Source organism: Galendromus occidentalis, unplaced genomic scaffold, assembly GCF_000255335.2.
Source record: "Galendromus occidentalis unplaced genomic scaffold, Mocc_1.1 scf7180000076574, whole genome shotgun sequence".
Classification (NCBI taxonomy): domain Eukaryota; kingdom Metazoa; phylum Arthropoda; class Arachnida; order Mesostigmata; family Phytoseiidae; genus Galendromus; species Galendromus occidentalis.
Genome location: NW_003804563.1, coordinates 767573 through 906601, shown reverse-complemented (window position 1 = coordinate 906601; position 139029 = coordinate 767573). Strand labels below are relative to the sequence as shown.

At 51.3% G+C, this 139029-nt stretch overlaps 13 protein-coding genes and 1 long non-coding RNA gene across 15 annotated transcripts; 6 read left to right on the top strand and 8 right to left on the bottom strand.

The window, feature by feature from the left end:
* The first annotated feature begins 35483 nt into the window (after nt 1–35483).
* Nucleotides 35484–38905, top strand: Sf3b2 (splicing factor 3b subunit 2). Its single transcript, XM_003739652.2, has 5 exons — nt 35484–35580; nt 35666–35715; nt 35951–36949; nt 37061–37949; nt 38108–38905. The coding sequence occupies exons 1-5, from the start codon at nt 35484–35486 to the stop codon at nt 38836–38838; spliced, it is 2766 nt and encodes a 921-aa protein (XP_003739700.1). The 3' UTR covers nt 38839–38905.
* A 916-nt stretch (nt 38906–39821) lies between these two features.
* Nucleotides 39822–40319, top strand: LOC100902298 (uncharacterized). The gene is made up of 2 exons (XR_145284.2): nt 39822–40011; nt 40138–40319. It is a non-coding gene; the product is annotated as an uncharacterized LOC100902298 (long non-coding RNA).
* A 1086-nt stretch (nt 40320–41405) lies between these two features.
* LOC100898491 (PWWP domain-containing protein 2A) lies at nt 41406–44713 on the bottom strand. Its single transcript, XM_003739651.2, has 5 exons — nt 44540–44713; nt 43464–43712; nt 42748–43319; nt 42413–42613; nt 41406–42298 (listed from the first exon to the last, which is right to left on the bottom strand). The coding sequence occupies exons 1-5, from the start codon at nt 44683–44685 to the stop codon at nt 42072–42074; spliced, it is 1395 nt and encodes a 464-aa protein (XP_003739699.1). The 5' UTR covers nt 44686–44713; the 3' UTR covers nt 41406–42071.
* A 2230-nt stretch (nt 44714–46943) lies between these two features.
* LOC100898343 (solute carrier family 15 member 2) lies at nt 46944–57079 on the top strand. The gene is made up of 12 exons (XM_003739650.1): nt 46944–47115; nt 51568–51652; nt 51829–51970; nt 53748–53834; nt 53986–54254; nt 54392–54552; nt 54650–54906; nt 55035–55377; nt 55501–55670; nt 55859–56180; nt 56271–56389; nt 57019–57079. Exons 1-12 carry the CDS (start codon nt 47047–47049, stop codon nt 57077–57079), a joined length of 2085 nt encoding a protein of 694 aa, XP_003739698.1. The 5' UTR covers nt 46944–47046.
* A 1206-nt stretch (nt 57080–58285) lies between these two features.
* On the bottom strand, nt 58286–60364 carry LOC100898197 (chitotriosidase-1). Its single transcript, XM_003739649.2, has 3 exons — nt 60270–60364; nt 59803–60127; nt 58286–59688 (listed from the first exon to the last, which is right to left on the bottom strand). Exons 1-3 carry the CDS (start codon nt 60349–60351, stop codon nt 58365–58367), a joined length of 1731 nt encoding a protein of 576 aa, XP_003739697.1. The 5' UTR covers nt 60352–60364; the 3' UTR covers nt 58286–58364.
* A 23482-nt stretch (nt 60365–83846) lies between these two features.
* On the bottom strand, nt 83847–86151 carry LOC100901863 (uncharacterized). The gene is made up of 3 exons (XM_003739593.1): nt 86073–86151; nt 84469–84603; nt 83847–84281 (listed from the first exon to the last, which is right to left on the bottom strand). Exons 1-3 carry the CDS (start codon nt 86083–86085, stop codon nt 83989–83991), a joined length of 441 nt encoding a protein of 146 aa, XP_003739641.1. The 5' UTR covers nt 86086–86151; the 3' UTR covers nt 83847–83988.
* A 6824-nt stretch (nt 86152–92975) lies between these two features.
* LOC100901290 (14-3-3 protein zeta) lies at nt 92976–95888 on the bottom strand. Of its 2 annotated transcripts, XM_018642194.1 has the most exons (5): nt 95720–95888; nt 94750–94990; nt 94197–94580; nt 93533–93641; nt 92976–93366 (listed from the first exon to the last, which is right to left on the bottom strand). In XM_018642194.1, exons 1-4 carry the CDS (start codon nt 95770–95772, stop codon nt 93582–93584), a joined length of 738 nt encoding a protein of 245 aa, XP_018497710.1. In that variant the 5' UTR covers nt 95773–95888; the 3' UTR covers nt 92976–93366; nt 93533–93581. The 2 variants fall into 2 exon arrangements, with proteins under 2 accessions (XP_018497710.1, XP_003739637.1); XM_003739589.2 differs by having other exon boundaries at nt 92976–93641.
* A 1240-nt stretch (nt 95889–97128) lies between these two features.
* Nucleotides 97129–103816, top strand: LOC100901432 (14-3-3 protein zeta). Its single transcript, XM_003739590.2, has 4 exons — nt 97129–97598; nt 99801–100041; nt 100668–101051; nt 101260–103816. The coding sequence occupies exons 1-4, from the start codon at nt 97546–97548 to the stop codon at nt 101311–101313; spliced, it is 732 nt and encodes a 243-aa protein (XP_003739638.1). The 5' UTR covers nt 97129–97545; the 3' UTR covers nt 101314–103816.
* A 1758-nt stretch (nt 103817–105574) lies between these two features.
* Nucleotides 105575–106566, bottom strand: Sem1 (Suppressor of exocyst mutations 1). Its single transcript, XM_003739591.1, has 3 exons — nt 106478–106566; nt 105994–106089; nt 105575–105832 (listed from the first exon to the last, which is right to left on the bottom strand). The coding sequence occupies exons 2-3, from the start codon at nt 106085–106087 to the stop codon at nt 105681–105683; spliced, it is 246 nt and encodes an 81-aa protein (XP_003739639.1). The 5' UTR covers nt 106088–106089; nt 106478–106566; the 3' UTR covers nt 105575–105680.
* A 413-nt stretch (nt 106567–106979) lies between these two features.
* Nucleotides 106980–110798, bottom strand: LOC100897911 (2',5'-phosphodiesterase 12). Its single transcript, XM_018642178.1, has 13 exons — nt 110586–110798; nt 110068–110235; nt 109535–109655; nt 109251–109386; nt 108911–109122; nt 108635–108774; nt 108412–108584; nt 108203–108331; nt 107915–108081; nt 107653–107802; nt 107452–107569; nt 107218–107348; nt 106980–107114 (listed from the first exon to the last, which is right to left on the bottom strand). The coding sequence occupies exons 1-13, from the start codon at nt 110669–110671 to the stop codon at nt 106980–106982; spliced, it is 1866 nt and encodes a 621-aa protein (XP_018497694.1). The 5' UTR covers nt 110672–110798.
* A 245-nt stretch (nt 110799–111043) lies between these two features.
* LOC100897763 (uncharacterized) lies at nt 111044–113617 on the top strand. The gene is made up of 3 exons (XM_003739646.2): nt 111044–111309; nt 111531–111638; nt 111751–113617. The coding sequence occupies exons 1-3, from the start codon at nt 111186–111188 to the stop codon at nt 113541–113543; spliced, it is 2025 nt and encodes a 674-aa protein (XP_003739694.1). The 5' UTR covers nt 111044–111185; the 3' UTR covers nt 113544–113617.
* Nucleotides 113618–114627: 1010 nt separating this feature from the next.
* Nucleotides 114628–115097, bottom strand: LOC100901718 (keratin-associated protein 19-2). Its single transcript, XM_003739592.2, has 2 exons — nt 115068–115097; nt 114628–114983 (listed from the first exon to the last, which is right to left on the bottom strand). Exons 1-2 carry the CDS (start codon nt 115077–115079, stop codon nt 114681–114683), a joined length of 315 nt encoding a protein of 104 aa, XP_003739640.1. The 5' UTR covers nt 115080–115097; the 3' UTR covers nt 114628–114680.
* Nucleotides 115098–118411: 3314 nt separating this feature from the next.
* On the top strand, nt 118412–118848 carry LOC108865280 (neuropeptide-like protein 31). The gene is made up of 2 exons (XM_018642177.1): nt 118412–118423; nt 118537–118848. The coding sequence occupies exons 1-2, from the start codon at nt 118412–118414 to the stop codon at nt 118846–118848; spliced, it is 324 nt and encodes a 107-aa protein (XP_018497693.1).
* A 141-nt stretch (nt 118849–118989) lies between these two features.
* LOC100897618 (FERM, ARHGEF and pleckstrin domain-containing protein 1-like) lies at nt 118990–135321 on the bottom strand. Its single transcript, XM_029113338.1, is given in 8 exon segments — nt 118990–119032; nt 126549–126793; nt 127413–127659; nt 128484–128526; nt 128529–128606; nt 129702–129924; nt 130465–130569; nt 135268–135321. Coding segments are annotated over 8 exon segments (1038 nt in total).
* Nucleotides 135322–139029: the final 3708 nt, after the last annotated feature.

Here is a 139029-nt window from a genome sequence, read left to right as displayed (position 1 = left end):
GTGTCCTCCAAGTTCCCGTAGCAAACCACATTCTCTCCGGGCGAATGCCGGTGTAGATCCCCACTCCAAGGCCGACCGAACTCCAGTATCTAAGCCCCACGCCACAGGCCCCCAGGCCTCTCGCCGTGGGGCCCGAAAACGCACGGGAGAAGGAGAAATATCATGAGAGTAGACGGTTGGAGGGAATCAATCCCAAGATTCCGGCGCGCAGGCTCTGGTGGCCGCAAGGTTCATGACGACCGGTTGTCACTCTCCTCCTATTCTCCAGCAGTGGTATGGACTGAGCTAAGCAGGCCGAACACATCTGTCTGTATAGAGTTTCGAACACGCGAGGACACGCATTGCTCGCTGGCCAGCCAGTCAGCTGGCTGCCCGGCCGATCAGGCGCACTGCTTGGCTGCGTTGCAGCGGCTAACTTGATTACCTAATGCATGGCATGCTGAGAAATCCTATACTGAACTCTTTTGTTAAGGTATCTGTAGGCTGTCTGCAGGCACGGCGGGGTCTTTCTACCACGGCTCGTTCTACTCACTCAGAAATCAAGTTCTCCCGCATTGTACATTCAAATTTCAGAAATAATTCTCTCCATGGAGTCTACGGCGACAGCATCTGGTTGCTGAAACTTTTTGGTCGGTGCGGCATTTCCGAAATCCGACCACTCAGACGGCCCCGGAGACCCGGCTCGGCGGGTGAAATCGACGGACTGCGAGGCCCGGCGAAACTTTTCCAATTGTGTGTCTGAAGCTCGTCCGGAGCCAGAGTGGTGCAGAATGCGTCCGGCCTAGGATGGACCGAAGCATTCACAACCTTTACGCCGACAGCTGGAGCCCGACTACGTATCGTGTTCCTGGAGCGGAGTTGTCCAATTACTTCTTCGGAATCATTCATAGCCGCACCGCCGTACGTCGCGAAGAGGGGCACTCGGGGCAGATCTCGAGTCCCGGTGTCGCGGACAATCGAGCCACGGTTCCGAGTCTGTTTGAAACCGTCCCTGCTCTTCCGGTCCGGAATCGCGATATTCGCGGAGTGAATATTAGTCGCCTCGACGGCCGATGTTTTCGTTTGTACAGGCATAAGATGCGGGATCGGGGAGTTTCGACGCTCGAAAACTACATACGTTCGATTCAATCCATCGTTTTCGCCGATATAACAATCTCTATGTATGTACGATGCGGAATAGTTACGCGAACGAATCGCACGGACATCCAAGTTTTATCAGCGCCCAGCGACAGCAGTTCGAGACGAATGTCTGAGTGTTCGTCCTTGGATAGTAAACAACTTCAATAATCAGATATGGGTCCATGGAAAATCTGCTCCTGTCTCTCAGAGCCCAGAGTTTCTTACGCTGCATGAATGCTCGACGAGAGCCTTGTCTTACCTAGCGTGCTCCCCGCCAAACCCCGCGAAGATGGAAACAAACAGTATCCACCTCCAAAAAAATGATCGTTTGTCCGGCTCTCGTTGCCAAGTCCCATGTGATCGATTTCTGGTCTTTTCTGTCGCGCGGAAAGGACAATAGTCGGAGACGGGAAACCACGACGGATAAGTGATTCAGGATTGGGAGCAGAACAAATGTTCCAGGAAGTGAGCGGTACAGGACAGTCACAGCGGAATTGTTGATTGTCTCCGCCGATGCTCGCCGACGATTCCTCGTACTATCAGGACTGCCCCCCTGATTCGGACCCGACTGATCACGCCCTCTCTCAGACATCCGATGAGGAAAACATTCGGAAAGGAGCGCCTGTAGCAAAGTAGAGTCTCAGTCATTTTTTCATCACCGAGCGATTGATGTGGCTCAATTCCACGTCATTCCTGTTCCTCCGATGATCCTTCCGGAGACACGGGGAAGAGACGAAGACTCATATCGTCGTGAACGTGACCAAGTTGCCTGATTCGGAAACTAATTCAACATCAACTTTCGAAAGGACAGCAGGATTGGTGAACTAGGCTGCAAAAATTTTATTGCCCCACCGGAGCCGCGGAATTTAATGCAGGATCCAATAAAGCCGCCCGCGATGGGAGATCCCACTCGGAAATGAGGGCTGAGACCGACATGTGAAATCGTTACAACAAGTGTGTCCGGCCGAAAACACTCGTGATATCCGGATGATCGAAACCCCTTAGAGGAGAGCTCGAAATCTCGAGGGTAAAGCTTCGCCCGATTGGTTTTGTATCTTTTACGCATGCATCGCAGCGGCGCCAGAGATACTTTCGCGGTGATCCCTCGATTCTCGAGCGGAATCGAGCTAAGCTCCGAGGAGAACACTTTCTTTACTCCGTCGATCCCTAATATTGAATACTTCGTGGAATGTCCGAGTTTAGAGTCGATCTCAAGTTTATTGAGCCCACTGCAGGCCTTAATTGTTGATGGGAATGAGCTCAGGTCACTCGATCCGATGAAAGCCGCAGGCCTTCGTTGCCCAAGATTGAGCTGTATATAGTAGGTACGTCGGATCTTCCAGCATTTCGAAAGATTCTCACCGTCGTCGGAGAGCCTGTTCGGAGTCGGAACGCTTGTAAGCTCGTCGGCCAAGATTGCATCGCTCCAGCGAGAGCTGTCGTTCGGGCGCAGGACAAAATAGTCACTGATTATCGAATGAGCATCGGATATCATCGATTAGTGTATCCAATTAAATCGAGTCTGTTGCATAATCGTGGTGATTCAAATTAGCGTTTATTCTTGCTCCATTTCGTCCGTTTAGGGTTTACATTCGAGCTTACAGCGCATTCGCGAATCGGGAAACTCTTGGTCGGCCAGCGTCAGGCGGATTCCGAGCGAATCAATTAAATGCTTTGCTTGCGTGGGTTTTAGACCATTGACGCTGAGCGAGACAAGTCCGCCGCTCGCTGATGGGAAGTGCCTGTTGCTTATCTAATTGATGGAATTGATGAAGTGGTGATGCATGTGTTCACAAAACGAGCGCGATCGTTCATAGCTCGTTAGGCGTCGCCAGAAAAGCGTTCAGAATCTGTCCTCCCATCAACCAGCGCGAATTCGACGTCTTCTGGTGGCTTGTTAGGAGTCGTGGATGCCCCCTTCAGAAAATAATCGTTCCCGTACGAGGAAAAGGATTCAGTCTCTGGTTCACAGTCGAACTCAAATAGCATCCATCACGATCGGTGCGAGCCGACAGCGTGAACAGGAGTCACAACCAGAGGGAGGCATCTCCCCTCATGGGATCATTCCGACTAACATCAGGCTTGATGATTCCCCCAATCCCGGAAGGATCCGATTCATGAGAGAACCAAAGCCAAGAAGCGACCTTGGAACAAGGCACCGCCGAACGTTCAGACACCTGTGAAGGATTGAGGATAGAGAATTCGGGACACTCGTCTTATCTGAAACCGAAAGCTTTCGACACTAGTCAGAGAAGAAACGGTGGAAGCATTGATTCAGATCCCCCGGAGCGGAAGGGATGCGGAGGGAAGTTCCCCAAGATAGGTCATACCAAAGGCTGGACATTCTTCGATGATAAAGGTTCATGAAGCCTGGCATTCCTTTCTCATTCAGAAACGCCCAACCGCGCTGTTCCTTCTTAGCCCATCCCTGCTTTGCTGAGGATGCCGTCATCCAGAGTCAATCAGCTCCGTACAATATGCGCTACCCAATCTGCTCAATGGTCAATGGAAATGTTCGTGAAAAAAAATTCAGATCATGAGCGATCGAATCCCGATAAGGCTCAGTACAAGAAGAAGACACTCATGCTCCCCTGTTGAGCGAGGACCGATCCTCAGTCATCGATTTAACACCTTCAATCGATTCGAACAGGAGCGTCACGCCGCATTCGCATCAGCCGAATCTTATACGACGGCCTCCCTGCCAATCTGAATGATAGAGTTCTCGGGAGGAAGAATTGTGATCCGTGTCTGCTATTCGGAACTCGAAAGCTTCGAAATACTGTGGATCCTCCGATCGAAGTTCCTAATCACCAGCGGCAAGCACCAGCTTGCTGCTCAATTTTGGGTTTTTCTCCGAAAGCCGTTCGCAGATCGACATCGCGTCGGAAGGATGAGGGTGGATTAGAGAAGTTTGAACGGCCCGGAGGGTCTCGAGCCGAGTCCAACGTTCGATGTCATGAATTGTTGACGAGAATTCCCCCCTCGTCCCGGATCTCCTCTGCAGAAAAACACGCACTGCTCGAGGCTCCCATAGGCCGATGTCTCCCCAGGAGGAGACCGAGACCTCTCGCAATGGTCACTTCTGCAAAGGCCCCTAATGAATCTCTGGGAGAGATTTCGTTCAAAGAAAGTGGAAGAACTCGACATTGCAGTAGCACTCTCCGGCGTAAACTCCGCGGCAACCCACGACGTGCCGAACAAGACGAGGACGAATCTCTCCACGCTCGATTCAAAATCCGCATCAGCCAAGGCTTCGTGGGCTAGCTGCTGGCTTCCACGGAGCGTAGAGCGTGAATCATAATTATTTTCTTCCGGATATTGCTCGAATGCCCCGATCGACGGCACCTCCGGTGATCAAGTTCCAAGTTCACTTCCTGAATCCGTCCATCTCAATCTCGGTACGGTAAGGACTCTTGTTCCCCCTTGTCTCACATAGTCTCTCTTTTCCAGAGTACTCCCCGCTGAGTTACACTGACCGTTACGTTGTCATGAGCGTATCCCGGACAACGACCAGTCCAGTACGAGATCCCAGTTTTCAACCCGTCAGTTCCTGTTCCAGCCTTCGGACTCGACTCGGAGTGTTATCGGGGGTCACTTGGCAGTCGGACGACATGAAGAATAAAGGGTTCGGAGAGTTTTCCTATGAGATCCCTAGATACTTCTTGATTGATGGAACTGAATCGCTAGGGGCTCATTTTAGATCTGTCCAGCGAGTCACATCGGCTGATTGGCTGGGTGAACATCAGCCCGAGGAGCAGTGACAATATTTGGGGAGGCACGAAGTTTTCTTATTTCTCGTTTTTTACGTCATCGCACAGCGAACGAGTCCTGCAGTCGCTGCTTCCCTCGTTATTCTCGAGAATCTCGACGCTCGAGCAACCGAGCGTGCTCAGCTCGAGAGGAAGAAGGGGAAGTCCGAGGGAATGAGACACCACGTTTTCTCAGAGGAAACAAGCAAATTGGAAATATGAACGGAGAGAGCGCAAACAGAGTCAAGCTAATTCCGACGGCAGAAAGGACCCGAGAAGAATACGAATGCAACAAGCGGGGCCCGGGCTCCGATTCCACGAAGCCATCACTCATTGAGAGTTAGACTGCCGAGTCATTTCACCGCTTTTGTCGAATCGAGAGGGGCTGAAAAAGACCGCGATGGCTTCGCGTCGGCCTTTCAAAGACGGAGAGCTGGAGATGATGTGAAGGCGGAGGAGGACTCCGGAGCTGAACGCAACGTTACACTGACTGGTGCTTCTGGGAACAGCGAGACAAGGGAGCAGAGAGGGAGCGCGAGATTCTCTCCCCGCTGAATAATCTACGTCTTCAACGACAACATGATGTACAAGTAAGCTCAAGCGTGCGTGATCATTATAAGTTTACGAGCCGAAGACAAGTTGTAAATTCATCGAAGAGTTCTCGCAGCTCATCTTCGGGGCCTTTTCACGTCATGACCAACAAATTATACGCCGCGCTTTCGCTTGACAAACGCTCTGTACGTTCAAAAAATATTCATCACTTGAGCAAACAACAGTTTTTCGACGAAAAACGGGAAGCCGATGCGACGGTGGAGCCATCAGATATCCCGAGACGAAGGGTCTATGAGATTTGCTCGAAAGTCATTTCGCGATTCCGAATCTCATAAGGTGAATGGGGAGCTCGTTCAAACGGAAACTCCTTCTCGCGTTCTGATCTCCGGAGGGGAACACACAAGAAAAGATTGTCGTTGATGAGAACGTTGCCCCCGTGTCTCGGCCGACCCTATTCCATGCAGGGCATGGAGCAGACAAGTACACAGAATATGAAGAAGGCGAACGAAGATAATCATGGGAAGAATACGCGAAAAAGCGGACGATTAACGAAACTATTGCCTTCGTTGAGTGCGGAGCTTGCAGCGGTGACACCCCACGATCGCCGCTCGGTCGCCTCCTCGCAGTCAGAGGAGCACGCCTCTTTCTTTTCCATAATGGATTTTTCTTTGGAATTATTTTTCGTTCCGCTCGTTTGACAAATTGTCCTCCGCATGTTGTGAACGGATAGTCGGGCACTCTCTTCGGCACGATGCACAAATTGAATTTAGCACCTTCTCGGCGACTTGAAACATTTTTTATGCACGCCCGAGAACAGATCCGTCGTCGGATCGAGGGGGCGAACCCCGTGCACTGATTTGGATAACGACGAGAAGCAGATCGATTCTGAACGCGAATAGTAACCGTCAGCTTCTTTGGGCGACGGATGTTCATGATTCTGCGCCTTAATTCTCACACCAATGACAATAATCGCGGGCTTCAGAAATATTCTCTGCTCATATCTTGAACTTTCTCGGTGAGGCCACTCCGTTCCGTGACTCAAGAATGCATGATCCCATACTCCCGCGCAGACTGCGTTTCGAATCATTCTGAATCGAGAACCATGAATCAAGCCCAAGTTTGTTCTCTGGCGGTCTTCGAACCCGTTCCGGGTGCGTTTACTTGGCGTGCTGGTGTTCCTTGTCGGCCTAAGATTTGTGTAGGAAGTTGTCCAGCTTTTCGAGAGCTTTCTGAAGGAGGTGTTATACGTAATAAATAGGCTGGCGGCAGCGTGTGGGCAGGCGCCAAGTCGGGAGGAGTGTGCCACGACTCGACGCAGAGACGAAACCCGATCCCGGTAAATTGCCACAGGAACCGTCGCGTCGGATCAAATACGGGGAGTCCAGACCTCATTCGCCGTTTACCAGAAAGCCTCAACGGATTCTGTCCGCAGAGCTTCTCCAACGATGAGGGTGATTTTACGATGCGCTCGTACCGGGACGGAGAAGGAGTTGCCGAAGCCCAGTCTGAGACGAATGCTGACTCGTCGCATTGTCGGAAATTCAATCGATCGATCATCCGAGCAAACAAAGGCTCGCGTGAATTCGCGAAATTACAATATATCCGAGAAAGTCGTCTCGTTGGATCGAATCGCGTCGCATCTCTTCCTCACTGCTTCCCACTTCGAGAGCGGCGGGTATCTTGGGACAAGATGCGGAAGCTCCCGGATCTGGGCATGCTTATGGAGACGACCGAAGATCAGATTCAGATTCTGAAGTAACCTCTGTGACGGAGCGACCCGAATCAATTCCTCCCGTTGGCGCTGAGTCAGCCAAATATACTGTGAGACGTGTAATCTCCGCCTGAGACCGTCCGAGCGATGAGGCCGTCACTGGACTCGGGATTGAGAATGATAGATCAGATATTCCACAACCCCCGAGATCCCCGGGCATACGGAGAAGTGGAATATGCTCTCGACATTGCCCAAGTTGGGGAGCTTCGTACAGTAGAAGCTCGTTACTACGAACACGGAGGGACCGACGAAACTGGTTCGTTGTACCGAGTTTTCGCTGTAACGAATGCCGCTCAACACTATCCCTATGGCGAGCTGGCCAAAGGAGGAGAAATTCCTTGTTCGTTGTACCGAGAAATCCGTTGTAATGGGGGTGGTTATAACGAGCTTTTACTGTATTCGTAATCAGGGTATTTCACTAGAGGTTGATCGAACCTCTTTCGAGCTGGTCCCCCGATGGTTGCCGACCCTCCGGGAATCTGCGACATTCCGGTCGGGAGTGAGATCCGAGGTATTCTATAAGCAGAAGAGATACATCGTTGGGAGAATTGAATCAGGTACGAAGCATGAATCAATGTGACTCGAAAGGCTTGTAGCAGAGCGAATCTTGAATACACTCATCCAATTTCGCTAATTCCTCGGCTAATTCCTCCTATCGCGATGAATGCAATTAGCGAGACGTTCCCTGGCAGTGAATTAGAAGGAAGGAAGAAGCACGCGCGGCAGAAAGCGAAGTCGCGCTGCCCAGCAATTGCCAGATGCACGGGGAGGCATAGGAACTTCGGAAGCGAGAAAAACTCCATTCGTTGAATCGTGAGTTCGCCGACGAGAACTATTGTTCAATCATAATAGTCGGTCAGAAGAAAAAATGAGAACAATTCAGATTTCCGTATGTTTTCCGCTTCCATCGAATTGATTGATTCAGGGGCGTTCTGAAGGGCACCATCAACCACGTAGCACACACGAATGGGAAGGAGAGGTGTGGCGCTGCGGCTTGTTGCCGTCCAGCGGCATCGTTCAGTCACGTCAACGGCTTCTTGTTTTACTCGAGAAGCGAACATTTTTCAATTAGACGCTTACTCGTCTCGCTCGTGTACGCGCTCCGGTCATTTGGCTGATTTTTGATTCTCTCCGAAAATATGTACCAGTCGCTGCTCGTGATACCCTCGACGATCTCGGCGTCGATGCTGAACAGCGATGCCGGAAGGCAAACAAGCGACGACCGCTTTTGAACGCAAATTCGTTGACCCAGCGCGGTGAACACGTGAAAAAGTACACACAGGAACGAATGAACATGAAAGTCAAGATGAAACGGAGAATTTGCGAAGTTATCTGAGAGATAAAATCACGAAGAACAACGAACGGGTATCCAAGACCCCTACCCATAAAATTCTGACCAATCAGACTCGGAATGAATACGATTGAGACATTCAGCTGGATGAACTACACTATGCTCTATAATAAATTGCTCTCGTAACGGGGGCAATCGCATCGCCCTTTGATATTCCAAGGTGCGGAATTTGTTTGCTCGAGGAGCGCGGAGCTCCGGTAGGGATAGGAACAGCTCACCTACATCTCGAAACTTCGGCCGTCTCCTGCTGTCCGATTGCGAAGTGCGAAAAGAAAGATTTCCTCGCCTCGCTGAACAATCGGTCCTTTCCGATCAACGGTCATGAGGTCACTTATAGATCTTTATCAGGAAATCGGCGTCGATCGCACTCATTTATACCTTTGCCATTACGGAAGAACAGCGTAGGGAATCGGACATATTTCTTTTTCGATTGAAGCACTTAACACACATAGAAAAACTGGTCCCGACCACTTTGCCGAGAGGCCCAACATTCCAGAATAGAGCTTGTTCTGTCGAAGAACGAAAACGTATTCTCGTTATCGCATGAGGAGACAGAATTATCTATTACGAGATGGAATTGATATCTGGATGGATTCAAAATGGGTAATTGTCTCATTGGTATAAACAGGTCCGCGGTCTGCAGCACCGGCTTCGGAAACGCGTGAAAATGCACTTTGGAGCCTTCGATCACATCTTCGGAAACAAGTGTTCAAGTAGCCCGAAATCGGACGCGAATTCTCATGGAGAGTCTGATTCGAGCCAAAATAAAATGTTTCTGAAGATGCTGCTGAAAATCGCTTCTCGGAGCATACGTGAGCGCAACTCCGAATTCTGTCGACGAGGTGGCAGCACCGGTTTTCATCGGCTCAACTCGACAAGCACTTTGGAATCAAGGCTCACCTGCCGCGAATTTCGCTCGAGTCAGGATTCGAATCAGGTAATCGACGGGGATCTGAAGCGAGCCACGATTCTGGGGATCCGACCCAATTAATGAAATTAAGGCGAAACATCTCACGTCTGCGGGTGCTGACCATGCGAACATTCAGCAATCAATGTGTTCTGTCTTCGGGGTTGCCGAGTGGTCGCCTCGATGAGCCAGCGATTGGTTCGCCCGTCCCACCACAACACTGATTCCGTCATTATCATCTAAGTGCTCCTCGACTTAGTCAGCGACTCCGGATCTCTCCTCGACCACTCCGACCAACACACCCAGATGAATAATCGCGCTCACGATCGGAACAGGACGAGCGTAGAAGCGACAATCGGATATAGATAGCTCTGGTCAGGGGACTTCGGGAATCCCAAACAATGTACTCCCCCTGCTGTAACATTCCCTCAGACCATGTCTCTAGCCCCAATGCGCACCCCTCCCTCTACCCTCCCAGAAGTTTTGTTGATTCCTGCCTCATCCACATACAGGGCATGCCCTCGTGGAATTCTTATCAATTTCGTCATTGTCATAATGGAATGAAGGTCTATTTTTCAAAAAAAAAATCGTTTTCTTTTCAGTTTCTCCGGGGAATAATGTATTCAGGAACTTCCCTAACGAACGTAAATGCCGCATCGGGTGCGCAAGCGTATCTCCATCTTGAGATATGAGTTTTATTTTCTGGAGCTTCCTCGGAAAGAAAACGATTATTACCGAGTAGACTCACCGCCGATAGGATGATTCCTGTTCGGAGAAAGGTCAGCGCCGATCCGAACTCGTTCGCCGGCAATTCTATTGTGTCATCATTGAAAAGCAAAACTTCTGGGATTTTGGTCTCGATTTTCGGGGAATTCCCCACATGGAAGGTCCTGTAAGGGCTCCGATCCGATTCCGTGCTCTCACATCGGATCCCGATCCAGCGGAAGCTCCGACTCATGCGGTGGTCCGATGAGCGATCGCTCTCCATTTCGCCGTCTCCCCGAACGGAATCTGGCTTCAGTGACCCGGACGCAGTTCACAAGGTCCCGAGCAAATTGATCATGAGCGAGAGCCGAGGATACAGCATATCCGATGCTATGCCTAAGAGGATTCATCTTTCATATTGTACGGGCTTCACATGAGGATGTGACCCGAAAAACTCATCTCGAGCTTTTTCCAGCGGAGCACCCCGGACTCCTTTTGCTTTCCAGACCGCCAAATGAGCTCTTCGTAAGAGCCGTGGAAATTCGTGATGACTGTCCCTTCGATTTGCGTCTCTATAAGAGAGGGCGAGGTGACGTCGGCCTCGGAGTGTCGAGGAGGCTCGGTGGATCGTTTCCCACACTGCTGTGTCGAAGCATTAACGAATTGAATGAGCTCGCTAATATCTGCGTGCCTCGTGCTCTGACTTCAAGAGCAATTCGTCCGAAGACCTCTTATGTTGGTCAAGTTGGTCTCGTCCAAATCCTCGCAGTCGACGTGGTCACCAGAAGATGACAGTCCGATAGAGTCGACGCGATGTAAGAAGATGGTGTTTTCGCCCTCTCAGATATAATAAATCTACTTGGACTCGCCCAACTCATGCCTGAGCAATCGTTTCAAAATTTTACCCTCTACCAAGATGCACGACGACTCATCCGCCTTGGGTCACTTGTGGGGTTGCTGTCAATATATACCCTGCTTCAAGAGCAGTCATCGCATACACGTGATCCCTTCATCGTCCCCGCCTGACGCATTATGGCCGTCTCAGGCCCGATGAATCGCTCTCTTGTGAAAGTATTCGTGGTGCTCGTTGTCCTGGCCCTTCTCCTCAGTGAAGTGTCGGCTTGGAAGAAAAAAGGTTTCAAACGGAAGCGTAAGTGGCACAAACCTCCTCCGACCTACGCATACACATATGCCTGGGGTTACGCTTACGAAGTCTCATATGGATACTCCTACGGACAATATCACGCTCCCTCTTACGGACATCCCTACCAGCCCTCGTATGGTCATTGGAGCGGTTGCGGGTGTTGAGCTCGAGAACCCGTGGAAAAATTCGTTTTTCGGTCTTCTGTTATTCATGTCCAGAATAAAGTTTATCCGATTTGGTCAGGCTCCCCCGATGGTGCACCGGAGCCAAGGCGAGTTCTCCTGCCCTCTCATCCCCATCTTTATCTACCGAAGGGAACACGAGCACCAGTTCTTCGCAGCTGATTTACTAAATCGACCTCTCGTTCGGAAGCCGCCTGAGTTTTAGGCGATAAGAGTAATCGCGTGGTCGAGCGACAGAAATTGAAGCCGACGTTCCGCGAAAGATAATATATCAGAACAAGACTTCTCGATTTTCTGACTGACTGAGATGTATCCGAACGATGCCGTTGAAAATTCGGCATTCCTTCTCCTCATCTGTGTACTTTGACGCTCCTTCCAATGGATCAGTGCTTGAAGCCTCTCCAGCAATTACCCTCGACCCGCGAACGGCATCCTCCTCGGACAGTGTTCGGCTACGCTAAGTAGAAACTCGTGAAGTTCAGCGTTCGTTTGATCGATATGTACGCGGAGGCTCATGACGCTTCCATCCAGCAGCCAGCATCGAGTCTTCGTCCACTAGACCGGATATTCCATTTCCACAGCGCCTGCATATATGTATGTCTCTCGCAGTTGAATTACGACTTCTACACCGGACAATCTACTTTCTCCCGAGGGCGGAACCTTATTTATTCGCATTGTTTGCCGGGACAGACCGGCCGGCATCTCTTCGTAGAGATTTTGATTGAAAAAAAATGCAATCAAGCGAGCTCGTCAGCGGAAAAGTGGCGAAGCGTCGAGACCGCGAAACTCTGTGTCGGTCATTTGCATTATGCGGCCATGTGTACATAAAACAGAATGTTTCATCGATCTTTCGACGACTCGACTCGCGGCCGGTGGCTCGGTCGGTCGCCGGTCGGTCAGTCATTCCGACCGTCAAGGAGCGACGGTGACGCGGAATCTCGCCAATCACTCTTTCTAAGCAGAAATTCCATTCTGTGTTTGCGGGTGCAGTAGCGATCCTGGTTGTTGACGCCGCTCTTGGTTCCCATTCCTGTCCCGATCTGATTGGATTCGTCATTTAGATCATATAGCATCTCGGAGCGTCCAGATGGATATTGTTTCCGCTTCCCTCTTCGGAGGAAACGACCACTTCGATGGGGTGCCGACTTTTCTGCCAACAGGTACCTGAGCCGAAGAATCACGTCGGTCAGCGTTACCACCCGCTCTCATTCGGATGCATAACCTCTCCTAGCCATGAGATGATGGACGAGCTCCTCGTTGATGATGTACGAGTGTAAAATTTGAGACGAGATGATTCAGATCAAGCGACCTGAGTGATCGGGATTCCAGACTCGCCCGCCACCGTATAAAGAGTTTCTACGGGCAAGCTGCGATGCACAAAAACAAACACGGAGTATTTATATTTCTCCGCGCCAGCTTCGCAGGCAGTCGGTTTAGAGAGTCTCGCAGCAATTCACAAGCATGCATGTTCACGCCGGAACAGCCGACAAGCACCGTGTCAGCGAGGGAGAACATCTTTTTGACATTAAATAAATAATCGTTCAAACTTGTGACTCCCGCTGTGTCCACGGCCTAACGACTTCTTGTCAATAATGTATGGACGAATGACAAGCAATATTAGCAAGAATAAGTCTCTCCTGCAATCGGACTAATTCTTTCTGAATGGTGCCGAACACACCCTGGAAGGATCAGCGGTTCCGAGCTACGGCAGAGTGGTCTTGCGTTGTATGATGCCTCTCTCTGTCGCATGGAAACGGACCGCGCGGCGGAATTTCGTCCGACCCCGTGAAATAAGCTAATTACACGCCATCGCGGAGGAGATGCCCTTTCGGTAATTGAGTGACAGAAGCGACTTTTTCCCCCCATTCATTCAAGAACATTCTGTCCAGTGGGTCATTTGCTCCCCAGGGTCGGAGACCGATCAGTCAAGAAGTCGAGAGTTTGAATGAGAACCATAGGGCTCGCGAGCCTTAATTACACTCTGGGTCTAAGGGATTCATCGCAAGCGAGTACTCCCGTCTCAGGCACTGTTTTTGCTGTGCTGAGCATCCTCGTCGCATTAGAGTTTAGTTCATCGAAGAGAGAGCAAGGAGCAAGCCCAAATAAGATCCAATCCATTCGGAGATATTCAGTCCTTTCGATTGCATTGTCTAGTCCCCGGTCTCCCTCTACGAAAATCGAACGAGCGGACGACAAAGAAGAGAGGACTCGACTAAAAAATGGAAGGTCCCTGCTCGTCGACCGGGCTCCAGAATTGGAGGAGTAGCCTTAAGAGGGAAATCGACGGCAGAGTTCGACCGTGGAGTTATTAGTGGTAGAATCGGAGAAAGAATTCTCTCTTCAATTTCCCGAATCCCTTCCGAGCTCACTCTCGTGCTCTCCTCCCTTTCCGACTGTTCACTGGTTCAAACTCTCTTCCAGCAGGCAGTCTACCATTTTGTCTGCCGCAGACGCTGCTGTCTATTCTCGCTCGGCAGCCCAATTTGAAGTCTCGCCTGACAGACAGGCTCGCAGTTTGCAAAGTCGCGATTCGTCGTGCGTTTCCTGCGGGGGCGGGAAGGAAACAAAACTCCCTGCGAAAACCTGCTCCAAGGGACAGAGACTCGGTGAGGAAAGATTCTCGGGAAAATGCGAGCTCGATTCCCTTCGAATAGAGCATGAGTCTCCACGGGAGCCTCACTGAGTGAATCTGTCTCCACATCTGCATCCGATTCGTGTTTTTTCACCATTCCGATAGAATTCCGCATATGGGGTCATCCTGAACGGATTAGAATACCGGGAATGAGGTCAACAATCCATCGTCGCCGAGGATCGTCACTTCTTCGCTCCCGACTCTAATCCTTTCAACGGCGAAAGAGAGCTCAAATATTTCCGCTTGACTACGCCATCCGCCAGACTATCCAGAAAGTTATTAGAATCGAAGTCGACCGCGCACTCACCCGTGCCCGGGCTGCTCGCGGACCACGATACTCTCGGAGTGTCCCTTAGAGCTCAATTTTCATGTCGTCGATCCTAACGCGTCCTCTGAGACACTTTGCCGCGATCCGGCCGAAGCGTGGTATTATGCTAATGTCCCAGAGCTTTGAGGGGCACGCGACGACATCCAAACTATTTTCGCTGCTCAGTAGCGCGACGCGAGTCTGCTAGGGCAGGCTGAACTAGACTTTTTTTGTAGCGGATGTCTCCGCATAGGATCGCTCAAAAGAAGACACTAAAATTCTAGTTCAATCGAGGAGATTGAAGCGCGCTATACCGCAAGCTGACAATGCTTGCCAGGGGCGAAGCCCGTAAATGTCTCAGCATCCCGAAGATGCCGCGGCGATAAGAAATCGAGCGAATTTTTACTGGATAAGTAATTGATGACAGCAGATGCACAGATTAAGGCCGCTCGGGATGATTCGAAGCTGACGTGACTCATTCAACGAGCAACATCCGCTCTGTCAACAATGATGATTTTCACATCCAGCCTTGCTTAGCTCCATCTTCATCATTCGAGAAACGCCAAAGAAATGCGCAAGGTTTCGATGCGTCGCGAAGTTATATCATGATCCGCACGACTCGTGTTCTCCTGTGGACCTCGCAGGCATCCGAGAGCGGATGAATAGAAGCTTCTACCCCGTCGTTTCAGGAAGGATTTCTCTGAAAACTCTCAGGATCGAAGATTCTCATCGCGCCCGCTCGGCTGCTCTCACATGACGAATGCTCGAAGAGAGAGTTCGTGCTTATAATTCAAGAAGTCGGTCGCTTAGGAAAATATATAAGCGGGAGTTTCTCCCGGAAGATTTTCGGCAGTGATGGATATGAGGGCATCCATCTCAGTGAATAGGGGAGCGATTGCTCAGCTATCTGGCTTGTGGAACAAGCGTCGATCTTTCGATGGTCAAAACTGAGTCAGCCTCGGAACAACTTTTCGAACAGTTTCAGATAACTACAGAAATTTGAAAATTCGATGGTGGGACTACCCGAGCAGTCCGGTTTTCCTCCGTGTCTGACCTTTCTATTCCTCTTGGAACGTTCCCAGAGGGACTCTAAAGAGTTTTCGACGGAGGATCGAGGCAAATTCCGGAGAGAAGGTTACAGGGCTCGAGCGCATAGAAGCGAAGCCGGGTGGTTCGGAGAAACTCAGTATTTCGGATTTCTTTATTCTATTCGTCCGAGCGATTCCGCTCCGCTGACCGGAGGATTTCATTTTCCATCGCTCGATGAGGGATTTTTTTTCGGATCGGGAACCGTCGAACGAGATGATGATCCCTCATGCCGAGGGGGGCAGACAGACCATCGGCCAGAGAGCAAGGAGCAAAGACAGCTTTCCGGCTCCCTTCCTCCTCCGGATGGAGGCCGGGTCGCACAGTCTGGCGGAATCGAAAGAGTACCAAGACAGACCACTCCGAGCCCTGGATCGTTGGCGAAATGAATCAGTCCACCACTCGCGAAGAATCGAGGGCGAGAACTTACATATGTGATTTTTCAAGTGTAAGCTCCCCAGAGGAGCCTCAAGGATAATTCCGAGGTTCATTGAGCAGACCGATGGAACTAGACCCACTATCTGGGACTCTGGATGTCCTATTCCCGGGGTAGCGAATCCGATGCCTTTCGAAGCCTCCTGTTTTACCGTGGAAAGGAAGAGGGTACACGCGGAGTACACGAGCATTCTTGCATACTACATAGAGGCCCTGAGCGCGCTTCCGGTGAAATTGAATTCTGAAACTGGCGCGATTGCTTTTCAGGGAGTTAGTACCGAACGCTTCTTACTTAGATTGTTCTCGTGTGGCTAACCGTCTTCAAAGCTTCAATGTGTGCTCTCCGTTCTGCGGCTCGGCTTTCTCATAAAAGCCGTGCGAACGGCCTTACAACGAGGTGTAACTGTTTCATACATAACAGTGTTTCCCGAAAACAACAACAGGGATAAGCCATTGTTTTGAGTGTCAAACGCTCTTCGGGAAGCTATTTTAGAAGTTGAATCAACTCCAAATGCTAATGTCGCCTTCCTGCAACTGCGGCTCGGTGTCCGTTCTCGTTGTCTGTCTGAGCGAGCCGCCTCACGAACTCGTTTCGCCTCCGTCCCGCTTTCGGAGTCTCTCTAGAGATGGTTAGTCCTCGAAGATTCATGGGAGAGCCAAGTTGAAAAGCCCGCCTACTGACCGTGACAGGAATCTCGGCCGAAGCGACGCGGCTGCGGAAGTTCTTCATTGGTTCCATACCGAGAAATACGATGCCGTCGTAGGATAAAGGAGCTTGCGGGGCACACTTGCGATGCTCGAGCCCGTGGCTTCTCGCGATTTTCGCGGAATTCCCCTGTCAACAGGCTTCCAAGCTGAATGTTGCGATTCAAACATTCAAGCGTCCCCTTCTCCTGAGGTGAAAAATGGCGCGACGATTTTCAGGGAAAATTGGGGTCCGCTCCGCCGACGACGGTGACGCGGAGAACAACGTCTAATAGATGAGCCGTTCTGCGGTTTTCAACTTTTTGAACTCTTGACTCCATGTTGCTTGGGATCTTCCACTAGCTCGCTGGAAATTGCTCGGCGGCCGTACGTGAGTACCAGAACAGAAAAGAATATCTCCTCATTTACCATGAAAGCAATGCAAATTGATGTGAGCTCGTCATTGAGTCCCATTCTCCAATTAACGAAAATCGCTGTTTCCTGACGTTTCGAATAACAAGCGAAGCGCGCTCGTGCTCGTTGGGTGTTCTCATCGTACGAATTTCGGGAGCTTCTTTGATCTGCGCACTGATTTCATGGGTTGCTGGCGTCATTTTCCAAAAAGTCAAAGTCTAGGCGGCAGCGGCCGGGATATTCGACGTTGGCGTCGTAGACAGAGCGCCGAATGGAATGAAAAGCGCTCATGAATATTCTCCAAAAATTCGCGTCTAAACGAGCGTGAGTGACGATTGAGATCAAGTACGAGAACGCGGAGCGAATCGATACGTGACTATTTTCGGCGATCACCTGTCTGAGCCGGAGACCATGACGGGAGGAATCTGCGCTAGCACATGAACCGGAAAAGCCTGGACATGGGGTCCCGATGGAAGTCTTGAATGGAGACAAAAATGCGTTGGGCTCACCAATCGCGGATCAGAGTGTTGCTTCTCGCACCGACCGTGATACTCAACGGCAGACCACTGCCCTGCTGTGGTTTTCTGAAATCTTTGAGGAAATGCAAAGCGCCACAAGAGCCCGAAAAAAATCACTCTAAATGGCTACCTGAATCAGTCTCGCGGTAGGTATTTCGTATTTTGAAGCATCACCCGAGGCGATTAGTTCGGGAAACAAGCGCATCTCTTTAATAGCGAAGGAATAAATCAATCTTTCTCCCTCTCTCTCATGGTCTCTGCTGTCATCGGTGCTGAAGTCATTTCAGACCGGCCGACGGAATCCGGGGCGAAATGTTACCGCCGGCAGTAATGAGCATGAATGTCAAGACGCCGCCGGGCACCGATAATATGGCGTGTAATGACGACTTAAGCTCCATTGATTCGAATTACTTGATGTGCTTTCGAGCTCTTTGGTCGGTGAAGTCATCATCGCTTCGACTTCCCGCCGACGACATGGGGGTTTCCGCGGAAGATGATTATATTCGGAGCGCGTACAGAAAAATGAATTCTGCAGCTGTGTCCTTCGCCCGGAGCATTCGAGCCTCGGCGTTGGAAAAATACTCCGGCTCATATCGCGAGGGATGACCCGTTCTCTATTTTCTTTCACTTCCGGGTCGATCGGAACTCCCCCGAAAGACTTCAATGTGAAAACAATGCCACGAAGAGTTCACCAGCGTGTCAAGGGGTCCGGCTCTGGAATCCCGTCAATAGGCGGAAGATATCTTCCCTCATTGTCTCGATTTCTTCTCTGCGAATTCGTCCAATAATAATTGGACGAATCCTGGCTTGGCGAGTGTCTGAACGGTGAACTGATCGTTGGTTGGATTGATCGCTTGGCGCTCACTCATTCGATCGGTCGGTGAGTCCGTACGCTGGCGCTGCTTTGCGTCGTCGGTTTGGTCGCGTGCCGTCCATTTGTCTACGCGGCGCGGCGAGTTTATCGCCATCGATGCTGTCTCACCTTTCTCACGCGCTTCAGAAAATCACTGAATGAGCTTCCATCTGCCCGTCTGTGTAATTCACGAGGCGCACTCCGCGGATAGCGAGCTCTCAACTGACCAGACGAGGGACCAGAAAGCTAGCTCTTACCGATCGAGACAACAATTGTAACCAAATTAGTCCTGTTATTGGTAAGAAATAATATGCGGAGATGTCTTGCTCGTGCTTCCCACAAATTATTATGGCTATTCCATGATTTTCGGAGGAACTCACCACGATGCTCGTCCCGAAAGACGGCTCAATGAATTAATATTCAAAGCATCGAGGCACCGACATTTCCCGGCAGTCTGGCAAATCAGAATCACTCTTCGGAAGCGTCAGCAGCCGTGTGCTGCTCATCGAGTCTTATGTAAAGAAAAGGGTGAGTTCTCGTCCGGTAGCGCACGCTATAGCTAAGCGCCACAGCAACACACACCTGGATAATTCTCACAAGTGAGTGTCTCGCTGATGAATCGGACTAGGGTCATCAAACACAATATATCATCCATTTTCAGCACCGACGACGATACTAATTGTGAGTGATAATCACTCTTCAGCTTTTAATGATCCATCGGAATCGGTGACGATGGATCTGCTCGCTCGCTTGCTTGCCCCGGCTGTACGAGCTCCTATCAAGGTGGAAGATCGCCGCATGCATGGAACAAATTAACGAGCTTGCCAGCTCCCCAGTCGGTATTCGATCTTGTGCTCGGGACCTGCACTTCTCCGGCTCGTCGAAAAAATCCTGTGTCGATTCGCGGCCGACGAGGCCCACTCGAATACGGGGCGGAGTTTGACACGCAGCCATAATCACCAGGGATTCCTGCTCGGAGTTTTTCCTCCATTCTCCAGTGATTTTCCCCAGGTCGAAACTTTCATTAGATGGAACGCCGAACAATGCCGGAGACCGAGATGATCTCTTGCGTTATATACGGCTCGTTCAGAGTGATAGATTGATGATGCAGCGCTACATGCCCACGAATGAATATTAAAAAAAAACTCTCAGTCACCAACACGGACGATAATTCTTTCGGAATCACGAGATCTGCTTTATTTTGAGACGTACCTTGTAAAAGAAGAAAACATCACTGTTCCCGTCAGGTGCCGCTGTGAGGTTCCCGGGAGCCGTCGAGGTCTCGGTTGTCTGAGATGGAAATTCTCCTCGAAGAGAAGACTCCATCACACAACGATTGCTGCCTGAGGAAGAAAAATGGAAGTGAGGTCGCGGAGTCCGAGGATTCGAGTCTCAGTCAGTCACACGGCCCGCTCACTGTGAGCTCCGAGCGTCACAATGAGGATCGGGGAGAAGAAGAAATACAGGCGCATGAAATGGAAGTGTTCGGCGTGGACGTGGCTGAGTCTGTTCCGAACGAGGAAGACCGTGTTTTCCGCAGGTACTGAAGCAGCGTCTACGAACAACATTTCACTCTGGGATGCATTAGTTTCCGACATCGGCGCCGCAGCGCTGCCTGCGACTGTTGTTGCAGGATCTTCCACTGTCTGCGATCCTCCACGCAATGGTGAAGGCAGAGGGGAAGAAACTCAGAGGAATCCTCTCTGTCTAGTAGATGCCATTGGAACATTGTACAGCTGTTCTTCGCTGTCTTCTTCTTCCGATCTCCGTCGTTAGATAACGCATGTCAACGGTACGACGGGAACTCCGCTGGATTACATGAGCTCTCCTTCTATTCGACTGTTACACGCTTGTTTCCAGTGCTGTTGCTTAGCCCGTTCGCTCCTGTCGGCCTGTTCAGGCACGAAAAGGTCTCGAGCGGGACGAAAACGAGACGGGGAAGGGTGACTCGGCGGACCCGGAAGCTATCAGGAGAGGATGTGGCCATCCGGAGCGGTATGCTCGGAGACAGCAATCGTTCCCTTTTCGATAGAATAAATGGGAAATCCGAAAGAAAAATAATAATGCTATCGGTGCACTGCCAGTCTCATTCTCTGGAGGGTCCTTCCGTGGTGCCGTCGAAACGAGCATTTCTTCGAGACTGTTATGCGAGCTCCGGTGTCGAGTTATGGTGCGTTTCCATCGAAAGGAAAGCGGACCAACAAGCGGGCTTTCGGGAGATGCGATTAGGGTGATGGCTTTACGACGAGGAACGCCAAGGTCTTCTCAAAGCCTGATCGATCTGTTTCCATCGATCCGACGACAGGGATCGCTCGCGTTGCTTGAATCTGACCGGTCTTGGGAATCGTCCTGGAGCGGGGATCCCTGATTCGAGATTCCCATGGGGCGATACAGCTTTTGGCGTGGGATCCGCGTCGGAATTCAGCTCTGAAGGAACGTCAAAGAGAATGAGGATTCGCCCAGGAGATGAAACCGCAGGGATCGACGATATCAGCAACCCTTCGATTCGATGTGAGGGCTTTATCACCGTTTCGGTGAGTTATGAGATGTGGGTTTGAACAAGATGTGCTTTTACAAGGGGATATCTGGCTATCGAGTAAGCTCCGTATCGGTCAAATTCTTTAGCCTTCCCTCGATCCTATCGATACATACTGTGGTGTCTTCTCTGCAGAGCTGGCTCAAGCAGTGGTTGACTGCTTCATATCTGCCCTCTAATGTGCATATCAGGTGGTTAAATCTGTGAGCGGCTCCTTCTGTGAGACGGTGATGGATCTTGTTGCGCGGTCCTTCCCATATTTCCGGTCTCTTCGCCGGGCTGCCATAGAAGTCGAGGCTCATTTCAGAAGGTCCCTTGGATTCTATGAGCTAGCTCAAGGTCACGCTTGCTCCTCTGCTTCAGCATGCCATTCAGAGGGAGAGGTCGCGAGTTGATGTCAGTGACACTTCATATGGTTTCGGATGCTGCCGAAGGATTGTTCCGCTTTCGCGGTACTTGCTTCCACACGTGGGGCGAGTATCGTGCCTCATCCCGCGATATTAGGGCGACGACAGCAGACCGGCAACATTTATTCGGTCGGGGTCCCCGTCTAAAAACTAGATTCATTTTCAATCGTTTGGGAGCGACGACCTACGTGAAACGTTTTCTACCTTGAGCTCAAAGTTAAAAACAAAGCGAAGGCTCAGCGGGTAACCATCATCGATGGCGATGCAAGTGGAGGTGAAAATTGAGTTCATTTCGACTAATTGAGTGCGATCCGAGTTTGTTGACGGGCAAGGTATGGAAGTGGGTACGAAATCGCGGATTGGAAGCTCACGAGTCCCCTCACCCGAGCTATGACTTGGGTTCTTCTGACGAGGGGCAGACACCAGATGGAGCGAAATCTTGGGAGGAAAATAGGAGTTCTGCACTCGAACAGACGCGATGACCGATCGGCCGGTCAGCCCGATCAACGACGATTGTCATGGAGATTAGAGCCATAATTCCACGAGCTCACATCGATCCTGTGCTAGGGATGGAAGCTGAGCTGACGGATAGCTCCTCGAGTGTGACATCGGTCGCGTGAGAGTCGCTGTGTACTGAAGACGCGAGCAAAAGTCATTGCGTGACTGCTGACGCTCCAAGATGACGTTCTGATGGTATGTTTCCAATGATAGCTCAAATGAGCCCGGTGTCATTTATACGGGACGATGCTCGTGGCGAAAATTCAGCATAACGCCACAGCGGATTGGAAGTCGAGCTCCCGTCAAGATTCCGTTGTATCCGCTTTCATTACGTCATTAGCAAACGAATCCGGTAGAGCTGTCAAAACGAGTCGACACAGGACATTTGCAGGTTCCGACTGGACAAAGGGCGATGTACACACAACATGAGCTCTTGCGGACCTCCCGTACTCTGATCAACAAGGAACAACGAAGAACGTGCGAAAGAATCGAGACGCAATGAGTCGGTTATTGTATAGAACCGATATCGATGGGCGATCATGACGCTCGGACTGTTCGGAACTCGAGCATACTACAAACAAATGACATTCCGCGACATTATAAAAGAATATTCGTGACCTTACTTCGTTCATAATGACACTCCTCGATGCCTGCTGGACACAAGCGGAGAATGACCTCTTATTCTGTCATGCAGAACAATCGATGAAAACTGAAAACGATTTCCGACTTCGGGCGAAAATCGCTGTGGTGAGTGGGACAATTAAGAGGAAGGAGGATAGCCAAACGGATCAGAAAAGCGCATTCCCACAACACCCGGGGACTTCTTGTAGTTTCGAAAGGATTTTCAGTGGATTTGGAGAGCTTAAACATATTTGGGTCTCCTGTGTTCTGCTTCTGATCGCAGTTATCAGTTAGGATAATGACTAATGACGTGAAGAAGGGTTCAGCTTCGACGGTACTCACATCTATGAGACTTCTCGTAGAGGTCTGCTCCAATCGGTCGGTACCCTCCTGCCAGGGTTTTCCAAAAGGTTTCCGATTTCGGAATTCACAGCAGGTCCCGTGAGCTAACCGAACCGCTATTCAACGGGGTCACCTCCGAATGAGAAGCTCGAGTGTTTAATAATTGATTCCAGGGATGTATGCTTGAAAATTTTCGGAGAACAAAGCTCGGAGAAGCTTCCGAGACCATTAGCTGGGCCGATTATCCCGGACTTGACGTGGTGTACACATGTACATATGTATGTATGCTCTTCGTTCCGTCGTCGCCGTCATCGTCTTCCCACGAAAAAGGGACAGCCCGCCAGAGCGAGCAGAAAGTGGCAGCGGGTCATCATCAGCCCATCAGGCTGTCTTGTTCTGAGCACATTAACCATAATCACCAGAGTAATGATCCAATGCAGAATTCAGCTTTCTGAGCGACTTCCCGCGATGATCTGCTTTGCACGGGCGTTCTTAGTGCGAACGTGACGGAACATGCAGCTCGACAGGGGTCAGTTTTCTGCGATGAGTTTTCGCCGGCTCTCTGGCCGAACATAGAATTTATCCAGAAATGATCGATCGGCGACGCGTCGATGAGCGAAGATAATCTCAATGAGACTTGAGCAGTCTCCGCGACGAGTCTGTGCGAAGATGGGGCTTCAATAGCGGACGGTCTGGGCGATTCCAGCTCGCCAACTGAGTGATCGTCGGAAGCCGCGAGTCCTCCTCCATTCACACCGTGCTTCCCGCCCAGTGCTTGTCTGCCCGCATTTATCAAACCGATGCCGCTGAATTATCGTAATTCGTGATGGGCTTCTGATGTACCTGTCGTTATTCATATTTCGCTGGCCGCATCATTCGGCTCAGAGAATTGAATGCTCCTGCTGATATTTTAAAGCTTATTCTGTATTGGCTGTCGGGATTCTAAAACAATCGAGCCGATCGGACGCCTACGGTCCCCGTTTGGTACCCGACTTGTTGACCGCTCCAGGTTGCACTTTGTGGACATGCGACGCGATTCTGCATCGTTGCCGATCATATGGACTCGCCACGAAGACTAAACTAGCGATGGGACAGAACGCCGATCCGTCTTTGTCTTCTTCGTATTTTGAATTTGTAGGTCCGAACAACGGCTCCATGGATGTTGGTGAACGCTTGTACCGGTACGGTAAACTCGTTATTTGTTGACGTCTTCCGGGTCTCATGAGACCGAAAACGCACCCGAATTCTCAGCGATGGCGTTGGGAATCGACTCGGAATCCTTGCCGTGGTGTGGGCAGATACGGCAAGTAGATTATAATCAGTGACAAAAAAGTCGAACAATGCTTGAGATGCAATGATGTCTTTTGTCTTTTTCTTCTTTTCTCCATGAATATCCTTGCGAAATGCATCGATGGCCGCTTTTTGCCATAAGATAATCTACATCGACCTAAAAGCCGAGTCGGGCGCATGGGACCCGGAGGAATGTAAACCCACTCGGATTCACGAATTTCCAAATCCAATCAGTGCGAACGGAAACCGATCGAGCGCTTTGAAACGCGGGTGCTCGTTTTTTCCCTCCGATTCGCCGTCCCGTGGGAAACTCTTCAATTTTCGTCACAAGAGCCAAGACTACCTCGGATATCTTTCTGGACCAATCAGTTCGCTAAGACCTCAATGAAATCATGCGTGCAAAGATTGGGTCTGCCGTGATCCTCAACACGTGCCACCGCTGTCGGAAGTCCTTAGTTAGTCATGGAAATTGAGCCGGATTGGAAATTCTCTCTCCGGAGCTAAACGAGTACAAATCCTCTAATGGCATCGTTTCCACGTGACCTTTGCGGAGTCGTGCGAACTCGATAGATCCGAAATCAATCTGCATCCGGAAGAAAGAGCGCCATTCAGATTTCATGGTAAAAGTAAAACATTCACCATAAGTACAATGGAGAAATCGATTCGAAACGGATTGGCACGGACCAGCGACCGTTGCATCGCCCAGCGAAGTATGCAGTCTGCCAGAGTGACTGCTGGTGGGTACAAGCTGGATGCAGACGTGTTGCAGACAGATCTTGACACTCCGAAATAGTTTGTGATCTCTCATCTGTAATCAGGGTTACGGACGGAATCGTATGTCTTGCGGTGCATATCCGCTCGGACACCGACGCGGCGCCCTCGTCGGGGTCTGCAGCCGGCCCTCCTGAGGGCCACCCGCCTTCGAGACTCCCGAGCGGAGCATGACAGCAAGCGCGAGCGATTTTATGCTTAATTTATTCCAATTCGATTCTGTGATGCATATTCATTTTAATAGGGTGTCTTAGACCGCTCGCTCAGGAACAGATCTCATTGATGGATTTCAGAACATGATTAAAATCTCATAGTTGAAGTCAATGATTGGAACAGTTCCAGGACGAATTCTGGAAGATCAGAACTCACGCTGTATGCAGCTAATCCTTCTAAGCTGAATTGGGCATTGCCGGACGAGAGCCTGGGCACGTTTCCGCCGAAGAGGTAGATTATCTACCACGGCGCTTGCAGCTATCAAGAACAGGTGAGTAGCACTTCACTTTCACACTTGAGTTTTAGGCACTTAGCACAAATATCACGGACCTTCTTCGACGGAGGGAAGCCTCTCGATGCGTCGACGAGAGCGTGTGAGAGACGTCTCTCTGCACGATGATTTCCGACGTCAAGCACACGGCAACTATGTATGATTTTCGGCGTGGACGGATGGACGCACGAACGAACGATGCTTGAAAGGAGATGAAGACACGACAGCGGCAACGGCAACGAATCGGTCGCGCGGTGCGCGCTGTTGTTTAACCGCTCTGTCTCTTTCCCGGAGGCGGACCCACTGAGTGGTCTGGCTAAGGCCCGGGTTAAGACTCCGCTCAACGCGCCGCTTTGTTTGTCTATGATCGAATTGGCAGCACCTTGATAGTTTGGCAGTCACAGTTTGCGTCGATCTCCGTGAGGAAGTCCCGTTCCTCGGATCGGTTGGAGGATCTTTCGTCGGGATGGCTCGGTGCTCGAAGTCTTCCGACTCGTTTGAGCGCCCGAGATCGACTCGACGGTTGGCTGAGCGTGAACAAATTCGCGGAGTTCCTTTTGTCCTCCTTCCGCAGCCGGCGACGCAAGATTCCAGGCATTCGAACGGGCTATTAAATTTTATTCTGGGAGCGACGTTTCAACCCCTTCCCTCCAGGAGCCCGGCACCGTTCTGAGGAAATATGAGGGGTCGCTCAGTATTCGGAACTGGGTCTGACACGCTGAAGAATCTACAGTTGCGTACTCCCGCTGATTGTGAGTGAAATCGAGCCGAAGAAGCCACCCCAACGCATAAATAGACGCAGGCGAATGGAGCGGTCGCCGTTCCGTTGTCGGATGTTATAGTTTGACCGGGAAAATTTCAATTGCAGAGATTGAATAAATGCAGACCGACCGGATTCTCACGGAGAAATGTTGTGAAGACTCTCCATCGAGCATTATTGCCCCGATTGCCCATCAACTCTCGACCCGATGATTTTGGTGAAACGTGTCGGAGTCTCCGGACATCCAATCTGCGACGAGGAACCGCTCGAAGGCTGTGGTCAAAGCCGGAAACGGCCAGGGAAGGATTCCGCTCCGGCTGATCGTATGGAGATGAAGAAATCTCATGTGGCTCTGAGCCTGATTCAACGCTCTCAACCAGATGCAACGCTGTCTATTCCATCGAAGATTTAGTTCGGAGCGCCCATTCCGGAATCTGCCTCAAGAAGTTGACCTTGGCAGCTAGCGTAAATATTCCAGTACGAGCCCCTCTCCAATAGAAGCCCGTCTTGGACAGGGGGCTCTTAAGGGGAATCGAACCGAATTTCCGAGAAGCTCTGTTCCAGAACATATCTCGACTTTCAAAAGTCACGGGAAAGCCAGCTTCCTGAGGTCTCTTCTTCCTAATCACCGTTATTGCTCAACCTTGTAGAATCATGAGGAGCTCCCCTGTGATAGGGGCCCCTCTCCAATAGAAGTCCATCTCCGACAGAAGCCCCCTTTGCGGAGGGGTTTGGAATAATAGATGCCTGGGCTTGTATTGGAATATTTACGGTATGTAGGAGTTCTCGCTCATGCCTATTGCGGAGGTATTGCCCGATCTTCCTCTGTGTGCGATATACTGAGCGCTCCGACTTGACTGAGCTGGCCTCTCGATCAGGCTCCGATGTGTTTCGACACGCTATCGAAGATTATCCCCTTACGTATACGTCGTGTCGTCCGATGACGCGGGGGTTTTCTGATATTCGCTCATCACGCTACATCTTAATTGGGAGCGGCGGGCCTGCTCGAAATCATCCTCAGTCAATGCTCCCTGGGCGCTCGGAAATCTGCAGCCGACACCGTGAAATGCCAATAGATACTGTGGACTATTTGTCTCATCAGCCATTCGGGGAAATTCCCTCGCCGAGGAGAGCCGGAAAATCTACACGCACGGAGTAGCGGACCAAAAGAAGGCACAAAGAGCGACAAGTTTATCTGTGATTCTTGCGGCTTCTCCACGTGAGGGAGATCATGGCATTCCACAAATGATCATGAATGATCCTCTCATGTGATAAATCGATACACCGTATGCTTTATGGTCGAGGATCATACTTCGATCTCCCGAAAGGGGCACATGGCAAAACGTCCAATGAGTCGGCGATCTGGCAGGTGATACAAGTTTTCAAAATTCTCAATCGATCCGCTTTAGAGATCGTATCGCGCCACTCGTGCGACGGTCCAGAACAGGTATATCGCTAAAGACACCGGTGCGGCGTCATCACTACCACGGAGCCGCCTCTCTGAATTCCGCTAGCGGGATCAACGATAACTCGATGAACTTCCCTCGACGCCGAGATATTTGCTCCAGGCTCTGCCATGGAAAGGCTAATGAAGCGTCCCAAAAATCAGAAACACAGTTCCCTGAGCAATGAGGAACGAAACGCACGCCAGTCCTTCAGAATCTAGAACAAGTCAGGTCGCGGCTCCAAGTCACTAAAAGAGAAGGGACACCAGCTCTCATCCGACAGAGACGCGTCTTTTTTTGTACTCGCTCGAGACAATGATCTTGAAGACTTCCCGAGTCAGAGAAGACCTCTGCTTCGGGAGAGGTAACATGAGTTTGGGTCGAAATTCCCCACTTTTATTGATTCGTATGTCCCGACTAGAAACCGAACTTTCTGTAGAGCAGCGATCTTCGAGGGAGCTCATTTCGCCGGATACCTTGAGGAGCGTCCCAGCGAGTGAAAACCAATAAGCAGATTTCCTCCGGGTCAAAAGTTAAAATACAGCTCGGAGAACGCACCTCGGAGAAGCAGATGCTATCACGATGGTTATAAGTTTGTTCGGTGGGTGTTTCTTCTATGCTAGATTGTATCCAATAATTCAGAGTGGTGAATTCTGATGCGAACAATTCTCTCCCCTGTGGTTCTCGAATCAGATAAAAATGTACGATTCTACAAAATCCGTTTCTCACGTTACGTTCGAAAAAATGCATGACTGTCTCCTCAATTAATTACCTCGTGACCTACGGAAATCGTGTGGCCTTTCCACGTAGTCGGGTCGCGAAGTCCGGGCAGCGGCACAGCGAGAGATATTCAGCAGAAATGAAGGGTCATGCATCTTCTCTGGATAGAATGGTTTGTCAATAGAAGCGGCAACAAGAAAAATTCTCGCTCGAGTCGGGGCTTTGGGCCACTCCATGATCCGGAGCCTCGCTCCAACCAGGAGGACCTCATCGAGACTTTCCTTCCGTCTGAAGGGCGAGAAAGCTTAACGGAGGAGGGGGCTACGGTGACCCGTGTCCCTCCCAAGATAAGCTTTTCGTGATGATAGAATATATCCGATGATAAGATGCCATCCCTAACCCTCCGCCTTATCCTAAACACATTCTGGCCCCGATTCCAGGAAATCCTGCTTCGGCGCCGGAGGTGGGGGGGGAGGGGACGCTCAATCCGGAACAAAATCGAACAATCGACGAGTCAGCCGTGAGACACACAGGTGGCCGTTCCGGATTCATTCATGGCCGTTATGAAGAGTTTATTCATCGGGGTTCTTCAATATATTATCGGGAGCACAAATATTCGCGGATCATTGCACAGGCATGGAGGAAACTCGAGACCCGTTCCATCTCGTGTCTCCGCGCAAACGCTGTCGACTGCAGATGATTTTTCCCATGAGGAGTCCAGGACGAAATCTTGAGGATATCGGAGTCCATCTATGAGAGCAGTCCCACTCGTGGCAAACAAGTAGACCGATCGCTCTTTAGGAAGAGGAGGTAGGTATCCGATGACAGTACGCACTGCTTTCGGTCACAGCTCGACCGGGAAAAAAGAGGTCGCGGTGTCGAGAGGATCGTTTCTGAAAAAAGAGCGTTGAATCTCGGTGAATTTGAATCGCAGCTACTGCTTGCGACTCCGTGAGAAATCATACCCGAGTATTCTGACACCTCGATGCTGCCTGTAAAACAGAGCGTGCCGCAAAATGCATCGGGAACAGCTGTGCTTCTACCTGGAAATGAGCGGCCCTTGAGAATCGAGAATCGAGTTTCGAGTGAGGGAGGAATGCTTCCTTGAGGCGTCGCGGCGAGATTTATGGATGGGAGCTCTCTCCTCGAAATTCATTCAGGGGATATGATTCCTTGATTGAGTGAGTTCGCGTGCGCCAGTGCTAAACAGACGGCAATTTTTAAACATAGGGAAGATTTCACTTGTCGTAAGCGCCGGCGACAGGTCCCGAGGTGTTGTTGGGAAGCTCTGTCTTCCCTGTGTGAGAATCATCTGTAGCTCGCAGAGTGTAGCTGACGACGGATTGAGCCTGTTGAAATAATCGACAGCAAGTCGCTTGTCACTCGGAGCTTCAAGCTAAGACGACTGGAAAATCACCGATTGCGACCGACCTTCCTTCTCTGTCGGCTGCTTCACGGGGTGTTCATACGTCAAGACGATTCGAAGCTTATTCAGCCTGAACATCGGCGATGACATGGTCGACGACAGCAGAAACGGTCACAGCTCGGCGCACGGGAAACGAGCTCGGATGCTGAGCCCCACCTGTGAGGACCCAGCGAGTAGGTCGGAGCTCCCCTCGGAAGTTTCAACCATGACAGAAGTTGTGAGTCCAAAAAAGGAGAAAATTCCCTATTTCCTTTCGCGAACGATGGCGTCGAGAGACAGAGACAAACGAAGGAGCGTACAGAGGAGCGATCGATGCTGGGCGATTCTCCTGCTGTCATCGAATTTCCCGCCGATCACCGAAGCCCGTCTTTTTGTTTATGCACGTCTCTATGATGGACGGACCAGTCAAGCCGAAGCTTAGTTTACACACCCTTTCGAGAACTTCTCTCGGATTGCCGCGTCGCAATTCAATGAGGTTCTTCCGGAACGTGATGGGAACTTTCTCAATCATGTGGAGGACTCCGCTAGAGAACTTCGGGTTCCGTTGTCTTGGAATCAGCAAACGTTGGAAAGAGCGCAAAAGCGTTCGCGTCCAGATCGCGTAGCGGAGGATGAACGGCTGCAGGACTTTTCTAACCTCGGCCTTGCTGATCATCCCAATTTTATTTTGCTCTACAAATACCAGAATCTTGTCCGCCGCCTAAGCCTCCCTGCTGGAATTCCTCAGGAATCGGAGATGTCGATTCTGTCGTGAGAGGCCGTGATGATTTTTTGGGGAAGTCGTTATGCAGGTCATCCGACATGATTTCCGAGTCACAGAATCCCTCCAGGGCGGAACGTAGCCCTTCAGCTCTCTTTTCTCGCTCGATCTCACCCTAACCGCTCAGTAAGGTATTGTAAACTAGGTATATGGGTTTTGGGATGAATAAATCGCCCAGGTAATGCAAAACCTCCAATCCAAGCGTCCAAACATTCTGGAGGCGTGGCAGCTCGAGAATCATAGATCCCAGTGAAAAGTGATGCTGCAGACTTACCGAGGGAAACGATCATCTAGCCTCGAGCAGTTTACGACACCGCCCGCCATTTAACCGCTACCGCCCATCCTCTTGGCTTCTGATCTGTCGTTCAAACCGACCTGATTTCCTCTCCGATAAACTTTTGACTGCTCCGTCCTGGACCTTCGAGTTCGCGCAGTGTGCGGTCGCATGGCTTGAGTAGTCGCGCGCCTCCGCCTCTGGCTGTCATTTCCGGATAAAGTCCTTGTTTTCAAGGGTGAGAGGCCATGCATGTAATGTGTTAGACAAGCTCTAGGGCTCGCGAGATCTGAGAGCTGTCATGACCTCCATCGCACAACGCTGGTCTATTCTTCCCCCCTCAGAAGATGCTCAATTTCAGACTGTGCAGCGATTGTGTCAGACTTTGTAGAAAATCGAAATTCCGAGAACGGGCAAGAGTAATCGATATACTCATCCACCGTAACCGCCGAATTTACCGGAGATGGATCCTCTAAAGGAGGCAGTCGGCACGATCCCACGGGAACCTACGGTCACGTCACCGGAATCGCCCAGCTTCTCAGTCTCACTCGGAGCTCGGTGCCGCAATCGTCTGAAAAACTCGAGTCTGTCTAGAATATCGAGTTTGAGAAATGAGGATGAGAGCCCTCACGCTGAAAGGAGTGGGCTGCAAGAGTGCTCGTCTCCATCTCCAGCCGATCTGAAAACGACATCGGGAGCATCTCTGGATGCCGAGAATTCTCCCTACCCTGCAGCGAAGTGACAGCAGTACGTTCGATAGTACTCAGCCTCTCTGTGGTAATGAAAAGACGGCGGCTTGCAGAAGGAATCTCCCGTTCCTATTCTTCTCTCTTCCAGCTAGACAGAAGACAATGTCGGAACAAGATCGCGAAAGAGTTCCAGTCTCTGCTTTCTCATCCTCCCTATCAGGTTCGTTCTGCCTCGTTATTAGGTACTTTCTTGTGGCCATACGCTTTCGAGAGCAGACATCAAGTGCTATTGTTGAGAGCACCTCCCTTTCCAGAGACGGGGCTCGCGAATCCATCCAAGGCACGAGCGGGGAAGAAGTTGCATGATAATTGGAGCCCGTTCGCGCAGCAGCTGACAACCATCACTCGCGGTTTCAGCGGTTCGAGCGAGAGTTGCCTGCGTCGATCTCAATCCGGTTATCTTCCCGAACAGCAAGCATCGCCCGCTACCGTCTCTCACGTCCGAACGCTTGGTCTGCAGTCCGACCAAAGGTGCAAAGCCTTGGCTTAGAGGCAGAGAGCATCTCGGAAATTCTCCTTCCACTCACAGAACCTGTATCCGAGGGAATAAATCTTTCCCCGGAAAGCCTCTCGTCGTATTCGTGGCACAACACGCACCAAATTGAGATTTAGGAGGAAGCTCGAGAAGACCTGGGGAAGAAAAACGGAGGGCGACCTGAGGAAAAAATAGAAAATAGCGGAGAGGCGGTTCGCCGAGGAGGGAGTCTAAACTGGACGAACAGACCAGGGTCACTCACTGAGAAATCCCGCATATATCAATCAGGATCCAGCGCTGAGCTCCGAGATGGTGTCTTGAAAACTTTCTCCCGCCCGCCTCCGCCGCCGAAATAATTTCCGAGCTTGGAAATCAGTGGTCGTTGGGGCAGGAATTCTCACGCGGCGTGCTCATGGAAACATGGCTGTCGAGCTCCAGTCTCGGCTCGAGCCTCGAACAGACGATTCCGACACAAGCGGGAAGAATTATTTACTGTCCGGAAGTAAAAGCCGTGCCCACAAAGAGAATTGTCTATTGGAAATCAGGGTCATGAATCATCTCACCGACAAGGCTATCCCCACATGGGATTCTCTACTTCCCTACTCTTCGCGTAAGTCCACAGGAATCCTCTCCGGGTCGAATCGACTGGAGACGAATCTGTCGCCTGTAAGCAAGTATTATAGGACCTTTGATCGCGGATCGTGTCTGGCTATGCCTTCGGACCTCGGACCTGTTTAGAATCAGGAGGTACGCGAGCAGAATACATGAATGGAGTGGAGAGAGGTCCACAGCCTCCCTCCGCTTATTACCGACGTCTTCATAATCACAGGGCAGGATAGGTCAAGCGGCGTCTCAGGTTGTCAAGTTTGCTGTTCACCCTTGCGGTCTTTCGAAGTATCACATATATGTACCCGAGGATGGCATCGCGTGCCGAGATCTCGGACTTTGATTCGGACACGGTTCTTTCCGCTGGATACGGGACCGATCTCGATGATGATGATTACATTCCCCCCCCACCGACCCACGCATGTCATCTCGCCTGAGGGAAGTGGTTCCTCGTCACCTTTCTTGCATCCGTTCCCAATTCGTGATGGCTAGAACAGGTCTCTCAAATCAGAAGGTATTGTCCATGCATCTTGCAGAAACAGGCCGGAATCAAACAGTTTCCGGAAAGTTATCTCCGCTCCGAGCTCCCGCACCTATTTACCGCAAGGAGACGATCACGTGGGCACAAACAGCTCGAAGAGGCAAGATATGTTAGCAGATTCAATATTGCGACTGAGAGCCATCCTTAGCAAGCGTTCCTCCGCGTGGCTTTCTGAGTCAACCACGGCCGTCGGTGGCGAAGCTGTCGCTTCTCCCACCAGCCTTCCGAAGCAACTCATCCAGCCTGTCTAAAGTGTTCCTACCTCTCGTTCACGTGTCTCTTGCTCTAGCGCTAACAGCCGTGACTATCGGAGAACACAACTCGAGCGCAAAGTGGCCCTACGTTGCCGCTTCCGAAGAGATCACGACACTGATTCAGACATGACAATCTCGCCGATCACTATTCTCGGAACGAGGTGCGACCGTGTCATTCAGATTCTCTATCGACCTCGAGCTCGACTCAAGTTCGTGCCGGGCATCGATTGTCTACTCTACGGGTTCCAAAATGCCACAACGGAGCCCCAAGCGCCCTGATCTCAAGTGTTTTTTCATTCCCATAGTTCCGAGCTCCGTCTTGGAATCTCCCGGCATGCGAATATCGTAATGATTATTTTGGAAGGTTCTGGCTGGGGGAGCGAGGACATATCAGAACGATGTTCTTACCAGCGAATGGGAAGACCCCGCGGCGGGCAACTTGGAGGCATGCAATGCGGATGCCAGTTGAGCTGTCGCGAGGAATCCATCAGGATGTAGACGAGTTTCTGTTCCGGAGACTTGTCGCGGACGACTCAGTCGCCATCAGACTTTGACCGTCTGAAACAGATTCCGCTACAGTCGCCTTTCTTCTCAGAAAGAGAAACTCGGTCAAAGTTTTCATCAACTCAAGTCGGATCAGGTGCCGCTCTGTCCCCTGCGATCCTCCAGGAATCAAAGAGCAGTCATCGTCGTAGCTGTGTATTGCCGGTGGAGAGTTTCGGCTCACCGAGGGAAGTCTGCATTAACATCCCAGAACTTCTCATCGAATTGCCCCGTTCAATCTTCTATCCCGAAGATTCTGAGGAGACCCTGACCCCATACTTTCCCCGGATCGAATCGTTCTTGAGCCGTCCTGCGGTCAATGCCCATCGAGCTCCTTCTCCGCGGGAGGAGATTCCTCCGATCGAAGAAAATTAAACGGTCGCTTCTCTGACGATTCTCGATGAGCTCGTTGTGTTAGCGGTGCGCAGGCTTTCGAATCGAAGCAGAAGCGCGACTCCATCAAAGTTCCACCGGTCGCGCTATTTGAATATGCTAATGAGACTAAGCGGAAGGGTCTTCGATGGAAGTAAACAAACTCCTTTCCGAAAAAGATCGCAGCATTCTCGATTCCCAGGCGCGCACCGCGAGCAATTCATCGATGAGCATCAGCCGTCAATTTACTCCACAAGCTACGTGATGAAGCGTCAGCAAGGAGTCTGCCGAGAATTGAATTGAAATATCCGATTCAGAAAGTCAGCCAAGTCTGAGGAGGCTCTATCCGAGTTCCGCTGATCGACTTCTGTTGAGCGCGGAGAAGAGCCCAGTGTCAACAGAAAACGGGAAAGTATCTTTCTCAACCTGAGAGCAAATCGCTCATCCTGCCTCTGTAAATCAGTTTTTCAAAACTAACGAGCCCCGAACAAGAGGCCAAGCTTCTGCCATCAAATACGGTCCACCTGCTTGGGTTCCTCTCCCCTTCCCAGCGTCCTCCACCTGCATGTCAAATGTATCAAAAGCAATCGAGAAACATGATGTATCGAGAAAAATACGAGAGGGAGAGAAATAGCGCTCTCGGAGTGCTCCGAGGAGAAGCGAGGGACTGCAGTCTTCCCTCAGGAGCACTGCTCAGAATCCAACCGGGAACCTCGAAATGAGTTACGTATGTTTATTGACGCGCTCTTAGTTCTCTCCGCCATTCCTGATCACTGATCACTATCTCGCTCGGAGCAAGTAGTGGCAATGCGCGGCTTGATGCGCTGGGCAGAACAGCGAGATAGGTAGGAGGGTCCTGAGTTGGCTGGAAGGACGTAGAAATATGTTCTCAGCGTCTGACTTCTTCGGCGGATCTTCTGCGGACCATCGATTGCGTACGACGAAAGTTCCGTCTTCGGGGCTTTCTGCAGACTCAGCGCAACAGGCGAGAGCGCAGCAGTATTCGGCGCCAATTTTCGAAAGACTTCCGCTCATGGGAGAGACAGTCGCAGCTGTTCGACAAACAATAACACAGCGGACGCAACGCCGCGCCGGTACAGAGCAGACGCTACGCGTGTTTGTGCATTTCGTGTGAAGAACCGCTCAAATAAGAGTCTTCACGGAAATAAGTTTCAGTTGTCCATCGAGGTCACCTCAAGCATGAGTGACTACGCGGTGACCACGCTGGAACAGGTTGATAAGTTGAAGGTAGTCGAGTTGAAGGCACAGCTCAGTCGATTGGGCCTGTCAACGTCGGGTGAGTCCGCCGGTTGATTTCGTTATAGGGAAGATAATACCCTCGAATGCTCTCGCATCTCACTCCAGTCTCTCTTTTCCCCTAGGGCTCAAAGCCGATCTCGCTCAACGACTGAGGAATCACCTCATTGCCCAGGTGAGTTGAGAAGTCGTGTTCGATAACAACATAGCGTGACTCCTATACGACGGAAGTGACTTGGGAACTCACTCGGTGGAGGGGAGGGGATGCCCCTTGAAAGACCTCGACGCAGCGCGGATCTCTGGCAGAGGATCCCGTTCGACTCGCGACCTCTTTCTTGGAAATCCTCGCCCGCCGGAGTGAGAGCGTGACTCTTGTAGAGTTCTTCCTCAGACAAGGAATTCGCTTCCAGATCGACAATGAGCCTTCAGAGGGTTCGGACGAAACAGTGGAGGATGCGCCTGAGGCTCCCGAAGCCGCCGAGTCATCCACTGATTCGAGCGAAGCACCCGACGAAGACAGCGCACCAGGTCAGTCCTTCCCGATCGACGCCAAAGACGATCCTCCCTCGCCGGGAGAGCCGGAGCCCCCTGCGGCCAGCGATAAGAGCACTTCACCTTCGAACGACGAAGGCTCCAACGAACCCATGGAAGGCGTAGAGGTCGATAGCCAGCCATCGTATGACGACACACGTTCCCGAGAAGAGGTGCAACCTCCTCCGGTGGACGAGGAAACCGTCGACAGCCCTCCTCGGGAGATGTCAGCAGCCCAGGAAGCGGCTCAGAGCCCTGCGCCGCAGTCCGAGCATAGTTCCGACCAGCGTCCGTCAGCCAGTCCTGATCAGCAGGTTTCACAGAGCTCAGACCCGCGAGCCTCACGCAGCCCCGAGCGACAAGCACCCCAGGCCCATGAATTGGAAGCCTCTCAGAGTCCCGAGCAAGACGGTTCCTACCAAGAGGCTTCCCGCAGCCCGGATCGAGATGCATCTCGGACCTCGTATCAGGAACAATCGCAGAGCCCTTGCCGGGAAGCTTCGCAAGAGTCCTTCCCGGGAACCTCCCGGAGTCCGGATCGAGACGAGTCCCGCAGTCCTGCCAGGGAGGCGGCGGAGAGTCAAAGCTCAGCGACGGAGAGTCCACCCTATCAGGAGGGCCAGCCGGCGTCGAACGATGCCTCGACCGAGGATGATTCACGTAGTAAAATTAGCTCCATGGACGATATAATTCGAAAAAATCTAGACTTGTTGGAGAAAGCCGAGAAAAACGCGGCCAGAGCGAATACAGATGCCAAGGTCCAGAAGATTCTCAGCGAAAAAGGAATAAATCTCCTCGCGAAACAGCCTGGAGAAACGAAGAATCAGAAGAAGAAGAGGAGGAAGAAAACTAGGAAGATCATGAAGAAGCTCAATAAGGTGAGTCCTCCGATCGGTGGAGGTTATCGTACTTTCCACCGCATTTTCCATATTTTTGCTCTGTACGTGATATCCCTCCCATCGAATTACATCTCCGGTACTCCTTCGTAGGAACCCGGCAGCGACGGAGAAATCGCTCGTGACAGTGACCGAACGACCGATGTCGAGATCGAGTATGTGCCGGACGAGGTGGAAAAAGACATCTCATGGTTCCAGTTCAGCAAGGTTTTCGAAAAGTTCCGCTTCGAAGAGCCTGCAGGAAACGAAGGAGTCGAACCGAAAGTCGAAGTGCCTCAGGTCACCGATAGACTTCTCGAACGGAAGAAACCAGCTGATCTCAGTGAAGACGAAGACGAAGAGGAGAAGAAGGACGATGGCAGCACACCCAAACTGAGTAAAAAGAAGCTCAAACAGCTCACCAGAATGTCCGTGGCCGAACTCAAGATCAAGGTTCATCATCCAGAGCTTGTCGAAATGCACGACGTCACGACGAAGGACCCCGTATTCCTGCTTACGTTGAAAGCGACAAGGAACTCCGTGCCTGTTCCGCGACATTGGTGTTTCAAAAGAAAGTATCTACAGGGCAAACGGGGTATTGAGAAGCCCCCATTTGATCTACCCGGTTTCATCAAACGCACCGGCATCTGTGAGATGAGGGCCGCGCTCCAGGAGAAAGAGGAAGCGAAAACTCTCAAGTCGAAGCAGAGAGAGAAGATCCGGCCGAAGATGGGAAAAATCGACATCGACTATCAGAAGTTGCACGATGCCTTCTTCAAGTGGCAAACGAAACCGAAATTGGCCATGCACGGGGACCTCTACTACGAGGGCAAAGAGTTCGAAACGCGCTTGAAAGAGAAAAAACCCGGAGATCTCTCAGACGACCTCCGAACGGCGCTCGGCATGCCAACCGGTCCGAACGCGGCCAAGTGTCCACCGCCGTGGCTCATTGCTATGCAGAGATACGGTCCGCCGCCATCTTACCCTAATTTGAAGATACCAGGTGAGTGACTCGCTTCCGCTCCGATCTGGGGTCCCCGAGCTGTAGACTACGGGATTTCATTATCATTCGTCAACCGATCCAGTCTCGACTTCTGCCCGTCTCTATCACAATTCTAGGATAATTCGTGGAAGAATATTCATTTATTAAATAAATTTCAGGTCTGAACGCGCCGATTCCGGAGGGATGCTCTTTCGGATACCATGCAGGAGGGTGGGGTAAGCCCCCCGTCGACGAAACAGGCAAACCGCTCTACGGTGACGTGTTCGGGCTCTCAGCCCAGGAGAGCGGCGTATCACAGGTCGAACAGGACATCGACAAGCTCTATGTCTTCGGAGCGATGGAAGAAGAGGAATCTGAAGAGGAGTCCGAGGAAGAAGAAGAGGAGGAGGATGAGAGCGACGCCGAAGAGCCCGATGAAACAGGGCTCGTCACACCAGCCGAAGGCCTCGCTACGCCCTCCGGTCTGCAGAGCTCCGTCAGTCAAGCAGCGGAGATCTCGGACTCGATCGAGCTCCGGAAAAGAAAAATCGAGGCAGAGATGGAGATGGGCGATCAAGTTCCTCAATTGTATCAAGTTTTGCATGAGAAGAAAACTGATCGAATCGGTCATGCTATGATGGGTTCCGCGCACACGTACGACTTACCCAGTCAGCCGGCGTCGAATAAGAAAGGAGTCGAGTTGGCTCTGGATCCTAGCGAACTTGAAATGGATCCAGGAGCCATGGCAGCCAGATACGAACAGACGGTCAGGGAGCAACAGAGCCAGTTGGCGAAAGAAGACTTTTCCGACATGGTCGCGGAACATGCGGCGAAACAAAAGAACAAGAGGAAAGCCCGAGAAGAAGCGGGTGCGGGCGGCAAAAAGAAGTATAAGGAATTCAAATTCTGAGTTTTTTTCCCGTGAGAATCCTCTATATAACCCGATGAATGTACATAATAAATTCGAAAAGGCTTCGTGTTCCACGCTTGATACCTTATTCTTGTGAGGGGGTAACGATCCCAAGGCGAGATTCCCGACGTTGCGGGATTTCCAGCCATGATCGTAGTCGGAACTGACGCAGGAATGGCCTGAGTAACCTCATGCCAGATAATGCTCTTGAGGTACCTCATTCGTGCCAGCATCAATTTTCTTATCGACGCGCGGATCTAGTATTCCGAGGCGGGATCGTCTCGGACCGAATATCGAAAATCTTATCGAGAGCTTGAGGTCCATGAGCTGACCGGGATCCACGGCTATGAGGAGATTTCCTCGAGTGAGCGGAGACGAGCCCCATTACAGGGAGGTGGTCCCATGAAAACAGCGACTTTCGGCTCCGGTAGAAAACTTCATTCCTCGCTCCAATCCCTTCGCCCGCGAGCTCCTCGTCGTCTTCCGCAGGAAATGTTGTCCGCGATCCCTTACTGAGTCGACCTGCCTAACAATCATTATTATTAGACGAACGAACCCCGTCGTGCACGGATCGATGCCAACGGCATCGGCAGGGCTCCTTTCATAGCTTACTTGTCGACACCCTGCTCGCGGAGAACGCGCATTGCGGTCAAAACAGAGCCTCCTTAATTCTGATGCTCTCCGATACCCATGACCCACTGTCGGTCGCGTTTCGCTTATCGTGGACCTTCTCTGTGGTCTCTGCGAGATCGACTCGGGGGAGACTGGTCAGTTGGAACCCAAGGGTCTTTGCAATAGAACTACGTTCGCGACTGCCTCGGAGTAGGACCATTTTCGACGAGGAGAGTCAGGACGATACCGTAGATGCTTCGGAAATACCATCCTGAATGTGGAAGCGGGTCGGTACCACTCTCTGAATTTCGCGCCTCCGCGCACGGATCACAAGCCACAAGAATCGAAACATTCTCAGCGCATCTGATGCTGTACGCGCTGCTGTCTGCTAACGATTCCTGTTGTTGCTGCTGCAGAAGAGGTGCTCACAAAGTGTAGGTCCTGCGTGAAGGACGAATCGTTAGAAGTCAAAATGCACGGTTTGCTGAGAAAGATGACTCCTGTACTCCGACAGGGAGTGCGTGGGGTGAGATCCCACGTCGAACAAGTTCCCGGAGAGAAGTGAGTTTCATCAGAAGAAGGACGGGGAGCTTCTCGTAAATTCGGTCTATATGGCTCAGGAAGGAGATGTCACTAACGAATGAAGCTATAAAAAAGGATTTTGAAGTAGACTGTTATCCCTTTCAGACCCAGCGCCGCTGTGAAATTATTCGGTATCGGCGTTATCGGAGCGGGCTTCTTCGGAGGTCCAGCCTGGATTCTGGTCCACCTCCCGAACTACCGGGGAGAGGCATAAACACTGTTAAGACTTGTAGCGAATAGAAATGGGAGCAAAATAAACTTCGGATGAGCTGAGAGGTACAACAAGACGTCGTCGTCGTCGTGATTCGTGGAACTCACAGCGTTCCGTCCCCCTTGCATGAATCCGGGGACGTCTCGATGGGGTCCCGAGATGAGGTCGGACGCTCGCTTTCCGCGACTAGGTAATTCTGAAACTTCCTCGATCGCTTATCGCCCGCCGAGGATGGAATAGGAGAATTCCGAGAGACTGAACACGAACATAGGAGAAAATTTGAGTTTATTGGAGTTGAATACAATTGTTTAGATGCTAAAATTTGTTGTATACTAGACTTATTTGGTCTCAACCTAGATCTAGGAAGTTTCTTCTTTACACAAACCCGATTCGCAAAAACAGCTTGATCTTATCGAACTTTCGCTTTCTTCAATCATTGTTCTTCCCAACACCGTATGTCTCACGCAGCTTCACGCACAATCCCAAAGTTTTGGATTTTTCCACCTTAAAGTGATTTCGGACCACTTTCCCTCTCGATGCTCCCCTCAGTCACGCTTCTGAAAACTCTCCCATTCGTCTCTTCAGTACCTACCTGTTCTGCGATCGTATCAATTTATCTATCGACGCTCCACGGCAGTGATCCGAAGACATGAGGACATCCAAAGGAACATTATACATTATGACTCGCTGTTTCTGTTTAGTTTCTTCATTTTTTGATCCTCTCCTATCAGGCGAACTGTCTCTCTCACTATCGGACAGCGTATTCACAATGCTAGTAATCATCCGTATACACCGTAGAGGTTGTATTGTGAGCATGATCCTCTCGAATTCGAGGTACGGATTCGGGATCGTGGAGTAGCGATGCTCAAAAAATGATATGCTTTTCGTCGCACTCAATATAGGAAAGATGCCCATCCCAGCATGGGATACCCTGGCGAAATAAAGCAAAAGGCCCATTAGGCCTCACGATTGCTCCACACCGTCCCAGCTCCTCATAGCCTCTCGAACGGTGTAACTCAGAATTCCTCTCTCCTGTCCGGCATCTGGCTTGATGCCATCTAAATCGCAGATATTCCATGGTACACACTTCTATCGGGAAGTTGGCTTCGACAACGATCATGTCGGCCATCTCTTTGTTCTCCCGTCCATCAACCTTGCTCCTGCGTGATATTCGAGAGCCGACTATTTATCACAGAGCGTTGTATCAATTATTCTCTCCTATCCCATGGGTTGCTGAGATCAGTACTCTCTTCTGTTTCATCTTCAGCTCATCTCATCGAGCTAGGATTCACGGTCACCGTCATTTTGGCTGAACGAAGACAGCCATCACTGCACCGAGACCGTCTTGCCGCGCCAACGGAATCTCGGCAGGCCAACTTCGCCCATATAACAACAGGTTAAGATGAAAACGAATCACGAATAACCTAAAACAATAGCTGGCTGGTTTGTTTGTTTGTTTGTCTATCAGTGTGTCTGTCCGTCTCCGTTTCAGTCGTTATTTGTCACTTAGGTATTTTGTCGACTTACTCCTTCCTGCGATCTCTATCCTCCGCAGCGAAAGCGCACAGAGCCTCGACTTATTCACACTCGAAGACCCGTCCATTACCTAGAGCGATCTGGGACGGCTCGATACCTCTTAGAAAACTGGACCGATAGCTTTCGCTTAACGATTCCTCCCTAAAAATCAAGACTTAGGAAATACTTGTTCTCCGACAACCACTCCGAAGGAACTGGCACTCATCGGCAACGAATACTCGCCGCGAAGTCCGCCATCGGACGCTCACAAACATACATAGCCAACGAAGGACTAGCTTTGTCGGACTCGGAATCAGAGGCTCATTTTCCGCGCTTTTGCCTCCTGCTGTGCTTGTCGTATGGCATCTTTGTAGGGACCCCTCTTCCGTCGATTATACCGCAGTTTGAAATCTCGGAGGAACGGTGTCAGATGAGAGGTGAGAATTCTCGAGGAGGTAGATGAACCGAACCAAGAGACATGAGCTTCACCTGACTGCAGCTCGTTGGATGAAGCTTCGCAACCCAGAGACAGGATCTTGCCTAGAGCGAATGAACGATTAGAGCGACGATGGGTGAAGAACACGGAAGGGTTCCGAGATCTCCTCTCATAAGAATATCGATACACGGCAGCAAGGCTCCGTGTGCGATCCTCACCAGGCCACCAAGGGAAGCCCATGACCTTTCCCCACACGACGTCTCCTGTTTTCATCGTTTCATCGGAACTCCTGGTAGTTCTCTGGGTCACTCCACCCTGGACGTCCACAGCGGCCTTGGGGAAAATCGGCATTGGCTCTTCCCCGTCGCTATCACAACTGTCCTGCGATGGGTTTTTATGGCGTTTTTTCTTATGCTTAGCTGAAACAGGAGATGAGAAATCAAGTCAAATTCACGAACAAAGAACATTCTTGAATCGGAGGGAATAGCTGTCCAAGGACAGCGATCATAGACTCAGAAAATCGACAGCGCAAACGATCGCAAGGAGCAGGTACCTGTTTTGCGTTTGTGGTGCTTGTTAGTTTCGGAGTTCCCGGGAACGGCTGAAACCTCTCTCCTCCTCCTCTTCATCGCTTTTGGCTGATCATCTTGGTTTCCTTCTCGATCTCCTTCATCTGATGTAGTCTCTTCATAGTTCGCGACGGCAACTTTAGCTGGTATTTTCACAACGGTCCCTTTCCCTTGCGGGTTATTGAATGAGATTTTGATTATCGGACTTATGGCTGGCAGCAGACTCGAGTCGTGTTTCGTCGCCTTCCCATTATCGTCCATGACCTTCCTTTTCCGAAGCGCCGCATGCTCCTTCTCGGGTTCAGGCATTTGTGCACTACTTGGAAGCTCTTCTTTGATGAGCGCGTTCTCGGCGACAGATGCATAAACATCCGTCTGCGGAGTCTCTTCCGTCCACGGCGAAGGCGACATCTGTGAGGGAGTCGCGAGCGCAGGCTCGCTGCCACTGGCTGTGGGTTGGTCGAATTTCCTTTGCTCATTACCTCTGATCACTGAGACTAGGGGAGCCGTATTTTTTTTGGCGGAGGCACGACTCGTTGACGTCATATCCTCACATCTGTGGACGAACGAATTCCGTTAGAGGAGCAGATCCTCAACGGAGATGGCTTGAGGTATAGGAATGAAGGTAAAGGATGGGAACATGAAGTTTTAACGAGCGTATTAGAAACGACCTCCCGGAGTTGGACGTTCCGATGCTTACTTATTTTGGCAATTTGAACATAGAGTTTTTCGGGGCCTCAGCTTTCGCATTCGGACGTGTTGATCCACTTTCCGAGCTCTTTTGTCTTTGACGCCAGCTCCGCTCTTCAATCCTCCGTTGGATGGGGCTTCGTTCTCACGCGACGAAGCGACGTATGTGTGCCGCATTTTGAGAGCAAACATTGGTTCATCCTCAACAGCGGATTCGTCGGCTTTTGAGAACGGCGACGTACAGAACGGCTTAATAGATCTGCAAATGATGAACACTCAGTAAGAAAAATTCTCAGAAGCGCTGAAATTTGACACTCTCCCGAATCCTAGACCAAATCAGATCCGAATCAGATTCAAGATCCATGTGAACAGGGCGTCTAATCGCTATCGAGTTCTTTCGAAGCAACTCATCCAGATAGCGAGCGATGCGGAGTTGTCGAATGAGTAACACTCCACGAGTGACGCAGGCACCCGTAGAGACAAAAACCGCAAGAATCTACGAATTCCGATTCCACCGCAGTTTTATGACAATCAAAACCGACGCTCTTCGGACTCGGCTGCTCGAGACGGGGAACTTCCTTTCGGAACTTGTCTCTTCGCTCCTTGGTAGAACCGCCCGTTCTGAGAGGATTCCGGGGCAATCAGAGATAACGCGGAATGAGGAAGATGGGCAGAAGGACCTTTGGTAGTCGGAATGTAAGGCTCTGCCGGAGACGTGCGTCATTCAATCAATACAGTACATGTCGACCGCTATCATACGCACACTCAGGGCCCAGATCTTCACCTCCCACTCTGTCCCAATGTTATCATCGTGTTAATTTCATTCGGGAGTCGGAAGAAGAACTCTACAAGCTGATTTCTATTGATTAATGGCCATCAGCTGATCGTCTCGTACTTGCGGATTTAAATGACCGAAACTATGCTCGATTCGCCCATTTTGGAATTTAGCGGCGAAATAACGACGGAGTCCGTTTCCAGCAGCTATATGAGAATGTGGAAGAAGCTCGCAGCGACTTGATATTCGGAAACGAGAAAAAAAACAAGTCTTGTCCGTATGCTAAGCCTCGTCATTCGTCATGACTTCACCTGTTGGTAATATCCAGCAGAGCGCCTTGGTAAACTTTGGAGTTGAAGTCCAGAGAGACTACTATTACATCAACTAAGGCTTCTACAACCGTGACGGAAATCTTTGAGCCTTTTTGTAAATCCAAAGATTTCCGTCGATCCGCCATGGTGTTCGGGTGTCTTGTCTACTGCTCGAAGCACTCCACCACCACCACCACACTACACAATCTCAGACACACACACACCACACACACAGACGGTTTGTCGGACGACAATCGTCCACACGGTCAAAACAAGATGGCGGATGCCCGCGAGAGGAGAAAGCCATGGAGCAGGGAGGAGTTTTTTTTAAATCCGCCGAACCCGCGAGCCCGAGCTCCAGAGTCACACCGAGCTCCCGAAAAAACCGAGTCTACGACGGATAATTTCCATGGAAGGACCTGCGATCTCTCGCAATCGAGGCACTTGGAATTCACTCGTTGGGAATTCTTGGAGAGCTCTTCGGTTCGAAGAGTCAAGCGCTAGATAGGGCAGAGTTGCGTGAAGTCTCGGAGAGCTCAGAACCTGGAGAGTGGCGGCATTGGGTGTTATGAACAAGAAGCGACAAACCCTCGAGTCCTAAAAACAGAAATTATTGACTTCATCTTCGATGAATTTCTTTCTCAAAAACGATCCCATTCATAGTTCAGTCGCCGGTCCGATCAAACCGGATCGGAATTCCTCTTGAAGAACAATACTCTGTAGAGCGTTGCGGGCTCCATCCGAGCCTCGCTTCCAACCTTCTCCCATTAAGATGATCCATATTGTATGTAGAATCAGAGGGTCGACGGAATTACCGGGGTAACGAGAACAGTGGTATCGCTCGGGAATATTTCAGTCTTTCGTTGATTCGTTCCCGCCTCTGCAGCGTTCGGCACTTCCGAGCCGTTCTTGATTGAGTCGAGAAAGCCCCGAAAAAATGGAGTTCGAATCCTACTAAGACCAGGCAGTAAAGTGGCAAGGAGCATGGGCAGGGGAGAAAACTCCTGAAGGTTTTAGAAAGCGGAGGAAAGTCAGGAAATGAATCAGGAATGGGAGAACGGGTCGGAAGTAAGCGGTGAGGAGCTCTCGGAATGTATCTCCTTCGCGGGGCATTCCCGCCGCAACCCAACGTGCTTCACCTAACCTTCTCTTTATCTTATAAATTATTTTCATCGTGAGGATCTTCCAGCCGAATGCCTTGAAGCAGCTCAACTGAGGCTTCGATACCGCGTCGCTCGTGAGAAGCTCTCGACCGGATATATCGGAAGATTGCGGACCGCGCGCTGTGGAAGTTCCGCCCGACCGGCCTCCGTGTCCGGAATGCTATCATCAGGGAGATACGTCAAGGAGGAGAACCTCGTTCCGTCCTGAAATTGCGAGAGAATTTCGGCGCAAGTTGATCATTATCCGTCTGGAACCGGACAAGATAGAAGATGCCGACCAAATATGCTCTTCGTCCTTCACTATGCGAGCTCGGAGCCCAGGAAAAGAGGAGAGACATTCGGCTTGCTTGACTCGACTGCGTGACTTGTCGTCTCCCAAGCTCCCTAGGTACGGGAATACGAAGGGCTTGAGAGCAATCCGAGGAGTGAGCATTCGGAAGCCTTGCCTCACGACTGCGCGAGAAGTTATCGTGTTACGCCTCGAGACTAAGAGCTGAAATTTCCATAGGAGTCGCTATGGTTGGAATCTCCCTATTTCTTCCAAGGATCCAGATTCTGGACCCTTGAACGCATGCGCACTCTCTCTAAGAGCCTCCAATGATGGGCCGATTATTATGCCAGTTGGAGCTCAACAGACTTCACGGGACGCATATAGATATGCATCGATTGGAAGACAGAACTTGTTGACAGCGAGCTACATGAACGAGCCAATCCAGCGAGCCTCCGGCTCCACAGGTAGCCCCCATTGTTTGCGTGGAACCATCGGTCTCGTTTTGACAGTTCCGGTCCCTATCAGATTATGTTCACTCAAGAGAGAGTGGCAAGCGCGCGGAAATGTGCGGTGAGACGACCCTGCGCTCTCCCTTCTCCGCCGCTAGTCTGATCCCGTGAACGAATCAGCCGTTGATCAAGTTCACTAATTCACGGACGATAGAGCTCAAGTTTCTTCCTGACGATACGCGCAATCGAAATCAGTCACTCTCCTGTGTATCGAACGCGAACGTTTGTCGGAAAACGATGTGATCTGAACAGCTGATCATGTCAACACATAAGGTTAGTAGTAGGTAGGTGTCCACTACCACCGATGCTCCTGATCGGTTTGCGGTTTTGATCGCGTCGCACTTACTCACACCCACGTTGACTGCCTCACGCAATTCGTTTGAAACGTGAGGCGACACTGCAGAGAGGGTCGTCATGTATTTCCTTTCCACGGAAAGCGCTGCATCTCGTGTGTTGCTGTCAGTGACGACAATCCAAAGGGTGAAAGAGGCTTTTTCTCTCCGCGAAGTTCTGTTCAGAAAGCGTTAGCTCTCTTTTGGCAGCAGTCACTCAGTGACAGGCGGAATGACTGAAGTGGATGATAAACAGAGCGATCCCCATAGGCAAGATCTCAATGACGATGACCCGGACAAGGTAAGTTGGACATCTCCAAGGAATCAAGACAGCGCTGTCCTCCAATTGAGTTGATCGATCATTACAGAGAAAAAGCACGACGTTGTTTTTTATTGGTGATTTTTTTTACACAGAAGTCTCCCGTTCGTCGGAGCTCTGCTGTCCCGTGTTTGGAGCGTCGGCTTTGAATTGTTTAATCTGAGGGAGTTTTCCGTTGAGCGGTGCGTGGAGAGCAGAATTATTATTTATCTTAAAGTGTTTGGCGTAGCTTGGGGCCGCTGTCGAGTTACGCTCTGTACAATGAACGGGGTGAGCGCGGGATTAGAGCCCATCTCTCTGGTTCTTCCGTCACACGGTTGAGGAGGGAGCGCGCGATTCCATTCAGGCAGTTTGCTCTGGCTCGCAAACTGCCTGAAGCGGCGCCACGCAGAAGCCCGCTCGAAAACCTAAGAAAATCGTTGTCCAGAACAAAGTCGTTCCCTAACGCGATTCTGGCGAGTTGAACTTGTGATCCAGCGAAGGATGATCGAGCCTCACCGACTTGTCTACTCGAATGAAGACTTCGTGTTTCCGTACCCATGAAAACCATGGTCAAACTACAAGGGGAGGCGAGTCCTCGTATCGAAGCGCGAATCCATGTTTCTCCTAAATGTAAAGGGCTGTTGCGTGACGCTGTCGCTCACTGGAGCGAAATTACTTTCGCCTGCTTCCATTCAAGGCTTTACGTCGCGGAATGTGGGAATATTGAAATGTTGTCTCATTGATAGATCAGATGATTGATTGATCAGTCGACGCGGAAATGAGAGGCAGATTTCCGACGTCGGCCAGAGCACGGCCTGACGATCGGAGCAAATGGATTCGAGTCTCGGATCCTCATCGAAGCTCAAGTAGTTTTCAGAGTTCCGAGATATCGACAAGTACGACGACAATTTACTGAATGCGTACAGATGGCTCATCGACATTGGCCCGCAAATGTTGCCGCGCAGCAACTCCTGACAGCACGAAGCTAGATTGTCTCCCGGTTTCTCGAGAGTCAAACTCGCCCGGTATTCTCGGGATTATCCGCTAGCCTCTACTTCGGTGGAATTTCTTCCAAAAGAATATCCATCCCATCGCACACTCTTGCGCTCCCCGGAGAGTAGTATCGGACAGCCCTAGATTGCTCGAAAACGCCTTGACGACTTCTTCTCATTCAATTCCTCCAAAACACTCGGATACTGTAGCGATCGAGGGGCCTCAAATGGTTTCAATTTGAAAATAAGACAGGCACTCGCGCCTCCTACGACATTCTCATCGGTTTCGGGAATTACGCTTGATACACCGACAGATCACAACTCCTTCTCTAAGGCAGTATCAAGTTCCGGTATCCTCCCGGACTTGATGTCTTCTTTCGACCTTAATACTGTTCCGAGACCTCTGAATCTGAAATGAGACTGGCAATACATCACAATCAAAGCTTTAAGTGGGAGAATTGAAGGATTACCTCCTCAACCCAGGGTGGAGCCGGCGTACGAGCGAGAGGATCAGGATTAGGACTCCTTCCCGTTTGCTCGCATCCACGGAAGGCTTTTATATTGCCCCCGCGCTCAAATCGCCAAAATGCGGTCCGAGAGGGAGCCACAAATGAAGAAGGCATTGCCTAATGCGCGATATCCTTTTTGCCCGTATATCTGCCACTGAGGACGGCCGTATACCTGACCACTCGGAATTCCGTATGCGATTCCGGAAATCGACCGTGACCGATTGCCTAACTTTTCACGACGATGTACTCTGGTTGACCTGTCCGACATGGGGACATCGCACAGGGGTGTTTTCAGAGTAGATCAACGATCTCATACTGTGTCTGTTTAATCTCGACCCGAGCTACGGTTCATGGGTCCCCAAGAATTTTGATGATTGAGCATAGAGATCATGATTATGATATGGGTCTCGAAATGGGTGACCCTTAGCTCCGAGTAGTTGTGCGTTGCGTAGCGGTGGCTCGACCCGAAACGGAAAACTCTGCCATACAGTCGATTTCCGTTCGAACTGAGCGTATCCACCGAGAGAGTCTCGCCTTTCCGCGGCGTTCCATCATCTTTTGTGACAATCGGAAGTTTCTCCTGCCCTGGCTGCTTCTCAGAAAGGTGTGCGCTGCTGGTGTTGAGCTCTGCAACGTACCGATTCTCGAAGATATTCTCGGGTAGCAGTCGCTCCATCGGATAGTTGTTTTCTTCTGGAACTCTGTGACCAGATCTCAATTATGTGGAAGAGGAGGGCGCAGCTCAATCTCGAGCATTTCTCAACTGTGAGTTCAACCTATCCGTGGTGACGGCTCTGACCCAAGCTCTCTGCAAGTCTCTCAATATCCAGCCCTAGTGGCTTGGTCGCTCGACAAACGACCAGAACGAAGAGAACTCTCTGCGGCTCGGAAGAGGAGAATTTCGATCAAACAGAAGTCCTGTGGGCAATCAGTTCTCGGTCCAGCTGCTCGATCGCACTCGTAAACCTCATCTGAATTCTTATGACCATGTTTCGGAATGCTCAGCATTCGTCTGGCTCTAGCTATATCCCGATCGATTTCGATATGTATCGAAAAGGATAAACGTAGAACGCCAATGCTCGGAACTTCGGAGATACTCAAGGTCGGAGGGGTCAGCTGTCGGAACTCACTGCGAACTTCCACATTTTATGGGTCAATGCCATGCAGCCCTCATGTTGGCGGGCCTTGCACGGAGCTCATCGCAGTCGATGGTGGTTACGGATAATTTTTGGAGCCCGCTGAGCCAATTCACCGGATACTGTCTCAGAGACAGAGTATTGCCTTCTCGAGATCCTCTGAGCTTTTCACTCATCATTATCTGACTTACGCTCACGTCGCCGAAAGTCAGGGCAGGAGTGAGGTAGCCACAAGAGGAGCTTATTTTGAACCATTAGGTGCCTCGAGCTCACAGATAGGATAGCCTGCTTTTAAAGTTCATATAGGTGACAGACATCACACCAATACGAGATCCGTTGACCCACATTGGCAATGCCTGACAGACTCACTCACTCTCACAGATTTATTTGGGCAGACGTCTGGTTGCATTAGACCTGACTTTCCGGATATAGTTGAACCGTGATCTCTAGAGAACCGTCGATGTGGTTATGAAGTCACACAAGTTCAACGTGACCGTTTCGGTGAGTTCCAATCGGGAATTCCACGGGCTGCGCTTTGAAAATATCGATTGAAATTCGGGAACAGGCTCATCTGGCATGTTTAATGAATCCCAGAAGATGACGTCGGAACATGTAGAGCAAATGCGCGTCGCGAATCCTCATCCCAGTACCGCAGGATAACCATGGACGTGTTGAAGCGACGCAGCACTTCTATGGTAGGAGTGTTCTGCGAATAATCGGATTTCGATTCAATGAGATTCGAGCACATGATCAGTGAGCTACACGATTTTGATTCGATTTGATCGCAGTGCTCTGTCATGGGCTTCCACGTGACTTCGAGCGCCCCGGAAGAATTCGCGGATTAATCACCAGACGTGTCGAAAATTCGGAATTTTTCTCACGGTCGGAACCCTTTCTCTGGATACTTTCTGCGGCGATCCGTTGGAACGATTCTCAGTTGCGAAGATTCCGCGGCTTTTTCCAGGTCCCGTACGCCGGCAACTTTAGTTCCTCATTGTCAGTCAGTCGGTGAATTGGCCTGTCCATTCAGCTCGGTGGCAGCGATCATTCCGTCGTCCGGCGCTGATCGGGCTGACTTTCGGAAGCAAGCAACCACCATTGACCAAATTACTCCACGACAATCCGATAAGTCGATTCTGTGACGATGCCATGACTCGGTTCCGCAAAAGCTTTGCCCGAAGATGATTTCTCACGCTGCATCGATGAAGCTCATCGGTGACGCTCATTGTTCAGTCCTTGGGTTCCGATCCATACGATCTGAAGGAAGGTGCCTGGGGTGCGGTCCCGACTTTCGGAAACTGCTCCGTTTTATATTCCTCAGAATTAATCAGCAGCCTCGTTTCACTCGGAAGTAGAGCCTTAACTGAGAAGGGTGATCCACGGGGAGCCGATCGCATGGTTTCGGGGGTCTCGTGATTTTGCTGCAGGTTTTCGAATCGGAAATGAGTGAATGGCAGTCTCGGTGAATCATGAATATTGATTCAGCATATAATATTACATTCGTGTTAGCGAAACCCGCCGACTGCGGACGCTCCCGCCGAATGCGGCGGAAGAGTGCGACTCTTGATGAAAATTCCAGGAAGCGTTTTTTTTCGTTTTGAATAAATTAGCAAAGATGTTTCGGGTTGGGAATCTTTGCTGACGTCGACCGGGGCAGCCGTGCCAGGGTTCATATACGATGCGGCTGAATCAGAATCAGCGACGAAGCCAAATCGATCCGGATTTATTCGCGTACGCTCTGCATCGTTTGCCGATCGATCGGCATCCCCAAAATATGAGCTCCCGGGTCTAAACATGGAATTATGTGCTCCACAGGGTCGTAAGGGAACGTATCCCAAATCCGTTTTCTTCATCATCTGCACTGAATTCTGCGAGCGGTTCTCCTACTATGGAATGCGGAGTGAGTATATGAAAAGTTGATGATTATTTACAGCGAGAGCCTGGAAGTTGTAAAATCATAAAAGCCCGAGCAAGCATCTCTAATGCCGAGATTCCGCAACATTATTTTCCGAGAGCGCAGAAATCATTGCAGGTACGCATATCGGATTGTAACTTGAGTCTTTCATTCTTTTCCAGCGATTTTGTTCATCTATCTCTCCAAAATTCTTCTCTACTCAGAAGCTGATACGAAATCAATCTATCATGGTTTCACCATGGCCTGCTATTTCATGCCTCTATTGGGAGCCATCATTGCGGACTCGTATCTGGGGAAATACAAGTGAGCAGAAAGACGGCTATTAACGTAGCTGAACGATATCGAGAAAAATCATACCACCGCGCCGTAGCCGCCGGATATTAAGGAAAGGTGACGACTGTGCATCCGAACGCGATGCCGAAGAAAACGAAACCCTGAAGAAACTTTCGCTTAGTTAACCAACCGCCTCCTAAAGCTGAGGGCGGACGGGTGGACGGAGCGTCGCGAACCGCAGCCGGCGATCATGAAAGAAACGGTGTGGGTTACTTCGTTTACAACAACATCTCCGCTCGTTTGCGCAATCGGACAGTGTGGGGGCAGGATCGTTCCAAGGGTTGCGTTGCGTACAGCATGGTTGTACTTACTTCAAAGTGAATTGAGCCTGTATTATTTCGGACGAATTGCTTTCGTCAGTTCTGATGGATTCGTTGGGTCCGGGTGGCTCGGTACTTCATCACTCCAGCACGTCACGAACCGACCACGAGGACCACGACCAGCCAAACCTACTTCAATGGTGTGATGCCCAAATGACAGGGCTATACTTTCGAGTGGTCGAAAGCCTAACCCTAGTGCGGACGTACGATACCGCCGCGCGGCGGTCTGAAAGGATCTTCAGTGCGCTTTTACAACGCGCGCGCGCCGCAAGCTCCCGCTGCTATCTATTCATTCACGTGGACGGTCGAATTTGTTCCTATTTGCGGCTGTCACGTTTATTCTCCGGGCTGAAACTTCCGTGAATCGTGTATTTCTGTGAATTGGAATCTACAAGTCGAAGCGATCTCACAATGATCGAATAACGGTGTAGCCCTGCAATTGGAATTCGCCTGTCGAGAAGCGCTTCTTTGAATCCTGGAACTATGCGGGCGATCCCTGGACTTCGGCCTCTGCGGTACTAGGCCCTGTGGTGATCGTAAAACCAGTATAGTCTCAATGATCTCGTCATTACTCTGTGTCCCTCAGTGAGCACGTAATCGTGGGCTGATATTACGAAACTCGGTTGGAAGCATTAAATAGTTGTCGTGCATTGTTCCCGAAGCGAGGTGATCGCAAATGAAAAGCAATTGATTGAATGCCTGACACTTCCAAATTGAAACAAGATTGAATCTCTCTCATTCGCGGAACATTCTTTCTCGGGGATTCCCACGCTTGCCCTGAAACGTCTGGGCGGGCAAGTGATACTCGATCTGTGGTGATCTTCGAGTGCCGTTAATTCTTACAGCGCTCGGGATTCACGCCCGATCTCTGCCGATGGATTCAGAGCCGGGCTTCCCTTGGAAGAACACTTTCAATATCAACTTCAGCTCCAGATTTTGGACGAGCAATGAGGAAAGAACTGATTCGGAAACCTTCGCGTGCACTTTCGCATACACTGAAATGGGTCATAATCGGCGCACGAACGGTGAAGCTGCAACGTTAAAGTCGCATGTTACCGTATTAATACCGGCCCGCATCTACGTCGGCTTGGTGCTTCCACCTTCATGTGGATCCCAATTCATTTTCGGCAACTACTGCATAGCTGAATATCTGATCGAAGCAAGTCGCTACCTGCCTGATTTCGCGCCCCTCAATTCCCAGCGAAAATTGGCGAAACATTCTACGAGCTCAGATTTATGAAAAAGAATATGAGCTGAGCTCAGTTTCGTGATTTCCGAAAACCAGTCACTCGCCGATCGATAATCGCCAGTCACCTGCTCCAAGCTCGAGACACCGATTCTCAGCGCTACTTTCGCTGAGGGAAACTCCTTCTTTGAACGCTGTGCATATCCCTCTCCTTGATTTTGGGAATGTGGCCTCTTTGCAGAACAATTTTTTACATCTCCATCATTTACGCAATCGGGAACGGAGTACTGTCAGCCGGAGCTTTCGATCTCGGACCATATATGCAAAGGTACGTGGCGAGCCTCGTGGCACACATTACCTCAGTAGATCGATTCTCCATGCTATTCATTCTCTGCAGAAACTTATGGCGGATTTCATGCGGTCCGCGATCTCTATCCACCGGGACTTATGCATTTAACACATGTCTTCTCCGCGAACAGACTGCTCTCCATAACCGGACTCGCTCTGATCGCGTTGGGTACGGGGGGAATCAAGCCCTGCGTTGCTGCTTTCGGTGGAGATCAGTTCGTCAAAGGGCAGGAGATCTGGCTGGAGCAGTTCTTCTCATTTTTCTACATGTGTATAAACGCGGGATCTACTCTATCTACGGCTATTACTCCATTGTTGCGGGCGACACCGTGCAATGGCCAAGACAGCTGCTTCCCTTTAGCATTCGGAGTACCGGCCATATTGATGGTCGTTTCAGTTGGTGAGCTGAGTCTCTCTTTTCCGTAGCCTATGATGCGTACATTCGAGCGACATCCTGACTTAGGGGAGCCTGTGCTCAATCAGAGTAGGGGATGGTAGAATCCTGTGGCTGAAATTCGTTTTCTGTTTATCCCGTAGTGATATTCGTGAGCGGACGTCCGTACTATCGGTTGAACCCTCCCGGAGAGAACGTCATTGTGAAACTGGGGGGCTGCATTTCGAGAGCGATAGTGAACAACGTCAGGGGGAAGAACGGCAATAAAGCTCATTGGCTCGATCACGCAGATGACAAATATGACGTAAATATAATTTTTCTCTCCAATACCATTCAACGTGATGTATCTCCAAGAATTTCCATTGCAGCGATTTTATTCAGATATCCGTTGCTCTTCCCAGCAAAAGTTCATCGAAGACGTGAAAGCCGTCTGCCGAGTGATGCTGATTTTCATTCCTGTGCCGATTTTCTGGGCGTTATTCGACCAGCAGGGTTCGACTTGGACTTCACAGGCTACACAGATGCGCTGGTCCGTTCTCGGCGTCCCACTATTGCCGGAACAAATGCAATTGCTGAACCCGCTCCTAATTTTGATCCTCGCACCCTTGTTCAGTTACATTATCTATCCGGTTTTCCAGAAAATCGGTTTGCTCACAAAGTACGTCGATTTCCTGCGAAGTCTTCCTCAAGAATACGAATATTCCGGATTCATCATCCTTATCTGAGTGTATCGGAAGCCTCATTGAATAACCCGAATCGATCCTTCACGAAAGTGTCCGATTTCAGGCCGCTTCAGAAAATGGTCGTGGGAGGCCTGCTGGCATCGGCATCGTTCTTCGTGTGCATGCTGCTTCAAGTCGCGGTTGAGCAACAAGATGCGAACGCAATGACTCTCATCAACAGTGTACCATGCTCCTTAGAGATGAGCTATGTAATCAACGACCAGAAGGAAACGGGAATCCTGGCCGCGCGAGACTCCCTCAGAATTGCGAGACCGTGGCCAGAGGAGATCAATTTCAAGCCGCAGTGTCCAGAAGTGAAGGAGTTCAAGTACTCCCCTCCGAACTCGTACAGAGCAGCCCTCGAGAAAATAATCTCCAAAGCACCGGAGAGAGCAATCGTGACAGAGGTCGGTGTTTGCAATGTATTGTTTTCCCACCGTAGCGAATGAGAGATTCCTCGGAACTTCACAATCGGATTCCGATTATTCTAATGAATGATGATTACGCGAATTGCTCCTATCCCGCTGCAGATCCCCACCCTGGGAAAGGGAAACTACGCTGACGTCAAAGTATTCATCTTGGACAAGAATCTGAGCCTCGAACTCACTGATCACCTGAACAAGTCATACGATGTCGTAAGCGCAGAGTCGGAACAGCTCATATTCATGAGGGCAGAAGTTCCCGCCGTCGCCGGTCACAGGTAAGCAGTCCTCGCCGATTCCGGCTGTCGCTTGGCTCGTCGTTTCGCTCGAGTCTCGTCTTCCTTCTCTGTCAGGCTTCTCTTTGTGTAGTAAGGATAACCTACTCCTCGATTCGGAGGAGGATAGGGAAAAGACCGACCAGTTCTTCGATCGAGGGCCGAATTCCGATTGAGTTTCTATTTTCAAGCTACACCCTCTCCGCTGATGGAGTGAAATGTCCGACTGTCGGATTGGAGGTCGGCTATGGATACACCTTCATCATCGACGAAGATAATACATGCTCATTCAATGTCACTCGAGTGTCGCCGAACCTATCGCTCAGTTGGCAAGCGCCGCAATACATTCTGATCACTGCCGGTGAAGTCATGTTCTCCGTCACGGGTCTCGAGTTCTCTTACTCACAAGCGCCGAAGAGTATGAAATCGGTTTTGCAAGCAGGATGGCTCCTAACCGTCGCTGTCGGTAATCTTTTCGTAGTTATCGTAGCGAAGGTTGGTCTCCAGAAACAGGTATGGATGCCCACAAACATTCTTTCGACCGCATGGTAGGTCCACTGTAGGCCCGAATCGAACGCATCCAAATCATTCTTCTCTTTGCAGTCGACGGAATTCATGGTTTTCGGTTTCGCCATGCTCGGTGATATGATCTTCTTCGCCGTGCTAGCCTTCTTCTACAGACCTGTGAAACAATCGGATACCAGCGAAGATCACAATGAAATGTGTGATATCGAAAAAACCAATGCCTCAAAGGCCCCTCAAGCTTAGTGTTCCTCGACGCATTTGTGTTCATCCTCCTCTAGTCCGTTGTATCTTAAATTTCGGAAACGAAGAACGTCGTGACTTTATTCGTGAGCTAAGATTCCTTCGATCAATCCCGAAATCGAGCGCCCAAATCAGCCATTTCCAATAATGTACCCTCGTACTTTTACCCCCTCCCCAAGCACCGAAGCGAATCTTGGCTTGTATTTATTCGGAGTACGTGAATCGATGTCCATTATTAAGCCGTCTACCGCGGCTGTTTCCTAGATGAGCATCGGCTAGGTCCGTTTTCCACTGGACGCGAGCTCAAACGTGTGTTGAAATCTTCAAAAAGTCTCGTGAAGGAGCAATCAGCCCCAAGATTACCTGTAAATAGTTCCCTCTGAAGATTCCCAATGTCAGTCGATGTCACTGCTCGTCTGTCTGTCGAGACGGTCGTCTTTTACTCTAAAAATTCTGAGCTTGGTGCTTGTGTATCTTCTTGTTGGAACCGGCTTGGAGCATCAATCTCATTATCAGTGTAGACTATTACCATGTTCAATAGCATCGGTGAACCTGATTGAAGTTCACGATTGCTGAAATGTTCCAGGCCCACTGAAAAGACGCCACTCAGAGGCTCGTTGAAGGGATGGCGATCCTCGAAATGGTGATATACATACTGTATGAAATGATAATTATATTGACGGAAGCATAGTTTCCAAACGAATTTCCGGGAATTGTGGGAGGTTCGCCGGCATGGGATGAATCGACATGACAATGATGTTCAAGAAGTTTCTGCCAGCCGTTATAAAATAAAATTAGCCGGAACCAAAAATACCCGAGACCTGCTTTCCTAAGTCTCCGCATCCACGGACGATCGAGTTCATCAAATTGTCAGCTGGCTCGAATAGAATTCCTGGCGCCGGCGCCGCCGCTCAGGACAAGCAATAACAAACATAGGAACGAGGCTTGCTTAGGCGGCAAGCCTTGAGAAAGGAAATCTTACACAATCCGATTGTACTTCACGGCGCTTCCTGAGGTAAGGCTTATGGCGAGGTTTCTCTGACATGGATTGTGGCATCATAATGCAGTCGAGCCCGCGAAGAAGCGTAATAGGGTGCATGAGAGGACGTCGGACGAGAGCTTCCGATGTTTATTTCCTGTTCCCGAAACTCTGAACTCCTCCCTCAGAGACTTCGCCTATCGGGGACTGGTATACTAGAAAATAAGATTGCCTTCCCAATGTCCCAAGGATCACCCATAGAGGATCCTCCTAAACGCGGAAGTTCATGACCTTCAGAGCAGTCACTGTGGACGGCTCGACGGGGGATCACAGCTCTTATTTTTCGATCATATCTTGAAGACCTTGAGCTCCGGATCACCGCGCCTCCCGGGAGCTGAATGCATTATCACCGACAACGTTCTAACTCGGGCGGTCCGGGTATCATGAGACGGATCTCGCCCCTAAATAGTAATCCGGAGAGCCTAGATCTCTCCGGTTCACGATCGAGGGATTTGAGTCTGGCCGCTCACACTGGCATATAATATCGTGACGATCCGAGGAATGATTAGTGGTACACTAGAGACTGCTATTTACTCACACAATCGAGACGCGATAGAAGTTTCCCGGTCTTAGCGGTAGGAGCACGTGAATTCCTTACCTTGGGAAGTGCCCATCCACTGAAACTGTTTCCCGATTTCTCTATCCTCCAAGATCCGCCCGATGAATGAGGACCGCCCCTCCTCCCGGAGAATTTCGGTATACTTTTAGTTTCTAGATCCGAATTCGGCCCCCCAAGGCGCTCGTTTGTCGACCAGGTTGTCCGAGCGAAGCCGAATCCATCGAACCGAAGACACGACTTCATTGAAATGGTCCTACTTTAATGTACATCGTATATTCAATAAATAAATTCATTTATGTAATACAATAAATAGGTGATCACGTAATGATATCCTTCAGGAGGCGGCAATCTCCTGCTTGACGTCGTGATCAATGGGAGCGACGTAGCCCTTGCATACTGGTACGTCATGAGGCCAAGCGCAAAGATTATTCGCCGGATTGAAAACTGTTCCCGAAGGACATTCTTTGCGGAACGCATCGAGTCCATCGATACCCTGAACGCATTCATAGAAGACCCGACAATTCGTTTCGTCGCGGAACATTCCCTGGCTCTTGCATTTGTAGTTCTTATCCTTTCCTGCCGGAGCCCGTGTGGTCGGACTTCCTTGCCCAGTGCCCGGGGTGGTCGACGAGGTCGTCGAGGGTCTCGATGTGGTGGAACTTGATTGAGTAGAAGGGCTCATCGTCGAAGTTGAGGGGCGAGGCCACCACGTTTTCTCGGTGGTTGTAGTGGAAGCGGTCGAGCTCGGAGACGGCGTTGTTGAGGGACGGGGCCACCACGTTTTCTCGGTTGACGCCGTCGTTGGAGGAGCGGGCGTTGTCGGAGGTGCTGGTGGGGGTACTGGGAGTGACGGGGTTCCAGCTTCGGCGAACACGCGATTGATCGCCGAGAGCATCGGATAACGGTATCCGTGACAGGTCCCCTTGAAATCGTCGGTTTCGATGGACCAAACCATGCCACCTCCCAAGCCTAAAGTCTTGGCGAAGCGCGTTTTCACTTCGATCGACTCAATGTCATCATACCCGACCCACTGGCGCTCCTTATAGGCGTAGGGAGCCATGAAGTATGGATCACGTTCGACCGTCCAGCCGCCGCGTTTGAGGTCGGCGCAAATTTCGTTGTAACCGAGAGATCCAGGCTCTCGGGTGTAGGGCCCAGCCCGGCCCTTCTGGGGAGCTTCATCGCCGGGCTTGTGGTCTTCGGATCGTCGCAGGGTGAACGATCTCCCGTAGAGTCCCATGCCGAGAATGATTTTCTTGGCACAAGCTCCTTGTGAGATCCAGTAGTTCACTGAGTAATTCAAGTTCAAAATCTGTTCGTCGGCGGGCTCGTCGGGTCTGGAGAACATCGGAGCGTGATGACCGGCTTTCGTTTCCCATCCACCGTGGAAATCGTAAGCCATGACGTTGATGAGATCTAAGTATTTGGAAACCTGTGGGATATCGTAGGCTGGATCCATGAAATGCTTCCCAGCCGATACGGCGGCGGTCAGGAGGAGGTTGTCCGGTTTGAAGGCGTCCTTCAGTTCTCTCAGCAGAGCCACGAAATTACGCTTGTCCTCAGGTTTCCCACCCCTGGATGCGGGGTACTCCCAGTCCATATCGAGACCATCAAAGTTGTATTTTTTACAGAAGTCGAGAACCGAATCGATGAACACTCTGCAAAATTCGAATTTAAAACTCCATGTAATTCATGTTGTATTGGGTCGTTTTCTGCGCGAGGGCGAGAGGTTCATTTCGAAATCGGAGCCGACTCGAATGCTCCGTACTCACTTTCTCGAAGAGGCGTTCTCAGCCATCGAGGAATATTTCATCGAACCCTCGTTCCATCCACCGATGGCAATGATAGTCTTCAGTTTCGGGTTTTTCGCCTTCAATCCCGTGGTGAATCTCTCAAACGCTCCTTTGCCGTAGTTGTCCTTCAAATCGTTCCACGAATCCAGAGATTTGATCCGATTGTCATGACCCAGTCCGGCGAACCCGTAAATTAAATGAGTGCACACATTCGGGTCGATTTCTTCTACTGGGAATTTGCCGTTCTCCGGGCGATACACCGCCCAGGAGCCGTAGTAGCACACCACCTTGTAGTCATGACCGTCTGGAAAAATTTCACAAGGTTTCGACTGGGCGACGAAGAAATCACATGAGCTCCTGCTCGTAATTCGCGACACGGAAAGTCGGCGTAGACGTGGATACTGAGCAATTTCAGAGACGAAGAAAAAAATATCAGGCAATCTTACCAGTATTAACAGTTTTATAGACGAGAGGACTGGCGGCCAATCGAGCTACGCAAAGAGCGCTGACAAATAAACAGAGACGCATCTTCGAACAGCTATCGGTCTAATTTCTCGGGAACTGTCCGCTTTTATCCTGGGTCAACCCTTTCTTGCAGAGTTGCGGCCGCGGTTTTTCCTTCTTCCACTTGTTTCCCTTGCGACGTTCTTCTCACATCCAGTATACAGGTGGCGGCCACGATCTACACCCGGCACCAAAAAAGTCGGCAAGGCACTATATATGTTGTACCACAAAATCATATTCTGCGTAAACGACGGTTTCCATGATCGACGGTTCCGAGTCAAATGAATCGGGACGAGCTTCTGGTGTCTCCAGGGAAAGCGAAATTAGGAGCTTTCTCCCCCCTCCCCCCTGACCGACGCTGGAAACTCAAACATTCGTTTTTTACACGGGAAAAGGATCTGGTCCGGCTCCACGCGGAGAAAACTCTTGTGTGAATCTCCATGAGGGATTCCAGCGGATCGTGCTTCCTATCACGTTTGCGACTCTGTTACGCAGGATTTGCAACCGTCCTCATTAAATCCAAGCGGAAACTTTTCTAGGACGAATTGAATGCTGCCAGCTGAGTGATGAAAAAGAAAGGATCATTCTATCTAGGACAGACGCATAGAAAGTGTGAATCCATCTACTGACAGGGCGTTCTCCTGTTTTAAACGACCGCTCCCGCGGACAGCTAGGGTGAATGACATGGGTAGAGGAATAATTTCCAGAAACTCCGGTCGAACGTATGACGGAAGCCCCGACCGCTGTGCTGATTGCTTGCATCTCGGAGCCGGACTAAGTTGAAAAGCACAGAATATTTCGACGCTTCTGGATGATTCTGAGCGAAAGTAACCAAACGGCTTCAGTATCGCCGAGAAAACTGAAGCGACAGAAAATCGTCCCTCTGTCCATCGTTGAGACGGAAGTGTCGAGTATCAACAACTAATCTAATCGAAACAAAACTTTGCGCTTATCACGATGTCGCTTGCTCTACTCAGAAACTTCTCATTAATCCTCGTCTAAAAGCGATAAGGGATGTCAAAGTGTTTCTGACAGAAAGATACCTTCCCGTTATAGATATGTACTTGCATCCAATCGGGAACTCGTGGGGCTCGCCCTGATCATGTTGAAATGAGTTTCGATGGTGGGGAGTCAGAGACGGATCCTACCCGGTCCATCGATGGGTCAACTTCGCTGTCGGCGCCCGGATTCGAGACTCCTCGTCCCATCAGAGGGGAAATATTGTGTGCGAAGAAAACGAGGCCCTTCGATTACGCTTACTTTCAGACGTCGGATTCGGAAATGCGACAAGCACACCTTGGAATCACTCGGGCAGAACTCCGAATTATTTTACAATTTTGACTTGTGAATCGCTCGGGGACGGCTTTCGTTCGAACATTATACGTCAGACAAGCTTGAGTACTGATGTCACCAAAAAGACTTTCGAATGAAACCGAACTCGTAGGGGAATTTCTCCCATCCGAAAAAAGATTCCAAGGCTCCGAGAGAATCAGTCTCCAAGAGGGATTTCCACCAACGCGAAGAGTATCTCGGTGCCTCTCTTAATTTTGTGGAGCCAGGGCTCCTGACGTCCCGTTTTCAAAAACAGTCGGGATATTCCGCCACAACGGAATCAAGGAAGCTCTCCTTTGAAGATCATCGATTCAGATACACCATCGGACAGGACGCGAGCGTGAGCCGGGTGTGCGCATCGACTATTGGAAAAACACAGAAGTACAGAAGGCGCGTCGTTCCAGTAACCGCAACTTCTGCTCCGGGCGTCTTCGACAGGCCGAATGTCAGTCGAACGACTCTTCAGTCGCTTGAAAAACGGGTTTCGAGCTTCGGAATACTTTTCGGTTCCAAGAGGCAGCGTCAAGAGAGCTGTTATATAACGGTATTCGGACAACGGTCCCTCCCGCAGCGTTTCTGTGAGGCTCTACCGGTGGCACGTACTTTGTTCACAAGACGCCGGATTTCAAACTGCGCGGTGTCGACAATATTCCGGTCGCTCGAGACTCGAGAGACGTCAATCACACGACTCAACTCTAGGATATCAGATTCCGCTCGAAATGGAAAAGTGGAGACACCGCTCGGATCCGTCAATTGTTTTTATCGGAATGAGAACGTTTCGAGAGAGATATCAACTCCTTCGTTTCATCCCAGACAGGTCTCTTCCAGGTCAGATTTTACCCAAGCGTTCAGTCAGACACGCTTCGCAATGCTTTGGCATCATTGGGGAACTCTGTGATAAGAGGTTGTTGACAGCTGCAGGCCCTCCCTTCGATTTAGTAGAGGCCGCTGCAGGGTGAAAAATTGTGGCCGTGGATCCGTCCTCTCCTCCGAATACGGGGAACGGAGTGTCTCCGATTGTCGGGAGCACGTGGCTTCCCTCGGTCAGTGAGGGTGGAGGCCATGCCTCTCGCTCACCTAGTAATCAATAATAATTAGTGACCGGATTTCATTTCGATTTCGGGGGCGTCGCCCTTGGAGGAATTTTGACTATGCCCGATTTTTTATTATATAAATGGTTCATTGTCTCACCTGTCGACTGCGACCGATCTCAAACAAAGGCGCACGTCGAATTTTCCAGTTTTCATACCAAGGTGATGCTTTCGGGAGACGGGAATCTCCTGGAGCAAGATTCCTTTTCATCACCTGTAATGGGTGGCGCGACAATTGAGTCGCAGTGGCAGACTCAGGAAAAATGTGAGAAGTGATTCAAATTAGTGTGATAGCCACCACCTCTCTTAACAAGAGGCTACCTCTCTAATTTCCTATATTTTGACGATTTCGCTTTGGTACGCCGCTGTTCAGTCGGCAATCGTGACCGGAGCCAACTTCCTCCATTCTCAACGGTCTTGAACAGTCACCGCAAAGAGATTTCTCCCACGTCTGCAACCTTGTTCCTATTTCGCGACCGATCCGGCCCTAAATCGAGGATTGTCCTTGCTGTTGTCGAACGAGATGAGAAGCAGAAGCCAGAAAGACGGTCAATCTTTCAAGCTAACGAACTTAAGCATCACGAACGTCTCCCGTGTGAGGATTGCCATTTCCGCCTATTAACGAGTGCTAACAAGCTAATTTCCAATGATCCGGACATGACAAGCAACTCCAAGGGCTCAGCCTTTCGATACTGATTGGAGATGTACTCTTATTAGGCCCCATGAGCTTTCGAGCAATCTGTACGGCGCAGCGGAGCCCGCCCAAGTGCCAGTGAGCGGACGGGATAATTTGCGGACAACTAGAAATACGAAATCCTGGAGTCCAGCTCTTCGGCGGGCGGAAGGTAGTTGAACGACTCTAACCCGAGAATTCTTCAGGTCAGCGAACTCCGGGGGCAAAGCTTCCGAACGGAAAAAATACGTGCTCAGGTATCCTCAGTGACGCTGCTTTTTCGAGAAAGTCAGCTCGTGTTCCCGTTCGTTACCATTTCCGGTTGGGTTTTCAGAGCTAGAGAGCATCCGAATCGAGTTACTGGTGAATGAAGGAGACGTCGAACTATCTTTGGAAGGCTTCGAATCGCCGCCGCGAGAGCTTCGATCCGACTCTCGGGTTGTAAGCCAACACTGTACGCGACGCCACGGAAAAGGAACTTCGCATCCTGTAAGCGATTCTGATTTGATTTGAACCGAAACCCTTTGTGACGAGTCACAATAAAAAATGATGCCTCCCCCGAGCCTCGGCGCGACACTCGGAGACTCTCTCCGGGGTCGCATCAGCTCACGGGCGCCTGCTGCATCGGCTAACGAAGGTGGGTGCCGCATCCGACGCGTCAATGCCAATGAGCGTCAATGAGCAGGACGACAAGTTCGCCGACTACCTAAATTGATCCTCGGCTGCATTTTGCGAGCGCTGCCCACGCCTTCTCGGGTTCACTTATGGTGGAGATGCGTTCCTCGGAAATCTCTGCGAAGTTCATCCCAGGAGATTCGCCCAGCTTGCCCAGCTCGGCCGCTTCCAGACATCGTTTCATGATCCACTTTCCTGAGGTCAAGCACTCCACTCAACCTCGATCTCCAGCCCCCCTCGGCATCAGCCTCGGCGTCGTGTTCGTGATTATTTTTCCGAAATTATCTCCTCGGTGGAGAGAAATTCCTCGAGAAGAGTGACTCTGATCGAGGAAATCAGATTGAGATGAGGTGGCAGTCCACAAACCGACAGCCTCTCCGGCGTGGGACTGTCTGCGGAGCTCGGCGTCAGCTCAGAGATGCCGCGGCATTCTTTTTTGTCAAGTGTGGGCTTTGCTTTGGCTGATCATGACCTCAGGGCCCCCGCCAAGCTGCGATTCCGGAGTCCGCCAGGGTTTCCGTTAGGGATTCCGTCAGGGTTTCCGTCAGAGTACCTCTTGGGGTTCCTGTGAGGGAAATTTCTGCGATCATGGTTCCCTTGTCCGACAATGATCTCCGGGACTGCGTGGGCGGAGGAGGCGCCCTCCATAAATTCGTGGTCAATAGCTATGCAGTGATGTTTGTGCAACTAAACGCCTCGGATAATGAGAATATTTGACATGAAACCCCTTAGGGGCCTCAACTCGCGGGTACATTATGAGCAGGGGCTGGCTTCACAAGAATCAATATCGGAGTTTTAGACCTTGGTTTGATTCTACGGCTGAACCTCAAGCCGGAACGGTAGCCATTTCCATGCGAAAAGCACCAACGTGAAATTTCTTATATCCTTCGTCCGTTCCCAGTCACGACCCCGGCAGAGGCGTCGGGGCCTGTCTACCCCGTCGATTCCATCTGATAGTCGATGTATGTATAGGGTGGTGCCGGTCGATCTGATTGCTGCACTGACGTTCTACCGATACGCTTAACTAACTATAATTGTGAAGCAGGCTCACATTTGCAATCAAAACAGTTCATGGATGATATAAGTATGACACTATTTTATTCGGCATCAAACTCGATCTCAGCCTTCGTTCCAGGGCCACTAGATACTGTAACTAAGCCTGACGGGATCATGTCCACCGCAACGTCGATTACCGAGCTCGTTTCCTTGTTCCACCCAGAGATCCTTCACTCACTCCTCGATATGATAGAGCGGAAAATATGACTAGACGGACGCTCCTCTGGATATCGTTATAGTTCTCTGGCACCACCGTGGTGCGGCCCCCGAGGATAAGCCTGTACGTCCCCGCGGATTCTAAGGGATTTTGCCTACATCTGGAGGGAAGCTGAAACCCATATACCTCGAAGAATTATAACAAGTCCCACAGGACTCTCGAAACGGGATCGTGACTACTTCGCTTCGCAACACGATTGAGGAGAAGTCGCTGATGACTTTCCCGATCCATGTTGCCGACGCAGCTCTATCCTAAGGAATGAGCATCACTCCCCCCCTCACGCTCCTGTTCTAGAAAATTCTCGGAACTTCCGATCGCCAAGGATCGATCATTCGGCATTTGGGACTCTACTCGTGGAGTCCCAGGGGAAAATAATAACAGGAAGAACGCGATGAACTATGATGCTTGCGATTTCATTCGACGCCGTTATTTTCTACGGATGGGATGCTATTTGCTGTGACTGCGATCACAAATAGTTGTTGTCCTCATCTGCAGCTGCTCTGAAGAAACCCAACGCCTCGAGTCTCCGTTCGGTGTTCTTCGTCCTCCTCGACTGTGGTGTTCCGCTGTTATCGCCACGAAAAACAGCCCAATCCTGGAAATCATCACGATAAATTAAACGAGCAAACGCCTCCGTCCCTTACCACATGCATCGAGGAAGTTCTCGATCGTCACTCTCGGGAGGTTTTTAATCGCTTCCGAGAGGAGTTCATGCAGCGATTCATATGCCGATATTCAACGCATTCAGAGCCGTGCTGATCGAATACATTCGGGTCGAACGGGCAAACACAACCAAGCGAAGCAAAGTCTCTTCAAAAATAATTCTGCCAAATGAGGAAATTTGTCTCGCTCCGACGTACAATGATCAAATGTGTTGAATTCCCTGTCCTCGCTGTGCACGATGTTCTTCACTCCTGGAGCAAGTCTCGCTCATAGTTGGCATTATCTATGACGTACTCGTCAGAGTCCTAAAATCATTCACAGAACATGAACACACACGAAGCAGTCTATTCGATCAACCCAAACAGTGGAGGGATCGATGATAATGAGGCTCCCACGTACGCTTCCTACACGAAAGACCGAATCCGTCGTTCTGAAAAACTGACCGGCGCATCGATGGTATTGAACTTCCTCAGGAACCGGAGGCGTTGTCGATCTCCAAGGGGTAGAGCAAACGGCGCGCGTTTACCTGCGCAGCCGGTGAAAGCATTGCAGAATGGTCGTTTTTGGACGCCTCCTCCCGCCACAGGTCGCCCGAGCAGCTCCTGGAATCGGTGCGGGAAAGGATCCGTGAGCGCCACGATTCTTCCATTCGAGTCGTTCGTGAACGCGGTGATCAGCCGCTACCACAGCTCTCGGAATCCCGTAGTGTCATTATTTAGGGGATTCCTCGCGAGCGCAGTTCCCAGAGGAAAACTGGAGGATTGATCGGAATGAGGGGGAAGCGAAACAGAAACGTGTCCACGCAAAGCGTGGGCCGCAGCTATGTCGGAATAGTTCCTCAGCGGCTCATTACCGATCATAATCCATTCGAATATCTGACAAGACAGGAACTGCGATCGTGTTCGATCGGGACGAGCCTCTTTACGCCCGTTCGCGCTAAGCCATTACCTGTAGTTGTATTCGCCGATTCGGTGAAGGTTGAGCTTGCACGGCGACGAGGCCTACAACTACGATGAGAAAAACCACGAGTGCGCCGCGCGAAAGGCAGATTTGCATCATGGCGTCTGAAACCTGGAACGAGCAAAGGAAATAAGTTCATTCACGTCTCTTCTTCTCGCAAATCCAGGCGAGCTTAGTCGCTCCGTTGCCTTTTTCCAGAGGATCTCTCGAGGTGAACGCCCCATGAGGTAACGCACTCGACGAGCTCATTTCAAGCTCCTTGCTTCTGCTAATTGGGCGGACAAGTCTGCCGACAATTTATCTTCAGACGTAAAAAATGCGTCAGCGTCAGCGGACGGAGCTGGATGCTCACTGGCGTAGGGTTCTCCAAGGAATCATCTTTTCCCCAGGATCGACGATGGTGACACCTACGATATTCACCCCTCTAGCTCGCTTGGAAGTCCCGGCCGATACTCGGGCTCGAGCCCGGGGCTCCGGGCTACTCGGAGCACGTGAGCAGTGGTCCCTCCAAGAACGGACGAAAACTCGGCGACCCGCGAGCCCCCGCAAGCTACACGCTCGATGTGTTGCCAGTAGATTTTCAGCACTGATGTCGACAGCTCAATGATCATTTGGCAGCACTCGGCCAAATCGGCGCCTTTGGCAACAGCCGCGCTCACGGTGGGACACCACAGGACAAGCTTTGCCACTTTAGCTTAAGAAGGAAAGGTCCACAACCCAGGGGCGTGGAGGACGACGACGGACTACGTTTTCCTGAATCTCCAATGCGGTCGGCTCGCTCTTTCGACCGGCTGCCCTACTATCTGTTTCGAGATTTTGTCATCCACCTCCTTCGGGACAGGAGCATCAAAGAGGTTTCCTGATAACACCTACGACTAGGGAGCTCGTTTCCCTGTCTGTTCCCAGATCCTCTGAGAGCTGAGACGGCGCCGCTGCCGGCGCATGATCAAAGCATCTCAATTCTTCATGTATGGCACCTATGCGACAGACCCTCTTCTGGACACACTTTTCAGAACGACCGGGGAGGGGAACCATGAGGAGGAGCACGGGTTTCGGATCAAGAATCGAGCGGAATGCAAATGTCTACAATGTGGAATGACTTGTAGCGGAATAGAAGTCCTCAAGGGAGCGAGCGGGATGGGAGATGAGCCAGAGCATGGGGAACTCTCGGAGGTTTTTTGGATGATGTCTCGGAAATGAGGGAAAGTCGGCCGTTTGGTGAATTTGAAGTTCAACGCAAGTGCCAAGTTTACTTGGCGAAACTTTTTAAGGCTCAGATGGTAGATGTCGCTTATCCCTCTTCCGAGACTAGGCTGGCCAATTTAGCTTGCAGGAGACATTTCGGCTCGCCAATGGACGGGAACCAACATTTTCGAGTGAGTAATTCGAGCGTATAACTCTGTCACAGAGCGTCCAGCGTGCGCTCAGGGACGTCATTGTTCGTTTCTGCGGGTTCCGTTAAAATACTCTGAGAGTTGATATTTAAGCGGTAGCAGACACGTCTCGCTGAATCCAACCGGCAGCGAGGGTCGGGAGACGACTAAATGTGTCCAGTCAAGCTCGAAATCTACCACGAGGATGGCTCTTTCCGGGAGACCTCAGAACGATCCCTGGCTGCCCCGACCGATGATGATATGCATCACCCGATCGGAAGGATGAACTTCCAATCGTCGGCGTCGGAAGCATGCTGCCGACATGTCTATACTTGATTGGCCGGCGGAATTCATGATCCCCGGCTTCGAAGCACTCACAAAGGAAAGTCAATCCGAGGATGACTCTGCGAGAGCTGGAAGAACGGTCTCTGATCAATTCATGAGCGATCCATCCGTCACCCGCTAGAACATCAATGCGTGAGACCTTTTGAGTAGAGAAGGTCCGACCCCCGATAAGCGTTTCCGTGGCGAAAGGGGGTAGGCGGAAAAGCAAAGATCGTTCGTGTAAGCGACCTTCCGTTGCAACGTATGTTCTCCCGCTCGACCAGATTATACATAGAGGCATCTATGAGGCACGGCGGCCCACAAGAGGAGAAATGGCCCTTCCGGGGGAAACGTTCTGATGAGAGCGATTCCGGGATTTGTGCGTCACTGTCGGTGACCGTAAGGCCCGATTGCGAGTTCCACGATACACTTTACGTCGGAGCACTGAAACTGATCCGCACAGCTCTCGGTCAAAGTTGTGCGGATCAGTGAGCTTTGCTCGACTCGATGTAGAACCCTCGCGGAAAGTGTCGGCCGAGAATCATCCGCGCACTATGCTCCCCTCAGCAGAACAATTTGGGTTTGGAACTGACCTCTGGACGCAGAATCGCCGGAACCCAAAGCCGTTTTCTCGTACTAATACCGAATGGAGGATGTCATGCCCATGCAGGTCGAAATTCAATCTCATATGGAGAACTACGGAAGTGAGGATATTGGAGAGAATGTATAATGCATAGGAACCGGTGGATTTTGAGGGCTTCAAAGTTCCAGGATGAATTTCCCGCGCTGCGAGAGCGCGCGTTGGGGAGTAGAGGAAACCCTCAGATTATCTCGGCACGATCGAGACTCCTTCCTGATGAGATCAGGATATGCGCTGAGGAGTCCCTGATTCTACGACATTCTGATCATGGGAACTATCAACGAGAAGTTTCGGCGGCGTGAAACGAGAGACTTTGGTCGACATCGCTGGCGATTGGTGAAAAAGATCCGCGGCAGAGAATTCTCGCCGTACATTCAGAGCCGTCGCGGAGGTTTTTTAATCGTCTTCCGAACGCACCGAAACGAGGCACAAAAATTTGCCGATATCCCCGCCCCGCCGTTTCGCCACGAAAATCATTTCCTGGCTCCGGGGAAGGTGTTCCCGATTGTATCATGTTGACACGTAGCTAGTCAGAACATAGCTAGTTTACTTAAATCAAGCACCGCTCTCGGGGTGAAGGGAAAAGGGTTTGGACACTTTGGAGTGTGGGTTCAGTAAACTCACCGGGACCAGGTGGAGATGCTCAGAAGTTGTTGAGGTTGATTCCAATCAGAGGGACTTGCTCGTGAATGCCGCCGACCCGAGGACTCAGGACGCTTTTATACTATAGGAAAAGGAAAGGGCGAGAGGAGTTCGCTCCTGGGGAGGGACTTCATTCTGATGGAACAACACCGAAAGCTGCCGGAGACATTGTACATTCGACGACCTTCCACACATAGGATTGAAGCATTGAAGGCTATGAGCCGGTCTCTAGAAATGAGGATTGAGTGATTGATGAAGGGATCGATGGATCGATGGCTAGGCTCTCTCACCCTATCTCTCCGTCCTTCCAGCTTGATGTAAGGGATCGTCCGTCGATAGACTCGATCGCTGACGACTCCGAGATCAAGAGAAGCTCTCATTCCGAGAGAAGAAATTTTTTTCCTCAAATAACTCATCCAGATAAGAGCCGATTCCCGTGGGAGGAGGTTCGTAGTCATCCATCGCATACTTGACAAGAGCCTTTTGAATGCAGGGACGAACTAGCTGTATCGCACGTATCTGTTCCTCGTCGTCGTTTGAATGTCGGATTTCGCAGCGGATTCCCGCGGTTGCCCCCTTGGCCGCCGGCTTCCCTGTTCCTGGGACATTGCAATCCTGCGAAGTTGACGTCGGGCGGAGAGAGTTGAGACTTAAGATGCTTCCAGACAAGCCCTCCAATCTCAGAGACTCTCTAAGCTCTCTCCTGTCGCGGCGAGCGCCAGCTTTCTGTCTACGGACGCTCAGCCATAAACTGTTCGCTGATCATTCATTCACATCCATAGTGCCATTTGATCGATCTGCCATTGTGAATATCCAGGCGATCCCCAAGGGGGCGATACATCCATCTCGTATCTCCCTCGATAAGAGGCGTTCTCACGGATGTCGGCGGCCGTGGATATTTCCGATGATATCAATGCGCAGCTAACTCTGCGTCTGCGCCTCCTCCTGCGGTTCGCGGGTGCTCGTACATTTTGTACCCGGATGGCGCTCGAATTACCCCGCGTCGTATCCGATGGCCGAAGCCGCGGAGGTCTTGGAAAGATGTGAGACCTCACACGAGGGGAACAAGGCAGGGTCTTAAGGCCATGTAGTTTCTGATTCTAAGTGAACGAGTATACACTGAAGGGAGGACGGCACTTTTTCCGTTCCTCCACAGAGCTAGCCTGACAGAACCAAAGTCGAATTTAGCGCTATCAGCGATATATGGGGACAGGTAAATATCATGTACAAGCGGGAGCAGGGGAGGGGGTGGAAGGAGCGGCGGTCCGACCGGAGTTGTTGAGGACTGATGGCATCCGTGGCCTCCGCCAAACAAACCTTGTGAACATGGACGAGTTTACCTCGCTCATTCGCACTCCGCAAGGGCTGTCTCAACAGATGATATGTCACGAGGACGCGATTCAAGCCCTCGATCGAATTCCCGGGCTGACCGGGGAAGAATAGGTCATTGAAGGATATCGAGGCCTTGGATTGAGCGGTGTTCGCATGTCACAGATAGCCCTCCCTGTTTTAGGTGGCCAATCACCCTAGTTCAACCTTAGCTGGCGCTTTGTTTTTCCCAGTGTCTCTGATTTCCCAGAGTCTGGTCCTCATGATGTGTTCCTAACAGCAAAGTATCATCTGCTCAATCTAAATATATAGCGCTCGAGTCTCCTCTCGACGGGGATCCTGGGACAACTTTTCAAACAACACATTCCCTCCATACGGCTCGCTCCCTCCCGTCGTCGAACAGCTCCCGTGACGCGTTGCCGAGCACTTTGGTCAAATCGTATGATTCGCCGAAACCTTCAGCATTCGGTCCAGTCACAGACGGCATATGCCAGCCCATAATATCGCACATCGAAGTTGAGTACGGAGAACGACCATAAGCGCCTATCCGAAAGTATGAGATCATCTCACTGTTCTCACGTTACGTAAGCTGTTATCCCTGGTTTGCTACACTATATACACAACGTTTATCGGAAGGAAAAGCATCGAGTTATTCCTATCAGCCGTCTCAGCTCATCTGATGTGACCTCATCTCCGCCGGTGGCCACCTTCTTGAGGTCGAGATCGAAACAATAACGTACGCAGGCTTTTCTCGAAAGGGGGGGGGGGCGTAGATTGGGTGGTCGCACGCGACTGATTTCAAACATGGCGATTCGCCCCTGTACAATAGCATCACGAATGAGGGGTCTGGAGCTCTCTTAGCCCCGCCTGCGAACAGCACTTGATAGAAATGAGAGGACTCCTTCCTGTAGGGGTCCTCCTCGGGTTGTTGTTCACGATCTCATCGAGATCGCACGGAGCGATGAAGCACTCGAAAACTCGTTCGCGTAGCATGCTTGGCGCCCCGAGGATGGGATCGACTGTCTACCTGAAATGCTGCGCCGTCACCCGGGTCGGTGTGAAACCCGCTCGGTGCACGCGATTCGGGACGGCGGAGAGATCGTTTATGTCGCCAAAGGCTGTCTTAGAGAGCCGCGGAGACCCTCTCGCGGAAAAACTCCACCGATCCACGCTCCCGCGATCCTCCGCACCGCGGAGCCCCAACCCTCGTTGATTCAGCTCGCCAACTCGCGAGCTGCGGATCGTATAAATTCTGGGCTGCTCGCGAAAATCTTACACAACACCCGCTCTCTGTCTTTCGGTCGAACAAGATAGAGCTTGATCTGTTGGAATTCGCCAACTTTCGGAGATTAACTTCACCTCGCGACAGAATTCTTTTTGCCACTTTGACATGGAATACTTTGCTGGAGACTACCTCTACGGAGTTGCGGGCTTCCTCGTGACGTATTCTTTGGGAATGTTCATCCAAGGTGAGATTCTTCGAGTGTGGAAGTCGACGACTCGAATTTCAATCCCTGAATCTGGGCATTGCCTTTCTCCTTCAGAGCTTCATCTTACATATTCATATTGATATATATTCGTTTCCTCAGAACTAGACAGACGATCGGATCTGACATACGAGTGGGGAGATGGTCCAGAGGAAACACCGGAAGAGACAGAGGAACAGAGCTCCGAGCCCGAGCAAAGCAGCAGCCACCCAATCGTGCCGAGTCAAACCTGGGACGAGAAAGACGATGAAAATGAGAAAGTAACTTTCGACCCGGTGACCCCGCCGCCAGCCTTCTAAGCTATGACTTCATCGATCTTCACCTATTTATTCCCAAGAAACTATTATATATCACAATATCAGAATGTTACCTAGTTCGCGCCTTCACAAGGCGACTCTAGATCCGATCTGAAATAAATTTGGCCCATTTCTTCACTCTCGAGGACGAACTATTATTCATTCGATGAAGAAAAAATCAAGATGACATTTCGACTCGATGGGTAAGCTTCGAATCCTTGCGTTCAATCCCCGCGAGAATCGCGGTCCCCATAGTTTCTATTCGAGCTCCGCTGCCGAACCTAGTTTCGATAAAACGATCGCGAATGGAGGCCGACGACGGACTCCTTCTCTGCACTCTTCCAAGATCTGTCAGGCACAGTCGCCGAAGCGGAAAGCCATGAAGATAGCCATGGAGTTTCGAAGAAGGAGTCACACGCCTCTTCAGCTCACGGTCAGTCGCGAGCTCTACAAGGGTGAGCACCACAAATAAGGTTGCGTAGGCCAATATCCCGCGGAGGGGCTCTGGCGGACAATCAGCCAGAGCTCATATTCCAATTACCGAAGCCGTAAAAGGCCATCCAGGCGACGAAGTAGATCATTTAGCGATGAGCAGCCAAAGAGGGAATGTAGACTTAGACAGATCGATCGGCGGAGCCATGAGTCCCGATCACTCGCCTGCTTCTGGTGCAATGGTGCACAGTCGTTCTCGTCCTGAGGAGCCCTCCCAGAGGCCGATTGGCTCCGCGGTCGTTCTGCAGTCTCATCCTGAGCCGGAGAGACCTGCAGAATCGGAAAATCGAGATTCCACCGGCAGGCGAGACCCCCTTACAGCGCGAGACAGCAGGATCCATTTGCAATGCATCAAAGGCTGCTTAATTAGTGGCGGGCTTGGGAACCTTCTCGGCGGGTACGCACGTGGCTGACAACAGATTAGTATTGTTGATGCTCGTCTCCTGAGATCACAACCGCGGGAAACGCCGCGATTCGCGGGTGATATCTGTTTACAAATATCTTCGATACATTTTCTTCCCTTCACCCATAGGATTGCTTCTGCGCCCCACTTGTTAAAAGAAAGCCAAGACCTCCGAGCTGGAACACCGCGGCTGGCGGCATCCGTGTCCGGGAGCGTGATTTATGGGACTTGCTATTTTTCAGATTCAGAAGCTCCACTTCGATTGGCCTTCACCAAGAGCTACTCTCACTAAGAAAGGGGTTCGGAAGCACCGAGAGCCGCGAGCTGCATGTCCGACGGAGCGATCTTCTCTCAGGCACGGCTCAACAGGACGCGTTGTCGGCTGAAGTCAGATCTGAATCCTGACTCGTCAGAGATTGAAGGAATGAAATAAATCCAGAGGAGATCGGTCTCCGAATATCGCTCCGGCATAGGTGAGACGTGAGACGTATCGTGGATTGGAAGTGCTCCCCAATGAAGTCGGTGCGATAGAGATGGAAGAAAATCATTGCCGTCCCTTCTTTCGGAACGACCGCATTTCAGCGACGATTCCACAAGGCGAGATGGGGTAGGCGAGAAGTCCCCAGTTCGGACAAGGCGAGGAACGCATGCCCCCCTTCAAGTTGCGTGCGAGACTTTTGGCTTCTCAGTTAGACCCATCGCAAAGACTCCGCCAAGAAGAGCTCATTTCTGAATGAAATACCGACGAGACGTGATCGGCAACGCCCCAAGAAGTCTAGGGTAATTCCAGAGTTCAGGAAACAGCAAATTTTGAAATACCTCGAGGAATCAGCTTACAAGCCAAGCGTCGCAGTTCCTCGCTTCGCTTTCATAACTACCCACATCGCACCCACACCACGAACGATTTCGGACTGGAAGACAGAAACAGAGTAGTTTTAGATTGACATCTCTATCGAGGGAGAAATCGAAAACAACAACATACTCCCAAGTCGTGTCTCTCTCAGCGAGTTCGGAAAAGGACGGGGCAGGGACGAGAGGAAGATTGCGAGGTGTAGACATGCATATACGATCGATCAGCGATAAGAAGAGATGAATATTTTTCGCGGCGGCTTCGGAAGTTTTCAGCGACTTCCACGTTGTTCGTCATTTTTACACTCAAAAATATATTGGATCTTAACTTCAAAGGACCCAAAGGAGCCTTGTCTCTCAGCGTGCTATCAGGCTCTTAGAGTCGGAGGTGTTTCGAGCCTTGAATACACGGCCGGATCGAGACTCGCCATAGTGGTCGAGCTTACGAAGCCCATTCGGTTCCGGAACCACCCTCGCCGTGAAGTCAGAGCTTTGGCAATTATCCGCGATCCCGAGGGAATTCCGGGGTTCTCCCGCGAATCTGCAGTTTTCTCATACAGTTTCGGAATCTGCAGTTTCGGAAATATTCTGCCGCTAAAATTATACATCCCTGGGGATGAATTCTCCGCGCCTTCTGGCCAGTGGATGCAAATCGGTCGAGTCACCCTATCGGAGGGGTTTTGGGAGGAATATTCGGAGATCGGAAGCGTCCAACTGGAGTTCTGCACTCTTTCAATGCAGGAGCGCCTCTTATTCTGAGCCCCCCGCCCTCGACCACCAGGAGACGTAAAAGAAGTCCGGCGGTGTAGAACGAACTCGAGTGATTCAGGAAAGTAGAGCATGTCTCGCTTGCCCAAGCTCAACATTGGCGACAGCGCGTATTTCAAATTGAAATATTAAAAAATTGGATCTCAAATCGTCCGATTTGACAACTTTCGATAATCCACGTAGCTCTCGCGGAATCATCTTCAAAATCTGCACCTAAGCCTTTCATCGTGCTCCGCTGGGAACGGACGAGGAAGCGTAGAGTGTTGACGTTTGCATTAATTAATTACGTTATATCATTCTCGAATTATGTCATCCGTTCCTAAATCTTCTCTTCGTCTCGCCTCGAGTTGGCCTCATCTCATACCTCCGGTTCGATCTTCCCCAAATACGTCAAGAGCTCCAAGCCGCACAGACGTACCGTACAATCGTCTAGTCAGACCACTTGTGGTGCTAGTGAAACACGGTCGGGTAACTCGAGCCTTGCGATTTCTCCCCGAACAAGAGCGACGAAGAGTTCATAAAATATCTTGATGGCATTCAGGATCTCATGAGGGACAAACAGATGCATGCGTGGCTCATCGCGGGGGATTTCAACGCGGCATCCTGTACTTGGGGGAGCCGCAGGACATCGCGAAGGGGATGCGAACTTGAAGAACGGGCCGCCACGAACAACTTCGTCATACTGAATGTTGGAAAAATTCCGACGTTCTCGAAAGGATCGCTGCAGTCTTTCATAGACATCAACATGACCAACAGACCGGAGCTTGCCGAACATTGGAGCGTAATGGAGCTGACGGAAACGATCAGCGACCATCCAGCCATAGAAATACACTTCCGAGCTGAAGGGTTAAGAAGAAGGGAACAACAACCCTACCAAAGGAAATGGCGAGGGAAAGACCTCAGTCGAACGGAGTTCCTTCTGAAGGTAGATGCGGCGTGTCAGGAAGCAAGAGACGAAAGAGCGATCGTGGACGAGAGATTCGTATCCGAGCTCCTCGCCGAAGCATGCAGAGCCTCGGCCCCACAACTCTCGAATCACCTCGGGAAGAAGAAACCCGTGTACTGGTGGAATAGGGGCGTAGGAGATGCAGGGAAGCGATGTATTCACGCAAGAAGGCTGTTTGTCCGCGCAAGAAAACGAGCCCAGCAGAACCCGGACAGAGTGGAATCTCTGAGGGAAACTTATAAGGCTGCGAGAGACGGCTATCAAAGCGAAATTCTCAGAAGCAAGCGACAGAGATGGGAAGAGTTGTGCGAGTCGGTGAAGGACGACATATGGGGCCTTCCATACAGGATCATCCGAGAAAAACTGGGCAAGAGGAGACTCAAGATCCCGAGAGAGAAGATCGACAGAGCAATCGCGGAGCTCTTCCCCACGGGAAAAAGCTTCGAACGACCCGAGATCCTAGTGGACCCGAGAGAAATCCCGAGAGCCACGACACAAGAAGTCGTAACCGCCGCCGAGAAGCTTGCATCTGGGAAGGCGGCCGGCGCAGACGGGGTTCCACCAGGGGCGGTCAAGCTCCTCATGAAGAGATGGCCAGAATCCTTCGCAGAGATGGTGGATCGGATCTCGACTGTAGGAGCCTTACCCAAACGGTGGAAAACTGCAAAGCTGATTCTCATCCCAAAAATGGGGAAGAAAGATGCGTATAGACCGATATGCCTCTTGGACACGACTGCGAAAGCCGTCGAATCCATCCTGAATCGCCGACTGCAAGGGGAACTACGGGACAGAGAAGGCCTCTCAGACAGCCAGTATGGCTTCCGACCGAAGCGATCGACCATTACAGCCCTGGAAAACGTGTACGATACCGTCAGGACGGAACTGCAGAAGCCACCATGGAGGAAAGCGCGGACTCTCATCGTGCTTCTCGATGTTAAGAACGCGTTCAACTCCGTGGAATGGGCCGTGATCCTGAAGAACCTACAATTGAAGGGTATCTCGGCATATCTCCAGAGGATCCTGTCATCGTATCTGGAAGACCGACACATCATCGACGAAGATGGAAGAAGACACGGAATGACCGCCGGGGTCCCGCAGGGCTCCGTGCTGGGGCCTACGCTGTGGAACATATAGCATATGACGGAGTCCTTCGACTGCGTCTACCGGAGGGAGCTCGGACAATCGCGTATGCCGACGATTTGGCTCTCCTGGTCACGGCACGAGGTATGGAAGAACTCGAGGAGATCACGCAAGAAGCGCTAGATCGGATAGCGGGTGGATGCAGCAAAATCATCTGGAGCTGGCCCCGCAGAAATGCGAGGCCGTCATGCTCCTCCTGAAAAGGACAGACGGGGATCCCGACATCAAACTCAGAGGCGAAACGATCCGGGTGAAGACACACGTGAAATATCTCGGCATCATCTTAGAGCAAAAACCTGACAGGGAAAAACGCACCTAGAAGAAACGCTGAAGAAAGCAACTCAAGTGGCAATGAGCACGGCCAGAATCTTACCGAGGACTTTCGGAGCGAGCGAGACACAGAGAAGGCTGCTGGCCGCGGTCAGTGAATCGATCGCTTTGTACGCAGCACCGACATGGGCTCCAAGTGCCCTCGTTTTTTCGGAATACAGGGACAAGCTTGATAGAACACAGAGTGTCATGGCCATTCGTATCACCAGAGCCTATAGAACGATCTCCACGGAAGCCGCCCTCGTACTGGCGCGGACTACCCCATGGGCCCTACTCGCATAAGAAAGAAGCCAGCTATACGAAGAAAAGAAAAGAATAAGTCGTCAAGAGGGCTCCACCGCAATCGGAACGGCGCAGACAGGCGACGAGCAGATCAGGGACCACACGGTGCAAGCGTGGCAGGAAAGGTGGGACAGCTCCACAACGGGCCGCTGGACTTACAGCTGCATACCGAAGTTGAGCAGGTGGCTCGGACGAGAGCACGGAGAGCTCACCGATAAAAAATTCGGGGTAGAGGATTTAGCAGGACGAACGGCCGATAGAGCCAAAGATGAATGACAAGCAGGACGGAGGGGGAGCCGGAGGTAATAATAAGGGATGGCGACTCCGATCCTTTCCCAGTTCCCGGCTCCCTGTCCTTGGTCGGGCTTAAGGCCTTCTTTAATGAAGAAATTAAAGAAAAAAAAACTTGCAATTCCGCTTTCACAACTTTACAGGCTTCTACCCTGGCAATCGGCTCTGGGGAAAAATTGTCCGATAATCCAGGCGGTCCTTCCGCTGGGCATCATATTTCCGTATAGCAGGTATCGCTGTACCTCTCTCAACCAGCTATCGTGCTCGAACGTATTCGTCTTCCTCTTGACCAACAACGCGCTACAACTTTGACTTCTCCGCGGTGTTTCTAAATATATCCCCTACCCTCGCCAGGGCGTGCTTGCCGGTGAGCGTCCCGGGCTAGTGGATCGAGGTATTCTGCTCCATTGCACGCGGCCGATGGATGCGCAACCCTGCGGGGAGAAGGTCAGGTAGTTTCTCGGGCACTACCGTCCGCAGGCGTGAAGTGCCGCTCATTGTTCGATCTGATCATACTGTCTCTCCGAATCAGCCTGACCCAGACACAATGTCCCAGATGGAGTGACGCCGGGCGGCTCAGTCAAGTAAGAAACGACGCTCAAAATCGAATACTCGTACAGACTTAGCACTTTTCAGGAACTTATTTCTGTGACCGGAGACCGTATTTGGGACCTGCAACAGAGTCTCCCGAATTTATTCGTCTAGGGAACGCTCCGGATGTCGATGTATTGTACTATGAAGAATTCCTAAGCTTGGTACCGGTAAGAGCGTCAGAAGGATCGTTCAGCGGATGAGCCACGCACTGCGGAGGCCTTCGTGATATCAGAAATCTGTTCCGGAGCCGCATTTCGGGTATTCAGGGGCGAATCATGCGCCTGATTCTCACCCCTTTATTCCCCGGATCATTTTCCATGCAGGGGTTGCGAATGACGATGATATTTTTCCTACGATGCGATAAATGCCCCTGAAACATCGAATCCAAGATGGTCCAGGTCTGAATCCCGCCCAGCTCAGTCCGCAGGCTCTCCCTCGTGCCCACGCTTGGATATTTTCACCTAGGACGGTCTTCAAGCATGACCCAAGTTCTCTTTGCAGAATCGAGCCACGTCAAAAAAAATATGGAATTGAGATTCGACGCGATGTGGAGACGATGGCGTGATATAATCCTCATGTTTTACGCCGTTGAATCGACGTGAGATGGTCAACATCCGGTTTTTCGGATTTCCCCCAACGTGATCGGGGACTTGGCATACGAACTCGTACGAAGATGAATCCTCTGCGCTTCCACCGCAAAGATCTTCGGGAGCGAGCTGAAATTCTTCATACCTGTGCCTCGACTCATCGGAATACGTACCCGAATGCGTACGAGTGAGCCTTCCCCAGCGGATATCCCCACGGCGTTGATGATGGACTTTGCGATGCTTGCCTCGGAACCCGTCGGTTTGCGATATTATTGAGCCGACGAATAGATTTTCACCAGTTTTTCTGATGGCAAATCCAGAACGATGTCCCTGTGAATAGACCCTTCAAAGTAGAGACGCGAAGGCTTGAATCGACGACGAAAGGTCTTCCCGAGAATTACCGCTGAAAGCACAAGACTTGCATCGGGCTGGCGCCTCATGAGAGACCCAGAAAGAGCGATGGAGGGTATCCGCGGAAAAACCTCGTCATTCAAGTAGAGGTTCGTCCGATATCTGATCCGCAGGCAGATTTCCATAAGTCCGTCGAGACTCTCGACTTCCCTCCACAAATCGGGGAGAGCGAATCCACCCTTCGAACTCGAAGCCGAGATCGGAGCTTCAAAGGATTTCCCATTGATCTGTTGAAGAGGCATAATCGTTGTGTCGATTCCCCTAAAGTCGCGGCTGGTTGCGGTGTGGGCGGGAACTCGAAGTGAGCGCCGATACTCGATATAGATTTTTCCTACCCTTGAAAACGCATGTCTCGAGTGTCGTAAACCTCGTCCCGAAATCCAGACAGCGATCAGTGACGCATCGAAAAGTTCGGAAGCATCTCAGTCTGGCTGGCTTTCGATACCATTTCCAAACCGGGAATTCATCGCGAGCGACTCGTGGGGTGCTCGTGAGAGGCAGTTACACATGTGGTTCATCAATGCCTCAAAGTGTATCGACCTCGTCTTCCGTGAACAGGGGGGGAACGCCAGCTCATCAGGATCATACCAGGAGAGATGAGACGATAAATGGATTTTCGAAACGTAGATAATCGCGATTAGACATAAAAGGAGGAAGAGCAATTTCGACGCATGACACAAGTCCATATGAGCTTCGACAATTTATTGTTTCAGTCGCATGAGATTGAGCGGTGTCTGCTCCGGTGAGAAGAGTGTGAGTCGCCCCCATCGTTCGCTCTGTCAGGGTCATTGTTTGAGGCGATTCAGAGTCGAGCCACACCATCCACCGCTGTCAATCAGAAAATATCCTGTCCAGCCTTCGGGGTGGGGAGGAAGCGGCTCGGATGATCCCAAAGCTACGACCTGTCGGAAGACGGGAATCCTCACCGTAAGGCTGATGGCTAACTGAGATGTTTCAAAAGTTTATTCACTTGATATGCTCGAATGTTACATCAGTTTGCAGAATGGTGGTCTCACAAATCTCCGAGATGATTCTCTAAACGTTCAATCATGTTTGATTTTCATGTATGTATATATCGTATGACAAGCGGTTCTTTTTCGAAATTCCAGCAACTCTAAATACAAAAAACCATGGGGGAAAGAAATATCTTCCTGCGGTGAAGCGATTACCTCCTTCCGGAAAGCTCCATCTAATCATTGTGAACTTATGACATGATGTTCGCAACTCGCAGCCGGGGATCGCGGAGTAAATTCTGGCGGACCCCCGAAGCTCGGTGCGGGTCAACCTAGATGGATTCAGATACAGGTCGTCCCCCTCTCCTCGTCTAGAGTCAGGTCAAAAATCGAGGTATCTGAACGGAGCATTGGATCTTTCAGTACTGTGGGCTTTCTACTGACTGGACGTTATCCATCGAGACTAATCGTAAGTTGTCCGAAGTATGAGAGAAAAGACGCTGACATGCTCTGGCCGCGAATCCGGAAACTGGAAGGGTGCGCCTCTTCTTGAGCTTGAAATCCTCACGAGGTATGTTCGAGAGAGACGAAAAGGCGACTCAACCATCCTCTCGCTTTTTCGAATCCCCAGCACCGATCCCTGAGAGTTTGGATCCGGATTTCAGTTCGCTGCAAACTCTGCTTGCTGTTGCTTTGAGTCCCGGGCGATCAACTCCACTATCCCACGGTGAGCGTTTAAGATAATACCCTCCAGCCGGGTAGAGAGGGGAGGGGGTTCCGTATCGCACATACTTCTCTGAATCGGAGCTGATGAGGAAATCCCGTCGTTCTTTTCTAGTGAGGTTAATCACCGGAATCAGAGTCCGGTCCGAGAGCAGAGTGGAGCTATGTTGACAAGCGGGATGTGAATCGAAGTATAAAGTGCTTGTTCGCGATTCATGAAAAGAGAATGTATCCTTGCAATACTCCTCGACGACTTCGATGGAAGCAAGCTATCTACGTATGTATGCATGTATATATCTCGTTATCCCGACGATTTTTTCAAAGATAGTGAGGGGAACCTGGGGCTCGATATGATCACAGGATGAGGTCGCGCTTGGAGCGAGTTTCAGGAACGGCGAATCAGGTTTATACGGGTTAGGTTGGATTTTTCTATTTGAGTTCATATTTTTACTCATTGAAACTGTCGACCGACACTTCCGATATCTATCTACAATGAGTCGTATGTGGTCCTTGGATTGATCACAGGAGCTAGCGAATTCGAGTTCTGGCCGGACTCCACTACTTTTGCTCGATGGAATGCGTCCCGACGATCGCGGTCATTGCCGAATAGATTCGAATCGTTGATTAAAGTCGAGCGCGACCACCGTGAAAGAAATTAGCACGGATATTCATAAAGCGGCGCTGCTCTCGGTTGTAGCTTGTACGGGGCGCGAATGCTGATATCTTCAGTCGGCGAAGAGGTCCGAATGCCTCGAGATCGGCTCGGATTGGGACCGGCTTGGATATGGATCCTCCTCGCCTGATTTTTGATGCTCTGCTCCGCAGGAACTCCTGCCAATGCTCGGAAAAGCACCTGAACGTTCTAGGTGAAGTAGTATGTATAAGTACCTACATGTCGTCAACCGAATCGCCGACAGGACAGTAGTAGTATTAGGTAAATACAGTGTGGCCTTGTGGCTTTCTCTGCAGATCCGTTAGTCAATATCTACAGTTCATCAATGTGGATTTCCATTCGTTCCTCGATCCAGTCCGCAGGATGGTAGGAGACGGACGACGACGCGACGTCTCCATTGCGGATAGATGTGTCTCCGACTTATCGGAATGACTCCATCTATTGTGTAAGTGAGTCGTGAACGATTCATAAAAGATCGTCAGCTTCGGAAGATGCCGATTCCGAGATCGTCTTCAGGTCGAAACCAGTCGGCCGTGCAGGTCTCCAAAAACCGAAATTCGTCATGGGTCAGAATGCTTTTTCCGTTGTCTGTCATCGTTGTTCTTATTCCAGGTTCAATTAGGTCCAGTTTCTCAATTAATGCTTAGGGTTTCGAGCTCGAGGGACGCGCATTCCAAGAGGGTCGTATCTTTGGAACGAGTCCTTCGCGCAGAAAAGTTTCTCACCGTGATGCACACGGTTGTGAAAGAGTTATGATTGTGAGTCCACTGTTTCTTTGGAGTTGTGTCGTCTGATTCTCTCAAGCGTTGTGAGACGGCCGCAGCGGCCAATCCTATCGATTAGGAGCTGAACTCAGAATCCAGAAAAAAGAATTCAGCGCGAACTGCTTTCTAAAATTATTGTGGTTGCTTCGGTGAGTGCACGAGCGAGGAAGACTGGATAAATGTAATCATGAGTCATCGTGTGGGCTCGACTGCAGCGCTTCTCTGTAAATTTTCCCCTCCGCAGCCCGCCAGTCGCCCGCCGCTATGATTTCGAATCCTGGTTGATTTCAAGTTACGGCGCCATGCGCTGTCCCATGGTGGGACTCCTCGTGGGAGCTGTCTCTAAGCCGAACAGAAAGTGTTCCGTGGACCATGATCCAAATTCGGGCTCGAGTTCCCCAGGGAGACAGCCGGCTGGAACCCATTTCTCCTCGGAACTTCGAATCGATCCAGCAGGGGAAAGGAGGGAGAAAAAAGTTCAACGCCCCTGAACTTTCCCGCTCATTCAATTTTGCGTAGTTTTTTTCTTCGCTAAGCGCTTCTCCAGCATTGCAGCGATTAATCATCCAAGCGATCATTTGGGAAACTTTCGGCCCGTCTGACCGATAGGTGCCACTACGGAAAATCGTGCTGGGGCGTTTGTCTTCCTGTCGAGGTCGATCCTTAGCTAAGACAACTAGCGATCTTTGCTTCTTCCTTAACTTTTGACGGCGGTGGCGGCAGCGCCAGCCATTCCTCCAGATTGGCCGAATGTGAACAAGCTGACCAGAAGGGTGACTGAGAGGCTAAAAATCAACATGAGGGATGAAGAAGATGCTCTCAGCCCGTAGGCCGAGCTCTTATTGCAACCGTTCCCCTTGCAGCACTCAAAGCAACTGTACGTGTTCTGACTCCTGTCGCATTTGTCGAGACCGAGACCGTCGGACTGTTTCGGATCCCGGAGGTCGCACGGACCGAGCGCACACTTTTTCTCGATCCAAACGTGGCCAGCTGGAATGTGGGAATGATTTAATGTCAGATAGCAGTCGACAATGTGGATGTTGGTGGAACAAGTTCCGCCTCGGGATCGGATTTGGGAGGGAAAACCAAATGTCTATCGGTAGTCCAGGATCTAGGGGATCGAAGCCAGCGTCGGGAATGTTCCCGTACATGCTCGCTGTCAAAGAGAAGCTCTTACCGTGATTTGTTACGCTGACCATACACACGTCATAGGCTTGGTTGGTGGGGCACGGCTTCAAAAAAGCGTCCGTGCAGTCTTCGTTCCTCTCGACGCGGCACTGATAACAGCTCAGTGGTTCCTCATCGGCCGAAGCTGCAAAACGATCGAACCCGTTATTAATGAGTCCTCGCACTCGCGATATTGGCCTCGTCGCCCCCGTTCCCTGAACCCCCATCCCCCCGAAACCCATGTGAGCGCCGTCGACCGCGATCAATTCGGTTTGCCTGAGCCTTTGATGTACGGCCTAACATGGGATTCCCGAACTTGTGAAACTTCTCTGACAGAGAACAGAAACCTGGCTTATGAGCAGCCGGCTTCCCGTGGCCAAGAGCCTCCTGGCCACATGTGCTTCGACCCGTCTCGTGGAGTCCCCGATGCGCTTTCCTTGATGATCATCACGGCGCAGCACTTTGAGAAAAGTGCAAAACATCCCCGAATAGCTACGAGAGGCAAAAGTCTCCGTGAAACTTCGTCTTGGCTAAATATAGCAGCTCGAGGGGAAGGCATCGAGTTCAAGCAGTTCGTGACGTCAAAAGCGTACGTTCGAACGCCCGCTTCCTCCCCGGTCGAAGCGCGGCTGTGTGCATGTCGGTCGTCGGTGGATCCTCGCCTCGGTGATCGACACGACAATTCCATACCACACGCACGTAGAACTGTTTGAACATTCGTTTCCGAAGAGGCAGATTTCTGCTGATCTCGAAGCCTAGCATTCCATTCCGGTGCAGCTCACAATCAGCGCCGTAAATTACAGCGTGCGTGCGAAATAGAATCTCGCATTCAGATCTCGCTCCGACTGGAAGACTAGGACAGATAAATGTCAGAGCGGATTGAGCGGGACTGAACTTCACACAAATGCATTGTCCGAGCAGCTAATGGATGTCCCTCGCTGCCGAAAGGTGCGTGAAGAGAACAGGCGACGGGAGGGTTAAGCGTGGGAGGAGAAAGACCGGAGACCTGACAGGTCCGACCATGCGTAATTTTTTTTGAAGAGAGCCTGCCGCTGACGTACGGCGAAATATGGTTCCCGTGCACGCACGCGGAACATGGTTCCGGGTTAAGCGATGACCGCGTGAGGCATCTGCCGAGGATCCGGATCGGGGATTCACAGTTTATCGAAGAGAGTAAATGGCAATATATTCGTATATCTGAAGAGTTAATGACGATTTCGACCGGCTGTGAAATACGCGGGTTCCCTCTTCCGCGTCCTCAAACGGCGCGGTGCCCTCGTGATGGTCAGCAATGTGATCTTTTGACAATGATTATTCCGCTCGCGAAGTTTCGAAACTCGATTGAGAGGAGGGAACTCATTCCATTCCTCGAATATTCGAAACGACAACGAGTATTCCGAACGCAGAGGTTCGCGCTGAAACTCGGCGAAGGATTCCATCGAGGGGCGAAGAAGCATCGCGTGTCCGATCCTGTCTCGAACCATACGGGCCAGAGAACGAGCTGCTGGTATTGGATTGCGAGAACGAAGCTCTGGTGTTTTCCCGAGAGCTCTAACAGATCTAATATTTTCCCACCCGTAGGAACTCCCCGAAAACAGTTATGCCGACACTCACCGCAACTCCACATGGCACAGATTACGATCGCAATGTAGACCGTTGTGAGAGATTGATGTTGCCCACAGCTGGGAGATGTTCCTCTGCGCGACATGGTGAATCGATTCCGGAAGAATGTCCCTTTGAAGAGTGGAGGCCTTATCTGTTCGAAGAAACCTCTGAAGACAGCCGTACCGCTCGCCTTATCCTAAGCTCTCCGCAGGTGACTCGTTGTCTGCTTTCAGTGATGCCGACGCGATCTGATCAGCAGAGAATCCGCCCTCCGTTACTGAATCCTCATCTATGTGCTCTTGGCGATATCGGCAGGTGTTGCGGCTGCGGAGGCTGCTGCAGCTCTATTTGGGACTTCACATGCGGCCACATGCACCACTCGACGCAATCACATCACTCAGATGAAGCCTCACGACTCTATCGACCGAGGGTCGCTTGACGAGCGATCGAGGACGCTGCACTTCACTAAGTCGTCAGACTGCGTTCTGGACGACGCCGCAGGTGTCGTCTCCGATTCGACTTCTCAACAGCACTCGCTCGAGGGCGGTCCAGACGTTTCCTCTTTCGCGAGGGTCAACTTGTTCGACTAGCGACCTGTTTACAGGTGGGCCAGATCGGTTGTTGGTTCGATCGGTGATGGTCGATAGTTGCTCGCCTTCCCTTGTCTCCCCGATAGGCAAGCGGGTCTAGCTGACGGAAAACTCGCTCCCTCCTCGCTTGCTCGGCTGGAGAAGTGGCTTGCGGGTGCCCACCCTTTCCCGGAGGATGCTCTCTTGTGCCTCGTTTTTGGGAGCCTGCCTGTTCGCATTCGAGGCGTGCGCGTTTAGCTCGCCGTGTACGGTGCTAGGGATGTGTGTGCTGCGCAAGAGTCGGAGCCCATCCTCACGAGGCGTCTGCTACGGGAAGAGCAAGAGACGTCCGAGGAGATGAAGGGAAGCTGGCGAGCAACCGACTCACTCAGGCCGTTCTCTTCGCACCTCCATCCCGCAGTAGGTACGTCAGTCACGCCGACTGCTGCTCATAGATGAAGGCTTCGCTCCCTGAAAGCCCTTCCTCGCCGTTTCCGGAGCTCTTCAATCTCGACCTCTTTCAGATGCGCTCAGGTAGACGTGGGATGTCACCCGCGACGCAAACATGGCAATGTCCACTTCTTTGTGGAAAAGACTCGCTCAAAGCCACGGCAGCAACAGCTGGGGAAGAAGGAGTCGAAAAAAAATCTAAATCTCGCAGGGAAAAAAACGCTTGATGATCTAAACACCGACGCAAGCGAACCGAGGAAATTCTCTGTCGCAGAACTTCCCCCTCCCCCGGGGAGGAGATCCGGCGGCGGTGGAGCAAAACGCCCGGAGCGAAAACAGTTAAGGAGGAAACTTTTCCCCATTCTTCTGAAACTTCCCTGTCCGTGTGGATTGGAACCGGAACGCTCTCCATCGCCGCAAGTGCTGCAGCTGCTTGCATTCATTCCTCGAAAGGAGTCCCGTCCTTCTCTTCCTCGGCGGTCGTCATCTTTTCCTCGTTCGCCGACTGCGAGATGCTCCCGCTCGACGAGTTCTGCTGATTTTTCCCTGCTCGGCGAACGCCGGTTCCCATCCCATCATTCTAATACGACGTCCAATTCGCGACGTCCAATTCCTGGAGGACGGGTAATTAGGCCGCAGGCAGCAAAAATTCAGTAACAGCTCCCGGCATACGTACACTCGGGGAATATTCCCGAATATAGTTCACTAAACGTTCCCTCCGAGGCTGTAGTCATGGCTCGAGCGCTTTTCGAGGACGAGGTCTGCTCCTCACGAGAGCAATGAATGCGACTCGAATGGTGCGCGAGACTTCGACTGAAAGGCGAGTTTTTCCCCGAGAAAGAGCGGCGTTCCACGATGATTGTTATCAGTGTAGTTGGATGGGTGCCGAATGGAACTAGAAACAGCCTTCAGAGAAGAAAAGTATCCGGTCGTTGCATCGCTGCCACTCCACCCCGTTAAATATTTCACCTCCGTTTCCTCCACACCCCTGCAGTTGCTGCTTTCGCTGGCTGTGGCGGAGAAGGTGAAAGTGCTGCAGCTGTAAGTCTGCATTTGCGGGCGACCAGATGAGGGAACGAGAGAGCTCTCTTCAGCGACTGTGCGCCAGCAGCCGCGGGAAGTCAGAGAGAGAGCAGTAAAACGAGTAAGTTCAGTAATTTACTGCTCACCGTCCCTCCTCGTTCGCTTGCTCTCGTTACGTCTCTTCCTCGATGCCCAACCTCAGATTCCGATCGGCTGACGAAGCTGATTCGGGAGAAGAGCCGGAGCGCTCCATTGGCTTGCTCGCCTCGAGTGCTCAGCCTGGACCCTCACCGCAATGCGAACCTCTGCGGATCCGCATGATTCCAGCGGCAGTGCTTTCGCTGTTTGGCCGCTTCCCATCTAGGGCGAGCGAGTTTTGAATGTTCCAGTGGTGAATACGGATCGGCATCGGGATGCGCGGGATCGAAAAAAACGATCGAATCCGCTCCTCCTTTGGCTTTCGTCTCCACTGAATGGAGTAGTGTTGCCCGGGATCAGGCTCGGAGCACGCTCCAGCTCTCGGATGAGCTCCCCTCGGATCTACCAAACCCATTTTTGATAATATTAGACGGTGCTCCGGATGTTATTCCTCGATCTATGCGGAGGCTGGACATAAGCCTCCATGGGCCGGTCAATCAACGCCGCGCTCGATTCGGTAGGCACCCTGAGAGAGCGTCCCTGAATCTGAAGAAACGACAGCGATCTCGCTCCATCGAGCTCGCCGATATCAAGAATGACCTCGGAATATCTCGCTACCACATGATGATTCGAAATCGTATTATAATCGGAATTGCAGAAGTCTATTCGCCAATGGCAGGCATGGAAATGAATACGGATATCGGAAATCATGGGAGCCTGCGACTCGAGGGCGCATCCACGAGTCTTGGTGACTCCTCTGGCTTTCCAACCGCGTGATGTCCGACGCTCTTCCTTCTGAGGTGAACTTTTCATCGGAGTCATCGTCAGTTGCTTCACATATATCTTCTCATCAACGCTGACTCCGAGATGAATGACGAGTTTCTATGTATTATACATGAGAATGATGCTTCGATTCTCAATTTTTCAAAAAACTCTCTGAACAAAGCTCTTTGTTATTCCTTACAGACAGATCACTCACGACGAGATACCGAGAAAAATACCGAACTCCTCACGATTCTGTATCCGATAACGATACGTTCAATGTGCACTCGCGGAAGCAACCTTCCATGTGTGCGACTGGTCCCCATACGAAAGAATCCCACTAGATGGAGACATAAATGCGATATTATGTGGTGTATCTTCTGGAGAGAGTCCAGCTCTCTGTTGTGGGTTTAGAGAGAGCCTGGTTTTGCTGCGGGAGTCGGAGTGATCGGCGTGTCCCACTTTGGGGGAAAGTAGGATAAATGACACAATTCTGAGCTCACAAGGGTGGACCTCCCAGCGCGACATGCATCCTCGCGATCTGACCACAAATGACTCGTGGGAGCTTAGATGATCTTCTTAGCAGATGGATTCGTCTCGATACATCGTCTCGGCTCCGCTAGGCAAGCTCAAGATCGCGGGAAGTGAGAATTTCGAGCAGACGTGACTTCTTGCGTGTCAGTGATCGGAATAGGATCTGAAGATGGCTCATATCTGAATCCACTTCCAATTGGGAGTGGCCCGAAACTGGAAAACTCCCTCGAGCTGTCGTAGATGACGGCACAGCACTTCCTAAGCCGGGCCAGACCCCGATCCTTGAGCCCGGAAATATCTCTCCCGGATGCCCCTCGTTTCCCGAGTGGAGGAAAAATGCAAGAGTATATCTTGCCTCTCGGAGTTCGTAATCTCAAAGCCCGGAAGTCGGACTCTTCGGTGTTCCGTCCGGAAAAACGGACAACCTCGATCGGTTGGGCTCACGATGGATCAGGATGACGGTGATGAATGCTGAGTTCCCCATTCCGTCCGACGACCTTCGATTCTTGCCCGCCCTCGAGAAACGGCTAGATCTCTCCCCGCGGGATAGTGAACCAGAAGCAGCACTGATCCGTAGACTCGGGGCGCCCAATTTCCACGCTTAGAATCAGTGTCCCGGATATTTTCCGGTCATGGAGAAGAATCCCGTGCACGAACTCTTGAACGCGCGGAATGATGCTATGGATAGTTTCGAGCTCGTGCGTGACGGAAGCTGGAGCCGAAGACGGACAGAAACTTGAGCCGAAGACGGACAGAAACTCGAGGTTCCAAGCCACCGAACTCAACCTTTTAAGTGTGATAACTATGATCGCATCAATGTTCATCCAACACTAGGTTTGCCGGTCGCGCTTCGCTCGCTATGTGTGCGGGAGTATCTGCTGGAAGAAATGGAAAAGGAAAAGACGGGGAAAGTGAGTTCGTTCCTGGAGCTACGGGGCACTGTCTAATGATCCATGACCTTCATCGGCATCATTCGATTCTCACCCGATACCGAGGAGGGCGAATGCCTCAAGTTCCACTGTCTGAGCCAGCATCGTACGGTAGACATATCTCCAGGCCTGGTGTGACGGAGTTCCGATGCTCCGATCTCAGCTACCGTCGACTCCGAACAAGTGAAACTCCAAATAAGGCCTAATTCGTTGTGTAGGTGATCACCGTCTGCGGTATCTCGACAGCGCTTCCCGGATGCAGACACTAGGATCCATTCCGTCTGTCCTCCCTCGTAGCGTAAATCCGAACTTCCGTTCCCTTAGTCAGGCCTTCCTTGACAGGTTGGCAGAGTCGCGGTAATCCTCGGAAAATCGCCTACTTTGGATAGGACATTCAGGCAGGGGTACTGGAATTTTTCAAGGAGAGGGGGCGGTGAATGCACTTAGCGAGGGGCGGATTGATACCTGTGGTCTGATTTACTATATATAGGCAGTCGGAACCCTTCGTCGACGCTTCCCATGAAGAGCTAGAAATCGCTTCCTTCGAGTGTTCCATGCAACCCGACCGCGCCGAATCCCATGTACATACCTCTCCAACTCTCGATGCCCGCACTGGAGGTAGGGATACCCATCTGAGTTGATCTATCCCGCCTGATCGGCGTATTCGCAAAGCCCTATCGAGACTGTCTCGATCGGGAGATTGCGGGAATCGATCCAGCGGCAAACATTTGCCTGCGAAATCCGAACTCGGTTTTCATGCATTCAAGCGGACCCAGAGCCGAAGCCGATTTATTTTCGAGGCCCGTTTTTCTCCACCTATTGGATGATGCCGAAGACCAGCGAAGTGTCTCCCATCTCTCTGGATGAATCGGAGGGAACCTGAAGGACTCTGGACAGCAATTGGAGCTCTGCTGTCGAATCTGAGTAAGTCTGAGGCTCAAGCGAAGCCTTGACAGAGGGGTCGTCAGCATTACCCACGCGGTCTTCTTCCCCCCGGTGACGCGTCTACGGGAATAACTCTTGATTCCGGCCATCCAGTAGTTTTATTGAAAACATGAACAAAAGGGATTCACAGACAGATCACCGTAATCGTCATATACATGGAGAAGTGATTCGAGCTTCTGAATCCAGAGCAAAGACGCTCGGGATTCCGGAATTAGGTCCACCCGTACACTGGAGCCTTGATCTTGATTTGGAACGCCTCGTGAGGTCACGGAGCAATAACGTACTTCATGATATTCCAGTCTTCGGATTGAGTTTGATTCTTCGTAAGCTATCGATAACGTGAGGAGTCGAGTTTTCCGGTAAGGGTGGTCCGGTAATTGACTGGAGGTGATCTGTGATTTGGGAAGAGCTACCCGATCGAAGACGAACCAATCACTACGCTTACCTACCACTAATCGACTAATAAGGGTGGCATTACCTCGTCGAGAGAGAGGAACTCGACTTCTATAATTTTCATACGTATTCACGTTTACAACGCGTCTTTGTACCACGTAATACGATGGCTTGACCATTGCGATTGCTGGAATCATACTCGATTTCCAATTGCCTTCTCAAGACTCCCGTTCTTGAGACGTTCTCTCGACTTCGGTTCCGTTTGCAACAGACTCGGTTGAAGAAGATCCCGACCGGCGCGATGTCAGTCGTGGGTCAATTTGTCCACGTAGAGGACCCCCGCGCATTGGTGAGCCCGTGACAATCCTAGCCGCTGTCCACGTCCTTTCCCTAGACCATAATTCTTCTGATTGAGATAGACTTGAATGAAAGGCAAGATTCCTGATCGGAGATCAGAGACTTGGTCGAAGGACTTTTCCCGAACGAGGCGGTCAATTTGGCTGCTCCTGTGAGGAGGAGGTCTCGCCTTAGGCAACAGTGAAACTCCTACCGACGTATCACCGGTCAGTTTCCGACGCATCCGGGACCCCCCACCCCTGGAGACGCCATGGATGGTATCCCATGATCGTTTTCTCGTCCCTGGCTGACAATTCCCAATCGTGATACTTCCGCTGGAGCCTTTTCTCTTTCTCGTGGTACTTTCCTCTCGCTCACAATCTCGGTCCCCGCTGTAATCTTCCGTGCTTGCTTTGATTGGTTCTTATTGTATAGTGCTTGCCTTCGCACTGTTTCATAGGAGTTCGTACATAAATAATTTTTCTCTTGCTTAATTTGTTTGGTTGTTTGTTTCCATGTTTTTCTCCTGTTTTGCTCCAGTGTGGCTTATTCGCGTTCACCTATCTAAATCTGCCTCTTGAATTGTGAAAGGGAACTTGGGCGGTCTGGGGTCGTCCGATCGAAATCTCCAAGTAGCTCGGGTTAGCGAAGAAAAAGAATTCGCGCGCGCAACTTTCAGCTACATTCGCAGGCAATCGTCAGCAGTCGCATCGTGAAGTACGCCATTTTTCAATAATCGATCGGAGATCCCTCCGTACGACGAACTCAGCTATGAGTCTCAAATAGATCCGCAAGTGACTAAGTATCTGCCAAATAGCTCAGGAATTTGTGAGTTTTGACTTTCGACAAGCCGTTTATCTCTCCGACTGTTTATTTTCAGCATATCCGGATTCCAGATTGTTCTGACCAATTTGCTTACAGGGAAAAAGAAATCTGTGGGTTTCCGATAGTTTCGAATCGAAGAACGGCGTCCGCCTTTCCATATGCTTCTTCCATCCTTGCTCCATTCTTTCCAAATTTCCATTCACATCCTCTCTTTCTCTCCGAATGATTGAACGAGATTGTGTTCTGGGGGAAATTCATCGAATTTTACCAAAAATCCGTTCATTTAGTTTCCTTCCAGTTTGCTTCCATCCTTTTCCGTCTTTGCTTCCTCCTTTCTGTACTTCCGCCTCTTCTTCTGCGTTGTCTTCTTAATGTCTCCGTCTTCTTAGGCTTCATTAACTGTAGGATTTTTTTTCATTTTTCCTCCTGTCTTGAATCTAAAGGAGTCGGTTGCTTATCTCTGTTTTGTCCTTTCGCTTTTGTCTATGCGTTCTCAGCTTCTGTATTCGCTTGCTCTTCGTTTTTTCTCTTCCGCCTCTTCCTTTACTCCTTTCAGCTGACGTACCTACGTACACGCCTCAGCCGGGATTCTGAATTGGAGATACAGTCGCGACTTAGTTGCCGTCACCCTCGGGCGGGGCGCCGTCCTCGCCTTGAGTGTCGGAGGTCCACAACTGCAAACGAAGAAACCGGAAACATCATGAGTCATGAGTCGAATATAATTTTTCCGATGGGTCCCCGACACAGTTACAGTAACAAGATTTCAAATTATAGCACTGGCCGGTGCTGCATCCGAGCGACGGTCGGAACCGTCCCGTTAAGGAAAGCACGAGGACCAATCCTACTAAGATTCGAAAATGGGAAGTCTCTCGGCTGAGAAGCATCTCTGACAGGCGGATCGCTGCTTAATCTGACTCGAAGGCCACAATCGCGATGCTGTCGGCGGTCGGTTAAGCCGCCGGATTAGTGGATCGATTGAAACTACCGCAAACCCATCGACGCGATAGAGATGAATGACTGCCCAAGACAGCAGTCTCGGCTTCTCATAACTGGAGACGGACGTACGCCGAAGCGTTTCGATTCATAAGCTCAATGAGCGAGAATCAGCGAGAGAAATCAGCAAACTGCAGAGCTCTTCCGAAGAGCGTTACGCCCGGGATCGGGACGCAAGAGATTTTCTGAAGAGGAGCGGCGCGGAAATCTCGAGCGGAGATGGACACGACACTCACCGTGAGGTTATCCCTGAGGAGCTGCATTATAAGCGTCGAGTCCTTGTAGGAATCCTCGTTAAGGGTGTCGAGCTCGGCGATCGCATCATCGAAAGCCTGCTTGGCGAGTTGGCATGCCTTGTCGGGCGCGTTCAGGATTTCGTAGTAGAAGACACTGAAATTGAGCGCGAGACCTAGCCGGATGGGATGCGTCGGTGTCATTTGCCCCTTGCTGATGTCGAACGCTTCCTGGTAGGCCTTTTGCGATTCCTCGACAACGGCTGTGCGTTGGTCCCCAGTAGCAACTTCAGCCAAGTACCGATAGTAATCACCCTTCATTTTCAGGTAGAACACCTTCGACTCGGTGTTGGTACTTTTGGGGATCAGGAAGTTGTCAAGAAGACCCTATAAAGCGAACACGTACGCAGCTTGTAGTATGGATTGCTCGAGTCGATCGCGTGTGGAGCTCTCGCAGGCGGCGTGACGGCTTTCGTTTATCGCTCGTTCAAACATATATCGCGGTGGGCAGGAGCTCGTCGTCGACAATTCTGTCCGCTAACAATTACAAACTTACTAATACACTCTGGCAGATGTCGGTGAGCTCCTTCTCGACCTTTTCGCGGTATTCCTTGGCCATGGCCTGTTTCTTCTCCGAACCTTCGGTTTTCTGCTCGATCGACGAAATAACTCTCCATGAACTTCTTCGGGCGCCCACGACATTTTTGTAGGCTACCGATAGGAGGTTTCTCTCCTCGTTCGACAGCTCGGGTGAGCTTTCTGTGATCTGCTTCATTGCAGCAGCCATGTCATCGTACCTGGAGGAAACAAAGTACAGAACTTCAGCTCTTCGATCGAACGCCGCGGGAATGACTCAGAAATCGAGACTCGGTCGGGTAATCCTGTCCTCAGAAAAGAATCCCCTCGGGTTCGAGTCGCACTGAACGGGGGGAGACGCTATCGACGCCGTCACCCTTCCGCTGGAACGGCTGTACGCGTGAGGTGCTCATTTGGGTGCCGACCATACGATGACGCATTATTCGAAAGAGATAAACGAGCAGATAAACGGATGGATAGATATTTGATTCGTTTGTCGTCTCATCGAATGTGAGCCGCGCGAGATTACTGGGAACGAGCGATTATTTTCCATGTTGTTTGCGAGCGTCGAGAAACTCTCGAAATGGATACTGACGCGCTTCCTATTCATAACCACAGCGATTGCTACTTGGTGCTACCTAAGCAGTGGTACGAGCGAGCCAACCTCCCATTCCCGTTGGTCCGGGAATATCAGCTCTCAGCACGCACACCAGCTCCATAAATAGCTTTCGGCCGCTGGGAGCCCAACTGGGGTTGGAATCGCGACTCGGAAGCTCCGTGGATCGGCGACAGATACGTGAAGTATGATTCGTTTCCCTCGACCGCGATCAGACTCGGTCCTGTTCCCCGAAAGCTCGCCGGCATCGCTGACAGGCAAGCATCAGTCGCGACGACGCACGCCTCACCAACGGAGATCTGAAAGAGAATCGATGAAGTCGTCCTGTACAAACCTTTCAGCCTGCTCGGCGATCTTCGCCCTCTGCACCAGCTGCTCCTTGTCCATTACGGCCACTGAGCACTCGCTACCACGTCCCAAAAACACCAAAAATTGCCAAAAATGCCTCGCTTTTCAAAATGGCAGAAGCAGCTCTTGCCTGGCGAGGACCGGATGAATGCATCCATAGCGTAGTTCGGCGGCGGGATCGACACCGCCCTCCTCGGGGCGCGCCGATTCAAATATGCCTCTCATTAGGCAATGAATCCCTCCAGATATCCAGCGGATCATTCTTTTCCAGCGAATCCAAGTGAGAACCTCCCGGCTGTTGGTTTGGTAATCTCTGGGAGAAATGTGAATCTGAAATTCCCCCCATGCCGATCGCAGTTTCCCGGAGGGCTGCTGGTGCGAGAGGTCGCGCGCAGCAGCCAAATTCAAATCTTGGCGTTCCCGGCAGACTTCGCTTACTCATGGAGGTTAGCCGAATAGTGCTCAGAGCGTTCGTTGTGGACCGTGATCGCGCCTCGAAGCGTATCCGATCATCTACCCCAGACCGATCTCGACCTTTCCTTTGACCCACATGCGAGAAGGAGCCGGTCCGATGACGGATAGGCCACGCTGAGGGGATCCTACCAGGGCTCATGGTTGGGGTCTAGGGCCTCGCGGGTCTGCTTCCCGTCCCCCGTTAACGTCATGGTTATAGGCGTCCACGTTTACGGGTCCGTACTCCCGTTTACCGAACACCACAGAAACTCGTTCTCGGAACAGTAACAGATGGGATCCTGAGCCTGAGGTGGACGTAGAGCGGCCAGTCGACAAGGGTCTGAGTCCGACAAAGTTCGGAAAAAGCGGGTCCCGGTCCATCCCTCAGAGAATCTGCTCTGAAAGAGCTTGGACCCCCGAAGACATGAATTGGAGTTCCTCCAGCTCTCTTTCCAAACGTTTGCCCGCTCTCGTTACCGGCGGAGGAGAAAATTGAATTTTATCGGAGCTCGGTGTTCTTCAATGTTCGCAATTTGAGGTTCAAACATTAGCACCGCTCTCAACGGAGCTGCTGCGCAGAAGGGAGATCGCAGTAGTGCGCCACCACCGGCTCCAATGTGTGCGAGCGGGGTCGGTTCTGCGCCGCCGCGGCACCGCTGCCGCCGCTCCGTGAGTGTGTGTACGGGAGTCGAATTTTCCAGAATATCTCGGGGAGCTAGCGCCCGGGCTCGGTCTCGCTGCCGAATGCGTTCACTCGTCCAATCGTCGTCGACGACCGCCGTCGACGGCCGACCGACCAAGCGAGCGCGAGGAGCGCCGGCGCGGCGGCGACGACCACCAACTGACGGGTCCATGCTGCGCACGCATGCTGGACGCCATCTTGCTCTTATTGATCCATCTTCTCATCCCTCCTCGACGAATCGAGAGTGGAGCAGCAGTCGGTACACGACGCGGAGAAGCGATTTGCGCTCTTCGGGACTAGAACCACGATATCGTGTCGAGCTCCGACACCAGAAAGTTTTGTCCTCGACCGAGACTTCAGCGTAACGCGCCGTCGACTCCTCGCGAGACGACGAGAGCACCAACCGCAGCCACTTCGACTATTGAGCCAACGCCGGCGGCAGCAGCAGCAGCCAGGCAGACAAGCCTCATTGTTGTTTTCACCACCAGCAGCCGCCGCCGCTGCAGAACAGACAGACAGATCCTCCTCGACAGCGACGACAACAACAACGACGACGACCAACACTACGACCAGCAGCGGGCACTGACTGATTTTGCCGAGTGCGTTTCGTGCGATCTTTGACATCAGTATTCGAACGGCTTTTCGTGTTCGATCCAACGACAAATTAAAGCTCAGAGATGGAAAAAGACCAGCTCGTACAGCGCGCCAAAATCGCCGAACAGGCCGAGAGGTAAGAAATTATTAACGACGACTGACTCTCTTCCACACACCGACGTCGGAGATAAGCCGGGAGCGAGCGTCGCAACCGTTTTTCTGCGCCGTATACGCACTCTCGACCCTGTATGGGTCGCTCTCGTTGCGCTCGACTACCGATCTGAGGCTCGCTGGGCCATTTGACGTCCGCTCTCGACCGACTCTCTGACGTTGTAGTCGGCTGAGTGAAGTCGCTCGCAGTGAGTCTGCTCTGGCTCGGACGAGCGAGCTAGCGCTCTCACGTTCCCTGGCGAAGTATTCTGCGATTATTTATCCGCCGGGTCGAATCGATCGAATCTCGAACCGTGATAGAATTCAATCTCGATACCACTTCGAGACACAAGGGTTAGCGCTTTAGAAATTGTGGAATCCGGTATCACGGCGCTGTTCGACGCTCGTCCGACTGAAGGAAACGTATTCGTCATTGCACGCGGGAAGCCCGCATTGCTCATCGTTCTGACTAGTCGGCCGTAGGCGTTGTCTCTTCGTTTTGGGGGCTAGTTTTTCCTACTTTGACGGATGCGGAGAGATCCAGTAAACCTAGTCCGTGACGGGAAGCTTTTGCTCCCGTAGGATATCGCTCAATCGGAACAGGTAGCAGGGCCTCCGAAGAGCCTGAATTGCTGGAGACGGGGAAGTTTCCGATTTTTTCGCGCCTGCGGGGAACATGGGAGCAAGCGAAAGGAAAACGACGTTCGCTCCCCCCGCAAATATCTCCACTCTGGAAACAAGGCGTCCGCTGCTAGCGCCGGCCCCGCGGTTGCTCGAGAGCTATTCGAGCGAGAGCTCGTCGAACATTTTCTCACTCAATTCAGTCATACTCATAATCCGATTGAGTCGGCCGCGAGTTCCCAGCATCGCTTGTCCATGGTCCGGATAAATAATTATTGACACACGTATTTAATTCGACCGAGGAAATCACGGCTATCCGCGCGTCACTGAAGTCGTTCGCATTCGTTTCTGATCATCTTCTCTTATGGAGAAACAGTCCGAACGTCATTTGCAAATGCCTTCTGTTCCCCGAGCTCTGCGAAGCTTCGCGCGTCAAGCGCCTAGTCTCAGACAGCGCTGTCGAGAGTTCACAACACAGCTCGGCATTGGGGATCCGCGACCATTTCCGCGCCTTGGCGCCCGTGGAAAACTTCCGAACCGAAGTGATTAGCATAACAGAGCGCAGTGATGCTCTCGTACTTTTCGCCTGACGAAAATTTTCAATTCTCACTCGTCGAGCGCTCCCAATCACGCAGCCGTAGCTCTCGCGCTTCGGAATGGCAGGTCCGTTTGTTTTCGGCTATTCATGGACCTTGTAGGTAGCATGATTATCGTACTCTCTTCTCTGCGAGGCGATTCTACGCGACGAGTCGTAATCTTGTGTCGATTCTTCGTTGCTCATGGATCTTCACACTCGGTCGAAATGAATCGCTTTCCCACATTATCTATGGGAGCTATTCTTCGGGGTTCCGTTCGTAACTTTGTGTCGTTAGGGGAATGACAAGTTGTAGCTGTCTGTTTCACAGGAGCCGTCCATGTCATTTTTACGGAGCATGTGAGCGACAGCGAAAAAGTGGCGGCTTATCCTGGCCGACTGACTGTCTGGCCGGTAGGCAGGCTGGCAGGCTGGCTGGGATTCTGTATTATTGCAATTCGGATGGATAGCTCGAAGCGCCAGAATGTCGACCACGGCTGGGTATGGTTCGAGTCCCGTTGCGGTCTTGCCAAGTCGACGCGCGATTGTTTAAACGTCGCTTACCGCGTTTGTGTGTCCGTCAGCGAGTGGTAAGTTGGTGAACATCGAAGCTGCGGAGAGCATAACGCATTGACATAGAAACACGCTGCCACAACACCTACAGCGGCCACGATCCCGAACTTTTTATGGCTTCGTACCGGTCTCGTTCCACGAGTCCATAACGACGACTTCATTGGCGTCAACCAGTGCCAACAAGGCAGAAAACGGGGGAGGAGATTCTCCCGCGAACTCTAGTCGTACGATATTTCCCGGTGTCGTCGATGCCCGAAATTCGTCACGAGAGTGTCCTGCCGCCGGATTAGAACTGTCCCTTGACTCGAACGTTCCGACCCGATGATCTATAACCGGAGCGCAAGATCGCCTGACGATTCTGCGACGGAAGCGCTGGCATGTCGAGGTTCCGAGTCGTTCAGCTTGATCTCTTGCTTCCAGGTACGATGACATGGCGGCTGCCATGAAGCAGATCACAGAAAACTCTCCCGAACTCACAAATGAGGAGAGAAATCTCCTGTCCGTTGCCTACAAGAACGTGGTGGGAGCTCGCAGAAGTTCGTGGAGAGTGATCTCATCCATCGAACAAAAAACCGAAGGCTCAGAAAAGAAGCAAGCCATGGCCAAGGAATACCGCGAGAAGGTCGAAAAGGAGCTCACCGACATTTGCAATGATGTGCTCGTAAGTAGTGACGCTCACAAGCTCCGGCGACTTCTAATCCGTACCAAGTTTTGCATAACGACTTCCTTATCAGCTCTGAGGAGCTTAACACTCGCCAAACTGTTAACACGGGTCAGTCGGCGCTGCTTTCCGCCTCCCTAGGGGTCGTCCCTCGGTCGAACCTCTGGTCGCTCGGCCGTCTTGCCTGCCCGCCGGCCACCATGGCCTTTCGATGTGCCTCGGTCGACGGCCGTGGAGAAGGGAAAAAATTACTCCGGGAAGTTTCTGTGCGAATGCTCGGTCGTTGGAAGTTGCCGTGCTAATCCTATAATGATTGACACAAAAAGCTCAAAGCACGAACAATTCGATTTTAGTCGGAATTTTCTTCTCGCTCCCTCGCAAATCTGATTTCGCTGTGCTCGTTTGTTCGGGATCGGATTTCGAAACAGAAAACCGGAGTTCCTGTTCTCGAAACGGTCATGGACTCGTTTCTCTCGCCGGCCTCTTCATCCGACGGAGTCCTCTCACGGTCTTCCTTTCAATAATCATGACGGTGACAATCAGCTGTGGAGTGCTCTTCTCACCCAGCGGGTTGTCATAAAATCGCAGAGCCATCTAAGAGAGCTCTTTGCTTTGTCCGCTTCTAGGGTCTCCTTGACAACTTCCTGATTCCGAAGAGTACCAACACCGAGTCGAAGGTGTTCTATCTGAAGATGAAGGGTGACTACTATCGATACCTTGCCGAAGTTGCCACGGGAGATCAGCGCACATCTGTCGTGGAAGAGTCACAGAAAGCTTACCAAGAAGCATTCGATATCAGCAAGGGACAAATGCAGCCGACACATCCCATTCGATTGGGCCTCGCATTGAATTTCAGTGTATTTTATTACGAAATTCTAAATGCACCCGACAAGGCGTGCCAACTCGCCAAGCAAGCGTTCGACGATGCCATTGCTGAGCTTGACTCTCTCAACGAAGACTCCTACAAAGACTCCACGCTTATAATGCAGCTCCTCAGGGACAACCTCACGGTGAGAATTTCGGTTGATAATTCCGGTTTTTCTTATCCGCTTCCGCTCGGCATCGCGGATCAGTTTGGGGCGATTTGGAGTTTTCTGCGCGCCTCGCGACACCATCAAGTTGACTTGCTAGATCAGGGCGGAACTGCTCACCGCGATACGATCCTCGGTCATGCATGGTTCTGTTTCCATTGTACCAACCCTTTGTGTTTAATTTCAGCTGTGGACCTCGGACACGCAAGGCGAGGAGGCGCCGCCGGAGGCTGAGAACTAAGCTTTGAGAGAACGAGAGAGAGAGTGAGCAACAGACATTAACTAAACAGCATACGAGGAGAGAGACGACGCAATGTGAATCGATTGAGAGCGATTTCCGCAATCGGAGGAATGAAGAACTTCAACTAGATGGTGATGGACCAGCGGGACATGCGACATCGTACGACACATTCGATTGGTGGGATGGACAACTGACTGACAGTAGAGCGATCGTCTTCGTCGGGATACATTGGCAGAAGCGCCAACAATCATTACCGAACTTGAAACGGAGACAAGTCTGAGCTTGAAGGATTAAGAGACAAGAGTCGTCCTACGATATCGCTGTTGCTGGTTCCTCAAGACTAGGTGGGAGGGAATTTAAGCCTCTCTGACAAAGTGATGGAGCTCTCAGACGACAAAGAAATAAACGAGGAACACTTGAACAGTTCTTGACCGAGACACACTAAGAAAGAAGAGCAGATGGCCTGATGACTGACTGCAAACCTTATGATTGATAGTAACGATGATCGTGGTCGTGACCACGCCTTGCCGATGAAGATGATTTTCATTATGATTATGATTATATCATTCCCTGCTGACGGATGATTTTTCTCATGACACCGATATGACGGTATCCTCCACTCCCCACAGCACACGTTTTGGTTCGAACAGACAGACAGCCAGTCAGACAGCCAGCCCCAAAACTTAATTTTCGGATGGGATTTTCTTTGGAAAGCTTCTGAACGACGACGCGTCGGCTTGGGGCAACGATGGTCACAATTCGATATGGGTCGTTGCTATCCGTCGAAAACTATCGGCCCTGGACCCCCGTCACCGGGGAAGCGCCGCAGAGCACCGAACACTCCGACTCACTGGATTGTGGACGAAGAATCGACTCCTCGAATATGATCTAGGCCGGACGAGGGATGTTCGAGCTCCGTCGATTCCCTGCAAATGACGAGCAGAATCTTCGGAAGATTTGTGGAGACACGCTACGCGCCGACCGTTCACTTCGAGCAGATTGTTTCTCTCGCGCGATAATTGAGTTATTCTCTGCTGATTTTCCCCCGGACGCGAACGAATCGGGGACTGCGCGAAGTCCTCGTGCTGTCAATTCCTTCGTTCGCTACATCAGTCTCGACTCTCGACTAAGCGTCGTGACGCAATCAGTAACATCAACAGCAACTCTAGCTTTAAGCAGTCGTGGTTTCATTTCCTAACATTTGTTCTTCTAGTTTTCCCCGAAACACCACCAAACGATTGAAAACACGATTGACGAATACGCCATGAAAACATACACAAGTTCGCATGTGATCGACGATACAAATGCTGTCGCGCGTGGTCACTCACGGACGTCTGCCTAGAGATTCCTACTTGGGCAGTTGTCTTGCTGACCGAACGCTCACTTATTCATGATTCCATGAACAAATCCGTATTCCTGGAGCTCTCCCGATTCTTTCGGTTCGTCTTCGAACTCGAACGAGGTTCGGTCGGTCGCTGCCGCCGTCCTCTGCCGTTACTGCCTTCGTGTGTTCGCATTACGTTTGGCGGCGATTGAGGGGGGGAGCTCTCGTCTCGAATTTATCAAATAATTCACAGCGCCACGTTCGGTGGCGAGTGGGAGAATAATTATTCCTCGAGAAGAGTTCAAGTCAGTGGAACAATCGATGTTGACTCATTTTGTTTAGAATTTCACCATTTGTTGAGTTTTCCACTTTTTTACGCACTTTCCTCGTTTCCCTCTATTTCACATCTTCAGCACTTCGTATATCCGTCGTCGTTTATCTATGGTCAACTTCAACTCGACTGTCGTCAATCTTCTCAGCTCATGGTGGGCATATGATTGAAACGATTGATGTTCATCTTATCGATGTGTCTCGTCCTATGTCATTCATGTACTGTACTTGTAGGACTTTATGCCGCTCTTGTAGCTCTGACATGCTAGAGCGAACAGCTGTACGTTTATGTGTCTCAGCACCTGCAGCCGCTGTCGATATAACTACAGGGATCAAATCATTTTTTCGTTCGCTCATTGTTTCGAACGGAGAAACGGAACTAATCATCTTTCTCCTCTGCGAACAACACATTGGAATACGAGAAATTGGAATCCCTGTGATCGACCCACGCGCGCCCTTCTTTTTCGTAGGGTGCGTGGGGAGGTCGCACTCAATGGGGAGAGTTTTATGAAGAAGTTGAAAGCAGACAAACTTTCTAAAATACTGACCATCATGAATTGGCTCCGAAACCCCGACGGTTCCTGTTTTCGTCCCCAAACCTTGCCTCGGATACTGAGTTTTCCGTTCAATGTGATGAAACTTTCGAGACAAAATTCGTCAGAGATTCTTCGGCATCAGTATTGCACTCGAAAATCCTATGGAGAATATACATAATATGTGTGTTTCGGATGAAACGGCAATTTTTCATTTTCTCTAATTTCGGAGAATTAGGCGATCGATGAGCTTTTTCTTCAGAAGACAGTGTTCTGTTGACTCGGAGTTGAATCGAAAAAGAGATCAATAAACTCTAAATTTCCATTGTAGTAGCTTTTCATCCTTATTGAGCTCAGGGAGGGGAGCCAACTTACGGCCGAGCCCGTTTCCGGCCGCCCGCAGGAATTCTTTCCGCTCGGAGGGGGCCGATATTCTATTATCCCCGAAGCACGGGACTTGATTCTCCTCGCGTCGCTCTCGCTGGGCGTTCGCGCACCGAGATGATTCGGGGCGCGGACGACCCCGGGGAGATTCCCGATACTCGCAAGAGCCAGGAGGTCCGTCTCCCCAAGACAAGCGACACGGACGCTTGGGACCGGTAGATGTCCAGGTCGCGAAACTTCAGAGTATCAAAGTACAAAGAAAGACCGATCTCCATTCGCGGTAATGATCCCGCCAACGGGCAGGTACGGTTGCGGACGACTCATGGATTCATTCTCGCCCAGCTTCCCATGATGATGCGGAAACCCACGCCGAGTATGCCGAAGACTGGTCCCGTCCCGCCAGATGCGAGCTCTCTCGTGCTCCGAGACAGAATACGTCGGACGGTGAGAACGGCGACGGAAGAACCCACAATCGAATGATTCGCTATACAGAGTAGGCCATGATCCGGCCGAATACCTCTCTCGGCGGAAAATGTAAAATACCACAGGAGCAGCGGTCGGTGCCTGCGCGGATTTCATGTCCACAGGATCTGCGCATGGAGACGAGCTTGGAGGACACCATCTCTCACATATACCAAGCGAGAAAAGCGAATTGAGGAATCCGACCATGCGAAGAGTTGGCTTTCGGAAGCAAGGGTCCTATACCCGATTTCGCTACACTGCTCCTAGAATGTCTCGCGGGCACGCGGATGAAGGCAAAAAGCTATTACAGCGGACGACGATCGACTGCCTCTCGATCTCCCGACAGGATGAATAATGACGCAGCGCTATAACCGATCCGGTGGCTTGATTGGAGCCTTCCGGTGGATGACCTCCTGAGACTTAGAATCCCAAACACGATCTCGAATCGGTCGAAAGTATAGGTATACGCTTGGCGAATCAGGTCTAGTCCGCCGATGAAAGTCAGGAGCCCGTGGAGCTTTGCCAGTCGGAGAGGAGCTAGATTCAATGATTCTCCGCTTTGTGTCCATGGGAAGGGAATTCCTCATTCTCCAACGTACAGCGCTCTGCCAGAGAAATAACCCCCACGCGCACAACTCAACAAGTGTGATCTCATCGACGTATGTGAATGTCCACCGGGTTTTCTAAGTCCCCTCTTCCTTCCTCTACATCCCCTATCCCAAAGGTGACGGAGAGTCCATCCCTCTTCCCTCGGTGGGCACCTTTATCGCACCCCAGATGCGATACTGCTTCTTGGAACCGAATTCGATCTGAGAAAATATTCTTCACCTCGCATGAAACTATCATTGGGTGCATTGTCCCATGATGGGGCACTGAGAGCAATTGTCTTTCGCGATATGAACCCCCTGATGGAAGGAGCCCCTCGATTTGACAGGATCTGCTCTGCGGCACCTGAAATCTCCTCACATCATCTCAAGAGTCCGGATCGAGTGAATGACGTAATCAGAGGAAAACTCTTCCGCGAATCGTTCCCTTGGAGGGGGGGGGGATGTCAGTCATCCTCCGCCAACGATACAGTCTTCCCCTTCGGAACGCAATCGGGACATCTGCTCACTTGCGAAAAAAGTTTGTGATGCGGCATTCTCCCCTGGCGAGAAGTTTCGTCAGATGCATCATCCTTGGTGAGACTTCAACAACATCCTCCGGAGATGGAGTACGCACGAGACCCACGGGCAAGGATTCGTTTATTCCTCGTCAAGGCAGAGAATCTGCCCTCATTAATATTCATCTCTTAGCTGCGTGAGATCGCAGCTCTTTCCTTTTTCACATGTTTTTTACATTTTAACATCTTGGGTCTGCTGCGGCTGGAAGCCCGCTTTGTTGAGTTCTCTTCGAAGCTGGTCTGAGAAGTCGTCCTCGACGTTGTCGTCGTCCCAGTTATCTTCCCAAACATTTGCCTCTTCCGCGTCACATTTTCCGGTCCATTCTGTAAGACGCAAGAAGAACTTTAGTTCCAGCCCAGCAACGCGAACACGGATCACTCGAGAGCTCACTGCGGAATGAGCTTCCCAGAACTCACAAACCGTTGCGCGGACACGTCCATAGGAATCTCATGGTTCGCTTGAAATTCGCCATGATTGTGCTTACCTTCGGCGGGGAATTCCTCGAATTCGTCGTCCTCCTCGAGAAGTCCGAGGTCGACTTTCTTCGGGGTTTCCTGACTGGCGGTAACAGAAGACATTTCTGTGAATCAAGTTCGCTACGTCAGTGGAGAGTCAGAATACGACGTACGATCCGGTCATATATGAGCACTGCCGACATTTTCAGTGAGCCGATTCACATAGGGTGAATCGAGATAGACTTATTCGACCAGACCGGTCAGGAAATCGAATGGAACGACGGCTCGTGGTTTCGCCTAATGGATTGGGTTGACAGAAATGACTGTGCAGAAATTTGCTACGCAAGACAGGAGTGAAGGTTCGCCCAGACAACGACTGTTACGAGAAGTTCCAGAATTATCGTGGGGACGATCGCCCTCTTCGTCTGACGGGGGGGGGTGGTCGTTTCCTGCGCGCAGTCTTAGGCTCGTTCAGATTATTCGGTTCAAATGGCTCTTCGAAATTTAACTTACTTATCTTTTCCTCCCGCTTAGCCGACGGAACTCAGACGACGAAGTTCGGTTGTTGTTCTCTTTGCTCTCTCACTATATAATGCGCCATAGACAGAATCCAAGATGGCGGACGCTCGGATGGAAGGCGCGCACTTTCAAATGATCAGCCGTGGAGCAGCCTTCGGTTAGTTGTTCGAAGCAGGAATCGGGGCGGTCGCAGGTCTCACTGTTGACAGGGACTTTCTTCCGAGCTCTAATTAAAGAAGGAACCCCGTTTTGGGACGGATACCCATTTTCATAAGGATTACTTTCTCGAAGGCTCATGAAGAGTTTGGGTCCGCTTCCGCCAGACACAGAGTTTTGCTGGCTGGTCGTTTCTCGCGAGCGACAAACCACCGATGAAGGATGAGGCCTGCCGCGACGTCGATGGAGAGCTTTCAGGATGACCTCGAGAAAACTTTTCATGGAGCTGCGTCCATTATCTATCGTCATTCGAGTAGCATCGGTTCTGTCAAAATCGTTTTTATTTCCTGAACTTGAGATTGGCGACCAGAGCCAGGTGATCCGACGGGAAGATCGGCGACGGAATCGCCTTATACTCTTCATGTGCCAAAAGGTCCTCGCTTGGAAGCGGCACGATTGAGTCCACCGCAATTTCCTTCAGGGATAATAGCATCTTGAGGACTAAGTAATTATGGAATCGATTGCTCCGATGACGATACCAGTCGTGACCTACAGCTCGAGTCACGTGCGCTGCTCACCTCAGAATGGAATATGTAGTCCAGGCAAGCTTTGAACTCGACAGTGTAATTCGTGAACTCGGGTGTACCGCAAGCCGATTTCATGCAGCGTTCGATTTTTGCAACCACTCCGCTGATCTTTTCCTCGGGGACTAAAGGAGAGATGAATGAACCGATCGATCGAGAAACTCTGAGCAACATCGGCTAGGAACCTAGGTGGCGAACGATAACTCGCCGAGGAAGGCGGTCACCTACCGCTGATCCAATCCAACGAGTCCTTTGGCACGTGCCCCGTGGTGAAGAGTTGGTAGACGGCGAACTCGGGCGTGCTGTTGAAATCCCCACAGAACAGAGATGCACACGGCGAATCGTTCTACGGGTACGATTCGAGATTATTGCATCGTCCCTGATTGCTTCCGCTCGATAATGCCTGATCTGACTGCGTATGATACTCACATCTTTGAATCTTGCAGCGGTACTCTGAAGCTCGCGCAAGCCCACGAGAGCCTGGAGCAGCCGAATGTGGTCAGAGTTCGGGTGGAAGAACAGATGAGTGTTCCCAACTACCAGGTGCTTCTCGCTAGCTTTATGCTTCAGGACGGCTTGCTGGAAAACGGGGACCCATCGTTGTGACCGGGAGCTCTGAGCTCCAAAAACGCTCATTCGATTATTGACGACAAGATGGGACATCTACCGAATCGTGAGTTCTCAATCTCACCATGTACATTTGATTCAACTCTTTGAGTCTGAGTCTGAGCATCTCATTCGCATTCACGGCTTCCTTGAGGTCTGCCAAATTTTCCTGTTTTCGTATTGCTTGAGAATAAGTCAAAGAAGACTGCTCCAGAAGCTCGAACTTCGATTTCCGGAAGAATATAGCGACACCTGGAAAGAGATGACAGGATTTCCGACGAGCCCAGTAGAGACTCAGCCCATGAATTCTGGAGCCGACGAGAGATCCCCGGACCCATCTGTTGGAGGTTCCGCACCCAAACTTCGACCTCACCTTCAGAGTTTTGACCACACTTCTCAGCGTAGAAACCTTCGAAATCGCGTCGGCTCAGCGATGGGTAGAGATCTTTGCTGAACATGCTGCGATCAACTTCTTGCAGGCAGAGGATGTCCCCGTTGTATCCTACGAAAGAGATTTGAGTTACTCGATGGCACCCGGATGAAAGCTCCTGAACGGGCGGGAAGGGATATTTTCGAACTCACCTAGGATCTCTCTCATGAGTAAGTGTTTCCTGTACTTGAAATCAAGCGCCCAGGACGGACAATAGCCGAATAATACGTTTTTCGAGAACTTCGTGTGAGCATAAATGTTCGCCAATAAGTTATAGGAGACGACCCTGAATCTGGAACCAGCCACGGTATCAAAGAACGCTATTCTTGCTTTTGATACGGACATCAGAAGGAAAACTAGACGATCTTGACTCACTCATCGTCCGGTAAAATTTCTGCAGTCAGTTTCAGCCGGTCATCGTACAGATTGTAACCCGTGGGGTGCGTCACTACAGAATCTGAGATCTCTTGAATCCGAACGCCCTCTGCATCTTCCCGTCTTGGTTCGCATTCCACCTGAAAATGGGAAGTATCCCCAATCAAAACATACTTTCCGGAACTCATTTCGCGGCACTTCGGTCGCCGGGGCTCAAGCGAAGGGCACGGCATGCCGATCCAAGCGAGATGATTCTAGCCGGAATATTTGTCTCACCATAAGATTCTGACCGACATGTTCTTCCGTAGGATAGAATATATTGCTACATTCGCCGTTGAGTCTCAGGAACGTTCTTCCTTTGATTTTTCGTACATCGTCCTCGGGATACTTCTCAATCGCAGTGAACTTCGGCGCTTTAATCCACCATGAGAAAACGCAATCTTCAAGTTTAGCGTGCTCGAGACTCACATACGCTTGGACCGGGCAACCTGGAATTTTCTCTTTCCGTCATCGGCTGTGCTGAACTGTTCTAACGATTTCGCAGGGAGACGAATCTTGCCCTCCAGGAAAGAAGAAATTCTTCGTTCGGGACCATCTTTGTGGTCCGAGATCGTACCGACTATCAACATGCTGGGGAGATCGAGTCGGACGATCGTTGGAGCGTTGACAACGATAAGGAAACTGTGCGTTCCAACTTTCAGCGTGTTTCCTGTTTTGAAAGCCTCACGATTCGACAGGAACGGCTCGAGAACCTGGGAACGGCGTAGCGTCAATCGTGAGAGATGTTCGAGGGAAAGAGGGGCTCCCGAGCTGGTATGTTCTGCTTGAGAGATCAGATTTCGGCTCTCGTTTTCAGATACCAGCGGATTCTTCCGAGGTCTTCAACGAAGATATGCTCACTTTCCCAAGTGGATCTTCCACGTGGACTTCGAACTCCGGCGTTTCGATATCCTCATCTTCAGACTTCTTCCTTTTCCGTCTCATTCTCTTCTCGGCCTCCACGGTTATGTTTTTCTTCGTCCTGCGGAGATGAATCCCCTGGTCAAAAGCAAATCGAATCAATGTCTCTTCTTTCCAGGGATATTCATCATGCTCCAGGCGGCAGAAAACCTTATTCCTACGATATCATCGATGAGTCGATGAATTGACCATAATTTATTCGCCACTCAATGGTACTGGTCTTTCGCTCGATCCAGCAACACAGGTCCGCTCATTTCCAGTCCTATTCCGGCCGCTCGAGGCCATCGCGGCCAAGAGTCGATGTCTCTGAGACGCGGCATAAAGGGAGCTCTCGAAGAGAAGACCCCGTACGGAAAATTGCGTACAGCCGCCGTCAATGATTGAGCGAGCCTTGAGTTGGATGGGGTTTCGACCAATGACGAAGAACCCAGCTCAACGAGATCACGGAAAATCACTCGAATATCTATGATCACCTTGTGAGAGCTATTTCGAGGGCCTCGTCAAGACCCCTGTTCAGGGTGAACATCCGGTCCGGAATGATTTCGCTCTGCAAGCGAAAAGAGAGCAGCATCTTCTGCTTCTCCTCGTTCAGAGACACGAACGCGAGTCTTCGTTTCTCGGTGCTCGTCATGTTGCTCCGCCTGAAAGCGAGTCGCGATTCGATTAGTAAAATGCCAAGGGTGTGCGCGGAAGTCATCTGACAATATTCCACACGGTATCTTATCCACGGAGCGGCTTCATTGTTCGGCTTGCATCCCTCTTCCAACATTGGGAGCGTATACACCTCAATTATGCGTCTCACTCGGATCTTTGAGCCCGAACAAACTGTTCGCGCAAGAGTTCCGGCTGCGGGAGACTCGCTCCCCGGTCGCTCTTCGCTCAGGAGAATTTCCTCCTACTTGATATATTTCCTGATATCTATACCATCCCCTATCGGGAAACTGGTGGGCAGTAATGGAGAAATGCAATCTTAGGGTTCTCACTCAACTACCTGATACCAGCGATGGATCCAGGTGCTCTCTTGAGAGCGTCAAATTTCGAATGGGACAACAGGAGCCGGTGAGAGACTCGGATCATTGCTCGCTCCTGGAGTACTCCGATGTGTTTCTCCGGACTGCGAGCTCCCAAATCGATGGAGGGAGCGCGGAATAAAAGCACAGAACAACTCCAGGTCTTCGATCAGATGTTCAAGACTCCAGCCGTAGCACCGGCGCATAGTGATATTCCGTTCGAAATTGTGTGCGCCGGTTGAAACATCTTCACAAAAGCGTGGAGCTTTTCCCTCCTATTCTGAACTGACGATAGAGATGATTTTCGAGCCCCTACCTCGAATCGACTCGAGCCGGGATCGGATACGGGGCAGAATTCGAGAGAAAACGTGGTGAACACGCGTTTTTCAAATTTGGCGCTTCTGAGCCTGTCTGCTCTGTCGGACGTAAACACAGCAGCGCGATTCTCATCGAGCGCGACTCGGAGTCTTGAGGTTTCTATCTCCGGAGAGTGTATCGAGGGAATCGGGATCCTGTCACGATCAGGTCGAACTTCCTACTTTCAGTCTTCACTGCTCCGTATCGAGCAGTCCCGAGGGAAGATGGTAGAAACACTTCGAGGTGCCGGTCACTGTGACAGGGTTCTGACGAGCCGTCGCATCATTTTCCCTCAGCTCACAGAAGAAACCGCGAGGGGAAAGCATATCATGGTTCTGCACGACAGGGGTAATGGAATTTTCATCCCGTGCGATATAATAATAGTTCATACTCAAGGAAACCGCCTGACAGTACTCGAATCAGGGCGCGAATGTCCGCGCATCTTTTGGAATGTTTTCTGAATAATCGAAAAACACCAAACCTCGGATATAATGATCAGTTGCTCCGAGATTTCATGATATTCTTGAGATCCGATCCGCAAGTCCGTGACACCATCTGCCGCATTACAGGCAGACGAGCCGAGAAAACTTTGAAGCAGATCATCAAGCACGACATCCTCTGTGGAGGATCATACGAGCATCTGGGGGGCAACGTTTACCTCGTCGACCGACCAAAAGGTAAGGCGAGATCTCGAGCGGAGTAATATGGTTATGGATTATGAATAACTACTCTCGCGGACTCCTCTCCCCCGCGATGTCGACTAATGAATTCCAATCCATTCCTTTCCAGATGGTCATATCGAATCCGTGAGCCTTGATGTAGAGGGCTCCGAGAGTCGGGTCTTTTTCGTGGAATGCAGCCCTGAGCACGAAAACCATTGGGGTCGGTGCACCGCTGATGGATTTTCGTGCGGAATCCTCGACATGGACGTATGGCAAAAAATTCTGGAAGGTAGCGGACCGAACGACTTCACCGTGTCGCGCTCATATCACATGGACTGCGAGCCGGACTGGACTCTCGAGAGCGAGCCGGATCCGATGTCTGAGGAACAGCAAGCCATGCTCGAATGTGGCCTCCCTCTGAACTTCGGCCAGAGCAGGGACTTCAGTAAAGTTTGCGACGATGCCATCCTGGTGGAAAGTTGCATCGTGGAAAAAGACTACGATAGGGAGCTGAACGACTTGAACTCATCCACGGAGAGACTCACTGTCTCGGAATCTCCGCCTCCCGAGGCTGACGAGGTATCAGGGACGACGGGATCCGACTTTCCGGGCACTGACCCTGCGCCGGGAAGTTTGTCCGAGGCGCAATTCAGAGTTTTCTGGCTCCTCCATGGTGAGCGACTCTGCACGGACTCTTGGCGCGCTAAATACGGAACTTACATGTCCGACGCGTCGGTGTTGGACCAATCCGACTGCGCCGATGAAGGGATATGTCGAGATCTGAGTGCGAACAATAGTTTCAGTCAAGAGGATAAAGATTCTCGGAGCGCATTGAATGCGCATCCGCGAGCTGCAGCGGCGAATGGGACAGAGCCCGAAAGCGACGAAGAAAGCAATGCGAACGATCACAGTGCGGCATGGAGCAAGCTGTGGAGAGAGCACGCGTGGGAAGTGTATCTTCAGCAGATGAATCGGTTGCTCAAAGATGAAGTTCCCCTTCATGCTTGCGCTGACGTCCAGGAGCAGCAGAACATCTCCATGGGCGCTGTCGGCGAGGATGCCGAAGGTGCCGAAGCTGCGGGGCACAACGAGGAGGACCAGGCAGCAGACGGGGAGAGCTCGTTTCCCGGGAAACGGAGCCTCTCATTGAATGACTTCGGCCTTGTGACTGACGGAGAAAGTTGCAGCATCGATAATCGTCTAATAAAGAACCATAAGCTCAAGAAGATCAAAAAAGAAAGCCACAACCACAAGCGCCTCCCGCTGACGACGAGTGCGGACGCGCTCGAAGATGCTCCGAAAGACGCTCGTCTCGCCAAGTACTGGGCTCAGCGTTATAGACTATTTCGGAAATTCGACGACGGCATACGTCTGAATGAAACTGCCTGGTTCAGTGTCACACCGGAGAAGATAGCCGAGCACGTCGCCGCCCGAATGTGTCCGAAAAGTCAGAGAAAATCGAATTTTGTGATCGACGCCTTCTGCGGCGTTGGTGGCGACGCCGTTCAGTTGGGTCTGAGATCCCAACTCGTCCTCGCGATAGATATCGATCGAGAAACGATCGAGATGGCGAAACACAACGCGGCGATTTACGGAGTTGAGAAGAGATTGGATTTCATCCAGGCGGATATGAACACCTTCGTACCTCGGATATCACCTGACGCCGTACTATTCACCCCGCCGTGGGGAGGTCCGGAGTACAAGGACAAAGATGCTTACGATCTTTCGGATATGGAAGTTGATCTGGTCAAGATTTTTCGAAGGTGGCAGCAGGTTACGCCCAACATCGCGCTGATAGTGCCGCGGAACACCAAAGTAGAAAAACTTTGTGAATTAGGACGGGTGGAGCTGGAACAGAATTTACTGAACAAAAAAATCAAAACGCTCACGGCTTATTACGGGGACCTCATTTGTAAATGATGCTATAACCTGTCGTTCATGTTGTATAAATGCTCCTACGATGAGTGAATCAACAGTTCGCTCATGCTTCTCAATATGACTCGTCCTTTCAACCTTTTGCCATACGACTTACGGATCTCTCATGCTATTTAAACCTTCAATTAGCATGCTGTCTAACACTCTGATGTACGTACAAAGGCAGATTTTCTCCCTGCAATGGGGGCGGTGAGCGACGATTCTTCGGGGAATACCCTAGCCGCGAAGATGTTGACGTCCTTCCCTATGATGTTCACGTACTTTCCTGGATGTCGTATATCGTACGGCGGATCCCTGATGAGGTATTTTTCCATTAGCCTCTTCATATATTGATTTGATCGTTTTAACTTCTGGAGGCAGCCCTGTAGCATCGATAGTTAAGATAGCGCAGCTCACATGCACGTACGGAAGACGAAGGAGAGGATACACCAAAACAATAAAGTAAGCCTGACATGCAGGCAAGCCCCAGTTGCGGGTTGGTCGAACCGAGCCCAGTGTGCTTCTCTGTTGGACGTTACAAGCCCCAGCGCCGAAGTTCCGGCTTTCAAGTTCGACCAGATTTTCCGCGATATTTCTGATTATTCTGACCTGGGAACTGGACAGAATCTTGAAACCCAACCCCTCCAAAAAAACTATTACGCCAAGGACCGTCTGGAGTTTTTCGCCAATCCGTCCTTCCCCGTGTCAACCGAGTTTCTTACACCTTGCTTTCGCAAGTCGCTCCCACTCAACCACCTATTTACACGGACGCCAGAATTCCCACACTTTTTGTTGGCGACGATTCAGAAGTCGTATCGATTCTGCTCAAATTTTTTGACCGATTTTTTCTGGTGGGAAATCCCTATATTCGAGATCGGCGAGTCCAGGGAGATATCCTCTCATTCTGGAGCACTCTCAGCGACTCCTAAGCTTATCGGTGAAGCGTCTCAAGTGCGAGTGCAATTCACCGATGCTATCGGATTTGGCATTCCCTTTGAGCGAAAGTAAGAGTAAGCGAAACAATGCTGAGAACGGCCTATGTCTGGTCGAACGAGGACTTCGACTGGGATGTAGACTTTGCTGTTCGGTGTGATTCGCGATTTATTCACAGGAAATTTACAGGCTAGACAAACTGCTCCAGGCTCAATATCCGTAACCATGGCCATAACCGTGCCCGAGCCCGTAGCCAAGACCGTGGGAAAGACCGTGACCGTAGCTGTGGTGACCGTGTTGGATTTTCGAGCCATAGGAGAACGCTCTGCCGACGGGATGGCCGTAGCCGAATCCTCCATAATGACTTCCATATCCGTGGCCGAGACCGTATCCATGGCCGAGACCGTGTCCAACTCCGATACCGTATCCTCCGTAGCCCCCGTAGCCTCCGTAGCCACCGAGGTGTCCGGCGATGGCGAAGGCGGCCATAGTGGCGACAATGAGCAGAGCAAGCTGAAAAGGAGCTCATTCTTTGTAGTCGGGCAGGAACATCATCCGGAGAGCTGTTCCACCGTTTCGAATCGAGAATGAACTTACAGTTGACTTCATGGTTGGCTGTGTTGGGATTGACATTTTGTCGCGGCCGGTTACGGACTTTTATCCAAACCGTGAGAGGTGAGGGTTGAGGCGTGGTTGGGTTCCACGAAAGACCAACCAGATCGCGCGATACCTGAGCCGGATTCTGTGCGCTTGATATGAATACGCTTGGAACGAGCAAAGTATATAGTGGTAACACGATACGAATTACGCGACGGCAGTGGAACCCGGTCTTATTTGAGTTTTTTGGACTGCTTAACCTTCTGTGTCGCATCGAGCTTCGGGCCCGGACGCTGGATCCCTCAGAAAGCATCCATCACGAAGTTATTTGGTGATTTTTCAAGGAGAAAATCCTGCGGGGATACTTAAGAATTGGTTCACGTGGAGGGCCCGATCCAAAATTGATTCTTTCGCTGCGGCGGCTACTCTGTGAATTTTCCATCGGAATCGCGAGCCTCCGTCGAAGAAGGCCCCCTAGTCTGATGTTCGAGAGTTATGTTTGGATTGCGGAGAGACCATTCGTCTAATATGTGCTGTACCCAGAAATTTGCGTCCCCGAGAACCCACTCCGGAGACAGAGACCTAGGGGGTACAAGTTTGTGACGTCAAAAGGTTTTGACTGGGGCGACACCCGATCATTCCAGCTCACGTAAATGAGCTGTGAATTGGAAGAGACGCTGCGATAGTTTTGCGGTCGCGAGCCTTCGGTCAGTCAAGTTACGATATTTCCCTACTTAACCATGGCCGTTATTAACAACTTTGGTTCCGTTCCTCGTGGACCCAGAACTTACTCAAATGGAACGGAAGAGTAAATTCTTTCAGGAAGGCGAAAGTTTTATTACCACAGCTCCCAGAGGTCGAAATTGAGCCCATCAATGCCACTGTGGACCGGCTCTGATTGTTCCTAGGACGGAAAGGGTTCCCTTATCTCCCTGTCCTTCGACAGAAAGCGTAGTCGAGGCGAGGGGTCGGATGCGACTCGGTCTTGGTGCCCGAGTGAGGTTCCCCCGACTCTTTCCATATGATATGTCCCAGAAAGCGAGATCTCCACTGTCGACCCGATCGGTCAGCCCCGGCCGATATGAGGGCCATGCCGGATCTGAATCGTGGTTTCGAAATGATGCTTATCACTCATATCGGACGAAAACCAACGACTGCCAGTTCACCGTCTCCCATCGCTCGACACAAGCTTCTTTCCGAAGTTCTCTCTCCTCGAGCGCGTTTGTCGCTCAGCTCTCGGGTATCTTCCAGTCCTGAGCTCTCGATGTGATTCTCTTCTGGTCGGGGTCTCGGCTCCCGGAATATCCTCCCACGACTTTGCTCGATACACTAAACTAATATTTTCTGACCGAGAATCAAGCGCGGTGCTCAGCCTAAAAGCGAGAAAAAAAACGAGCCGATAATAATCGGACTGCCGAATGTCGTCGGCTGGCCGCACCGACCCCACCTTCGCGACTTGTCAAATACATATACCTCCATCGCGGCGCACGGTGCCAGACAATGTGTATGCTATTTTGATATTCAACCCGCTATCAGATTTTCTGCGATTACTGCAACGCCGGCATTCTGACGACCCCGGAGGAATTTCAATACAAAGACGCCCACTGTCGGATCTCACTGGAACCACGTCTCGCTGGCCTTCGAGGGTACGTGATAGGCTATCACCGATAGCCTTTGACGCAATAGCCGGAGGTGGCAGGTTCTTGAAGTCGAGCTCGCTCCGGTGCTTGCCCAGACTGGATAGTCTGCGGTCTCCCCGGATAGAGGGAGCTCGCAGAAATAAAAAAATTCCATTTATCCCGAGCTGTCCGCGAAGATTCCTCCTGCTGCCAGTCGGGTTCGGAAATTCGATAACCTGAATGCCGGAGTTCATATATCCAGTAATGCAGTCGGAGACGTTGATTTGCATCTACAAATAGTAAGTAGAGCTTCAATGAGGGTAACTCGGCTCCAATCGACTGCCGCATTCGAACCAATTTGTGATTCTTGCGGCAAGACCGAACGGGGAGTAATTCTGCCTCCAGCCAGCCACAATCAACTCGCATATTACTGCGTTTCCCGAGCTGAGGTATGGAAAGCGACCGAATGGCCAGTTCGACCAATCTAGCGAGCGCTATATCAGAGAAGCAAATTTCGGAAATCGTCCAGCGAGCCCCAGAAAGCTCCGCAATAAGGGGAGGCTCTGAAGGGAACCCCTCTGTCCTGATCAGGACAGTGAGAATGTCGAGGAACAGGCTTGAAGACATATAATCTTCATTGGTGCTCATCGTCAAACGCCATTGGATCCCGTTCCGTCCGTCAACCCTCGAAGTCCAACGGCCCGCGACGCGGGACTTCCACCTAAGATCGCGATCGATCAACGCCCTAGGATTGGAGCTCGACTTTTTCCGGGAGCCAAGGGCGTCTCCAGCGTTCTCCTTCGGGAACCGAGGAGAATGCTGGCTGTCATATTCAAATTAGCCATCCTCCGCACGGAACAACGCGCGATGTAGTTCACTCGAGTCTGCCTCTAAGGTGCACTCCGCTTCGACGAGCCGGCCATCAGTCGCTTTTGGAAATTCGCCTTCATGTCCTCGGTTTTGAGGGAGAACATATATGATTCCCGCCTATGACCAAGGAAAACATAGATCGTGCGGAAGTCGAGTCGAAAGTGGCCGGGACCGATCATTCAAAACGCTAAGCCGAGGTCCGTTTTTTTGGTATTTATTTTTCGAAACTTCCCTCATTCATGATCGAAAAAAGCTTCAGATTCCTCGTCACGGAAACCATCCACGCTATACTTGGGGAAGTCATTGAACGTTCACATCCTTTCCTCCTGGCGCATTTCTGAAGCTTCATGGCTGGGATCGGGCCGAAAAATTCTCTGAAGCAGCTTGAGATCCTTGGAGTGCGGGTCTGTTCAGAAGATTCTACTCCATGCACGGGTTCCTCGGCCGGAGAGATTAAAGTTTCCCGATAGACGTCTCGAGCCTGACGACGAAGGACGGAACATGCACATGCGCATCTATTCCGGGACGCGAGGGCCAGAACCTGGAGCCTTGGAGGAATCTCGAGCATCGTCGGCGACTCTTGATATAACGATCGAACGATGATTCCAGGCGTGACGTGTTCGATTCTGAGCTCTGTTGAACGATCGGATTACGTGTGAAAACAAATCCGCTCGCGTGCGACCCCTAACTGGTTGGGAATATTATTTTCATAATCCCAGAATAGTCTGATTCGGGCTGGCGTGCTTCACTGAGCTCGACTCGCACACGATTTCCCCCTGGAACCGGGAAGCTATAAGAGCAGAAGGCACCTGGCTCCAGCAACGCACTTCCACATCCGCTCAAATTGCTCTGAGCATGGCCTCTCTGGTGAGTAGCATAAGCAGATTAATCGTCGGTAAGTGGATTCACCGGATTCGGAGCCGCACAAGTTTCCTCGGAGCGTTCTTCAGAGTTCTCCAAAAATTGATTTCCTGCATCAGATCGCAGCTCTCGTCTTGGCCATGATCACGATGTCTGCTATGGCTGAGCATTATGGAGGCTACGGTCACCAAAGATATGGAGGATACGGCGCCTACGGGGGATACGGTGCTCCAGGAGGCTACGGAGGTTATGGAGGATATGGCAAGGGTCATCCCGTGGTGTATCACAGAGTTGGCTACAGCCACGGATACGGCGGCTACGGCCACGGTGGTTACGGATACGAGGGCTATGGCTTAGGATACGGCGGCCGCGGTAGGAGATATGGCGGCTACGGCTTAGGATATGGGTACGGTCGAAGATACTACGGTTGAATGCGTCGCCGATTCCTCAGAATCAAAGTTCTCCCGTGACGTTTTTTGTAAATAAAGCCGCTCGATATCGGATTGATGCCCTCGATCGTGCATCAGTGAGCCCGAGATTGTTTTTGCGTCAGAGGAGTATTTGCACTTTCATTATGAGTGATCTCCATTTGCGCGGATCGCATTGGTCTCAAATCTTCGTCATGCCCTTGCGACGGCGATGTCTCGCAACTTCAGATGCATGACATTGGGTGGTCTCTCCATGAATTATGCGATGGGGCGTAGGAAAACGGATCGAAACATGACCGACGCCGGCGAATACCTAGAAGTAAAGAGGGTAAAGAGGGATACCTTCGGCAGAGGACGAAATTATCTTTCCTGCTCAGAAAAACTTCGTCGGGACTCCAAATCTTCATTCGTCCTCCTCCTCCTCCTCTCCATCATAATTAAGGAATGGCGTAGCAGCTGTCTGATAGTGGGTCCTGGCTTTAGTCTTGGCTGGATCGTCTCTTCTCATGACATCCGTCATTACTCTTCTCAAAGTCCGCATTTTCAGGATAGGGTTCTTGTCAAAGGCATCGCAGAGCCTCCGGAGCTCTCTCATGGACACGAACGGTAATCGAATCTGATCGAGAATATGCGTAAGCGCCGGCTCCCTCTCCGAAGGCTTCAGCTTGACCCAATTGATAACGATTTCCACGAGATCGTCCTCCGATCGCACCCGCAGGTCATCACGTGCGATGACATTGAGAAAGGCTTCAGGTGGAATTTCCGCGAGCAGATACCGCTTCGTGAGAAGCTCTTGAAAGTGTGCGGCGAGGAAATCATGACATGCGTCGAAATGCTCCTGCAGGATGGAGTCGTGTGCGTCCGCATAGTGCTGACCGAAATTAGTCCAATCAAGTTCTTGCGTGGAAACGCGAACACATAGTGAGACCAGCGAAGTGACCTGGAACTGGTGGGCCAGGGAGAAGATGTCTTGGAAGTTCTCCTCGTTTATGTGAATTTCTCCAGTGTACACGAACTTGAGGAAAGCTTCGACAACTTCGACGCCGAAATCGGGGACATTGACTTCGTTCTCGTTCGACTCCACGAACTCACAGCGGAACATTGCTTTAAAGTAATCACTTATCGACGTGATCACCGCTTTGTGGACTCTCAATGTGAGGCCTTCGACGAAAAGCTGCACGTCTCCTGTATCCTCGCGTTCGAAGAATAGCTCCATGAGTTCTCGCTGATCGACACGGATCCAAGATTCACCTATCTGCAGCCGCTCTGTGCCGTGGAAACGGTCTTCCACGGCCACGAAATAGACGTCGTCCATTGGTGAAAGTCGGCAGCAGGCTCACATCCGACCAGAGAACACAGTGAAGCCTCAGAGCAAGGTCGAGAGCTCTGCCTGTGGCTTCCGAGACTGTGAGCTGACAGCCCGGGCTGGGTGGGGAGAGAGTCTGAATCTCCACTGTTGCATTTCCGAATGACGTTATGGGTCGACTCACCAGAGTCAAGATCTGTGACGTACTCGCCTGCTGGAGGAATTTCACGCGAAGCACTGCGAGAGCTCGTCTGGGAATAGCATTGGGTCTAAACTTCCCGAAGATTTACAGGCTTTACCACGATCAGTTCACGCGTGGACAGCTCCTTGCTCCGGCATTCATCTAGCTTGCATTGAGTTTTCGATCTTTCTCATAACGAGAACGACGATTGCCACTTACGGAAAGATGAATCTCCGGATCCGCAAGAATGCTGCAATGGAATCTGCGGCGAAAATCCGAACTTGAGGAGAGAGACCGAGCTGATGCGCGAAAGAATGTTCGAAGCTCCCCCGACCGGTATCCGGCTCACGGAATAATAAATACTCTCGAGACATGTCCACCAGCCATCATCATCGTTTGATTAACCATCTGATTGTATCGAAGGAAGTTTCGGAGGGAAACTCCGGGAACAGCTGTGCAACGGGAAGCATCCCAGCGGGGTGAACGTGTTTGATGATCGAATTCCGAACACGGTCACCTCTAGCGATTTTCCGTCCCGAGAGCCCTCCCCTGAGTGCGAGAGCTCGACGCTCATCGACGGTCCTTCCGGAAGCTGTGTTCTATTGAAGCGTATTCGACTCATTCCTTGAATAAGAGACATTTGAGTAATTCAATCGTAATGCGGAACCCCCGTGGTTAGCTCCGATAGCCCACCTTCCTCAGGAAGAATCTTTGCGTCCGACCGGATTGTCGGAATAGCTCGTGACCCGCTCGTTCCAGCCTGCTACAGACATCATCGAAGTCCGACTCCAGTAGGGTTCCTTGGGGGATAACGAGGTTCCTCAATATCCGGGAATTTCGGTCTCACCGAACATTTGTTCACCGAGCGACTCTTTCTCGTCCGGAATCACAAGATTTTGATGCTCCTACGGTCCTGAATTCCATCCGTTCCACACAGCACCGGATGGATTGTGCTCGCGGTCATTCCTCGGTTTCACTCCTGATGCAGTTTGGTCCTATACAGGGGCGGATCCAGCTTTTTCTGGAGGGGGGAAAGAAAATTAGATTTTCAGGGGGCAACGAGCCCGACACGATGTCGCGCCGCCCTGCGGCCTAGGCTATAGTATTGGGACCGAGGCTCGTTGGCGGAGGGGGGATCGCCCCTATGCTTTCCCTGGATCCGCAAAAGGTTCTGTAGTTCCCGTCCGTCGTCAACGAATCTGTCCGGGACTCATACCGGCTTCTACTCAAACTTTGTGGGAGCTCGGACGCTTTATCATGCTACGATTCGAATGGGCACGAGCGAGCCCGTGCCTCGGCAGAGAACCCGCAATCTGCATCCCTGATTGCTTCGTAGTCGGCCAGCTCGTCTCGCTCACCTGACTAATTTGGACCAGATTTCATGCTTGCTCCCTAGATTGGAGCGCGGAAGACTTCTGTTCTCCAGACATGGGTCGGCTTCCACCTATCATCGCGGCTTAGCACCCCGACCCTCCGCCGCGAACTCGCGAACTTGGACGTGGTCGATACGACGTTACTCTTTAGCCTTAGCCCTCGCTCTCCAATATAGTTTCCCGCCAAAGTTGGAGTAGGTAATATTTGTACTCGTGGGAGATCGAATATTGGCTAAGCCTATTCGAAACGCGGTACAACACCTGGCTGCCCGGCTCTGCGTTCTACGGGAATATTCCGCCCGGCCACCCATGTGGATTTGGACGAGCTCACCCCGCTCTTCAGGATGAACGCACAAGTCGTGAGATCGCATCTTGTTCCAACCAGAATTCAGCTCCGACGATGCAGTCCTGTATCCCTTCCTCATGCCTCGCGATCCCCCTCCTCTGGTACAGCAGAACCGCGGTATTACGGACCGCATATGACCGACTCTCGGCTATAACTTACCGATTGCTCGGTCTCGGCTCTCGGCCGAGCCTGTGGCATGTCCCGCGTTCAGTGACTCGATTGTAGTGGGCGAAATAAGGGACACTCGCATGTGAGGGACTGATTTCTCGACCCCGGTTCCATCTCGTCCCGTGTTATTCAACTCGATTAGAGGAAAGGAGCTCTCCTCGCGAGGGAGGAAATTCTTCTCGAGTGGTCAACGATAAGATCTCCGTCACGATCATTTATGCATATTCATTCTGATAGGAGGGAGACTCGTTGGAGCATTCCCACCCCGCAGAATCCCCTCACAACCGAGGAGGACAGTCCGTCTGATTTCGAGTCTGCCGAGGAAGAAAGACTCTGGTGATCCTGTAAAACTTTTTTCTTCTTGTTTATTCGGCTTCGAACCCGACGTGCGGCAGCTAGGCTTTCAGCTCGGGGCGCTAACAGTATTAAAGTACAATGTATTCGGGAGGAAGAGTACAAACAGCTCCGCTCTCCGGAAACTCCACAGACAACAGTTTTCCTTCAATGCTCACGCTCGTGCTCAGATTCATCTCAATCAACGGATCCAATTCTAGGTACTCACTTGAACCTACAGGGAATACATTCAATCGATCGATCTCCAGCCATCGGTGAGTCTGCAGAGAATCATCATTCTCAACGCAGACGGAACAAGCCATCCAAGGTATTGTGGAATGCACATTAGGCTGGGCATCATCCGCTGCAAATCAGTAATCGAAGAGGGGAGGAACATCGATTCAATAATGAGAACAAGAAGCAAGTGCGTCGGATTGCGGTTTCCTCCCTAACAACCGCAGTTCGAGGTGGACTCCGAAGTAAAAGCATTCAGTGGTTGCATCATCGAGGTAACGCGTCTCGATCCTGGAATCCGATCCTTGAATTCATATCAAATATTGTGGTAAGCGGCAGTGATTGCAGAGGCTCAGGCAGAAGGGTTCAGCAATTCAGCACCCCACCTCGCAATTCCAAATACTAGATCAAACTGCGGGTCAAATGTGTGATCGACTCCTATTCAATTAGAATGTGTTCGTCACCGCATCTGTCGACCCCCGAGCTCCATTCAATCCGTCAATTATCGTGATGGTTCCCACGCAGTTTGAATAATTGTCCCTTCCACGACTCGTCGGACGGCTCCTTCCGCCGTCGATAGTCGTTCTCGATCAACCCGTTCGAAACCAAATCGTGACGAGCAGAACGATAGCTATGCTCGACCGCTATCGATTCGGAAACATCAATCGATATAACCGTCATCATCTTATTGCATTTTGATAGTTTTGAACAAGTTATTTACAGCTCCCGATGAGCCATGTTGAGACTAGCATGTTTCCTGGTTCCATTCGGCTCCAAGTTCGCCGAGCTCTATTCGGGCTCTGCTGGACCCCCTACAGACAAGACGGAGCGAGGCCTCGTTCCCAATTATTTTCCTAGTGTCGATGTATCGTTGACGACATCCATCGGCTATTGAGAGTCTGTCGTGTAGCTGAATTTTTTCTAGCTGGGCCCCGAAATTCATCGTAGGCCCCGGTTGTCTCTTCATATGAGGTTGAGGTCGAGACTAGCCGTGTTGTTGTGCGGTTCGTTCGCGCAGTCCACAGAACTCTCCTCACTCGATGACTTACTGAGTCGCAAGGACGCCTCCGGATCGGGGATCGGAGTGTGCGGGTTAGAGACAGGACTGTTGCATAGGGTTTTGGGCTCGTCTCCCACAAACACGGTTTCCGTTTCGTCCGAAAACGTGACATCCTCGCTGCTGCTGATCAGCGACTCCGGGATTATCTGACCGATTTTACGCCCTTTGCCGATCTCTCTTCGGAGGAATTCGAACTCGTCGAGAGTCAATCTGATCTCTGAGCTTGAACTCGAAACATCCGACATATCCTCGGGCTTGGCAAACAGACGCTTCTTCTTGATTTTAACGAAGACGCGTCCCATTGGCGGCGTTCCGCTGGAGCTTGAACTAGAGGAAGAGTGCGGAATTTGTGGATGGGTTGCTTTTTCGGGAGGACTTCCTGAGGCTTCGACAACAAAGCCCGTCGACACGCTCGACGTTGCTCCGAGCCTCGGCTCGTCGAAGGAAGCTCCACGGTGTTCGCTTTCAGAGCCTTGCAAAGCGGGTTCGATGCCCTCATTCGATCGAAAGGAACCGCTCGGAGTCCCCAAGGTTTCGTCCGTCGAATCCTTGTTCGCCCCGGATGGGCCCGGGATCGTGGCAAGGAACTCTTCGATCTCAGCGCAAAACTCTTGAGAAATCGAGAGCGTCGTCTGAATTCGCTCCTCAGCTAATTTGTTCTCTTTCTGTGGAGAGTCACGATCCGACTCCGCGCCGGCGGCCGTGATTCCCGCGGGCGGCCGAGGCGCCGGTCCAGTTTCGAGCGCGGGATCGCTCAATAGCGACTGTAAGCATGCGGCGTATCCATCTCGTAAATCAACATGGGGAATATGACTCGATTGCGAAGCGGAGAAATTGTCGCCCTGTTCGGAAAAGGCTCCTGTTGCGGTAGCGGCACTGCTGGCACGCGGGCTCCTATCTAAGATTGGCTGAAAGGGAGCCGCGTCGCGCTCAGAATCGGCGCTCTGTTCCGAATAGGGTAGATCTTTTCTAGCGAAGTCGTCTTCTTGCGAGTCTTCGTCTTCGTCCGTGGTAAGTTTTGGCGGACTCACGAGACTTTCCGAAGACACGCTGACGGCGGGGGAGAGTTCGCGCCGCTGCTCGGGAGAATGCGTCGTCGATTGTTGGGGTTGCGGTGCTTGCGGCTGATCCAGTGAAGGCTGATCGTTGAGGCTCTGCAGGAGCGACATCACCTCGGCGCCTTCGGTTTTCAGCACGCGTTCGTATTCTTCTTTAAGCTCAGTGTTCATGGCAAGAGTTTCCTCTAGTCTCTGGCATTCCTGCTGGACGGCTTCCAACTCTAGCTCCTTGAGCAGTTCTATTTCTTCGAGATTGCCCTCCAAATGTTCGAGTCGAACTCCGAGATCCCGGTCGCTCTCCGGCTGATCGCTTTCTGGCCCTCGACGTGGCTGCAAACAGCTGGGATTGGTCTCGTTTTCGCCGAGCATTTGTGCTCTATTGAAGTCTTCGAGAATATCGTCAGGATTCGACGGTGGCACTGTTTGTTCGGGACGGGGAGAGGATGGTGGCAACAATTGTGCAGGTGGTGGCGATCCATGCGGTGACAGCAGCCGATCTCCGTGAGGTCCCTCTATCGCAGACGCTTCCTCAGCTTCGAGACTCTTCTCGATGTCGCTCCGCTGCTGCCAGAGTTGACGTGCGCGCATACGATCTTTCTGTCGCCGTAATTCCGTCCAACGCTCCCGGATCTCGCTTTCGAACGTTCCATCCACGCTGTCGTCTCGGCTCGAATAGCTGTCAGCTGGTGGCAGCTCACCCCAACGAGCGAAATTCACTTTAGGTCTTTTCTCACTCGACGAGCGACACAAACGTGGATGCTCAGGCGAGGTCCGGTAGCGACTTCGCGGCTCTCGGGGCTGTGATTTGTGTCGACGGATTTTCTGCCGCGGATTCGACTCCCGTCTATAATGTAAAACGTACGGGATTTCATTGCACTCGATGCTCCCCTGACGGGTGAGCTCGGTCGCGCCTTTGTCTCTCGATCGTGGCAAACGAGCGATTCGCCGTTCGGGGCTTTTACTTTGAGCTCGTCGGTGCATTGGACTTTCGTCTGAATCATGACTCCTGTCGCGAGTCTGCGAAGTGTCCAAGGGGAAGCTGGTGTTCAAGGTGGGTTCGTCGAGAGATTGGTTCAAAATGTGGTAGGATTCATGCGAGATTGTGTCGTCCTTGTCGATGTTGTCTCCTGAGATGTTCCCTCTGGAAGGGTAAAGAAATTGATTCTTTTCAGACTCAATGACCAAGAGGCTTGCCCGCACCCGTGAGAATTCTCCCCCTTTCCGCGTGTTCCCGCGGAATACATGGGAGACGTATATTAGAGGCCCAGGTTACGCCGCGTGGTATCATCAATACAGCTGTAACAGAACTCACCTGTGCTGAGGAGTATTAGGTTCGGATAGGCACACTGTGGTTTTTGTGAATTCTTCGTTGTTGTTGTTTCTGCTTGGACCCGTTGGCTGATCTCCCCGAAGTTGGGTCATCGACGAACACGAGTAACTCGAAGTCACCCCGCTCGTGGGGTAAGATACAGGGTTCGCTAGACGCAGACTGGACGACCTACGGGATGAAAGTAATTAAACTTCAGACTCACGACAGATTATAATCAAAGAGACACCGATTATTTCTCGAGCTATGGGAAGCTGGATACCGATGTGGCAGTGTGATAGGTAAATTCGATACGGGACGCTTCTCACTGAATTAACCTTTGAAACGAGCGACGTCGAGCGGATGTTTCCTTCACATACTCGATCACTTGCTTCTGAGTTCGACCACTGTACCGGAACGATGATCCCCTACTGAAAATCCTAGTTTTTCCCCGCACACGGCACGTCTTCCGGACTTCAGTGCACCGGAAGAATGCATGATGTTCGATGCATCTCTTCCAGAAGCTTTTGGACGCGTTTCTATTGTCGAACAGGAATTCCACGCAATCTTTACCGTAACAACCCTGAAAGGACGATCAGAGGTGTCATTCCTCCGCTGACTCAAAGCTTTACCGACAAAGATTCCTCTCGGAAAGAAAACCTTTCCCGAGACAATCCTATACGAGAGTTGCGAGAGATGCCACCGAACAGGAAATCGTCCCTTCGGCTTCTCCTAAACATCACAGCGGGCCATGACACGCCAGGTTGCAGACGTTCGCGGAGAAAACTTGCAGGAACCCGTGGCGGAGCGCAATTTTCCATGAGAGTGAGTCTCGGGCGGGTGACTGAACGCTTTGCCTCGTAGCTGGGACAGGGTCGTCAGCTGTGTCCAGGACGCCTCTTTAAGGAGCGATGGACGGTCGCTGAGTTCTAGATTTCTCCAAGGTCGTCCTGTCAGGACCTTTCTCTATGACACCCTGAGATCGCCCTTATAGGCTCTCGAGACTTGACTCTCAGCGGCGATTTCTGTGCAGATTCTATCAGGCTGGGGACAGACACCCGGAATCAGAGCGTGGAACCGTTCCCCATCAGCGATCCGACAACGGATTCAAGATTGAGGACCTCTTCGCTACATCTACCAGGATAAAAAGTCTCGCATAAAACGAAATTCAGAGCGGAGATTCTTTCGAAACGCATACTCACATAGCCTTCGGTCGGGTGCAGCTTGATGAGGAATTTTCGTCGTTTGAAGCTTAGCTTGCGAATTTTGTTCCAGGAGAAGGTATGAATCTTCATGCTATTCCGGTAGACCACTATACCGACATGACCGACGGCCATCGTCAGCGCTATACCTTCCGAGTCGAATGCAGGAACCAATCGGATTCCAAAGAATTCGCATCGTCTCGCGACCTCCAGCAAATTCATGTCCGCCTCGGACGGGCTCTGACCACTGGAAGAAAGATGCTTTGTAGTCATCATTGAGTTTGGAATTCCATTGCCCAAGTTTGATTCTGCTGAGGCAGCTGTATCGGGCCTGCCCAACCGCTCAGAGCCGCTGTAGTTTTCGAAGGATATTGAGTTTCTAGTTCCTTCGTGCGAAGGAGCCAAACAAGGAAATGAAAACACTTTTCCGCGGAGTTGGAGCGATGGGAAAGAGGACGAGGCTTGGAATTCCGCTGATACAATGCCAGGATTCCAAATTTGTGAAGAGTTTCGAGATCGCACCAGCGATTGCCCGATTCGGGCAGGATCTGAGTCTCTGGGGCGGCGATTGTACAGGAAAAAAGTTTCTGATAATCCGCGGATTCGCGGTATATCCCTCCCGTAAAGGAAAAAAACGGGATTTTTCGGAAGATGTGAGTGCCAAGAGGGAGAATATCTGAGCCAGAATGTGAAGAAAGTTCACCACCTTCTGTGGTGCACCTCTCATGCAATCGATCGGTCTTCCGAGGTCCCTCGCAGATCAGGTCGCGGAACAGCTTGAAGCCATGTGCTCAGTCCTGTCCGTTTGTTCCCCGCAATAACCCTCGTTAGAAACTCATGAATTCAGCAACTTGGTATAGGTCCCGTCTTATCGAGGAGCGTTCGCACTGTTGTGCGCGAAGGGGAATGCCCGCCGGCAGCAGCGCCGTCGGTAGGCGTCGAAGCCGCACACCTAGCGCCGGAGCAATGGAGAATGCGATCGATTCCGACTGCTTTGGCATCGATCACTAGAATCCCTCGAGACCAGGTGTCGCATTCTCGATGTTGACCAATATCGACACAATTACTCACATGTGATTCATATGATGTAGCATGATTTTTCTTCGAGTTGCTTGCTTTGCCGAGGGACGAACTGATGGCATGCTAAGTAGCTGGCGTCCGGATAGTCGTCATGACTGAAGTCGCCACATGAAGCTGCAATGTCGACTCGAGCTTTGTAGACGTTCGAACTCGACGAAACTTGTTACGCAATAAATCGTCAGCAGCCTCTAGAAACTTTCTGCATATTAGGCATCAGGCAAGCTGGTATGGGCAGTATCTCGTCCAGGCCCAAATGGCCGGCGGAACAATTTCGCATAGCGTCTCATTCCGAGACGATATGCTCCGTCTTTCTCTCGGATGTGGACCGACAGCCTCGGCGCCTGTGCTAATCCTGGTGTCGTATCTCCGCCTCGTCACATGTTTTTCAGCTGCATCGATCTATACAATACATCACAGCGCTCCGATAAGAGCTTTGCTCCCGAGATGGCTCAACTCTGATTAGAGCAAAACGCTGACAACGATTCTCGGCTTGCGGTATCATGATACCTATCCAATATCCAAATAATCATCCAACATGATAGGGGATTGAGGACAAACGACTACGTCCCATTACGAACGCCGCGGCGTAGGCGGCGGGCGATGAGGGCAAGATGAAACGGCGATCCCGGGAAGCTTCAATCAGCCGACTAAGCAATCCGTCACGGCAGGATAAGCCTGGGGTAATTTGGCCCCTTGTGGCTTCACCCGTTTCGTCTACTCGATGCGAGTCCTGGGGAATTGTCGACAAACAACATCCGAGATCGGATATTGTCAGGATGTCATCGAAGATCCTCGCGAATTACTTCCTCAAGACGAGATTCCGGATGGACGAGGCCAGAAGTCCTTCGTTTCAGAAGTTGAAACAACTCAGATCCGCGAGTCGAAGGCATTGTGGAGAAATCTCGGCCTCGGATGGAAGTATCGAATGACGACGATCATCCGTGTTGGTCATTGCTCTGAGCAGAAAAATAGTCCACCTCGGAATGAGCTCCAGCATGCTAGAGCAGCTGGTGGACCCGGTGTTGGCTGTTTCGCCCTCAGATGATTTATAGAATGAGCTTCGACGGCGGCTGCGGCTTGAGTGACGTCAGCGTAAGGCGTAAGTACAGTGTCGGTGGAAGATGTGCGCTCGGTCATATCGACGAGGAATAGGGAACTTGGTCGGAAACAAGGAAGATTGAGAAGAATTTCGTTTTTTGCCGTGCTAACCTTGGACTATGTACGAGGCGAGCACAGCGGCGGTGTCTTCATGGACCAGCAGCTGTCCCTGAGCAAGATCTCGCTTGATTTGCAAGCTGAATAAGTAGCGCGTGAATTCCTCTTCGAGCTGCCCGGGGTCGGGCGTGTAAAACTTGACGCAGAATTCCAGAAACGCGTCCTCGAACTTGATGCCAACCTGATTGCACATCGATTTCTCGTAATCCAGCCAGTGCTGCAAGCGCGAAATATGTTAGAGAATTACTCGCTTCTCTCGAAGGACACGATGTCGAGCGATCCTGCGGGACTGGAGGCCCGAATTCCTCGCATCATCGTAATGGTGATCCCACGCGGTTATGGGCGTTTGGAGCTCCGCAGACCGCTCGGAAAAGAGCTCGGTAAGGGGAATCCTTGTCTCGGGGTGGTCGATAAGTCGCGACGGCGCGAATCACGGGGTCGGCGTGATTTTTTTGCGTTCGCCGCCCTGATCACCGCATGAGGAGCGATACGCTCCTCAGCCGATAATGAGGCGAGGTAGGAAAAAACGAGCTCGATTTCGCAATGATTCCGCTTGGGAAAGGGCGATAATTTACTGTTCGACGGAAGGATTCTCAGCGGATTTTGCTGATCAGTGGAAGACCTTCCGATGAACGCAGAGAAGGTGGATATTCAACCGGACATGCGAGTGCTCTGTACATTGTTTTTATCGCCTCCTCATATGGATGAAATCTGATCGCCGGCACGAAACATTTAATCATGCGAATTGAGAACTCACCCGGGCTCCCTGATCGTCACAATATTCCAAGCCGAAGTAGTCGGACTCGAGAAGATTTAGCACACGGCACACCTGGTCGAAGAGTACTTGACCACTCGCTTTGTACTGAAATTAGAAGCCTAGAAATTAGCTTTCGTTTCGGCCTTAAATCCCAATCAATTGTCTTCTCTCATTGCGACCCCGCGATGAGCTAAGATTCGGATGTGACCATCTGAGAAGTCGCTTCAGCTGACCGGAGCTTCAAACGAGGCGCGAGCAGTCACCGGTCGGAACTCCCAGCGTTCATATAGAACGATCTCAGTTTGGAGCCGGTCGCTGCACAAATTCGAACGAGAAAAAAAATGCTGTCGAGCAACGAGTTGGCCCGCTGGGAGCAACATTCTGAGAAAAAGGCAGAAAATGCCGAGGGCAGAATACAACGACAATAGAGATACGAGAGAAGGCCTTGTGTCGGACTCTCGGGCCGACTGGTGTCGCGGGCTCGATGGCTGCTCGTCGAGCTCTTTGTCTGCCGCACGAACGAGCCGCAGTTCGAATCCTATTCCGGGGAAGTGTCGTCGAGCGGCGGGAGGAGGGGCGGGATACTGGATGCTCGCAAGTTTGTCCGCATCGGCTGCGAGTCGAATCGGCTTTACTCCGCACAGTTTTGCTGAATTGAGCAGTGTCGCTTCCTGGTGTTCCTGCAGAAACCTTATATCCGGTCCCCGTGTACAACGGTTGTTGTCGGCCGAGGAAAAGCTTCGAACGGGCCTTCTAGACGGCGGATCGGCTGACTGGCTCGCAAGAAAGTTGACCAGCTTGCAAGCTCGCTCACCGACATAGGAATTATTCCGCCCCGGTGACTCGCTAAGGTTGACTTATTCGTCATTCGCCCGACGGACTGATGCTCCGGGACCGAAGGAAAGACCCTAAGCTTCAGGTCGCCCGGAGTGATACGGAGCAAGATGCGCAAAGAAGGCCGGCACCGGTCCGCTTTTTTTATCGGTAGATATTAAGTTTGCTCGAAGATCCAGCCCGCTCGTTTACCCTCTCAATTCGATCTAATTATTCTCCGCTCTGTCAAGAGCTTTTTACTGACCTGACACTGCCCTCATCGGCGCCCCAAAAACTCAAGCCACTCCGGACGATTCCTGTGGCTCTAAAGAGCACGGAGGAGAGACGGAGGAGGGGAGCGACGCCACCGGACAGAGATTATGACTCCGGCAAATACGTGCTCAATGATCCCTCACTTGGGAACGACCATCGCTGCTACAACCATGGCCGTCCTTGCCACGTTTTCCCGTCCTCATTCCTATTTTCTCCAACATCAGGACCGAAGGACGGATCCACGGAGGCTTAACGACCGAGTCACCGATCCTCCGGTGCCGAGCAAAGAGTGAAACTAATGATACATTCCGATGGCTTGCGAATTGATTCCGCTATAAGAGCGATCAGCACAAGATGTTCTCCCATCGGCACCACTTGCGTTCCGTTATGGAGTGCCGAAATCCCATAGACTTGAGGAGGAACGTCCTTGATCTCGAGCGATGAGCTCGAACCGCTGACGTGGAATATGTGTTCGAGAATGTGTGTATTCGTTCGAAGTTTCGGCTGTTCCAGCCGAGCGGGGAGCGACCGATGGCCAGAGAGAGCCCGAATACAGCAATTTCCGGCTTCCCGCTCGTGAACAATAAGGGACTCCGGATCGAGGAGCCCGGGCTCTTAGCTCAGTAGAAGGTAACTCCAACCGACAGAAATCGCTAATCTCTGATCTCTCATGGCTCAGAGAAGTTCCACCGACGCCGACGTAGGAGCAGAGAAATCATCGACTAGCCAAGTTCTGCCGATGTTTCCTCGGATCTCCGATATGAAGTGCTTCGTGACGAGGGGCCTGTAAGACTGCGGGGAAGAAAATCCGTAGGAGAAACAGTGGCCGGTCTCAAAGAATTCGCTGGGGCCCGTTGGACGAGACTTCGATCGCGAGGCTGAAGAATTCGCGGTTCGAGGAAAACGCGGATCGGGGCAACGCAGGCGGGGGCGCTGGGCTTCTAGCTGAGCCTGAGAGAACGTTCTGCCCCGGACAGATGCAAAAGATCAAATTCTCCATATTTCGCTCGCGGCCTGGCTCGCAACTTCCCCGCTTAAACCCTTCCGGGAACCTCTGTGGCATGCTGTCGGATCGGTGCGGCCTCCTCGCGGCGATATGTTTCGTGCTCCGAGTGTCCACGGAAGGCTCGCGAAAAGCAGAGGCATCGAGGTATCCCTCGGGACCTCATTCAGTCCGCATGACGCTTCTCGGTGGAAGTGTCTTCTTCGAATGGGTTCCATCGACGATTAAGAAGGTGGAAGATTTATTATACGATGTCATTGAACCTTTTCGGAAATCGAAACAGCAGCTGAGAAAGAAGTAGCACTAGTCGAAGTCGTAGTGGGCGAGCTCGGCGGCAATTACGAGTAGGCCCTTCGGGACAGAACACGATTGCCAGCGCAACGAGGGATGAATTATTGAGGAGACCGGTGTCGGACGCAGATCTTCCGTTCAGGATTCGCTTGAGGATATGCCGGTGACTGATGACTTTTAGTTTCGTAAGAAGAAATGTTTCAGCCGACTCGAATACAGCCCCCGGGGAATAGACTCGCTATTCAGGGAGCTTGGGGGACGCTTTTTCCGTCTGTTCCTCGTCTTCTTGGGCGTGTCCCGTCGAGGCTCGGTCGAGAATCACAACGGACGATGCTCGACTTAGATCATATGACGCCGCGCCGCTCTCATGAGTTTCTTCACAGTTTCCTTTGAATTGATAGACTTTCGGCAATCCGGTCGTCGGCGTCCCCCATTCTCTTCCATTCTACCGAAAGATTGGAGAACTGAGGCTCGGACAGGCTTTTTCGAAACGGCGGCGTGTCGAATGGTGGAATTATAGAGTTTCTCCCCCAACTTGGAGTCCGAGCATCGCCGACGAGAGGACCCCGTCCGAACTGAACTTCCCATTCCGACCGGAGAATTTCCTTCTCGCTTGAGCGGCGATTTCGTCGAGAGATAGAATTCGGATAAAGCATGTAGTGTCTCGCATCAAACGCTCATCATGTGGCGCCCGGATATCGCAAACAAAAAAGCACAATTGGGTCCCGCGAGAATCGCGGAGACTGATAGAATCGCCCGAACAAAGAGACTTTCTTTCGGCCGCTCGCTCGCGAGGAATCCATCGAATGTCCCTCCCCGACTCCTCATAAGGGTTCCGTCGAAAAGGAACTCCCTGATCAGCAAGTCGGCTCCACCGTGCCGCCGCGGCGCGGCTCCCCGGATTCTCGCACCCGTCACTGAATCTGCACTCTGATTCGCTGGGCCCACGGTCGCCGTCGACGTCGATGCCTCTTTTGTATGAATCTCGGGAGCGTATGTAGTATATGCGAGCGAAGTTTTCCGGTTCATCAAATCCGCCCCAAGTTCGATTCCATTGCAGCATCGAGGGAAAGTGTGAGGTCGCGGCAGCGAGCGATAAGTAGCATAAAAATCGCGAGCGGAACCGAGGAAAAATGAGGAAATAGACGCTCGCAGATTCGAGTGATGAATTCTGATCGTTATGCGGAAAACCCTCACCAGTCGGTGGTTTCGTCGTTCCGGGCTGTACGGCAAAGGCCCCCGAGGCTTCTGGAGCTACGCGATCCTCACGCTCCCAAGAAACGAAACTTTTCTTTCTCTCAACACGTTGGCGTGTAGTATCTGTTTGCTCCCGTCCCGGTCTGACCGCACGTTAGCGCTCCGGTCCGAAGCCCTAATTGTCCGAATAGCCCCTCCGCTCAGTCGTTCGGGAAGCGGTGGCTAAATCTCTTCTCTAAGTCGGTAGATCCTGCTGAGATTTATTTAGGCTCTCCCCGCTCCATTTACATTGAGTTCTGCCTCACCTCAGCGAGACCGCTGGCGCCCCCGTTTGTGGCTGTCAACGACGTCCTCGGCTGGGGAGCTAAATCGGTTTATGGTTCTTCATCGCTTCGAACATTGTTAGGGAGCTCAAGTTCACCAAGAGCTGCTCCGCTTTGGTCCGGAAGCAATTTAGGAAGCTTCATCGCGAAGGTATCGTCTGCCGATGGAAGTACCTATACGGAAATCCTGTGCTTCTGGGAGGAGCGGGCCAGATCGAGGAATCGGAAATCACTGTTTGATCTCGATCGGTGCGTGAGCGTTGAGTTTCGCTTTCGCGACGGTGATCGACTTTGCTCCAGAAAAGATCACGCCTTGTCCAGCAGATTATGTCGGTGACATTAGCAGCGATCCTGACCAGAGCTCCAACGACCCAGTGTGTGGATATCGGAGCCTAGCCTCGGTTGTGCCGGTACGGAGCTCGGTGATTTATCTTCTGCCCGCTGCTTTGTCGCGTATCGGCAGCAGATTTCACATCACCGCTCATGCTCGCGAGGCAGTTGATCAAAAGAGAAGAAAAGTCAGAGCTGATGAGCAACCACGGCAATGAGCAACGCTGGGAATCCCACGACAGCCGTTGCGATGCGTTGCGTTCAGAGCCCCAGGCACCCAGGAGCCAAACGGGCGCTCAGGCATAGAACCCACGGACCGCGACTGAATCCTCTTTGCATAATTTACGTCGGATAGCTCACTCTTTCTGCTGACATTTATCGAAGCTCACTCGACTAGAAACGAGCAAGTTCCCCTTGCAACATAGAGAGTGTATCAGTGGTGACACGCGGGCTGCGGAGTCACGATTCTCTTCCTTCCCCCGAGATTCACAAGCACTCGGGAATAAGCATCGAGGTGTCCGGAGAAGGAACCGTCGGTCGACTCCGTGCGATCGAGAGATCCATTTGACTTACCTGTACATGGAATGTTTTTATCGTATCGTCCAATAAACGAACGTTGACCGTCATGATTCGAGAAGACTGTTTTTTCTTCGACGCTTCGTAACATTCCTTCTCCATGGGATCGGAACCTCCATCCAACGCTGCAAGTTATAAGGAAAAATTTGTACTTGATCCTGATTCCAACTGGATCCTGCGAGACCATAGTCGACATGGCCTCAGACGCCTCGTTCGCTGAACCGCCGAATACCTAATTGAGGCTCTCCCCGGGGAGAGAAGGGTTCGGAGCGTACAGATAGAACGAACTTGAATGAGTATCATGTCGGATGACCACAGACACCCTCAAAAAGAACACTTTTCTATCGAATCAGCGAAAGCCCGGATATCTGACTCTGAGTCCAAACCGGGTGTAGTGGATTCTGCTGTGAGAGTAAAACTCCAGAGCTGCTGGCTCCTGCGGAAATTGGGGAGCTGTCTACGACGACATCGGATTGTGAGTTTTATGAATACGTTGAACCAACTAGGAAGCTTGAGCTGGAGGCATCCACACGTCAAATAGTCTATGATCGTCTACATAGACATGATACGTGATCCGACTCTCATTTGTGCCACCGCACTGCGCTGCGAGAGGGGCACGGAAAGTACGTGGGAGCTGGAAAATGACTTATCCCGCCCATGGAGCGGGGTTGGCTGTCGCGGGTTCGATCCGCGAACTTCCTGTTCAGCTCGACACGAGCTCAATTTCCAGGAAAAGAAGAACACGGACCCAGATATCTTGACAACGTTGTTTTTCCCCGCGGCCCATGCCATCAAGGTGTCTGAATGACGACTTGCCCGAGGCGGATAGAGCGTATTTCCGAAGTCGTCGATCACCGTGTCGAACGTTTAGTTTGCGTCGCTACATCTCGGATATCCTACTCGTCGAGTGTGACACTTTCCCGTCCCTCGGGCTGATAATTTGGGAAGCGATCGGAGTCTTCACGCTATCGCGACCCGATCTCGTCAATCAAATGTCCCGACAGCCTGTTGTTCGTCGAAGATGGTATCGTTCGTAGCTCACAGAGTACGGACGGACGAGATCCTGCAAGAGTGGGGCCCTCGATTGCTTCTATCAACGGCACGACAGGGAGCAGATTGAATCGGGGCTGGAAGGGACTCTGAGAGGAATTCCCAAGGCTTTTCGAGCGTTGATCCGAACGGAGCCGAGGGAAAGAATGCTTCTCCGCGGTGCGATGCGTGTGGCTGATAGATTGCTCAGAGGCTTCGCTCGGATCGGGAGCCTTGTCTGTATACACCGAGTAAGCAATCGTCCCCGTTGCCGGGAAATCGTTTGACAGCTGGGATTGACTTAAGGGAGCGATTTGGGAACGCAATCTCCTTTCCAGACCGATGCACACAGCCGCGAGCAGTCCGAGAGGCATCCTCAGGAGATTATCAACTTAATTTGTTGATCTCTTCCGCAAACTTCACCTTTGGCGGAGCGCGCTCGCCCCCGCGCGCGATCTAGTCTTTCCTTCGAAAAACTCCTCTCATGCGTCGAATTCATCCTGAGATTTCGCACCCGTCTCAGACGGCATCTGCGGCGACAACGGGGCATGGATGGGACCCAGATCTATCCGAGGGGTGGGCGGGGCTGGTAGCGGCGACGCCGAGAATTCTATCTCGACGTTATGGCCTCTCGAAATCCTATGACACGAAGCGTGACCCTCCTGAATCGAAAGGATCTCGGGAATATTGTTCCGGTCGCTTGAGAATACATAAGCGAAATATTTCCGAATGCATAGGGAAACTCGATATTTTGACAGCTGTTAGATCAGGGGACCGAGATCGATTCGTCATGTGCTCCCTGTGGATACGCTGGTCGGACTGGCCATACGCCTCAGCAGAAACCGCGCTCTCGCGGCACCGTCATCTGCCTGACCCTGTCTCCCATTGTTGTAGCGATAAGCTTCTCTTTTTGGCGACACTGCAAGTCAAAGAAGCCACAGATAGCGAGCGACGCGATGTCCCGGGCTAGATACCTTCGTTGTGACGCAGTGAAAGTCGGTGCCCTGCGAGCAGAGGTCGCTCATAGTGGAGACAATACGCCCCTCTCTCCGTACTGGCACAGGTACAGAGGGCATATGGTACGAGGCTCGAGGATTGTGTCGAGATTCGAGATTGAAAGTGATTCTCTGAACAAATTGACGGCCGGGAACCCACAATCGAATGGGGAGAGTTTCTCTTGATGATGGGTGCAGGAGACGTGAACAACGGTGTATCATGAGAGGAGACTCTTGAGGATGTGAGACCAGAGTTTGTCTTCCCACAATGAAACGCACGCGATCCGACCCAGGCGGTCCTGAGACACAATTCCATCGGAGAGCAAAATTAGCCTTGAGTTGAGCACGACTTTAAGCTCTGAGGTCAGACATCCAGTGGCTATGTATCCCCCACGAGTGAGAGTGACTGCGCTCTCGTTAGCAGACCGGCCGGAGGAGTCCGACAAGCCCGGGTCTGTCCGTATGGGGCAACCCCGAGCAAAGGAGAATAGCGAATGAAAAATTCGTCCACAATCACGAGTAACCGTTATGGTATTCCTTCGCAGAAGGAAACTGGATTCCTGAACTCCCGGAGTGGCGACACAGACGGACGGGTCAGAAGAAGGAAACGCGGTAGCAATCCGAGGAAAATTTCTGCCGTGACGTCGGTGGGTCGGCGGAGAATAACGGCAAATGCGACACATCGAGTATTCCTGCACTCTCCCAGCATGAGACCGATTCGGGAGGCCGGAGTCGATCAGGAAAGGGACGTGCCTTCGCCTGTTAGAGATGGCATTGTCTACAAATGGCATCAGTGACCATTATCCTAGCGATGACCTTCCAGTTGATCATCGCCACCGTGGCGCCGAGACGCTCCAGGCAAGCGAGAACATCGGCGACAACCAGAGAAACAACGATCATGAAGAAACTCCCCCACTCAGTACATAATCTTCATTGAGATAACGGAGGCTGAACGGGAAAGAATGTCCACTCAGAATGAACATGAGAAGCAACAGGAAACCACTAGGAGGCTTTCTCCCGAAAACACAACGTCCCCCATCCCCTCGGTTCTAAGCGTGCAGATTCCTGTTCGGAACAATACAGAGGGGAATGCATCGACCCGTAATGGTGGTCCCGGGGACTCCATCTGCCGACTTTCGGATGGACGAAGGAGAGTGTACTTTCATTACGTTCTCCGTTTCGCGTCGAGGAAGTCTTCGATCCGCTTCCCCTGCGACGAATGTTCGGCCGGTCCTTTGCCCAGCGCATGGGCTCTCCGTTCCCCCCGATGCTTCGAACCTCACCCGTATCCGTTAGGTAGGTAGGTGGCCACTCGGACACGAATTCCTCGAGGAATTCCCCGCAATAGCTACAATAATTGATTCGGTAGAACCGCTGCTCGGCCTCTCGCGAGAGTCAGACCCTCAGATGGGAGTGACTCGATGTTCACGACTGTTCGGAAATCGTAGCTGACGGCTGAGGTCGATCGTTAGCTGCTTAAGCGTTCCTACAGATACCGTTGGGAGCAGCGCCGGATTCCCGTGGGGTCTGAGGAGGCTTTGAGCAGCTATCCCAAATATCTGCCTCTCTGGAGTCCATTTTCCGACCCCTGGTCAGCATACGCGGCATTTTCGGATTAACTTCACGGCGGCTGAATCCCAGACCGGCGCCGCGCTGCTTTGCGGGAGGCACTTTTCCCCTTGCTCAATATCGAGGGAATGCAAGCTCCGTCGAATCAGGTACCCTCGGAATTCGC

Excerpts from the sequence above, each read along its gene's own strand:
- Sem1 (XM_003739591.1), bottom strand. The coding sequence starts at position 106,087 with ATGTCTTCTGTTACCGCCAGTCAGGAAACCCCGAAGAAAGTCGACCTC. Across the intron at positions 105,833-105,993 it reads CGAGGAATTCCCCGCCGAAG|AATGGACCGGAAAATGTGAC; the intron begins GTAAGCACAATC and ends TGCGTCTTACAG.
- LOC100898343 (XM_003739650.1), top strand. The coding sequence starts at position 47,047 with ATGACTGAAGTGGATGATAAACAGAGCGATCCCCATAGGCAAGATCTC. Across the intron at positions 51,653-51,828 it reads CTCCTACTATGGAATGCGGA|CGATTTTGTTCATCTATCTC; the intron begins GTGAGTATATGA and ends ATTCTTTTCCAG. Across the intron at positions 53,835-53,985 it reads CTCGGACCATATATGCAAAG|ACTGCTCTCCATAACCGGAC; the intron begins GTACGTGGCGAG and ends CTCCGCGAACAG.
- LOC100897763 (XM_003739646.2), top strand. The coding sequence starts at position 111,186 with ATGGTAGAAACACTTCGAGGTGCCGGTCACTGTGACAGGGTTCTGACG. Across the intron at positions 111,310-111,530 it reads CATGGTTCTGCACGACAGGG|GCAGACGAGCCGAGAAAACT; the intron begins GTAATGGAATTT and ends GCCGCATTACAG. Across the intron at positions 111,639-111,750 it reads CCTCGTCGACCGACCAAAAG|ATGGTCATATCGAATCCGTG; the intron begins GTAAGGCGAGAT and ends ATTCCTTTCCAG.
- LOC100898197 (XM_003739649.2), bottom strand. The coding sequence starts at position 60,351 with ATGCGTCTCTGTTTATTTGTCAGCGCTCTTTGCGTAGCTCGATTGGCC. Across the intron at positions 60,128-60,269 it reads CTATAAAACTGTTAATACTG|ACGGTCATGACTACAAGGTG; the intron begins GTAAGATTGCCT and ends AAATTTTTCCAG. Across the intron at positions 59,689-59,802 it reads GAGAACGCCTCTTCGAGAAA|AGTGTTCATCGATTCGGTTC; the intron begins GTGAGTACGGAG and ends CGAATTTTGCAG.
- LOC100901432 (XM_003739590.2), top strand. The coding sequence starts at position 97,546 with ATGGAAAAAGACCAGCTCGTACAGCGCGCCAAAATCGCCGAACAGGCC. Across the intron at positions 97,599-99,800 it reads ATCGCCGAACAGGCCGAGAG|GTACGATGACATGGCGGCTG; the intron begins GTAAGAAATTAT and ends TCTTGCTTCCAG. Across the intron at positions 100,042-100,667 it reads ACATTTGCAATGATGTGCTC|GGTCTCCTTGACAACTTCCT; the intron begins GTAAGTAGTGAC and ends GTCCGCTTCTAG.
- Sf3b2 (XM_003739652.2), top strand. The coding sequence starts at position 35,484 with ATGAGTGACTACGCGGTGACCACGCTGGAACAGGTTGATAAGTTGAAG. Across the intron at positions 35,581-35,665 it reads ATTGGGCCTGTCAACGTCGG|GGCTCAAAGCCGATCTCGCT; the intron begins GTGAGTCCGCCG and ends CTTTTCCCCTAG. Across the intron at positions 37,950-38,107 it reads CCCTAATTTGAAGATACCAG|GTCTGAACGCGCCGATTCCG; the intron begins GTGAGTGACTCG and ends AATAAATTTCAG.
- LOC100901863 (XM_003739593.1), bottom strand. Across the intron at positions 84,282-84,468 it reads GGTCAGCGTAACAAATCACG|CTGGCCACGTTTGGATCGAG; the intron begins GTAAGAGCTTCT and ends CCCACATTCCAG.
- LOC100897911 (XM_018642178.1), bottom strand. The coding sequence starts at position 110,671 with ATGATCCGAGTCTCTCACCGGCTCCTGTTGTCCCATTCGAAATTTGAC. Across the intron at positions 109,387-109,534 it reads TGGAAGATCCACTTGGGAAA|GTTCTCGAGCCGTTCCTGTC; the intron begins GTGAGCATATCT and ends CGCCGTTCCCAG. Across the intron at positions 108,332-108,411 it reads ACTCATGAGAGAGATCCTAG|GATACAACGGGGACATCCTC; the intron begins GTGAGTTCGAAA and ends TCTCTTTCGTAG.
- LOC100898491 (XM_003739651.2), bottom strand. The coding sequence starts at position 44,685 with ATGGCGGATCGACGGAAATCTTTGGATTTACAAAAAGGCTCAAAGATT. Across the intron at positions 43,713-44,539 it reads CTGCTGGATATTACCAACAG|ATCTATTAAGCCGTTCTGTA; the intron begins GTGAAGTCATGA and ends CATCATTTGCAG. Across the intron at positions 42,299-42,412 it reads GGGCTTCCCTTGGTGGCCTG|GCAAGATCCTGTCTCTGGGT; the intron begins GTGAGGATCGCA and ends CATTCGCTCTAG.
- LOC100901290 (XM_003739589.2), bottom strand. The coding sequence starts at position 95,772 with ATGGACAAGGAGCAGCTGGTGCAGAGGGCGAAGATCGCCGAGCAGGCT. Across the intron at positions 94,991-95,719 it reads ATCGCCGAGCAGGCTGAAAG|GTACGATGACATGGCTGCTG; the intron begins GTTTGTACAGGA and ends TGTTTCCTCCAG. Across the intron at positions 94,581-94,749 it reads ACATCTGCCAGAGTGTATTA|GGTCTTCTTGACAACTTCCT; the intron begins GTAAGTTTGTAA and ends TTCGCTTTATAG.